General features: G+C 53.0%; 5 protein-coding genes across 14 annotated transcripts; 4 read left to right on the forward strand and 1 right to left on the reverse strand.

The window, feature by feature from the left end:
• Window positions 1-19,315: 19,315 nt before the first annotated feature.
• STC1 (stanniocalcin 1) lies at window positions 19,316-30,118 on the forward strand. Its single transcript, XM_069035632.1, has 4 exons — window positions 19,316-19,514; window positions 22,107-22,249; window positions 23,276-23,487; window positions 26,898-30,118. The coding sequence occupies exons 1-4, from the start codon at window positions 19,397-19,399 to the stop codon at window positions 27,166-27,168; spliced, it is 744 nt and encodes a 247-aa protein (XP_068891733.1). The 5' UTR covers window positions 19,316-19,396; the 3' UTR covers window positions 27,169-30,118.
• An 11,415-nt stretch (window positions 30,119-41,533) lies between these two features.
• On the forward strand, window positions 41,534-43,674 carry NKX2-6 (NK2 homeobox 6). The gene is made up of 2 exons (XM_069035262.1): window positions 41,534-41,663; window positions 43,118-43,674. The coding sequence occupies exons 1-2, from the start codon at window positions 41,534-41,536 to the stop codon at window positions 43,672-43,674; spliced, it is 687 nt and encodes a 228-aa protein (XP_068891363.1).
• Window positions 43,675-46,378: 2,704 nt separating this feature from the next.
• On the forward strand, window positions 46,379-49,555 carry NKX3-1 (NK3 homeobox 1). Its single transcript, XM_069035449.1, has 2 exons — window positions 46,379-46,682; window positions 48,949-49,555. The coding sequence occupies exons 1-2, from the start codon at window positions 46,379-46,381 to the stop codon at window positions 49,338-49,340; spliced, it is 696 nt and encodes a 231-aa protein (XP_068891550.1). The 3' UTR covers window positions 49,341-49,555.
• A 12,296-nt stretch (window positions 49,556-61,851) lies between these two features.
• On the reverse strand, window positions 61,852-77,429 carry SLC25A37 (solute carrier family 25 member 37). Of its 6 annotated transcripts, none has more exons than XM_069035275.1 (5): window positions 77,140-77,215; window positions 73,986-74,180; window positions 67,764-67,992; window positions 65,517-65,573; window positions 61,852-63,774 (listed from the first exon to the last, which is right to left on the reverse strand). In XM_069035275.1, the coding sequence occupies exons 3-5, from the start codon at window positions 67,984-67,986 to the stop codon at window positions 63,254-63,256; spliced, it is 801 nt and encodes a 266-aa protein (XP_068891376.1). In that variant the 5' UTR covers window positions 67,987-67,992; window positions 73,986-74,180; window positions 77,140-77,215; the 3' UTR covers window positions 61,852-63,253. The 6 variants fall into 6 exon arrangements, with proteins under 6 accessions (XP_068891376.1, XP_068891377.1, XP_068891375.1 ...); XM_069035276.1 differs by lacking the exon at window positions 77,140-77,215 and adding an exon at window positions 74,983-76,278; XM_069035274.1 differs by lacking the exon at window positions 73,986-74,180 and having other exon boundaries at window positions 61,852-63,634; window positions 77,140-77,429.
• Window positions 77,430-86,684: 9,255 nt separating this feature from the next.
• Window positions 86,685-109,184, forward strand: ENTPD4 (ectonucleoside triphosphate diphosphohydrolase 4). 5 transcript variants are annotated; one of them, XM_069035360.1, is made up of 13 exons: window positions 86,685-86,771; window positions 87,507-87,689; window positions 90,704-90,909; window positions 92,945-93,095; window positions 93,623-93,726; window positions 94,384-94,443; window positions 96,583-96,713; window positions 98,049-98,215; window positions 99,189-99,513; window positions 102,837-102,922; window positions 104,113-104,274; window positions 106,762-106,974; window positions 108,824-109,184. In XM_069035360.1, exons 1-13 carry the CDS (start codon window positions 86,764-86,766, stop codon window positions 108,855-108,857), a joined length of 1,830 nt encoding a protein of 609 aa, XP_068891461.1. In that variant the 5' UTR covers window positions 86,685-86,763; the 3' UTR covers window positions 108,858-109,184. The 5 variants fall into 5 exon arrangements, with proteins under 5 accessions (XP_068891461.1, XP_068891458.1, XP_068891457.1 ...); XM_069035357.1 differs by lacking the exons at window positions 86,685-86,771; window positions 87,507-87,689; window positions 90,704-90,909 and adding an exon at window positions 91,043-91,470 and having other exon boundaries at window positions 96,583-96,737; window positions 108,824-109,183; XM_069035356.1 differs by lacking the exons at window positions 86,685-86,771; window positions 87,507-87,689; window positions 90,704-90,909 and adding an exon at window positions 91,866-92,299 and having other exon boundaries at window positions 96,583-96,737; window positions 108,824-109,182.
• Window positions 109,185-114,914: the final 5,730 nt, after the last annotated feature.

The following is a 114,914-nucleotide window of genomic DNA, read 5'->3' on the forward strand; positions in this document are numbered from 1 at the left end:
GCGTTTTTCAGTGCAGGGTGGTGCAGTTTCGCTGGTTTTGGAGAAAACTTTCGCTCTGAGGCGCAGCCCCGTGTGCCAGGGGTGTTGGAGCAAAGCGGAGCCCTCAGGTTCTGCCATTCCTGGGGCTGATTTCCCAGCTGGAGCCCGGCAGGTCCTCCAGAGGAAAGGGAAAATGCTCCCTCCTGCCTCGTTTGGGAGGGAAGAGGGAGCCCGCTCTGCCTGCAGCTTCTGATCCAGGCAGTAAATGAATTTCCTGAGCTCTGGAATTGTCTGGCACAGTTTTATTGTAAATATCAATATTGAGTGAGCAGAGACTCGAAGGAGCGGCTCCGAGGGCTGGAGCCCCTCTGGAGCTGGGCTGGGAGAGCTGGGAATGTTCACCTGGAGAAGGGAAATTCCAGGGAGAGCTCAGAGCCCCTTGCAGGGCCTAAAGGGGCTCCAGGAGAGCTGGGGAGGGACTGGGGACAAGGGATGGGGGGACAGGACCCAGGGAATGGCTTCCCAGTGCCAGAGGGCAGGGATGGATGGGATATTGGGATGGAATTCCTGGATGTGAGGGCAGTGAGGGGCTGGGATGGAATTCCCAGAGGAGCTGTGGCTGCCCCTGGATCCCTGGAAGTGCCCAAGGCCAGGCTGGAGCAGCCTGGGACAGTGGGAGGTGTCCCTGGGCATGGCAGGGCTGGCACTGGGTGGGATTTAAAATCCCTCCCAACCCAACCCATTTCAGGATTCCCTGATTCACTCCAGCACCATTGGAGGCTTTTCCCATTTTTCCTCCTGCAAGAGGAGAAGTTGCAGGAGTCTGGGCTGAGGAGGAGGCAACGGCAGAGGGTGTGGAACATCTCAGAGGGGTCAGGTTGGATCTTTGTCTTTCTGGAGAGAATTCCTGGAGCTGCAGCCGAGCCGAGGCTGAGTCTGGCACAGAAATCTCTCTCCAGTGTTCAGCTGAGGCAGAAGGATCCAGCACAGCTCAGGTGTTGTCTCTTTTCCCTGTCACGAATTTTTGATCTTTTCCCACGTCCCTCTTGTTTCCTTTCCAACCAACCAGCCCCGTTCCAGACACAGTGACATCATTAAACCCCAAAATTCACCTTTTTTCTCCAATTTTATTTTCCAGGGGGGCGGGGAGTGCTGGGAAATCTCCCCCAGTGATCCTTTGCAGATGGAGATGGGCGGTGGGGAGCTGACCCGGGGAAGTGTGGAAAACCCAAAAAGCACCGGGGCAAAGGCTGCAGTTTTGGACTTTGATGCAAAAAGAGAATGATTTCATTAAAAAACGGGGAATTTCCTGGAATGAGAAGAGCCAAAGGGTTTGTCCCCAGCTGTGCTGCTCAGGAGGAGGATTTGGGGAAGATCCGAGGTTTCATTCCCTTTGGAGAATCACAGAATCATTGAGGTTGGAAGAGATCTCCGAGATCCAGCCCAGCCTTGGGCCAAAGCCCCCCCTGCCCACTCAGCCGTGGCCCAGAGCACCACAACTCCTCAGTTTTGGACAATCCCAGGGAATTTTTCCTTAAACACCTTCCACGTAACCCTGGTTTGATCCTGGTGTTTTGAGGGATGGTGGAACCCAGCGTCAGTGAGCAGCAGGGAGCCCAGGGGTGGTGGAGCAGCACAATTCCCTTTGGATTTTTGCACCAGGAGCAGCAGAATCTGACCATTTCCAAAGGGACAGAGCCACCCCTCGCTCTGGCACTGGGATAAACTGAGAGGAGGAGGAGGAGGAGGAGGAGGAAACCCCTCAGATCTGCCCCTCTCCAGCACAGGTGAGGCGGCCCAAAAACGGCTGTTTATTCTTTGATATTAAACATGAAGCAAAATACACCGAATCAGGATCAAATACATTGAAACAGGATCAAATATATCAAAACAGGATCAAATACACCAAAACAGGATCAAATACACCAAAACAGGATCAAATATATCAAAACAGGGATCCTTTGTGGGGTTTGGAGCTGCGGCCAAGCTCTGCAGCTCTGCCCTGCTCACACAGAGGAGGCTGAGCCGGGCTCAGGCCGTGCCTAACAAGCAAAGCCTGGCCTTGAGTGCCGAGGGTTTTATGTAACGTGGGAGAAAAGGGGAGCCCAGTGTGCGAGGAGGGAAAATTGCTCATCCCATAATGACTGCTCTGCCTGGGACAGAGTGGAGTAATTAGGGTTTCTTTTCTCTTTAATTAGGAAACGGCAAACAGGGATTAATCAATTACAAACGCCTCTTTATCCCGCGGTGCACCACAATTAACGTTACTTAACTGTGTTCACCAAGTAGGAGGCCTGGATTTGGGAAGCCACTTCTTGCTGGTTTTCCTTCTTTTCCCGGTTTTCCAGCTCCCAAAGTGGCTGAACCCTTCCCTTCTCCCCTTTCTCCCACTCCTTCTGCAGGGGTTTAACCATTCCAGGGGAGGTTTTAAAGCATTCTAAATCACTGAACACCTCTGGGGTTGATAAGGCCGAGGCAGCTGGAGCTCCACGGAGCTGCCACGAGGGCCTGGGGGGAAGCAGAGCAGGAATTGGGATCCCAAAGAGCCGCTCCTGCTTTGGAAGGGCTGGGATGCAGCAGTTACATGGAAAGGACTGGGAATGAGGCCCTGGGGTTGTGCTGACCCCTCAGGAAAGGATTTGGATCTGCTTGTTGGGGTCAGGCTGCCTGTCCTGGATCCTCATCCCATTCCCATCACATCTGTCCATTAGTAAAACTGCCTTTTCCCAAAAAAAAAAAAAAAAAAAAAAAGCCCTTTTGGAGAGCTGGAGGAGTGAAGCAGGGAAGACGAGGAGTTGGGACTTCAATGGGGTCGCACCCCACAAGAGCAGGGTGAAAATCCAGGAGCGACAATCACTTGATTCATTCCTGGCTCCTCACACCGCTGCCAAAAGCCTGATGAAGTCCTGAAGGGTTCGACTCGGGACACGGGGGAACAAAACCTCCTCTGCTCGGACGGGGCCATTCCCAGAGCACATCCAGGGCCGCTCTTCCCAACAAAAGTAGGGGAGGACGGACCAGGAGGGTGAGGGGAAGCTCAGGGGAGGGAGTGCAGCTTCCCAGGGCACGAAAAATGGGGCAGGGAGGAGGGAAGGCTCCAGAAGGGGATGCTCCAAAGGCTCCAGCAGCTCATCCTGGCCCTGCTGCATCCCAGGGATGCTCCAGAGGCTCTGGCAGCTCATCCCAGCCCTGCTGCATCCCAGGGATGCTCCAAAGGTTCCGGCAGCTCATCCCGGCCCTGCTGCATCCCAGGGATGCTCCAAAGGTTCCGGCAGCTCATCCCGGCCCTGCTGCATCCCAGGGATGCTCCAGAGGCTCTGGCAGCTCATCCCGGCCCGTTCTGCATCCCAGGGATGCTCCAGAGGCTCCAGCAGCTCATCCCGGCCCGTTCTGCATCCCAGGGATGCTCCAAAGGCTCCAGCAGCTCATCCCGGCCCTGCTGCATCCCAGGGATGCTCCAGAGGCTCTGGCAGCTCATCCCGGCCCTGCTGCATCCCAGGGATGCTCCAGAGGCTCTGGCAGCTCATCCCAGCCCTGCTGCATCCCAGGGATGCTCCAGAGGCTCCGGCAGCTCATCCCGGCCCGTTCTGCATCCCAGGGATGCTCCAGAGGCTCTGGCAGCTCATCCCAGCCCTGCTGCATCCCAGGGATGCTCCAAAGCCTCCAGTAGCTCATCCTGGCCCGTTCTGCATCGCAGGGATGCTCCAGAGGCCGGAGCTCACCTGCGGGGCTGGAGCCGGGCCTGTCTGCTCCAGGCATTGCTGCCATCTATTGGGAGGAATCGGCTCGCTCGCATCCCGATCCCTGCCCGGAGCCGAGTTTTGGGAAGGGGATGGCGCTTCCAGCCCCGTTGGAGGTGTTGCTGTGCCCTGGGGGGAATCTTCAACCCGCGCTGCTGCACGCGGAGCTTCCAGAAAATCGTGGAATGGTTTGGCTTGGAAGGATCTTAAAGCTCATCCCATCCCACCCCTGCCATGGGCAGGGACACCTCCCACGCTCCCAGGGTGCTCCAAGCCCCCTCCAACCTGGCCTTGGCTGCTCCCAGGGATGGGGCAGCCACAGCTTCTTGTGTTCTTCCATCGATCTTGAGGAATTCTGTGGTAGCCCCAGGTGCCCTCCCGGTGCTGCTGGCACAGCCTGGAGTGAGGCACTGCTTGAAAATCTCAGTTCTGTGGTGTAGGAGATCAGGGATAGGTGGGATATTGGGAAGGAATTCCTCCCTGGGATAGTGGTGAGGGGCTGGGATGGAATTCCCAGGGGAGCTGTGGCTGCCCCTGGATCCCTGGAAGTGCCCAAGGCTGGGTTGGAGCAGCCTGGGACAGTGGGAGGTGTCCCTGGACATGGCAGGGGTGGGACTGGATGAGTTTTAAAGTCCCTTCCAACACAAACCATTCCAGGATTCTGTTATTCCAACGATACCGGAGCTGAGCACACCCGGAGTGAGTGACCCCCTGAACTGGGCCCTCAGGAAGGAGCCCCACGGACTTTCTGGACAGATTTTATTTTTTTAACCAGCCAAGATGTGCAGAGTTGGAGCTGGAGCTGATCAGGGTGCTCGTATCAAGTGTGTGCTCTCAGTTTGGGATGTTCCTGGCCCTGCTCCCGGGAAAGAGGCTTCCAACTGGAGCAGGGGCCTAGGGCTCCCCCACGGCTCTGCTGACCCAGGATGAGATTTTGGCTGCTTTGGGACAAAAGTGCTGCTGGGAGGGGTTGGTCCTGTCAGAGAATCCTGGAATGGCGGGGATTGGAAGGGATTTTAAATCCCATCCAGTGCCAGCCCTGCCCTGGGCAGGGACACCTCCCACTGTCCCAGGCTGCTCCAGCCTGGCCTTGGGCACTGCCAGGGATCCAGGAGCAGCCACAGCTGCTCTGGGAAAGCTGTGCCAAGAGGAAAATGTTCGAGGATGCCAAGGCCACCACTTTGTTATCAGATCATTGAACACCTCTGGGGTTGATAAGGCCGAGGCAGCTGGAGCTCCACGGAGCTGCCACGAGGGCCTGGGGGAAGCAGAGCAGGAATTGGGATCCCAAAGAGCCGCTCCTGCTTTGGAAGGGCTGGGATGCAGCAGTTACATGGAAAGGACTGGGAATGAGGCCCTGGGGTTGTGCTGACCCCTCAGGAAAGGATTTGGATCCGCTTGTTGGGGTCAGGCTGCCTGTCCTGGATCCTCATCCTATTCCCATCACATCTGTCCCTCAGTTTTCAATGAGGACAGAGGCTTCCCCCTGGAAAAAGTTTGAGGGCTGTCATTAATGGGGTAAATTGAGGGATGGAGGGTGAAAATCCCCTGTGTTCACCCCGATTTTCCCCTGGGTGCTTGAGATTAACTTCTCTCAGGTTTATCTCCTTGAGAACTAAAAAGGCAAAGCTGAAGCAACCCCTGAAATTTGGGGGCAATCCCATTTTCCTGCGTGCTCAGCAGGAACTTGTGCTGCCCACATCCCACAGCCGAGGTGTGTTTTAGCAGCTGCTTCGTGTGCATTTCTGTAATCACTTAATTGGAAGGGGAGATTAATTTTGAGGTTCTGGATGCCTCCATTTCCTGGAAATCTCAAAGCAGCAGCTCCTGCTCAGGCCTTTTTTGGTTATAAAAAATGAGTTCTTGGAGGTCAAATGCATGGAAGATGCATTTTGAGGTTAATCTGTGAGAAGGGCTGGATTTATCCAGCAGAACCCGAGCATTGAGGGGCTTTTTGGGAGTTGGGAGTTTTCTTGCAGGCACCTAAAAACCAGAGTTTCTTGAACAGGAATGTTTTCCTGAAAGGAACAACTCGTGAAGGGACCAACAGAAATAGCCTTGGACACAGCTCAGGTTCCAGCTCTGTGTGCTTTGTTCACCAGGAATTTGTCTGGGCTCTGACACATCCCCGAGAGGCTGCAGGCAGCTCCACCAGAAAGCGCAGGAAAAGCTGGATTTGAGGCTTTTCTCACCCAGGAATTCCCGATCTGGTCCAGAGCTTCTTGTTTCCCACCACAACCGTGCTGGGGGAACCCTGATTTAATTTATTTCGTTATAAATTGGTGTTTCATGGGAAAGGGAGGGTGTGAAGTGTTTTCTGAGGATGGAGGGATAACCAAGGGAATTCCTGGTGATCCCTCATCCACATCCCATAAAAAGCAGGGAGCAGACAGCCGGGGGATGTAATTCCATAGGTTTTGCAGCAGTTCGTGGTGCTGGGCACAGCCTTGCCGTGCTCCCGGGTGGTTTTAGGTGTGAACTGCCAGGTTCCACCCTCCCAAAATCCCGGCCGAGGAGCCTTTTCCTGGGCAGGTGATTTGGGTGGATTTGGGAAGGGATCGGGGCTGCCAGGATGCTGAGGCTGCCTTTGGAGGCAGGAGTGTGATGAGGGATGAGGGATGAGGGATGAGGGATGAGGGATGAGGGATGAGGGATGAGGGATGAGGGACGAGGGACAAGAGCTGCTCTGTTCAGCAGCCCTAACAAGGGAGCTGAGCCTAAAAGACTCCCGGGGGGATGGGAAGGCAGGAACGGGGCAAATCCTTTGGAGCAGCCACTGGAATGTGTTTAACCATTATCCAGGGAAGCCCAGGCCGTGTCTCTCATCCCATTCCCAGTTGTCCCAGGCTGCTGATTCCCTCCCGGAGCTCCAGAAAATCCCTGTGTGAATCCCGTCCCTAAAAATCCCTGGGCTCCACCACGGATGATTTGAGGCCAGAATTTTATTCTTTTCATTTTATCCCTGGAGCCTCTGGAAAGTCCAAGGAATCCTGGAGGTGTTTGGGCAGCTTGGATGGAAAAGGGCTGATTTCACCCCAATTCCACGTTCCTTTGGGCGTGGATGGGGCAGGACCCAGCACTGCAGGCAGGGAGGATTCCCGAGGGATCAGAGCTGCCCCGAGGGATCAGAGCTGCCCCGAGGGATCAGAGCTGCCCCGGGCTGTTCCCGGTGTCCATGGATATATTTAGGTGGGATTCTGTGCCTGGATTAGGGCCTTTCCCTGCTTCCCAGCTCAGCATTCCTTGCATCCTTGCCCAAATTTGCACTTTAATTCCCTGGAAGCCACCGACTCCGGCGCTGCTGGAGGGGATGATTGTGCAGATTTTGCTGCCTGGTGGCTCTGGGCCCAAAAATAACCAAAACTCGGGGCTATTTTTGGAAGCTGAGCATTCTCCGAAGCTTCCTGCCTCGATTTCCCTGCCTCCCCCTGCTTATTGTTCACTGCTCGCTGCTATTCCAAGAGTGATCCCGAAATCATCCCTGCCCCAGAGGGAAAAATCCTCATTTTCTGTGAACTGGACTCTTTAATTACATTTTTGCACCCACCATTCTTCCAGGCAGCAATTAAGCGCTGTTAATTAGCCAGCCTTCATCCTGCAGCTCCAGGAGATATTTGCTGCCCCCAATCCAGACCTTGGCAAGCATTTCCAAGTGGAAATTTTCCTTTGGAAAAGATCTAAGCAATTTTCACTCATTATTCTTTTCTCCGGTGAGCAGGAGGCTTCTGGCATGGCTCTGAAATTCCTGGAATTAACACCTGGAAATGCCCGTCCATGAGAAGTTCTCCATAGGAAGAGCTGGGAAATCAGGAAATTCCAGGATTGCCAGACGCTTCCCAGAGTAAATTCTGTGGGTCAGCAGCTGCTCCTCTCCACGGGGGAGAAATTCCCTGGATTTGGGGTGGGCTTGGTGGTTTGGATTTGACAACCGAATTGTCCCACAGGTCCTTTGATAATTCCCTGCTACAGCAACTGAGATCTCCAACCTTTCTGCAGGGAAGGACTGGGTTTAACTGGGGAAAGAATGGGAATTCCCAAAAAACCAACCAAAAGGTGAGGTGGAATGGGAAGAGCAAGGACAAAACGATGCTCAAATCCACCAGCCCACCCTTTCTGGCACAGGTTGGTTCCCAGTTTCCTCAGGCTTTCTCCAGCCTGTTTTAAATATCACCAGAAATTCAAATTATTTTTCCAGCCGGGAATATTCAGAGCTGAAGGGAGCAGGCAGGGAGCTCGGGAGGCTCCGTGGGGTGTCCGAGGATCCCGAGACACCCCCGGGTGCCTGTGGTGGGAAGGCAGCTGGCAGGAAACGGCTCCTTCCTCGGGGCAGGAATGGGAATTTCCTTGAGCACAGGGATGAACAAAGCCTGGATTCCCACAGATCCGTGTCTGGTGGGAATTGTGAATCACGGGGGAAGCTTTTCCCATAAGTGGGATATTGGATGTCCCACTTCTTCCCCCACGGAGTCTCTGGCATCCAGGGAGGGGTGAGCAGGTGCTGTAGGGTTTAAACTGAGTGGGTTTTGGGTTGTTTTCTACCAATCTGGCACCCCAAAGCTGTTCCCAAGTGTTCCAGGAATAAAAGACCTCCAAAAATTCCTTCTATTCAAAATGAAATCTCGGAGCTAAACCAGCGGAGCTTCCCAGGAAATAAAAGCTCCCTCGGTGTTCAGGAGTTTGTGACAGTCAAAGTCCTGTCCTAAACCACAAATCCCAGCCAAACCTCCCAGTTCAGTAGCTTGGGCTGGGCCAAATTCCCAGTTCGTGTGAGGCCTGGGAGAGGCAGATTCCTGAGGCTGGAGATCACCGGATCAGTGACAGTCGGAACAATCAGTGTGCGCCTGTTCCCCTTTCCCTTCCCATCTGACGCAGTCTGGGAGAGAAATCTGGGATTTGGGACTACGAAGCGCTGGTTTTCCATGGATGAAGCGCTGCCAGTCACTGGCACTGGCCCTGGAAAGGGATTGTCCCCTCTGGAGAGGGCTCTGTCCTCCTACAGCTCTTCAGAGGCAGCGGCTGAAAAGCAAATGAATGGAGATTATGGATCCTGGGATTCCCTGGAAGTGCCCAAGACCGGGCTGGATGGAGCTTGGAGCACCCTGGGGTGTCCCTGCCCATGGCAGGGATGGCACTGGATGGGATTTAAGATCCCTCCCCAAAACCATTCCGGGATTCTGGCATTGCTGCTGTTATCCTGCTTCTTCTCCCTTCCCCTTCCCAAGCTCCCAAAAACTTCACCCATTTGCCTCGACACGATTGGAATATTTGAAACTCTGCTCTGGAAAACCTCCCCTCCTCCTGCTTTTAGGGAATGGTGTGAGAAAGGAAGAACCTGCTTTTAAAAATGTGCACCCTGGAGTTGTCGGAAAACAGCTGGAGGTGAAAATTCCCTTGGGAAGCACAGAAAATCTCCTTGGAGGGAGAGGACAGCTCAGTGTCCTTTATCCTTTTCCCTTTGGTTTGATGCACTCCCAGGATTTCAGGTTCCTTCCTTCACTCCCATCCCCAGGCCTCTCCTTTGGCTGCTTTAGGAGCACCTTTTCCTGCCTCTTTTCCTAATAAATGGATGGGAACAGCTCTTCTGTCTGAGCCAAAAATCCCATTCTTCCCTGCTCTGGTTCCTGCACGAGGGAGAGCCGGGAGCAGCTGTCAGATATTCCCAAAACCCCTTTTCCTCCTCTATTTTCTGTTCCGTTTGCATCGAAAAGAGGGTGCAGGGAGAAAAAAAGGGGGGATAAAAAGGACAAAAATCAGCTTGGAACCGGTGGAATTTCATCCAGGGCCCTGATCTCGGGGTGCAGCACCCAGAGCAGCAGATGGGAGCAGAGCAGGGCTGGGAACAAGCAGTTCCCGGCTATTCCCGCTGGGATTTCACCTCCCAGCTGGTATGGGAGGAGCTCCGTGCCCAGCCCCAGCTCCGGGCCCTGTGTGACAAACGGGACGCTGGGGGTGGCACGGGGCAGGGACAGCACCACCTGCACCGGCTGGAGGTGCCTGGCGCTGCCTTTCCCTCCAGGAAGAGCAATAAATGGGAAATCCGGACGTTTTCCAGGGAAAAGGAGCGGAATTGTGGCGGCTGAGTTCGTTTGGGAAGGGCACAGGGGATGGTTTTGGTTCTGGCACCAGCACTGGGAAACCTGGGCTGGCGGAATTGGAACAACCGTGGCAGGGGTGGGGCTGGATGGGCTTTTCCCACCAAAATTATTCCAGGATTTTATAATTCTGTGGTTTTGCAGAGCCCTAAAAGCAGGAGAACGGCTGAATCACTGATGTGGAAACTCAGGGAAGTAGGGAAACTTCCCTGATTCTCCTCTAAAAGTCCCTGTCTGGGTTCCTGCAGGAGCCACGTGGGGATATTTCCGGGTGGGGACTGGGCCAAGAAGCTCCCAGTGACCTGTGCCTTGATTATCCCAAAATCCAGGAGATCCAATGAATTCCAGGGATCTTCAGCCGCTGCAGTTCTGGGGTTTCATCCCCCTCTGGCACAGGCCATAATGCCCAGGGGAGTTTTCCCGTTTCCTGCCCATATTTTATTTATGCCCTCTTCACTCAGCCCCTCTTTCCTCACCGCTGTTCAGGCCTCGGCAATTAAAAGTCCCTGAGAATTATCTTTCCATCTCCTGAAAAATCCCGGGGAAAGAAGGATCCTCATCTCAAACAGCTTTTTATCCGTGCAGCAACCAGAATATTTCATACACCAACCTCAAATCTGTGAGCTGTTACTTTAATAGAATGAAAAACCACCAATCACCCCCTTGGCCAAACAAATCCCAGCGCGGCCGGAAAAGTTCGAGGGGAATTTCTCAGGAGTGGAGGGAGGAGGCTGCCGTGTCATCATCCCCTCTTTGTTTTTCCTTTTTGGGATTTCTTTGGAAGGAGCTGCTGTGCCGATGGAAATGAATCCCCCCTGATTCCTGCCGGCCTCATTCCCCACCTGGTGCTGAGCTGGGAATGCTCTTCCCTGCCTGTGGAGAGGAGGAAGCGCTCGGTGCTTTAGGATTTGGGCTTCTGTGTTTTCCACGGGTTTGTGATGCTGCGGTTCTCCGGCGCGCCGCTCTCGACTCCGCGCAGCCTCCACGCAGCTGCTGCCCTCCCGTTCCGGCTGTTGCCTTTCTCTGGTCTTCAAATTAAGAACCAGACACAAATTAAGAACCAGACACAACTTAAGAACCAGACACGGTTTAAGGGAAAAGGGGGTTTTACCTCGGGGTTTATTTAAGGAGCCTTAAAGGTGCACGGCTTTGTCCAGGTGGAGTGTGCAGAAATGCACCCCGAAAATGCACCAAAATGCACCGAAATGTACTGAAATGCACCCCAAAATGCACCTGAAAATGCACTAAAATGCACCCCAAAAATGCACCGGAATGCACCAAAATGCACTAAAATGCACCCAAAATGCACTGAAATGCACCTGAAATGCGCTAAAATGCACCCAAAATGCACCCGAAATGCACCCGAAATGCACCCAAAATGCGCCAAAATGCACCCCAAAATGCACTAAAATGCACCCAAAATGCACCAAAATGCACTGAAACACACCTGAAATGTGCTGAAATGCACCCCAAAAATGCACCAAAATGCACCCCAAAATGCACCTGAAAATGCGCTAAAATGCACCCAAAATGCACCCGAAATGTACCCCAAATGCACCAAAATGCACCAAAATACACCCCAAAATGCACCAAAATGCACCCAAAATGCACCAAAATGCTGACAGACCGCGTATCCGATTTACAGACCTTGCAGATTAGGGCACCTATCACCGATTCCCTAATGAGCAGCTGTAACGAAGAGCGCGATGTCCCCATCCCGAGGAATTCCCGCTGGGAAGGGCCTGTCTCAGTCCCAGGATGGGCTCCCGAGAGGACCTCGGATCCTCAGGAGAGCTTGGGGGCATAAAAGGTGTATAAAAAGTGTATAAAGGGTGTATAAAGGGTGTAGAAAAGGTGTAGAAAAGGTGTAGAAACTGTATATAAAAGGTGTCTAAAAGGTATATAAAAGGTGTATAAAGGGTGTATAAAAGGTGCATAAAGGGTATATAGAAGATGTCTAAAATGTTTATAAAAGGGTTTATAAAAGGCGTATAAAAGGTGTATAAAAGGTGTATAAAGGATGTAGAAAAGGTGTAGAAAAGGTGTATAAAGGGTGCATAAAAGGTGTATAAAGGGTATATAAAAGGTGTCTAAAATGTATATAAAAAGGTATATAAAAGGTGTCTAAAATATATTCAAAAGGTGTATAAAGGGTGTAGAAAAGGTGTAGAAAAGGTGAATAAAGGGTGTAGAAAAGGTGTATAAACTGTATATAAAAGGTGTATAAAGGGTGCATAAAAGGTGTATAAAGGGTGTATAAAAAGTGTCTAAAATGTATATAAAAGGTGTATAAAGGGTGTAGAAAAGGTGTATAAAAGGTGAATAAGGGGTGTATAAAGGGTGTAGAAAAGGGGTAGAAAAGGTGTAGAAAAGGTGAATAAAGGGTGTAGAAAAGGTATAGAAAAGGTGTATGAAGGGTGTATGAAAGGTGTATAAAGGGTGTATTAAAGGTGTATTAAAAGGTGTATAACGGTGTATAAAAGATGTATAAAGGGTGTATAACGGTGTATAAAAGGTGTATAACGGTGTATGCAAGGTGTATAAAAGAGAAGGCAGAAAACCACCGTGGCATCAAGGTCACACAAAACGATTCCTCTCCAGGCCTGCGACTCCAGGACACCTCAGTGCCCCGAGAAATGTAAACAGCACCGAGCTGGGGGGGAGCAAACTCGGAGTAAATGACTTCATTACCTGCAGCTGTAATCGGAGGATTAACCCCCGATATGCAAATGGACCGAACCCCTAAAAGTGTGCAAACCCGCGGTCCATTTGTGGGTGTAGCCCCTGGGGGTGCCCTGAATGCACCTGGAGGCCCTTCAAGAGACAGAACCGCGTTTATTCTCCTCATTCCGTCTGCCCTCGGTTTGGAGGCAGCCCCTCAAGGCTTCGCTCTTCCCGAGGATCCAACGCCAGCGAATCCACGCTCCGTGGGGGCTCCGCCCGTGGGTCCTGCACAGAAATGCTCGGCAGCTCGAGGCAAGGGCTCGTGTTTATTTTAACCTTTAAAAATGACACCAATTTCACAGCTGTTGGTGCTGGGAGGCTCCCGATGCAAATCCGCTCCGAGGCTGCTGCGTTTGGATGAGGGGGGAGGCAGAATCTCCATATTCATGTGCCAAAATCTTTGTTCTGGAGGGTTCCTTGCTGCCCTCGTGAGGGATCCTCTGCCTGCTTCAGGCAAGCCTTTGCTAGAAGCTCCGGAGATCATTTGCTGCTGTCATCAGGCTCGGGAGCAGGGGAGGGGAATACCGGGATTTTGGGGGGTTCTCCGGGGTGAAAACTCCTTTGGGGGGGTCCCTGAGGAAAGGGTTTACCCAGAGCCCCTCCAATCTGGGGCTTGCTGGGGATATTGGAGCTGCTGGGAAGGAGGTGGGACGGGAGTCCCACTCCAAACCTCCCTGGGCAGTTCTCCTATATCTAACACCCCTTTCACTCTGGGATTCTGGGGCCCTTCCTCCCTCTCTTCATCCCTTTTCCTGCTTTTCCTTCAGGTGAGCAGCTCTGTCCCTGTGAGCACATCCCGGAGTTTTGTCCCCAAAATCCTCAGCGGGCTGTGGGGTGACCTCCAAAGACTCTTTCCCTCTGGAAATGCCACTTCCCCACCTCCACAGGCCACGTCCTGGTGCTGTTCCTCCCCTTGGACACTGCCTTGGGGCAGGAAATGAGGCTGGGTATGGGAATGGGCAGGGAATGGGGCTGGGAATGGGACTGGGGCAGGGAATGGGGCTGGGAATGGGGCAAGGAATGGGGCTGAGGTTGGGAATGGGCTGGGAATGGGGCTGGGGTTGGGAATGGGACAGGGAATAGGGCTGGGGCAGGGACTGGGGCTGGGGTTGGGAATGGGGCAGGAAATGGGGCTGGAAATGGGGCAGGAAATGGGGCTGGGAATGGGACTGGGGCAGGGAATGGGACTGGGAATGGTGCTGGGGCAGGGACTGGGGCTGGGGTTGGGAATGGGGCAGGAAATGGGGCTGGGACTGGGACTGAAATGGGGCTGGGACTGGGACTGGGACTGGAATGGGGCAGGAAATGGGGCTGGCACCTCCACCTGCTGCAGGGAAGGATTAAAAACCCTCTGGCTCCGTTTCCCAGGGACAAACCCAGTCCAAGCCAGCGATCCCCACGCTTGCTCAGCGTGGAGTGAAGCTTCCAGCAGTGCCTTTGGAGGATCTTCCCCCTCCTCAGAGGAGCGTTTGCAGTGCTGAGGTAGCAGGAGCCGAGTGCTGAAAGTTCCTGATGCGTCTCCTCCATGAGGCACATTTGGTTTGAATCAAAATCCCATCGGAACAGGCCGTGGGATTTCCAGCCCGGGATTAGGAGGAATTCCAGGTTATTATTAGCAATCACTTTCCATCAGGCACTGCAGCTACAAGATGCAGAACAAGCCCGGTGGAAAGGGACTGAAACAAGGGATTCCTGTTATTTAAAGAAAATCAAATTGTGTGAAGCCAATCAATGGCAATAATAAAGAAATCCTTTTCTTTGCCTTCGTTTGTGTTGCCAGTTCACTCGAGCACAGCAGAAGACAAAAGTTTGTGGAATCGCTGAGGCTGGAAAAGCCCTCCAGGGTCATCGAGTCCAAGCTGTGGCTGATCCTGAGTGCCACGTCCTTGGACACCTCCAGGGATGGGGACTCCAAACCTCCCTGGGCAGCTCTGTCCTATATTTAACCCTTTCCGTGCAGAAATTCCTGCTGGTGTCCAGCCCGACCCTCCCCATGCCCAGCCTGAGGCCATTTCCCCTCGTCCTGTCGATAATCGCCACCTTCTACTGGGCACTGAACAATTGCAGCTTCACCACAGCCACAATTAAACCCACCCTGACTTCCTGCGCCTAAAGCTGAGATATTCAATCCCTTTTAATATTTTTTTTTTTTGCTCCAGGTTTGTGGCGCCTGTAGCCAGATCCAAGTGGCTCTGCCGGGGCAGACTCCCAGGTAACTCCTAAATTGCATCCTGCCTCTGGAACAAGTTCTGACACCGCTGCCCCGGTGCAGCCGGGGTTACTCACCCGGGCTGAGCAAATTAAAGGTTCTGCTCGGCCTCTCCCTCACTTTGCTTTTCTCCTGTCGGGGTGATTGCAGCTGCCGCCGGTTCCCAGCCCCGGGATGAGGAATCGCATCCCGGCAGCGTGCGGGGACGCGCCGGAGCCATGGCGGGGAGGGAGGAGGGGATGGAATTCCGTGGTCGGGCTTAATGTGCACCTGCCGGGGAGCTGGTCCAGCGGGCTGCGAGGGCGGCTGGCCGCGGGCCAGGGCCTCCACACAGCCAGGTTTGATCCCTGAAAATCCTGGAGTGCTTCCCAGGAGGTTGGGAACACCTTAAAATCACAATGAGGAGGAATCGCCTCGCCCTGCTGGGCACGGGTCCTGCTCCATGCAAGCCCGGAGAAGTTGTGGGTTCCCCATCCCTGGCAAGGCTGGAGGGGGCTTGGAGCAGCCTGGGCTGGTGGAGGGCGGTGGAACGGGATGATCCTTGAGGTCCCTTCCCGGCCAAACCATCCCGTGACTCCCCGGGTTCCCTTTGGGGTCCCCTGCCGCCCCCGGGAGCCGCCGGGGAAGGGTGGGGTGAGCCCGGCCGTGGGTGCCGAGGTGTCGGCGGAGCAGGGGCGGCGAGGGGAGCTCGGGGAGCTGGGAAGGAGCCGGGAATGCTGGTTTGCTGGGAAGGGAAGGAGTCGGGGATGTTGGTTTGCTGGGAAGGATTAGGGAATGATGATGGTTCGCTGGGAAGCAGCCGGGCAGGGCGGATCGCTAGGAGGGATCCGGGAATGGTGGTTCGCTGGGAAGGGAGGGATCAGGGAATGGTGGTTCGCTGGGAAGGGAGGGATCAGGGAATATTGGTTTTCTGGGAGGGGAGGGATCAGGGAATGCTGGTTCGCTGGGAAGGGAGGGATCAGGGAATATTGGTTTTCTGGGAAGGGAGGGATCAGGGAATGCTGGTTCGCAGCCGGGCAGGACGTGCAGGGCCGGGCAGCGCAGCGCCGCTCGCTCCCGAGGTGCTGCAGTTGCTCACGTCCCTCCGGAGCGCAGGGAGCGCGGAGCGGTCCCGGCTGGGAAAAGGGGGATAAAGGTGGGAAGGGATCCAGTTACACAATGGGAGGGAAGCGGGGTCGCCCTCGCAGCGGGTCCCAGCCAGGAGCAGCTGAGCAGAACGCGGGGGGGGTCTCTGATTTGGGTCCCCTTTTCTCTTTTTCCTCGTTTCTTTTCTCCTCCCCCTCGATTTTTTTTTTTTTTTTTTTTTTTTTTTTTTTTTTTTGAGTGAGGTTGGATAAAAATCTTAACACCTTGGGAACAGAGGAGCAGCGACACAAAAGGCCGGGCTGTGCAATTTAATAGGGTCTGCTGCCTGGGAATGGGAAGGAGGGGATGATTCTCCCAGGGCTAACAGTGCCTTTCTTTTTTCTCTTTCCGCGGATCCCGCCAGGAAAAGAAACCCTCCAGCATTTCACCTGTAAGGGAAGCCACGGGGAAAATCTTCCAGCACGTTGTGCCAAGCTTTTAGGAACAAACAGGGGAACTTTTGATTTTGGGGTTTTTTGGAGGTTTTTTATGAGCTCCCAAGGCTGTAGAGCAGCTGTTACCTGAGATCAGGAGGGAGGAAGGTTTTTAGGGAAAAACTTATCCCATAATGGGAGTTCTTGCATCCCTAAACCCTCCAACAGCAGTTTTAAGGGCACGGCCCTGGAATGGGCAAACCACCGCTTTTGGGGCAGTGATTCCCCCTGACTGTTCCTTTTTCCCTTTAAAACCTGGTACAGGATTGAAGCCAAGCTCCTCTGCCACCAGACTCCTCGGAAATCCCACAGCGAGGCCAGAATGGAAGTTTCCAGGGAATTTTGAGCCCTTGCTGCCTTCAATATGTAAAAGAAATAAAGCAAATGTGCTCTGGTGCTGCAGGACTCCGAGAAATTCGCTTGTACGAGTCCCCTGCCAAATCTGACAGTGGCTCAGTGCGGGTCCCTCACCCCTGAGATCATCCCCCCACTCTTTTAAAGCAAAATAATAAAAGTTCTGCCTCCACAGGGTCTTTTTGGAGCCTCCATAGGGTTTTCCAGGTGTTTTGATATTTGTGTCCCGGTCCTACACCCCTCACGGGGTCACTGTGCCCGTGACCCCAAACTGAGCCTCACCGACCTCCTGCTTCTGCTGCCTGTGGTTAAAATACGCAGCAGGTACAAGCACCAAATATGGCCCTGACAGAGCAAATCCCTGGAAAAATGGTCCGAGAAAGAACAGAAAAGGTGCTGGAATAATTAACTTGGTGTTAATTCCTCCCTGCGCTTGGATTCCCAGCTGGATGTGGACGTGCTCAGAGGGCCAGCACAACCTGCCTGGGTGTGCAGCCTCCTCAAAGCACAGCTGGAAAAGCCGAAAAAGCCAAGTGGGAATGTTCACCTTGGGGGTGAAGGGGTGGAGGGATGGCGCTGGGAGTTTGCAATCCAATTGTGTGGAAAATGCAACGCTTCCCCTCCGGAGAGGACGGCGGTGCAGCCGTGATTCATCCCCCATTGAAGTCGCTGCCAGAGTTGCTTTTGATTTAATCAGGATCAAACCCTCTGGGATTATTCTCGCTTCCAAACTGGACCGGGGCTCTGAAGTGGAGAAACCACAACGCTTTGCGGGGCTGCTGCTTCTTTTTCTTGATTTTTTTTTTTTTCTTTATTTAATGAATTTGGCTCCGTGTCCCAAAACGGAGCCGAAACCCGAAACCCTCCTGTTTCAGGGCTTTTGGAGCGCTCTTGGAACATCTGGCACAGCTGTTCCTGTGACCCCAGGCAGGAGCACAGCCTCGCTCCTGTTCCCATTCCAAAGGGAGCCGACAGCACCGGGAATGGGGCAGCGCTGCCCAAACTGGGCTGGCAGCACCTTCCTGGGAGAGATCGGAGACAAGGGTGGGCAGGATCCAGAGTTGTGCCGTTTTCCCAGGGAAAAGAATGAGGAAAATCAGTGGGCACAGCTTCTGGAGCTCCATGGGAAGAGCCTCCTCTGCTCCTCTTTAAATTCTTCCTTATCGCCTTTTAAATCCCGCTGCCACGAACCCGAGCAAATGCCCCAAAGTGAGGGGTTTGCACCTCCACTTGAGTGGGATCTGTGGAATCGCTCGCCAAATGGGAATTCTGTACCTGGGTGGATCCACGGATCCATCCAAGCTGCATTTCCTTGCCTGGCACCACCGAGCTGAGAGCCCTTCCCTTCCCAGAAAAGATCCTGGGGCTGGCAGAGGGAGCCCCAAACGTGCTCAGGATCTGAACTAGCTCAGCTCAGATCAGCCAGACCTGATCTCTAAATCCTCGGGTTTATTCCGAGCTGCAGGAACTTGTAACTTTTTTCTCTGGAAATCTTTCTCCGTGCACCTTTCCCCATTTCCTTTCAGCTCGAAGGCTGAACAGCCCTGCTCTTCTTTCATCCCTGAAACACCCAGAGCCTGAAATTGTCTCTGGGATCCGAGACAATCAGTTCTCCGGCGTGTTAATCCTCGTTACGTGCCCATTAAAACCGAGATTAAATCAGGCATTAGGGTGCCTCCTCCCGTTATGAAATCTGAAAAACAGGATTGAGTTTGGAGCAGGGAGAGGGGGGATGAGGAAAACCACGAAACACCTAAAAACTGGGTTTGGGGACGCAGCAAAAGCGAGGCTGAGGTTTGAATTCCTGATTTTATGGAGGGAATCGTGCAGGTGAGGGGAGATAAGGAGGCAGCCGGCGAGGTTTGGGGCAGGGAGGGGATTTGCATGTGCCTACGTGAGGGGCAGGGATGAGTCCCGGGGCTCACACGTGCCGGGGCAGGAGGGAGGCGATGCACAGGGAACGCAGGGAAAGGTGAGCGCCGGGGCAGGAGCGAGAGGGATCCCTGCCAGCTCCATCCCGAGCCCCCCCTAGAGCCGCCCCTTCCCCCTCCCGAGCCGCCCTGACCCCGGGATCGCTCCCGGACGGATGGGGAGCAGCTTTTCCCAAAGGGCAGGTGATTTTCTTGTGGGGTGGGGGAGCTTTAGGACGGCGCTGTCGTTTCCTCGAGCTCCATCAGCCATAGGAAGCCTCCCCCCCCTCCCCTCCCTTTCCCACCGCTCCTCCAAGGATGAACTTTTCGCTCATTGTTGTTTGGCAGGTACTTTTTAATGGGCTGGAAAATATCCTTCCTGTGAAGTTGCAGTTTTGTGGGGCTTGAATGAGTCCAGTCCTCCCCTGGCTCTGCCCAGCGCCGCCGATTGGCTCCGCAGCCCGGGGGGGACCGATAAGGGCGGCTATAAAACCCTCGCTGCTCGCGGTCCCCCAGCGAGCAGGAGCCAGAGGGGCCACCCGGATCCTCCGCACATCCCTGCGCTCATCCCCGGGCTCGCCAGGATCCTCCCTCGCTCCCTCCCTCTCTCCCTCCCTCCCAGCGAGCGCGTATCCAGCTCCACATCTTCGCTCAAGCCGGAGTGGAAGAGAAGAGGCGCACACATCCCAAAAAAAAAAAAAAAAAACAACCAAAAAAAAACAGGGAAAAAAAAAAAGGGGGGGGGGAACCCAAGCCACCCAGAAAAAGAAAAAAAAAAAAAAAAACCAAACCAAACCCAACCCCACACTTAGCGGAAACTTGTCAGAGAATGCTCCTAAAGTCTGGTTTTCTCCTGCTGCTGCTGATCAGTGCATCCGCATCCTACGAAGCTGAGCAGAATGACTCTGTGAGCCCCAGGAAAGCGCGGGTGGCAGCCCAGAACTCAGGTAACGCCAGCGAGGAGGGCTCGGAGCCGGAGCTCCGATGCCTTAAACTGTCTCCGATTTCTCTGCTGCTGATTTTTCTTCTTCTTTTTCATTTTTTTTTTTCCCTTGTTTTTTCCCTTATAAACTTACCGGCTGGCAGCACAAATGCTCCTTTCAGGGCTGGCAGGAGCTGCTGGTGCAGAGCTGGAATCTCCTGTAGGAGCTGGGGCAGGGAAGCGCTGTGAGGATGCAGTCCCGGCTCTCCCCTCCTCCCCCAGCTCCTCGATGAGTTCCGGGCACTTTTAATCATTTTTATTTCCCTGCTTGCATGCCTCCCTCTCCCTCTCCCGATCGCAGCGCTACTTTGGTGTTAAATCCCTTGCTTTTTAGGAAGTTGATCAAATGCGCGGCGCTGGGACTGAGCCATTGTTCTGTGAACATCTGTCTGCTCCGAGAGGGGCAGCCAGAGCCGCCACTTGGAAGAATGCAGTAACCTAGAAACTGTCCCCTGCTCGCTGCGATTGTCACAAACCGATCGCTGTCGGTCAGCTGGGACAGAAAAATACATTTGTGACATTTAACAAACTCGCTTTCACAGTGGAGGAAAAAAAAAATAAAAATGCTGGCGGGTCAGCGCTGGATGTCGCGACTTTGCCGCTGCGATAACTTGGAGACATTGTCTGGAACAATGGGAATTAAAAACCCGCCTTAAAGCGCGCTGCAAAGAGATGAAGGCTCGGCTTTGGAGCTCATTAACAGCTGCCTTATTTTAGACCCGCAAGGCTCTGCAGCGCTGGAGCGGGGTGTTCGCTCGCTTTGCTTTTGTATTGGGTTGCTATAGAAACGTGGGGTCTCCCTCTCGCACCGTGCCTAAAACAATAAAAGCTCCGCGCACGCTGAGCCTGCTGCGAGCGAAGTTCTAATTTGAACCTGTGGAAAGCTAATTACGGGGCTGGCTCGTGCTGCGGGGAGGTTGCGAAGCGGGGAGGGGATGAATTACCAAATATTCCTCCCTTCAGGCACGTCAGCAAGAGCGCGGAACGACGAGGGGTTAACTGGGTGATTTTTTATATATATATATTTTTTTAATATTATTTCTCCTTCTTATCGGGAAAAATCTCGGTTGTAAGGAATTATCTTGAAGGCACAGCTCGGCTCTGGGTAAGGTGTGCTCTCTCCCAGTAAAGCCTGGCTTTTCCCACAGCTCGGGGCTGGAGGGGGGACCCCGGGTTTGCATTTCTCCCCCGAGAATGTCTGGTAACATGAGCTGCACAAGTAATGAACGTGCCTTGCCCAGGCACGGGAGGGGACAGATGTTCGGCTCAGCCAGAAAGGTTAATCCCGGCTAATTTCAGGGCAATCATGTGGCAATTCTGCTGATTCATTGTTAAAATGCTCTGGATCTGCTCGGAGAAAGCCGGGATGACACGGATACCCCTCGTGCTCAGACCAACCGCTGCCTCCGGGCTTTTAATTACCCCCGGCAGCTCCATTACCTGAACTTTCTCTGCCCAAATCTCCCGAATCTACAGCAAAAATGACCTTTTCTGGCTACTCCGGGGGCAGTTTTAGCACCAAGCTGCTGAATCGAGTCCTTTGGAGTACTGAGAATTGACCCCCAAGCTAAAATCTCATTTGCAGGTAATTCAGGCTTTTTAGAAAGGCACAAATACCCCAAAAGAAATGCGATTCCCTGCAACTTGTTGGCATTTGCCATCACTTCAACCTCATTTTCGGAGTGGTTTTGTGAGCCAGGTGCTGCCAGGCTGCTCCTGGTGGACAAAGACCATGGAAGAGACCTCAGCACCCAGAGCTTTCCATGGGCCCATCCTCATCCCTCCTCCTTCTTTAGAGGGAGTTGGGATAACTGCAGTCCGAACTGGGTTGGGATGGACATTTGGGTCTCCATCTGAGCGAGGACTCTCAGGTGTTGCCTCTTTTCATCCACGGGTGACCCTCGAGGGGTTTGGTAGTGGGAGTTTCTGTTCCTTGGGGTGCTGGTCGTGTCTTCAGTTCAGAGAATCCTGGAGTTGTAGAGTCCTGGGATTGTGGAATTACAGAATCCTGGAATGGTTTGGGTTGGAAGGGACTTTAAAGCTCATCCCATCCCATCCCATCCCACCCCTGCCGTAGGCAGGGACACCTTCCACTGTCCCAGGCTGCTCCAACCTGGCCTTGGGCACTTCCAGGGATGAGGAATCCCCAGCCTCTCTGGGCACCCTGTGCCAGGGCCTCACTGCCCTCCAAGTAAAGAATTTCTCCCTAATACCGAACCTAAATCTCTCCTTTTTTTAGCCTAAACCCATTCCCAGTTATTCTATCACTGTGTATAGAAAAAGTCGCTCTCCCACTTTTTTATAATCCGCTTTTAGTCCCTGCAAGGGGCTCTGAGCTCTCCCTGGAGCCTTCTCTTCTCCAGGTGAACACCTCCAGCTCTCCCAGCCTGGCTCCATGGCAGATTTTGGAACATCTTCCCTTGGGGCAGCGCCTTTGCCCTCTCTGCCTCCCCCTCCTCCAGCTCGCCTGAGCCCAGCCTGACTTTCCCAGAAAGATTTGGCTGCGGGCTGGGATCCGGATCCATGTGCTGACATTCCCGTGCCTCTCTCCCCGCAGCCGAGGTGGTTCGGTGCCTCAACAGCGCGCTCCAGGTGGGCTGCGGCGCCTTCGCCTGCCTGGAGAACTCCACGTGCGACACGGACGGGATGTACGACATCTGCAAGTCCTTCCTCTACAGCGCTGCTAAATTCGACACTCAGGTACAGCCCCGGCACAAAGGGGACGGGAATAAAACCGGGGACGGGAATAAAACCCGGCCCAGAATAAAATCCGGCCGAGAATAAAACCCGGCCAGAATCAAACCCGGCCAGGAATAAAACCCGGCCGAGAATAAATCGGAGCCGTCTTTTCATGCCCCCGCCAAGCCCTGCGGGTTCTAAAGCACGTGCTAAGCGCTCCGCTCAATGCCTGCCTTAATTTAAGCTGTGCTTTGGGCAGGATTAACCCTTCCCTCCCTGCAGCCCTTCCTGCTGCTCAGCTGCTCCGCTCAGCCCCCATTTTTGGCTCCAAACGCATCCTCCAGGGCTCTTTTTCCACCCGCTCCCTGCTCCGTGTGAGGACTTGGCAAGGAGGGTTCTGTGGGGCGGAGAGCGAGGTTTCCTCTCCAGGAGGAAATAGAAACGTTGTCCTGACAAAATAAATCTCCTGCCTGTGTGACCTGGCACAGGGCTGGGCTGGGAGCTGGAAGCGTTTGGGTCCGGGAACACGCGGCCAGATCGGCCTCTCCCGGGCTGCGGGGAGAATAAACGGGATCCTACTGGAGGGCTGTGCCCTGCCAGAGCCCTTTTCCTCTGTGCCTTCCTCCCCAAATTCACACAGCTCCTTGTTCCCTGTGCTCCCGAACCCAAGGAGAAATTTAAAAGCTCATAAAGGCTCTCGAGGTCGGAAGCAGATGTGTTAAAGCACGGGCATGAAATTGATGTTAAATCGATCGGTGGGGCAGAACCGGCCCATCCCTGGTCCCGGCATTCCCAGGTCAAAGATTCCCACTGCCTAAATCTTTTGGGAATAGGAGCTCGGTGCATCCCAACTGCTCTGGGAGAGAGCTCTGCAGTAATTGGGAAATTCAAGTCCCATTTCCTGCCGTGCTGGGAAGGGACTCCCTGTAATTACAGGAGGGTAATTAACACAACCAAGCCTGGTGGAGTATCCATAACTGGATTCCCCTGCTGTTGGATTCCCTGGAATTCCGGTGCAGTTTGAGGTGTTTTTCCTTCCGTTTGCAGGGAAAAGCTTTTGTGAAGGAAAGCCTGAAGTGCATCGCCAACGGGGTGACGTCCAAGGTGTTCCTGGCCATCCGCAGGTGCTCCACGTTCCAGAGGATGATCTCCGAGGTGCAGGAGGAGTGCTACAGCAAGCTGGACATGTGCGGCATCGCCAAACGCAACCCCGAGGCCATCACCGAGGTGGTGCAGCTCCCACACCAGTTCTCGAACCGGTACGTGGGGCTTTCCTTGGAATATCGGGAGTGGGAGTCGCAGAGGCAGGAATCAGAGGGGCTGAGGTCCTAAAACAGCTTCGCCCAGTAAAGCTCTCTGCCTCTTCACACCCTGCTCAGTTTAGCAGCATTTTCCCTTCTCTTTTGGGGAAATATATTAGTTTCTCTTTTGGGGAAATACATTTAAAAGCATCTCCAGAGGAGGAGGGTCATTAAATGAACCACACATCCCTTACTCCAAAGCCTGGAGTTTGTTTCAATGTTAGTTTTTGTGGTCTGAGTGCAGTACGATGGTCAATGATCCCAAATCAGGTTGATTAATTCAGCATGTCTGGCACATTGAGCACTTCAGAGCCGCTCAGAGAACCATGGAATCATGGAATGGGTTGGGTCGGAAGGGACCTTAAACCCCATCTCATCCCACCCCTGCCAAGGACAGGGACACCTCCCACTGTCCCAGCTTGCTCAGAGCTCTGTCCAGCCTGGCCTTCTCCATCCGCTGCCACCTCATTCCCACACCACAGCCATCCCCTTCCTGGCGTTTATGTGGCACCTGGAAAATGAGTCCTTGTCCTCCGAGTCACCAAACTGCTACAAAAACCCAGGAAGAGCCAAAGGAACCAGCAAAGCCGACCCTGTATAACCCCGCTGTGCCACCATCCAGTGTTTCTCATTTCTGGGGCTCTCCCTGGTCTGGTTTGGGGCTGTCTCCTGTTCCTCCTGCCTGCAGGGACAGGGATGTCACGCTGCTGCCTGGCACCTTGCTCTGAGCAGGGACTGCCCTGTCCCCGTCCTCCAAGGACAAGGGACACGGAGGCTTCAGGAGCTGCCGCAGTCTGCGCAGTCACGCTGCAAGGGCAGGGACTTCTCCCTCCAAATCCTGGAACAATCAGTGCTGAGTCTTGTGATTGGGATAAAAGGGACCTTTTGGAGCCGTTGGAGTAAATAAGCTCCAGGACTGGAGTGCGAACAGAGCCGGCTGCTCTGGGACTGGGGTTGGCTCTGGCCAAAGCCTCAGCTCCTCTGGGATGGCTTTGACTGGATCCAGAGCATCCCAAACCTCCAGACCTGTCCCGGGACAGGTGTGCAGGTGCTGAATATATTTTATGTTGTATCAACCAGCAGAAATTTATTCCGAGAATCCCAGAATATCCAGAGCTGGAAGGGACCCACAAGGATCATGGAAATCCATTTCCTGTTGCAGAAAACTCTGCTGTAGATGGAGAAATCTTTTCTTGTCTATCCAGCAAACAGCACCTGTGGGAAGGCAAAATTATACTGGGGGAGGTAAAAATGAAACCTGTGTGTCTTTTGCCTCTTCCCCCAAGGAAATTGGGAAGAGGATTGGGAGAGGAGCAGGCAGCTCTGGGACATTCCCGGGTTGAACTGATGGATTGTGGAGTGAAACAGCCTTGGAGGGGCACATGGGGACGCCCGGGCAGTGCTGGGGATGCTCCTCTGAGAGGACCAAGCCCTGGAGCTCTGTCCTGAGGCGGGGGAACTCCTCCCCCGGCCCGAGGCAGAGGATATTGTGACTCGGTGAGGAACAAAGGCAGCAGGATTTCCCAGCTCCCAGTTGAGGGCTCCTGAAGCATCCTGCTTTCCCAGCTCCCAGTTTATGCTGAGGGCTCCTGGAGCATCCTGCTTTCCCAGCTCCTGGTTTACAGAGGGCTCCTGGAGCATCCTGCTTTCCCAGCTCCCAGTTTATGCTGAGGGCTCCCGAAGCATCCTGCTTTCCCAGCTCCCAGTTTACAGAGGGCTCCCAAGGCATCCTGCTTTCCCAGCTCCCAGTTTACAGAGGGCTCCCAAGGCATCCTGCTTTCCCAGCTCCCAGTTTACAGAGGGCTCCCAAGGCATCCTGCTTTCCCAGCTCCCAGTTTACGCTGAGGGCTCCTGGAGCATCCTGCTTTCCCAGCCCCTGGCCCAGCAGAGCCTCGGGATCAGAATGTGTCACTTGTCCTGGGCCTGAGGGGAAGTAGTTAAAGGTCATTGCATCTTCCTGTGATTTAATCTCGGGGCAGGAGCAGCAGGGGAGGAAAAGCTCTGCTCACAGCCCAGCTCCTGGCGGGCTCTGGGAAAGTGTCCGAGTGCAGCTCCAGCCTGGAAACCGCGGGGCTGGATGGGCTCTGTGTCTGGCCCTGGTTTAAGCTGGGTGTGTGGCTGGCTCAGCTTTGCTCATCAGCACTTCAGACCTCGCTCCCAGCCCTGCTGAGCCGGGCTCACAGCGAGCCAGAGCCTGGTCCTTTTGTGCAGCTCAGACTTTGACCTCACCTGACCTCCCCTGGCTGCTCCAAAGGGCAGAGCTGAGAGTTGGGAAAGGACTTTGAATGGGAACTCTCATTTCCCTCTTCCTTCCCCTCCTCCACCTGCAGGTTATTCTCCTCTCTGCTCCTGTGGAAAAATGTCACCGTGACCTTAAAGTGCTTAAAATAAGTTCCCCGACGTCCTTTCAGGCAGAAATCCCAGCAAACGTGGGACTGCCACTCTTTTTCCCAACTTTCTCTCCCTGGGAAGATGTTCCCTGGTGCAGTGAGGTGCCGGGTGCTCTCCCAGCCGTGCTGCTGGGACTGTGCTGGGCCCTGGGAAGGAGCTTTCCTTGGAGGAATCCTCAGCAGGACTGGGAGTGCAGAGCAGCACCATTTCCTGGCTGCTCCTGGGACAAGGAATTTGTGCCCAGGGCTGCTGGAAGGGGAAGGTGCAGCTGGAGAGGGGCAGGGGAAGCCTCACTTGGGATTTCGTGCGTGGTGGGCTTGGAAGTGACAATGGATTGTGTGTCCTAAAGATGTGTCCCAGGGGAATCCGTGGATCTGCCAGGCTGGGACTGAGCTGCTTCTCCCTCTTCTGGTGCTTGTAAGGGCTGTGCAGGGAAAGGAGGGAGAGGGAAAAGGGGGAATGGTGCCACAGGGATGGATCTGTCGCAGTTCTGCTCGGAGCAGAGGCCAGGCCAGGCTGGGATCCCAGCAGGGATCTGTCAGGAACACCAATTATTTCCCTTCCCAAAGCTCCAGGAACTCCGGTGTTTAGCAGGGAGTTAAACACACCCTTATCCCATTTCTGCATCTCTCAGCTCCTCGTTTTTCCCTTCCGGATCCACCCAAACCCGCTGTGCCCGCTCCCTCACCTCCCACAGCTGGGACAGCTGCTCATTTCGGGCAATTCAATCCGAATTTTGGCGATGGTTTTCCTTCCCTGTGCCAGGGGCACAGCACTGCCACGCCCAAGGTGCTTGGATGCAGTGACAGCAAGGCTGGGCTTGATCTTGAAGGCCTTTCTCAACCCTAAAAATTCCATGACAACACCGCCAGAAATCAACTCCAAACCTGCCCTGGATGAGTTAAAAATCCCGATTCTTGCGGTTCTGTCACCTGGCTCGGTGACAGCGTGGGGCTAACTGGGTCCCTCTGCCGCAGGTATTACAACAAACTGGTGAGGAGCCTGCTGGAGTGCGACGACGAGACCGTGAGCACCATCAAGGACAGCCTGATGGAGAAGATCGGGCCCAACATGGCCAGCCTGTTCCACCTGCTGCAGAGCGACCACTGCGCCCAGGGCCACCCCCGCGCCGACCTCCTGCGCAGGAGGATCTCGGAGCCGCAGAAGCTGAAGCTGCTCCTCAGGAACCTGCGAGGTGAGGGCTCCGCGCCGGCCCACGCCAAGCGCGGCTCCGCCGAGCGCGCCTGACAGGGGTGGGGGAGGCCGAGCACGACCAAAGCTGAGGGCTCTGCTCTAGGAGAGTGCTGCACCCAAAGCCAGTGGACTGTCGGTATTTTCACCCCCGGGAGCTGGGTTTAGTTCCTTCGGGCTCGTTTAGTTCGTTCGTCTTTTCCGTTCCTCTCGAACAAAACTTCTGCATGGGTCTGTGTTCGGTGTCGCGGCTTTCCCGCCAGCCAAACGGCTCCGTCTCTGCTCTTCCCCACAAAAAATCAGTTATCCCAAAAAATCGTCGTCTTAAGTAGCTCCCTGCATTGGTCGGGCCTTTGGACACCAAACTCTGAAGTTTTGGAGGCCAAGGTTTGTCCCAAACTGTTGTGCTGACACCAGCCAGGCCTGGAGATTCGGCCCCGAGGGGAGGAGCCGCTCCTCTCCTGCGGGTGACGAGAGATGCACTAAAAACTCTCGCACATCCTAAAATTATCCGTGGAATTCATGTCATGAATCTGTGCTGGCCATGGACGAGCATGAATGCCACCTTCCTGGTCCTGTAGTGTCAGCCTTAGTCCCGATCCTTCCAGCAGAGCTCTGCGAACACGTTTAAACCGGGATTTACCAAACTCGCTGGATGGTTTTAGCCGCCAGGACCTGGCACCACGGCACAAAATGAGTTCAAACCACCCCACAAACCCCAAAAGCAGGAGAGGGACGTGTTCCACCATTGCAAGAGGTGCCAGGCTGTGGCTGGAGCTGGTCAGGATGTCCCATAATCGTGCGTTGTATTTCAAAGCTCACATCTCTGTACTGTATTTAACTGCCTAAAGCTTTAAACGAAGCCTAACAGAAACAAAGCCTGTCTTAAGATTAGAGTATTAAAGGCCTTGCTCTAACTGTGGTATAAATAGTGCTGAAATCTCTCTGTACTGTACATAAACTCCACCAGAGTCTGCTTCACAGGAGCAGAACAGAATAACTTTATTGCCTAAACTCAGTTTTGTAAGCCAGCTCTTTCCTGATTCGTTTTGTTTTTCCTGGGAGCAGCATCTCTGTCCTAGTCCAGAGTTCACGTCCTACTCCGTGGCCTTTTTAGAAAAGAAGAGGGGAAAGGTTTAGGTCAGGAATTGCAGGGCCAGGAACAGCCGTTCAGAGCTAAAATTGAGGAAAATTCCGTAAAAAACCCAAGTTCAGGCTGCTCAGTCCTGTCTCCGCAGGGCTGCCGGGAGATGCACTTAGAGCCATGCTGGGAATTTCAGGATTTATCAGGCACTTTGGGAATCTCACAGGGCAAAACTCCCGTTCGGATTTCTGGGGAAAGGCAGGGAAAATCCTTCCGTTCTCTCAAGCTCCAGCAGGAAAGCTGAGGACACGGAATGAGCGCTCTGGGAGCTGCCTTTCCTCCATCCTCCTCCTCCTCAGCGGGCTCTGGGAAGAGGAGGAGCAGAGCTGGGAGACCCCATACCCGCTCCCCACCATAACCAGGCTGTGGTGAGCCAAAAATTCCACTTTGTGGTGTTGGATCCGCCAGGTCAATCCCAAATCCATCCCCTGGAGTCTCTGCAGGGTGGGTGACTCTTCCTCGGCTCGTTGGAGAGCTGATAAAGGAGGGATCTCCTTTTCTTTCGGAGACCTGAAGCAATAGAACTTCATTTTCTCGTGTTGTTTGGAAAACCACAAAGCCTTTAAACCAGAACCTGCTGCTAAAATATCGAAACCAGATGCCGTGGCAGCATTTCAGAGGTTGCTGTCTTCACGAAACGCGGCCCAAAAGTGCTGGCAGAGAATTGGAAGCAGCAAAAAAATGTTGCTGACATCGGTGGAGGGTCGGAATTCTGAATTTTTTTTGGGATACTCCGAATGGAGCCATCCAGGGCAAGGAAGATGTGAAGTTGCTCCTTCCTAAATCAGGCAGGGATTGAGAGGCTGACACAAAGAAGTTCTGAGAGGTGAAAGCCAAAAGCTCCTGGAATATCCCGACCCTGAATTTGGGGTTATATTTAGGAATTGATCCCAGGGGCGCATCCCTGACTTCCCTGACCCCACGGCTGTTGGGAGCCAGGGAATTCCTCTGGGCTTTGTGCATCCAGTCCATGCTCCTGTTTGGGAATTGGTCACAGAAACTCCTTCCCTGGTTTGGGGCAGTGGCCAGACCCCACCTGGGAGGCTCTGCCGGTGCTCCAGAGCTCCCACTGGGAATTCCCAAATCTTCCACAAGCTCTCCCAGGACACCTGGCAGCCCCCGCCTTCCATGGGGACAGATATTCCTCATGGAAAGCAGCTTCTCCACCCACCTGTTTCTCTGGAACCCCAAAGAAGTTGCCTAAAGCAGACTTGGGGCTGGGGAGAAGCCTTGGACCTCCCAATCCCATCTTTTTTTGGGGTGCCATCCTTAAATTTCCCTTTCCAGTAGTGATTTAAACTTTGTCTCCTGAATATGGGTGGGAAGAGGAGTGGGACGATTCCCCTGGCAGGATTTGCTGTGGTGCCACAGGGAATTCCCAGGGAATCCAACCGAGGCTCTGCCGTACCCCAAAGAGCCACAATTCCCAATTTTTGAGCTGCTTTGAGGCCGCTTTTGTCCCTGTGCCGGAGTAGGGAGGAATTTGGGAACGCTCCTCCCTCCCCTCACCTGAGCTGGGCACTGCCTGCCCGGGAGAGGGGATCTGGAGGCGGGAGAGGCTCTTCCCATCCCTTGGGAAGGATGGAACGGTTTGGATTGAGGTGTGAGAGATCCCTTGGGACGGGGAACCATCCCCACGACCAAGTCCAGCAATTTCACCTCGGGGTTCATCTCCGACGCTTGATTTTTTTAGTCTCACACGGGGATTTTCTCTCGGGGGCGGGGAGGGGCTTCTCTGGGACGGTTTGCATGAATCTCGTCGCGATTTGTTTGCACTTTAGATGTTGTCGTGCCATTCTAAATCGGCGTTATCTGTATTTATAATTTAAAGAGACCTAGAAAGGGAAAAGGGAGAGAGTTTGGGTTGGGTTTGTTTTTGGTTTTTTTTTTTTGGGGGGGGTGGGTTTTGGGTTGTTTATTTTTTTTTTTCTTGCTGAGTACTGGAATAAGCAGTGAGCATATCTGGTATATGTCCTTATTTATTGTTTAAATGACGTTTGTAAAGCTCCGTGCGTTCGTTAAAGGTTATTTGAGACATATCATAGCCAGGAGAGAGAGAGGCAAGTTATTTTCTTTGCTTATTTTTATAATTAAAGATGCACAACCTAATGAGGCCTACGTTGGATTTTCTTCTGCCATGAAATAAAATGTCCAATTTAAGGGGTTTTGGTGTCCGAGTCTTTATTGGGCTGGTGGTTGTGGCGCCAGCAGGATAAAAATGTTGGATTTTCCTTGGATTGAGAATCAGAGCTCTCCCATCTCCTCTGGCTGTTTAATAAATCCTTTGGCACTGGCCCGGCCTGGCAATTGCGTTTCGTTCCCCCTGCTAATTAAGGCAGAACCACTTTTTGATGAACACCACTGCAGGGAAATAAAACCCCTGGATCCATGATTTCCATGTGCATTCCCTTCCATCAGGAAAGCCCGGATTTCCAGTGGAAGAGCAAAAATAAAGTTTCATAATCAGCAGAGGAAAAGCGGGAGATTAATTCCAGTTTCATGCTCCAAAAGTTTAAAAAATCATTTTCCCCGTCACGTGAGGGTGTAAGAATAAATATTAGGAATATAATTGGATTAATGAAAGATCTCTTGTCGTAAAATCATGGAATGGTTTGGGTTGGAAAGATCTTAAAGAGCCACTCATCCCACCCCCTGCACTGTTAGTGTTGCATAATTATTATTATCATTATCATCATCATCATCATTATCATCATTATTATCATTCCTGCTGCAGCATAATTAATACTAATATTAACATTGATATCAATAGCGATCTTAATTTTAAGATTAATATTGATCTCGATGATATTAATGTTAATATTAATGTTTCTATGACCATAATATTAATGTTAGTAGCCACGTTTATGATATTAATATTAATATTGACATCGTTATTGACACTATTGGAAATTCCCTTGGATGTTTCGTTTCCACTTGGAGCCCCCAACATTCCAGAATTTCAACAACTTTTTCAGAGTTGGGAACAAAATGGACACGTTTAGGTCAGTGCTGGTAACGGAAGGAGCTGAATTCCCAAAAAAAAAGAGCAGGAGCAGAGGGGTCGGATCAAACCAGGATCCGTGGTGGAAAAACTGGGAGGAAAATAGTCCTGGAAAAGGAAATTCCTGCTCAGTGATGAAGAAAAAAGTTCTGGGAAAGGAAATCTGGGCTCGATGATGCGCAGATGATCCAGCGCACAAAACTGGATTTTCCAAGGCTGATTCCTCCCCAGAAAAGCCAAACTCGATGTTGGAAAGGCCTTCAGAGAGGTTTTCTGTGACCCCCCCGGATCCCACCGGAGAGGTTGGAGAACCTCAGGCACAAATACCTGCGAGAAACTCGGGAGTTTTATTCCAGGCCCAGCTGGAAAAACCAGCAAAACCTGTCTGAGCTCATGGGGGATGGAATTATTTCCACACAGACGGGGAGGTTTTGTCTCTTTTCCCTCCTTGGTTTCAATTTTTAAGCCGAGTGAAAGTCCAGGAAAACCTGGATTGTGGCTCCAAAGGATGAGCCCGGATCCCTGCACATCCCCATTTCCCTCCCCAGCCTTTCCCCCGCTCCAGATGGATGCTGTGGGTCCAAACACACAAACCCAAACTGGTGCTGTCGTTTTTTTATTAAAGAGGAAAAAAAAAAATCATTGGGTGGGGAATTCTCTTCCCAGTTTTCTCAAACGGGGAGAAAATTCCACGTGGTTCCGTGGCTTTTCCTCCAGGGTTGGTTTTCCTTCAGGCTCGGAGGGGAAAACAAATCCCTGCTCCCCTCAGGATGGGCTCTTTGGTTTGGGGGAATCCTCAGCTCCATAAAATCCTCAGCCGTGCCCAAATCCCAGCGGGATCCAGCGCTCCAGTGGGAATTCAGTGTCGGATCCAGCAGGAAGAGCCCAGCTATTTATTTTTATTTCTGTGCTGATAATTAATCCTGGACGTTTTCTGTTTTGTTTTTTTTTTTAAATCATTTTCTGAGCTGTTCTTTGCTTTACGGGTGTTCTTTAGAACCGCTTCCATTTTATATAAACTATAAAACATATATTTTTATAAAAATATAAAATATATAAAACTATAAATATATAAATATAAAATATGTAAAGTGAAAAATATATTACATATATATTCTGTATGTAATACAGAATATAATAAAATCATATAAATAATAGAAATAAAATACTAGGAATAAATATGTAAGATAAAATAATAAAATAAAATAAAATAAATAAAATAAAATAAAATAAAATAAATAAAATAAAATGAATAAAATAAAATAAAATAAATAAAATAAAATAAAATAAAATAAAATTAAATTAAATTAAATTAAATAAAAATTAAATTAAATTAAATTAAATTAAATTAATAAAATAAAATTAAATAAAATATACAATATTATATATTAATATAAAATATAGGAAATATAAATACAGAAAATATAGAATATCTATAATATAATACAAATTTTAAAAATACAAATAAAATTATATAATAAAAATGATAAAACTATATAAAAATAAAATTATATAGAATAGAAAACATACAGAATATATAAAATACAGAATATGTACTGTAACAAAAGAGATAAAAGAATATAAATAAAATAATACAAATAAACCCATAATTCCATTTAAAAAAAAAAATTAAATTAATCTGAACAATTCCAGAAGAACCCAGGTGTTTCCTTGGATTTCTTGTTCTTCCCTCAGCTCTGCTGTGATCCCAGATTTCCACCAGCTCAGCTCCCTGTCCCAACCACATTCCCGAACATTTCCTGCCCGAGGGAAGCTGTGCTTGCCCCGAAGGAGGGCACCCAAAACTCGGGAATGGCCTCATTCCAGCTGGGATTCCAGGCAGGGAGGAGCGGGAATGGGTTGGGGCAGAGCCTCACCTCTGCCAGCCCTTGGGGGGTTCCTTCAGTCCCTGGGGCTCCACCCCTCACCCTGCGCGTCCCAGTACCGCTACTGGGGTGGCACTGGGCAGCAAGGAACCAAACTGGGCTGGGAACGGCCCTAAAATGGGATTGGGACACCTCAAAATGGGATTGGGACACCGCAAAATGGGATTGGGACACCCCAAAATGGAGCCAGCAAAGCTCCTCAGGATCCACATCCCCATTCCTGCTGGGAACGCGGCCCTGTGCTCACCCACTCCCAAAGAAACACTCTCTGGGGTCACCAAAAACGACATTTCGGAGCAAGCGGGCAAGGAAAGGCTGATTTCACCAAATCCACCCAAAACGTCCCCGAAAATGGGATTGGGACACCCCAAACAGAGGCAGCAAAGCTCCTCCAGGATCCACATCCCCATCCCAGCCCATCCTCACCCTCTCCCCAAAAACCTCTCTCTGGGGTCACCAAAATTCACATTTCAGCGCGAGCAGGCGACCAAGGGCTGATTTCACCAATCCCACCCCAAAATCCGGGCGGATAATGGGATTTTTGGCTTCCCCCTGGCTCTGCTCCTCCCGGGAGGCTCCGCTGCATTCCCGGCTGCTTCCAGGAGCAGCCGGACGTCACCCGGCGCTGCTGGCACCGCTCTAAAGATAGATCCCAGCGGAGATTGTCGGCATTCATGGGAGGCAGCTGCTCTTTCAAGGGGTTCTTAAATAAAGAAAGAAACTTTGGGGTATTTTTAAAAGCCTTTTAAGTGAGCTGAGCTCCCCCCGCTCTGCCCTCGGGATGTGGGGTGGCCCTGGAGGGTCCCATTTGTCACCCTGGAGGGTCCCATTTGTCACCCAGCTCTCCCCCCTGGCAGGGCCGGGATGCTGCTCCAGCCCTTCCCCATCCCAAAGGAGAGCGGGAGAAGGTTTGTGGGGCCGGGAGAGATTTCCCAGCCCTTGGGCAGTTGCAGGGATGGGGCAGCCACAGTTTCTCTGGGAATTCCATCCCAGGGCTTCACCTGTGGGGTGAAGGATGTGCAGGTGCCTCAGAATTGCTGCCTGTGGTGTTTTGGTGCCCCTAAAGCCCCGAATTGGGCAAAATTTATAAAATGAGGGGAGGGAAAATCCTGCGGGAGTGGAATTTGGGTTGTTCCCTATGCGACAGAGGCAGCAGTGGGTGCAAACACCGGGCTTTGTGTTTATCCCACAAATGGAGTTTGGACACGGCTGCAGCCTGAGGGAATTTCGTCCACGTGGGACCGGAGGCACAATCCCGGTTTGGAATTCTTGGGATGCTCCAGCTCTCCCAGCCATCCACAACCTGTGGATAAAGTCCTGAAACTCATGGAGGAGTTTCCAGCCCCTGACAGGCCCAACTCCCACCCTTGTGGTCCAAAGGAGCCTCCTCCTCTTGGCAACCTTTGGAAAATCCCAGCTCCCCCTCGGAGCCGTGACTTTTTAATTTTTTTTTTTTTAATTAATCTAAAGGATTTTAAAATGAAGGATTTTTTTTAATTTTGGGGGTTTAAATTCAATTCCAGCAAGGCCCAGCCCCACCTGGGCTGCTCAGGGTGACCTCCAGTGGCCTCGGGCATCTCCCAGCCCGGTCAGGAAGGTGCTCCCAGCCCGGGGATGGATTTGAAGGGTGGGGAGAGGGACAAATAGGAAATCTCGGCCAGGCGGTAGCTGAGAACTCCGGAGGGATTTCCGCTGCCCTGGGAATGCTGGGTTGGGATCGAAGCGGGATCCTGCCTGGGATTTCAGCGTGGGGCATCTCCAGCTGACATCAGAGAGACACGAATGCAGCAGCTCTGCTGGGTTTAGGAGCTGATTGAATCCAGATATTTCCAGTTCAGTTTTGAGGCCGGAATCCAAGGGATCTTCCCTCAATGGAAGTAAATCCCCCTTTTAACAAAAACAAACCCAAAGCCAAACAAAGCCCAAACCCAACAGATGGGGCTGGAGTTCCGGAGCGGGAAGCAAATCCCAGCATGTCCGCCATGGCTTCGAAATCCCAGAATCATGGAATTCTGGAATGGTTTGGGTGGGAAGGGACCTTAAATCCCACTCAGTGCCAGCCCTGCCAGGGCAGGGACACCTCCCACTGTCCCAGGCTGCTCCAAGCCCCGTCCAGCCTGGCCTTGGGCACTCCCAGGGATGAGGAAACCACGGATTCTCTGGGAATTCCATCCCAGCCCCTCACCACCCTCTGAGGTGGCTTTCCCATCCGCAGTTTGGGATACTCCAACCCGTTTTCCTGCCGGCAATCTCCGGGAGACACGGGCGAGGCTGGAAGGGACCCGCACCAGTCTCCTGCTCGGCCCTGCAGGGTGATCCCGGCCTTTTATCCCAGGTTTTTTTTTTTTTTCCAGCCGCTCAGCCACGGCTCTTGTGCCATCTGCTGACCGCAGGCTCCGTGTCCCTGCCGCTCCCGGAGCTTCTCTGCTCCCACCTCTCCCCTCTGGAATCTCCCTGTTCCTTCCTTTTCCCACCTCTCCCCTCTGGAATCTCCCTGTTCCTTCCCTTTTCTTACCTCTCCCCTCTGGAATCTCCCTGTTCCTTCCCTTTTCTTACCTCTCCCCTCTGGAATCTCCCAATTCCTTCCTTTTCCCACCTCTCCCCTCTGGAATCTCCCAATTCCTCCCTTTTCCCACCTCTCCCCTCTGGAATCTCCCTGTTCCATCCTTTTCCCACCTCTCCCCTCTGGAATCCCCCAATTCCATCCTTTTCCCACCTCTCCCCTTTGGAATCTCCCAATTCCTTCCCTGCTCCCACCTCTCCCCTTTGGAATCTCCCAATTCCATCCTTTTCCCACCTCTCCCCTCTGGAATCTCCCAATTCCATCCTTTTCCCACCTCTCCCCTCTGGAATCTCCCCGTTCCTTCCCTCCCTCACCGGCTCACACCACTCCTCCCCCTCCTCTCCGATCTGAAATCCTCCCTGGGATTTGGGATCAATCCCAGGAAACCCAAAGATGAGGGAATTCTGCTCCAGGCTCCTTCCTCTACATCCATCCAGGCAGAGGAGGATGAGGCTGCACCTGGCAGCTTCCAGGCCTGATTTGGGGGAAAAGAGGAAAAAAAGCAGGAAAAATCGGGCTGAACCATCCGGGAATGGGATCAGGGGATGCTCCAGGCTGGGAAACGCCGTTAAATCCCCAAACACAGCCGGGAATCTCCCACTCCCGGCTCCAAATGCTGGGAAGGGGCCGCCCAGCAGGGCCCTCCATGGGGTGAGGCTTTGCTCAGGGCCTCCTCCCCGGCACTGCAGTGACCCCTGAGCAGCCCAGTATGGACCAGTATAGACCAGTATAGCCCAGTATGGACCAGTATAGACCAGTATAGACCAGTAATGCCCAGCACAGCCCTGTACAGCCCAGTATAGACCAGTATAGACCAGTATAGCCCAGTAATGCCCAGCACAGCCCCGTACAGCCCTGTACAGCCCAGTATGGACCAGTATAGACCAGTGTAGGCCAGTATAGCCCAGCACAGCCCCATACAGCCCAGTATAGACCAGTATAGACCAGTATAGCCCCGTACAGCCCAGTCATGCCCAGCACAGCCCTGTACAGCCCAGCACAGCCCAGTGAAGCCCAGTACAGCCCAGCACAGCCCAGCACAGCCCAGCACAGCGACGCTGGAAAGGGCACAGAGGCAGAAATTCGCCTGCCTGCTGCAAACCAGTGGATCCCAGGGGCAGGAGCCGCGATGCTCCCGCCAGCTGCTCCTCAGGAAAAGCGGGAGCCAAGCCCAAAACCCGCGGTTTGCTGAGTTCCAGTCTCCTCCCTCCCCCAGCGCCGGGGGAAGCTGAATTATTGATGAGGCTTCACGGAAATAATCCCGGCTAAAAAGAACTCGGAGCTGCTCAGGGCGCTTTGAACCCCGCCTGGATTTCATCTCCCGTGACACAGCAAAGCCCCAAAAATCCCCAATTGCTGCTCGCAGCCGTCCCTGCCCCGCTGCGCTTTAACCGCGGCGCTGGAGGAGCACAGCGGGGGCTTTTCCACCTTTCCAATCCTCAGGTTTGGGATTGGGAGGAGAAGCAAAGCTGCACATCCCGGCTGGCCAAGCAGAGGGCACTGCTGGCTCACGATTCGAGCCAGGGCTCTGCGCTGGAGTTTGAGTCCATCCCAAAGCCCTGGGAGCAGAAATCGCTGGAGCAGCAGCTGAGAAACCTTGTCTCCACTTCATTCCCCTGATTCCAACCGCTCCTAAAAAAATCCAGGAATAATTGGTTAAAAAATGGGGATAAACCCCCCAAAAAATGGGGGATGAAACCAGTCGGAGGGAGCAGTGATAGAGGGCAGGGGGGAAGTGCTCAAAATGGAAAAATTGGGAAAAAAAGAGATTAAATGGAGCACAGGAGATGAGAGCCCGTCCCGGTTTGGGGGTTCACCAGAATGTCCTGACACCCAGCAGGGCAGGGAAGACCCCAGAGCCACCAAGCAGATTCTCCATAAAAAACCCACTAAAGCTCCATATTTTTATCCCGCAGATTCTGAATCAAAGCACCTTTTTCTGCTCCTTCCCCTGATGTTTATTAGAAAGCCCTGGGGAGAGAATCTCCTCCCCCTCATCCCCCTGCAGCTCCTTCTCACTCCCGTTTTCTGCACTTTTTGTTTGATTCCGCTGACGGAAAAGGACAGAATGTAGCTGGGAAGAAGCCGAGGATGTAGAAAAAACCCTTTTGAGTTTCATTCCAGTTGCATCAAAGCATCCCCAAACTCCTCGGCGGTGCCCACACACAGCTCTGTGCTTGCAGCCCCTGTGCATCCACCTCGCTCCTCACTATCCCCATTGCACCCCCAATATTCCCAACGCCAATATTCCCATTATTCCCTCCCTCTTGACCGCTTAAACCCCAAAACCTGGCGGGGCTGAAGCGCTTGGGGGGATGTTGGCGCTCCTGGCAGGCGGAGTCGAGTTTCCAGAGCTTCGGATGCTGCTCGGACGCCGCATCGGGCTCCTGATGCATCCCAGCGATAGCTCCCGAAATCCGATACTTCCATCCGATACTTGCCATGGAAATCCTCCCGTTCCATCCCGCCAGGGGCCGGGAGCGGCTTTCTCCCGGTTTCACCTAACCTGGTTAAAAAGGGGAGTAATGGCCCCGCGGAGCTGTAACGGGATTAACCCCCCGCCCGAAGGGGCCGGTGATTTATGGCCGCTTGTGATGGATCCTCTCAGACTTCTCCCCAGAAATTCCCCGGGGGCAGCTCCCTGCCGGAATGCTCCGGCCCAGAGCATTGGGAAGCACTTGGGAAAGGTCTGATCCCCCTGGGAAGGGTCTGGTCCACTCGGGAAGGGTCTGATCCCCTCGGGAAGGGTCTGATCCCCTCGGGAAGGCTCTGATCCCCCCGGGAAGGGTCTGATCCCCTCGGGAAGGGTCTGGTCCACTCGGGAAGGGTCTGATCCACTCGGGAAGGGCCTGATCCCCTTGGGAAGGCTCTGATCCCCCTGGGAAGGGTCTGATCCCCCTGGGAAGGATCTGATCCCCCTGGGAAGGGCCTGAGCCCCTTGGGAAGGGTCTGATCCCCTCGGAAAGGGTCTGATCCACTCGGGAGGGGTCTGATCCCCTCAGGAAGGGTCCGATCCCCTCGGGAAGGGTCTGATCCCCTCAGGAAGGGTCTGATCCCCTCGGGAAGGCTCTGCGCCCCCCGGGAAGGGTCTGATCCCCTCGGGAAGGCTCTGATCCCCTCGGGAAAGGTCTGATCCCCCCGGGAAGGCTCTGATCCCCTCGGGAAGGGTCTGATCCACTCGGGAAGGGTCTGATCCCCCTGGGAAGGGTCTGATCCCCTCGGGAAGGGTCTGATATCCCTGAGAAGGGTCTGATCCCCTCGGGAAGGCTCTGATCCCCCCGGGAAGGGTCTGATCCCCTCGGGAAGGGTCTGATACCCTCGGAAAGGGTCTGATCCACTCGGGAAGGGTCTGATCCCCTCGGGAAGGATCTGATCCCCCCGGGAAGGGTCTGATCCCCTCGGGAAGGGTCTGATCCACTCGGGAAGGGTCTGATCCCCCTGGGAAGGGCCTGATCCCCAAGGGAAGGGTCTGATCCCCTTGGGAAGGGTCTGATCTCTCCTGGATGCCACTGGGAAAAGCCCCAAAAAGGCTCCAGGAAGGCTCAGCAAGAGGTTTTGTTGGGGGAGCACCCGCAGGGTGATTTAGGAGGCTCATCCAAGCCTCTGGATGCTCCAGAGCCGTCTGCCAGCAAGGGAGGACTGGGTGTGATCTGTGGGATGCACGTGGAGAGGGATGGGGGCGGCCGGCACGGCCCCAAAGCCATCCTGGGCCACCGATCCTGCCCTGCCGATGGATTTCCCCGGATTTTCCTATGAAAATCCATTTTCCATCACTCAGCCCACCCAGCGCCTCATCCCTGCGCGGGTCCCGAGAGCCAAATCCAGGCTGTCCATTAATCCCGGAGTCATTAGGGGCGGATGAAGCCACTTCCCCCAATTCCTTCCTGCTCGTCTCGATCCCAGCCAAGCATTTCACCTTGGCGCCAGCAGCGAGCCGAGGTGTAAAATTACCGCCTGTTTGCTCCGGCCCCAAACAAACCACCCAGACGTGGCCATGAATCCCGCCGGGCACCGGGAAAGGGTTGGATGCGAGAGGGATGCGGTCCTGGATTCGTGGAGGGGGTTTGGAGCAGGGAAATTGCGCCCTGGGAACACCGGGAAGGGCTGGCAGGGCAGGAGGATCCAGCCCGAGGAGCCGGGGATGGGTGAAGGAGCTCGTTCCTCTGTGGGCTTGGGGATTTAGGGGTGTGGGCTGCAAGTGTGATAAGGTAAAAGTGGCAAAAAAGGGCAAAAATGGGGGAAAAATGGGGGGGGGGGGAAGAAAAATAAAAGGCAAAAATTAAAAAAAAAAAGAAAAATGCAAAAAAGGGGGGGAAATGCAAAAAAGGGCAAAAAATGGAAAAGAAAAAGAAAAAGAAAAAGAAAAAGAAAAAGAAAAAGAAAAAGAAAAAGAAAAAGAAAAAGAAAAAGAAAAAGAAAAAGAAAAAGAAAAAGAAAAAGAAAAAGAAAAAGAAAAAGAAAAAGAAAAAGAAAAAGAAAAAGAAAAAGAAAAAGAAAAAGAAAAAGAAAAAGAAAAAGAAAAAGAAAAAGAAAAAAGGCAAAAAAAGGCCCCCCCAAAAAAAAGGCAAAAAAGGCAAAAAATGGCATCTTGGAGGAGAATGCAGGAGGAAAGAAACCCCTGAGCAGGGCCCGGGCGTCTCCCACCAAAGGGATTCGGGAGACGCCGAGGGGATGCAGAGCCCTGAGCCTGAAACCCCCCAGGGGAGGCGAGCCCAGTGGTTCCCGTGATGCGCCCAGTCAAAACTCCCACTTCCACTGGGAAACAGGAGCCAGGGAACCACAGAAAGGCTCGCGCTGGAAGATGCCTTCAATAAATCCCACGAGCACCGATGTGCCGGGGCTGTGGAAGCACCCGGAGCTCAACCCACGGGCCCAGGGGCTGGCAAGGAGCCCGGCTGCTTCCCAGGAATCGGCACCGACCTGGGAGGGGGCTCCGAGCACTTTTCTCCCCGAGCCCCCGGATTTCTTTTCCCTCCCGTTGCAGCCCCTCGCTTCCTCGCCTGCCTCGGGGCAGTTTATTTGTTCAGCCCCCCCTCCCGGGCCGGTTGGGGTCTTTCTGTGGGGCGGGGGACCCCGAGCCAGCCCCGACACCACCGAGCTCGGCTCTGTCAGGGCTGTCAGCCAACACCAGCCCCGAGGCCGGCCAGGAATTTTAATTGCAATCGCCGCTCCCTGCGCTCAGATAAGGCCCAGCATCACCCCAGGGGCTCCCCTGGACCCCCCTCCGCTGCCCCACGGGGTACCAGGACCCCGACGCCGCTCCCCAAATTCACGTGGGGTGCCCTGAGCTGTCTCCATGCCCTGGCACCCCCATCCAAGGCAGCGCTGGGACAAACTGGGAGGGAACCGCCCCGAGCTGTCCCCACGTCGCGAGGGCTCTGCAGCGTCCCCTCCCCTCCCGCAGGAGCTTGGTGGTCTGCGCTCCTTATCAGCGCTTATCTCGCCGAGCCGCTCGCTAATGCGACCTTAATGGAGCTAAAACGGACTCGATTTGTTTTATTGCGGCTCAGCCCAAAGCCCAGCGCCCTCTGCCCCCTCCCCGCGCTCCTTCCCGCTTCCCTTGTTTTGGAAACACGGCGGGAAGGGGCTGCTCCTTCCTCGCAGCTCAGGGGGCAGCGCATGGGGAGCCGGAGGGGCAGGGAGAGCCCTCCCGGGGACTGTCCCTGCTTCCCCTCCTTCTCCTGCTCCCCCCGAGCCGCGGGGACCCCCCGAGCCCTCCGGGGCTGCGGGGGCCGGGGGCGCTTCGTGGCCCGGGAGGGTCAGAGCCGGGAGCGGGGCTGGCAGCGCTCGGTGGCCGCGACACCCCCGCGCCCCCCCGGGCCTGGAAGATGCTGCCCACGCCCTTCTCGGTGAAGGACATCCTCAGCCTGCAGCGGCCCGAGCCTGCCGGGGGACCCCGCGCCGCCCCCGCGCCCCGAGCCGCCCGCAGCCCCGCCGGGGAGAACGAGCCGCGGCCGCGTAAGTGCCCGCGGGACCCGGCGGAGAGGAGAGGCGGAGGACACTGGGGGGACCCCGCGGAGCCGCTTTCGTTCCCCCGGAGCGGAACCCCGAGGGCAGCCTGGCAACCTCGCACACGCCGGTCCCGGTTTCCTCCTTTTCCCCCCTATTTCCCCCCCCCCCCTTTTTTTCCCCCTGTGATTTGGGGTTTTTGTGGTTGTTCGGGGGATTTTTCGGGCATCCCGGCGCCGCCGCGCATCCCCCGCGCATCCCTGCAGCTCCGGCTGCCCTCAGGAGAACCGGAGGGCCCGGGAGGGTGGAGGGAGCTGGGGGTGGATATGGGATACTGAGGGGTTCTTCCTGCCGAAAGTCACCCACCGCTCCCGTTTTCGATGTCACCCCCGTGTCGCGCTCCGTGAATTGTCCCCGCTGGGGACACCGAGGCACGCCCGGCCCCGGGAGCGCGGAAGAGCCACGGGGATGCTCCAGAGCCGCTCCCGAGGGGAGATCGGACCTGTCCCGCTTCTCCCCGCAGCTAAAATCCCAAAAAGTTTCCTCTGCTCGTGTTTCCCTAACGCCCGGCGGCTGCAGAGCGGGGGAACGGGAAACCAGTAAGGAGAGAGCGGGAGCGCTGGGCAGCGCTGGGATGCGGAGGGAGAGAGGTGGAGAGGGAGAGGGGAGCTCGGGGAGGTCGGGAACCCTTCACACCTTCATCCAGAGCCTTCCAGCACCCCGCAGCATCCCCTGGAATTCCCGAATTCCCTGCTCTTCCTCGGGGGTATCCAAGCGCATCCCAGCCGGAGCTGGACCTGATCCCGGCTGCTCCTCTGCCGCACAAAATCCCAATAAATCAAAACTCCCCCAAACCATCAACCCCTCTGCTCTTCTCCCAGGTTTAACAATTTTCCCTCCTCCATTCCCAGCCCCTTCGGGATTTTTGTTCTGCTGAAATTCAGAGAAATGTGGGATTCTCCTTCCCTGGAGCCGGAGGCAGATCCTGCCGGAGGTCCAGATTCCATCCCTGCAGAGCAGGATGGTGGGGAAAGGGGATTTGGGGTTTGGAATACTCGAACCTGCTGCGTGCCCCCTTTTCCTTGTGCTTCTCCGGTAACGGTGGCAGCCCCAAAACATCAGAGGAGTCATTAAGAGGTGGGGTGGAAGGAGATTTTATCCAGAATTCGTGTAACAGCCTGATTCTTTCCCAAAAAAATAGGGAATTTTCTTGAATTCTCAGTAAACATCACAGGAAAATTCATACTAAATGTATCCATTTTCTGGAATTCTCAATAAATACCACAGGAAAACTCATGTTAAATTTCTCAGCTATCAGCCTTGACTTTATGAACCACCAGCCCTACCCCATCCTATTCCCAAGAGGAGCCGTTCCCAGTTTGACCCCCGCTCTGGAAACACCCTCTCGCTGGGCACCGAGCTGCATTCCGCTCTGACTTCGCTTTGTTCTCTCCCCGCTGCAGGAAAATCTCCGCTCGCGCCGGACTTGGAGGCGGAGGAGAAGCCAAGGGAGCAGCAAACGCTGCCCAGGCAGCGGCAGCGGCGGAAGCCGCGCGTTCTGTTCTCGCAGGCTCAGGTGCTGGAGCTGGAGCGGCGCTTCCAGCGGCAGAAATACCTGTCCGGGCCCGAGCGGGAGCAGCTGGCCCGGCTGCTGCAGCTCAGCCCCACGCAGGTGAAGATCTGGTTCCAGAACCGGCGCTACAAGAGCAAGAGGCAGCGGCAGGAGCGGGGCCTGGCGCCGGCGCTGCCCGCGCTGCCCCCGCGCAGGGTGGCGGTGCCCGTGCTGGTGCGGGATGGCAAACCCTGCCTGGGGGGCTCCCGGCCCTACCCAGCGCCCTGTGGGGTCACCGCCGGCCCTTTTTCCTACGGCTCCTGCTGCGGGGCCCGCGGCGGCGGCGGCGCTTTCGGGGCGGGGTACGGCGGGGGATGTCCCGCGGTGGCCGCAGGTGCCACCCCCGGGGGTGCCCAGCGCCAGCCGCTGGCTCTGCCAGCGGGAATCAGCGCTGGGAGCTGGAGGTGAGAAGGGAAGAGGCACCAGGAAAGCTCCAGAGCCAAGCCCTGATGGGGACGGGAGCCAAATCCAAGGATTTCTGCCAGCCTGCACAGAGGGACAATTCCGTCTGTGGTGGCATCGCTGGAAAGGGAGAGGGGGACGCTGAGACTTTGGGCACCCAACACCTCTAAATTATTTATTAATAAACACAGGAACTTGGAGTCTGGCCCTTCCTGCTCCCAAGGGATTTGCTCCTCCAGGATGGGAACGCTGCTTTTCTTCCTCAGGATAACTGGAAAACAGGGTCCGTGCACATCCCTGTGCTTTTGGGTGGGCACTATTTAATGCTTTGCGTTCCTGTAAGTTTTGAGATTTATTTCTGATTCGTGTTTCTTAATAAGTCCCAGCGCAGGTATCAATTTCTGCCTTTATTAATAATATTATTATTACTATTATTATTATTATTTGCAAATAAAAACAAATTGGTGAAATCGTGTTTTCGCTCTCTTGGCATTTCCCACTTTGTATTTTGGATTTTCCCGTCTGCAATTTGCACCTGAGCATCCAAACCTGAGCCAAAGAAAAATAAAAATCAATTAAAACCCGAATAATCCAGGCAAAAATCACCTTGTGGTCCAAGTTTGGGAATTCCCAAGGTTTAATCCCTCCACGGTTTTGCTCCCCCCTCTTCCCACTCCATTCCCGACAGCTCCTTATCCCGCAGCGTTTGGAAAAAGCCTTGCGGGAGGCAATTAAGCCTTTATCTCTGGTCCCACATCGCTCCAGCGCTCCCTCACTTCCCAAATGGGACATCCCTGACATCCAGATCAAACCGGAAAATCCCTGGCGGGGACAGAGGTCGCTCCTCATCGTGCGGCTCCGAGGCTTTGGGAACGCCGGGTGCTGCCCCTTCCCTCCCCTCCTCCATCGGCACTCGCTCAGGGATATCTGTCCCCGCTCTGGAGCAGCCGGCGGATCCACAGGGTCCTGTTCCCTGCGCTGGGAAAAGCCCTGGGCTCACCTGGAATCCTGAACAACACGGAGAGCTTTCCTTGGAGCTTCCGCAAAAAAATGAGGCAAATCCCAGGAAAATCCCCCAAATAACCGCAGAAATCAAGGAAGGGAATTGCTTCCCTCAGGGAAAAAAAAAAGCCTGGAAATGGGAATCATGAGAGCTGGAGGAGATCTGGAGAAAACCCCCAGGAGCAGGGCGGGATTGTCGGGATTGTCCTGGGCAGGATCTGGACTCGATGATCCCCGTGGGTCCCTTCCAGCTCAGGGTATTCTCCAATCCCTTCATAACTCTTCCCAAATTCCCTTTCTCCAGCTAAAACAAGGCGGAGCCATTGGCGCTCCGGAGCTTTTCCAAGCCCTGCGTGGGTACAGGGGGGGTAAATCCCAAGCCGGAGGTTAAAGAAGGGGAAAGGGTTGGATAAAGCCGAGTTCGGGGCACGTTTGCACAACCTGCTCGCGGCTCCGGGCGGCTGAAACCAAACACCTCCCACAAAATCAACAAAGTCCTCGGGGGATTTGAGGGAAATCTTTTGTTTCCCTTTTTAAGGGTAAAAAAAAAAAAAATAAATAAAACAACCAAACCGTGCCTGGGCTTTGCAGCTGAAGGGTTTGGGAGTGAAAGAGGGGATGGGAGCTGATCTTCCAGCAGGGAAAGGAGTTTGGAGACAGCAGAGCTGGAGGAGGCCGCTGATAAATTCATAGATAGACATTTATAGATATATTTAAATATAAAGTGCCCGCAATTCCCAGGAATTCTGCTCATCCAGAGCTCCCATGGGATCTTCCCCACCAGATGGATTTGCCTTATGATGGGACAAGGTGAATTTTTGATCATGCCTTGCCCACATCCCTGGGGCTCCGAGGCTGTTTGGGGTGGTTTTCCAAACAGAAACTCTGGAAGAACAACCCCAAATAAAGCAGATCCTCAGGAAAAGGATCCATTGTAAGCAGCTCCCCCCGTGGATTTTCTTGGAATTGGGAAGGTTTTGCTCCTTTTGGGTGCCCAAGGCTTTGCTGTTAAAGGTGTTCATGAATGAAGGAATTAATCTGAGGTTCAGGCCTAGACCTTCAGCCTTTTCCAAGCCAGAATTTGCCTCTGGAGCTGCTCTCCCTGTCTTTTACATCATCCCCAAGCCCTCGTTGGAGCGGCTTTGCAAAGCTGACAAAAACATCTTTGACATGTTCCCCGTTTTCCAACAGGCTCAGAGTGCATCAAAGTGGAGGAGTTTGAGGAAAACCCCTCAAAATCCATTTAAAAAAACACCCAACCCTTTTATTTGTCAGCTTTTCCCGCTGAAAGCAGCGTTTTCCCACAGAGCTCAGGCATAGAAATCATTCCTGTGAGCGGGAGGAAGCAGAGCTGGGGTTGGGGCCATGGATGAAGAACATCCTCCAAGGATGCTGCTCCCTCTGCTCTCCCAGAAAAACCCACCCTGGACGCATTTTGATCCCAAAATCCACATCTTTGTCCTCAAATCCGGGGAGGGATTTGCGAGCAAAGGAGGAGCTGAGGCGCGGCCGTGACCCCACAGATCCGTGGGGAAGGACGCCCTGAGCAGGAGGGGAAGGCAGCGGCCCGAAATCCAGCGGGAGCCAAGAGGCAGCCGAAGGGCGTAGACTCGTGCCGGGCTCTCCAATCAGCCCCGGGAGGTTTGGCTCGGGCCGGATAAATGCGGGCCGGGCTGGGTGGGAACGCGGCGAGCCCCGGGAGAAGGGGATGAGCTCCGGGGCGCGGCCGGTACGGAGGCAGAGCTCGGCCAGCACCCCCCCGGCAGCGATGAGCGGCACCCCCGGGGCAGCCCCGCAGCCCCGGCCCGTCCCCTCCCGGCCCCGCACGTCCTTCCTCATCCAGGACATCCTCTGGGATGGGGCCGAGCGCGGCAGGAGCGCAGGGAATGAGGAGCTGGGAGCGCCCAGCGAGGAGGGGAGAGGGGACAGCCCGGCCCCGGGACACCCCCCCGGGGGTCCCCATCCCCCGGGAGCGGCCGCAGCCTCGGGGACACCCCAGGAACCGGACACAGGTAATGGGGGAGAGGGAATGGCTGTGCTGGGGGCGGGGGTGGATCGGGAGCGGGTCAGGAATGGATCGGGAATGGTTTGGGAATGGATCAGGAAAGTCTGGGCTTGGTTTGAGGGATGGATCAGGAATGTCTGAGCTTGGATCAGGGAATGGACCAGCAATGGATCGGGAAGGGATCAGGAAAGTCTGTGCTTGAGTCAGGGAATGGATCAGGAATGGCTCAGGAGAGTCTGTGCCTGGATCAGGAATGGGTCAGGGAATGGGTCAGGGAATGGATCAGGAATGGGTCAGGAATGGGTCAGGAATGGGTCAGGGAATGGATCAGGGAATGGATCGGGAATGGGTCGGGAATGGGTCAGGGAATGGGTCAGGGAATGGGTCAGGAATGGGTCAGGAACAGGTCAGGGAATGGGTCGGGAAACGGATCAGGAATGGATCAGGAATGGGTCGGGAACGGGTCAGGAATGGGTCAGGAACGGGTCAGGAATGGGTCAGGAATGTCTGAGCTTGGGTCAGTCCAGGGGCAGGATCCAGACCCAGCTGCTGGGGCCAAACACTCTTGGATTAAACTCCAGGAGCACCCGAGCTGGAGCAGAGGGACAATAAGGAATTCAGAGACCGCATTCAAACCTTTCCCCAGAGCCCCAAAGGACCCCGAGCTCCAATGTCCCAAATGCCCAAAATGTCACTTAAAAAAAACCCCATTTGATGCATTTCTACAAAAACTTGGGAATTAAATTCCCTTTTAATGCAGATCCTGGAAAAGGCACTGTGGGCAAGGGGCTGCCCAGAGGGGGAGAAGCAACATCCCAAAATCCCAGTGGGACACAAGATTTTGGGATCAGTGCTGGGGCTGGGCTCAGCCTTTCCCTGCCCGAACATCCCAGGCTGAGTTTGGAATTCTCCAGCGCCAGCTCTCGTCCGACAGCGCTGCCGGGGGAATTTTGGCTTTCCAGCCCAATTCCATTAAAAGAAATTTGTACATTTCTGGGATTTCAGGGACAAGCAGGATTCACACAGCTGGGAATTGAATCCGTGGCTTTTCTCTCGAGCTCCTGTTCACACCTTAAGGAAATAAACTGAGAAATGACCGAAAGCCCAAAAATGGGCTGATTTCCATCCGGATAAAGCACAGAAAGGGATTAACTCCATAAATAAATGTAACCGAGGGGTTTTGGTTGTCGTGGGTGGCACTTCCCGAGAGCTCAGCACCTTCCCGAGTCCCCACTCCGGTGATCCATCGGTGCCACAGGGAATTAGTTGGAAATCCAAGGCCAAGTTTGGGATGTAAAGGGTTAAAGCTGCCCTACAATCTCTTGGCATCTCCTTGGAGTTATGGGATGGGAAAGGCAGGAATTGGTGCCCGATGCTCTCCACCCGCAGCCTGCCCCGAGCTGCTCCGAGGATTTGTTTCCTTTGGGAATTCCCATTTTCCCAGAGGCACGGGAGGACATTCCAAAGCAGGGCCTGATACGAATCCTGCAAAGCAAAAATTCCTTTGATAGCCCTTGATGGATTGATTCCTTTTATTTCCATTTTGGGCATAAAACCAGAACCTTGGGATTTAGGGAGACCTCCACCAGCTCTGGAAAATATCCCTTTTTGGGGATATTATTCCATCCTCACCTACCTGGGGATATTATTCCATCCCACCCTATCCTATCCAGGGATATTATTCCAGCCTATCCTATCCTAGTTTATTTAGGAATGTTATTCCTATCCTATTTTATTTAGGGATGTTATTCCAATCTGTCCTTTCCTATTTTATTTAGGGATGTTACTCCTATCCTATTTTTTTAGGGACGTTATTCCATCCTACCCTATATTTTTAGGGATGTTATTCCTATCCTATCCTATTTTATTTGGGGATATTATTCCTAATATTATTCCTATCCTATCCTATCCTATCCTATCCTATCCTATCCTATCCTATCCTATCCTATCCTATCCTATCCTATCCTATCCCTATTCCTTCCCTATTCCTGCCACCCCTTGGATTCCCTGTTCCTATGGAATTCAGGAGGACATGAATCAAAACCTGCGATTTAGGAAGACAAAACTCCCTCACGTGACTCTCACACCATTAAATTAAAACATTCCCAAGAAAATCTGGATTTTTTCCCCTCTCTGTAAGGGCGAAAACCAAAGGGATTTTGGTGATTTCCAAGCAGGATTTTGTTTCCCAGTGGGAATTTTTGTCCAAGAGGGAATTTTTGTCCAAGAGGGGACTTTTCCAAGTGGTTCATTCCCAATTCTTCCCTTCCCAGACACCCCGGTGGAGCCTTTCCTGTCCGACTGTGCCCCCGCCGTGCACCCCATGGCTCCGCAGCCTCCCAGGCAGGGAAAACGTTCCCGAGCCGCCTTTTCCCACAGCCAGGTGATCGAACTGGAGCGGAAGTTCAGCCACCAGAAATACCTGTCCGCCCCGGAGAGAGCGACCCTGGCCCGGCACCTGCAGCTCACCGAGACCCAGGTGAAGATCTGGTTCCAGAACAGGAGGTACAAGACCAAGAGGAAACAGCTGGTGGCCGGGATGAGCCGCTTGGACTCGCGCCAGGAAGCGGCCGAATTCCCGGGAATGTCGCTGCTGGCGCTCAGGGGGGCCTGGCCCTACCTGCCCTGCCTCTACTACATGAATTCCTGGAGCCCCTCATGGTAGAAAGGGCTTTTTTGGGTGGAAAATATCCGGTTTTTCCTTAAATTCAGAGGGGAGCGATTGGCAGCTGAAAGGTCTCTCATCCCTTACACTGAAATAACCAAAACCAGCCCCAAATTTTAGTTGCAGCGCTCTGGGAATTCCCAGAAAAGCCTTGGCTGTTCCATCCCTGGAAATTCCCAGATCCAGGCCAGATGGGGTTTGGAGCCAAGGGCACCTGGCGCTCTTGAGTGGCTGGAGCCCCTCATGGTAGAAATGGCTTTTTTGGGTGGAAAATATCCGGTTTTTTCTTAAATTCAGAGGGGAGCGATTGGCAGCTGAAAGGTCTCTCATCCCTTACACTGAAATAACCAAAACCAGCCCCAAAAGTTAACAGCATTTAATTCACTGTGTTTGGTTCCAAAGCTCTGGGAATTCCCAGGGAATCTGTGGCTGCTCCATCCCTGGAAGTTCCCAGATCCAGGCTGGATGGGGTTTGGAGCTGGGGGCACCTGGCTGTACCTGCCCTGCCTCTACTGCGTGAATTCCTGGAGCCCCTCCTGGTAGGAATGGCTTTTTTAGGTGGAAAAGATCCTTAATCTTGGATTTAAGGGATATTTCCTGAGTATTTCCTTAAATCCAGAAGGGAGGCATTTCAGTGGCAGCATTTTACAGTGGCAGCGTAAAATTCTCTCACCAGGGACGCCAAAATAACCAAAACCAGCCCCAAATTTTAATTGCAGTGCTCTGGGAATTCCCAGGGAATCTGTGGCTGCTCCATCCCTGGAAGTTCCCAGATCCAGGCTGGATGGGGCTTGGAGCTGAAGGCACCTGGTGCTCTTGAGTGGCTGGAGCCTCTCCTGGTAGAAAGGGCTTTTTTGGGTGGAAAATATCCGGTTTTTCCTTAAATTCAGAGGGGAGCGATTGGCAGCTGAAAGGTCTCTCATCCCTTACACTGAAATAACCAAAACCAGCCCCAAATTTTAGTTGCAGCGCTCTGGAAATTCCCAGAAAAGCCTTGGCTGTTCCATCCCTGGAAATTCCCAGATCCAGGCCAGATGGGGTTTGGAGCCAAGGGCACCTGGTGCTCTTGAGTGGCTGGAGCCCCTCCTGGTAGAAAGGGCTTTTTTAGGTGGAAAATATCCTTTATCTTGGATATTAAGGAATATTTCCCGAAATATTTCCTTAAATTCAGAGCGGAGGGTGGGGGGTCTCACCGGCAGCGTTTTGTAGCGGGAACACGAAATTCTCTCACCGCAAACACGGGGGGGGGGGGGGGGAAACCCAAAGGAAAAAAAAAAAAAAAACCCAAATGTTAACAGCATTTAATCCACCGCGTTCCATCCCAGAGCTCTGGGAATTCCCGGGCAATCTGTGGCCGCCCCCATCCCTGGAAGTGCCCAAATCCCGGTCGCCACCCGGAGGTGCCCTGGATGCCACCCCGGCAGGGACAATGGGGCAATGACAGACGGGTTTTGCATATCCGGGTGTCGGCCCTGCTGCTCCGGGGTTTTAAAGGAGCAGCAGCTCCAAGGCTCCGCTTCCAGAGCGGCAAATCCCGTTTGCAGCTGGAATCTGGGGGGTTGGAGCCGCCTTTTCCCGAGCCAAATCATCCCAGAATTCCGTGAATCAGCTCGATTCCCGGCGCTGGGTCACCAGAACAGCAAGAGGATGATGCCAGCTTGTTGTTTTTAGGGGAAAAACTCCCGTTTGCACTTCCAGAATAGAAAAAATTGATTTTTTTTTTTTTTTAATTTATACTTAAAGTGTCATCAATCCCATGGGGAAAGTGCGGGAATAAGGGAGATTTCCAAGGGAGGAAATGCATTTTCTCAGCCGGAGTAACCTGGAGCAGATTTAATCTCCTGGAATTCAAATCTTCCCTGGGAAGCTCCAGGAACGTTCCTCTGGTTCCTGCTCTTCCCATTAAAATCCCAGTGCTGCCATTCCCTCCTGGATTAGGGAAACGCAGACAATAAACCATGGGAAGGAGCTGCCTGGATTCGCCCCTTTTCCACAGGATTATTCGGGATCCACCGGTGACTCCTGCGAGCTCCCAGGCAGAGAGGCAAAAAATTCCAGGGGCAAAAAATTCCAGGGGAGGGAGGACAGAGAGAGGAGGACACAGAACGGGAGCTCTTTGCAGGAATTATTAATTTCTCTCTTTGCTATCAAAGATTCTCCCTTAAATTTGGAGGCCGAGCTGTGGAATTGTCTCAAAGTAACTTTCGCTATCTCCAGCTCCGTTTCCCTCCCAGCTCCTTCTCCCAGGGCCGGGAATTCCAGCCCGGATTCCAGCATGGAAGGCCATCTCCTCTCCGCTGTTGCAAAGTGTTTCCATCCCTGCCCTGCTCTTATCCACTCGGGAACAACAAAAATCCCTTTATTGACCTCAAAGCCGAGTTCCAGCTGGGAGTGACCCCCCCGTCCCGAGGGCACCTCCTGCCCACATCCCGCGAAATCCCTGGATTTCTCTGCCAGACCCTTGGGATGCTGCTGGAATCCGGGCAGGGACGGCAAATGTGGGCTAAACCCGCTGGAAAACGGCTCGGAGCATCCCGGGTTGCACGGACAGGCTGGGAATGTTCCACTGGGAAGGGCTGGGAGAATGAGATCTGAACTGGAAATGAGATCTGAACTGGAAATGAGATCTGAACTGGAAATGGGATTTAAGCTGTAAATCAGATCTGAACTGGAAATGAAATTTAAATTAAAAATGAGATCTAAACTGGAAATGAGACCTAAATTGGAAATGGGATTTAAGCTGTAAATCAGATCTAAACTGGAAATGAAATCTAAATTAAAGATGAGATCTAAACTGGAAATGAGACCTAAACTGGAAATTAAATCTAAATTAAAAATGAGATTTAAACTGGAACTTAGACCTAAATTGGAAATTAAATCTAAAGTGAAAATGAGATTTAAACTGGGAATTCAATCTAAATTTAAAATGAGATCTAAACTGGAAATGAGATCTAAACTGGAAATGAAATCTAAATTAAAAATGAGATCTAAACTGGAACTTAGACCTAAATTGGAAATTAAATCTAAAGCGAAAATGAGATTTAAACTGGGAATTCAATCTAAACTGGAAATTAAATCTAAATTAAAAATGAGATTTAAACTGAAAATTCAATCTAAACTGAAAATAAAATCTAAACTGAAAATGAGATTTAAACTGGAAATTAGACCTAAACTGGAAATTAGAACTAAACTAAGAATTAAATCTGAACTGGAAATGAGATTTAAACTGGAAATGAGACTTAAACTGGAAATGAGATTTAAACTGGAAATGAGATTTAAACTGGAGATTAAATCTAAACTGAATCTCTTGGAGGCCTCTTTGGGAAAACGCTGCTGTCACAGCCGGGTTTTTTTCCTGCTGGGACTTTCCAACCCCAAATCTCCTCCTCGTGCTCCAGATCCCAACAGCTGCCCCCAGACTCTGCTGGGCCAGCCCAGATAATTCCGGTTTTAGCCCTGGGCTTGGTCCTGTCTCCTCTGAAGCTGGTCTGGGATCCTCTGGAATAAAGGCTGCGGGATCTTTGCTAAGAACGAGCTGCTTCTGTGGGATTTTATCCCAAGTTTGGGGTTTCTATTCTGGGTTTGGGGGTTTTATGCCAAGTTTTGGGGTTTTAATCCCAGGTTTGGGGTTTTAATCCCAGTTCTGGGGTTTTTATCCCAGATTTGGGGGGTTGTATCTTGGGTTTGGGATTTTATCCCAGGTTTGGGGTTTTAATCCCGGGTTTGGGGCTTCTATCCCAAGTTTGGGGGTTTTATCCCAAGTTTGGGATTTTTACCCCAGGTTTGGGGTTTTTATCCCAGGTTTGGGGTTTTTATCTTTGGTTTGGGATTTTATCCCAGGTTTGGGGGTTTTATCCCGGGTTTGGGGTTTTTATCCCAGGTTTGGGGTCTTTATCTTTGGTTTGGGATTTTATCTTGGGTTTGGGGTTTTTATCTTGGGTTTGGGTTTTTATCCCAGGTTTGGGGGTTTTATTCTGGGTTTGGGGTTCTTCCCATCCCCATTCCTGCTGTGAGTGACCCCAACAACTGGGACAGAACTCCCTGGAGCAAGGTTTGAGTGAGGAATTATCCCCAAATCCTCATCCATCCCTAACTTTAGGTGCTCAGCACCCAATCCTATCCCCCCTCCATCCAGGCACAAAGTATCCCCAAGCACCCCCTGATCCTATTTCCAGGGGATTATTCCCCAAAAAATCCGAGTTTAGGAATGAAATTCCTTCCTTATCCCCCCCAAATCCCACAATTCCAGCCCCATCCGGGGTTTTGGAAGCACCATCCCAGTTATTTCTGCTCCTGCTTCCCCCAGCCAGGGCAGGTTTGGGGTTTTTTAGGATCATAAATCCAGGGATTTCTCCCGGACTGTGGATGTCGCCCCTCGGAAGGGGGAGAGGGGCCGACCTTGGTCCCAGCTCTCCCTCCCTCCCTCCCTCCCTCCCGCTGCTCTTCCCGGATGGAAAATGAGCTCCAATCCCAGTTTTATTCCCAGTTTCATTTTGTATCCTGGTAAATTAAAGCAAAATTTCCCCCCCAAAAAGCCGAAGCAGGAATTCAATGGGAAAAGAGGCCTCAGGGGAGCTGGGAACGGATCCCACACCCCGATCCAGCTCTCCAGGCCCTGATCCCAACACTCAGGATGGGAAAAGCTCCTCTCCAAGGGGGATGGTTTCTCCCAGGCAGGGAAACCCTCAGCCCTACAGGATTTAGGATCCTGAGCACCCCCTGATCCTATTTCCAGGGGATTATTCCCCAAAAAATCGGAGTTTAGGAATGAAATTCTTTCCTTATCACCCCCAAATCCCACAATTCCAGCCCCATCCGGGGTTTTGGAAGCGTCATCCCAGTAAATCCGTGCCAGCAGCAGGATCCTGCTGAGCACCCCCGATCCCTTTGGAAAGCTGCTGCATCCCAACATTTCCAGCCAAGAGGCAAAGTGCCGGTGGGATCCTGGCAAAAAAATCTGGGATGAGCCCGGCTGGAGCAGGGATGAGGGAGCTTTCCAAAGGGAGCAGGGAAAAGGGGAGGGAATGAAGGACAAGGGGTGGAAATCATGGAAAGGGGGGGTGGAAAACAAGGAAAAGGGGGGGAATCAAGGAAAAGGGGGGGAATCAAGGAAAAGGGGTTGGAAATGGAGGAAAGGGGGTGGAAATGGAGGAAAAGGGGGTGGAAATCGTGGAAAAGGGGTTGGAAATCATGGAAAAGGGGGGGAATCAAGGAAAGGGGGTTGGAAATCAAGGGAAAGGGGTGAAATCAAGGAAAAGGGGTTGGAAATCGAGGAAAAGGGGTTGGAAATCATGGAAAGGGGGTTGGAAATCGAGGAAAAAGGGGGGAATCAAGGAAAAGGGGTTGGAAATCGAGGGAAGGGGGTGGAAATCAAGGAAAATGGGGTGGAAATCAAGGAAAAGGGGTTGGAAATCGAGGAAAAGGGATTGGAAATCGAGGGAAAGGGGTTGGAAATCATGGACAAGAGGTGGAAATCATGGAAAAGGGGTTGGAAATCAAGAAAAAAGGGGGGAATCAAGGAAAAGGGGTTGGAAATCGAGGGAAGGGGGTGGAAATGGAGGAAAAAGGGTGGAAATCAAGGAAGAGATCCAGGACCCGGCTCTGCCTCCCGCCAACCCCCCCCCTGAGGAGCCAGGAATGTTTCCCACCCGGAGCCCAAACATTCCCGCCGTGCTGGGGGTTTCACAGTGGAAACATCCCAGATGAAATTCCCTTTTTTTTCCCCCCTTTGGAGCCCACCGTGCTCCAGGCAGAGCCGAATCCCTGGGATTATCCCGAGGCGGGGGAGTTGGGCTCCGGGAGCTGCCAGGGACAGCAAGGACGCGAGGGAGACTCCCGGAATTTTGGGATGTTCCCGCTGGATGCCGCTGGAGCCGGGGGAGGACCAGCGGAGCCGGCGCGGGAGGATCCTCCCGGTTTTCCCCGCTTCTGTTCCCATCGAGGGCTTTTTCCAGCCGCGATTCCAGGATTTCCAGCCCCGATTCCAGGATTTCCAGCCCCGATTCCAGGATTTCCAGCCATGCACGGGCTGCCCGGGAATTCTCCTCATCCAGAGGTTTTTTGGGACAGCCAGATTTCCAAAAAAAACGGGGGAAAACCCCTCCACGCACCCCCTGCAGCGCTGCCTTCCCACCCGGAGCCTCCAGAGGGATATTCCCAGCTTTTCCAGCGCGGTTTGGTTTTCCATGGAACAGTCTGGATATCCCAGAACTCGTGAGGGTGGAGCTGGATCTCAAAGGAGGAGAAAGGGAATGGGATCCTGTCCTGGGAATGGGATCCTGTCCTGGGAACGGGATCATGGGAATGGGATCCTGTCCTGGGAATGGGATCCTGGGAATGGGATCCTGTCCTGGGAATGAGATCCTGTCCTGGGAATGGAATTCTGTCCTGGGAATGGGATCATTTACTGGGAATGGGATTCTGTCCTGAGAAAGGGACCAAGTCCTTGGAAAGGGGCCCAGTCTGGAGAAAGGGATCCTTTACTGGGAAAGGGGACACTGTCCTGGGAATAGGACCTTGTCCAGGGATCGGGATCCTGTCCTGGGAATGGGATCCTTTACTGGGAATGGGATCCAGTCCTGGGAATGGGATCCTGGGAATGGGATCCAGTCCTGGGAATGAGATCCTTTACTGGGAAAGGGATCCAGTCCTGGGAACGGGATCCATTCCTGGCAATGGGATCCTGGGAATGAGATCCAGTCCTGGGAATGGGATCATTTACTGGGAATGGGATCATTTACTGGGAATGGGATCCAGTCCTGGGAATAGGACACAGTCCTGGCAATGGGATCCTGTCCTGGGAATGGGATCCTTTACTGGGAATGGGATCCAGTCCTGGGAATGGGATCCAGTCCTGGGAATAGGACACAGTCCTGGGAACGGGGCCGCGTCCTGCCGAGCCCGCGGCGCTGAAGGGGTAAAACCAGGGATCTGCGCCCTCTGGAAAAGCCTCCCAGGGTACTTTTCCACCCTCCGGGAGTGTCCCGGTGGCGCGGGGGGAAGCGCCGGGATCGGGGCAATCCCTGAGCAAACAGAGCCGGGCTGGGAGCCGCTCCCGGCACTCCCGGAGCATCCAAGGGTCACCGGGAAAAGCTCGGGCTGGGCTCTCCCGGAGCTCTTTCCCACCGGGAGCCGCTTTCCCGTGGGGAACGGCAGCGCCCGCGCTCCCGGGGCGGGGATTGGGAGAATCCCGGGGAACAGAGCGAGCCTGGGGAACAGCCGGAGGAGCTTCCCTGCGGAGAGCGTCCAAAGGCTCCACAAACACGGATAAAGCTGGGATGGAGCTCGTTCCCATGCCGGCAGCAGGGATGGGGCTGCCAAGGCGGCAGCAAACTCCAGAGGTGCCCCTGGAATGCGGGCAGATGTTTGCCCAGAGCTGGGAGGACCTGGGATCCCTTTGGAGCAGCCAGATGATGTCGATCCTTCTCCAGATTCCCCGTGGAGCCGGCCTGGAGCGCTGCCAGCATTCCCGGGATCTGATGGCTGCACGGTGCGAGGCAGGGAGTTTCCCAGGGAAGATTCCAGGAGGTTTTTTCCCAAATATTGGGGTTTGATATTTTTATTTCCTGCAGCGGCAATTCCCACCTGGACTCTGTGTGGGGAAACAGTGAAGAGAACACTTTTAAAAAAAATTATTTTATTTTATTTTATTTTATTTTATTTTATTTTATTTTATTTTATTTTATTTTATTTTATTTTATTTTATTCTGTTTTGTTTTTTGTTTTATTTTGTTTTTTTATTTTATTTTAAAATTTTATTTCATTTTACTTTTTATTTTGTTTTTTTTTTATTTCCTTTCCTTTCCTTTCCTTTCCTTTCCTTTCCTTTCCTTTCCTTTCCTTTCCTTTCCTTTCCTTTCCTTTCCTTTCCTTTCCTTTCCTTTCCTTTCCTTTCCTTTCCTTTCCTTTCCTTTCCTTTCCTTTCCTTTCCTTTCCTTTCCTTTCCTTTCCTTTCCTTTCCTTTCCCTGGAAATGTCCCTTGGGAGTTCCTCGCCTCCCTGGGAAAGGGATCCGGCCCTGGGAATGGGATCCTGTCCTGGGAAAGAGGATTTTATCTGGGGAAAGGGATCCTGTCTGGGGAATGGGATTCTGTCCTGGGAAAGGGACCAAGCCCTGGGAATGGGATCCTTCATTGGGAATGGGATCCGGCCCTGGGAATGGGATCCTGTCCTGGAAAAGAGGATTTTATCCGGGGAAAGGGATCCTGTCTGGGGAATGGGATCCTGTCCTGGGAAAGAGGATTTTATCTGGGGAAAGGGATCCTGTCTGGGGAATGGGATTCTGTCCTGGGAAAGGGACCAAGCCCTGGGAATGGGATCCTTCACTGGGAATGGGATCCTTTATTGGGAATGGGATCCGGCCCTGGGAATGGGATCCTGTCCTGGAAAAGAGGATTTTATCCGGGGAAAGGGATCCTGTCCTGGGAATGGGATCCTGTCCTGGGAAAGGGATCCTGTCCTTGGGAAGGCGTCCCTGCAAATGTCCCTTGAAAGTTCCTCCCCTCCCTGGGAAAGGGATCCTGTTCTGCAGAGCCCGTGGGGCTGAAGGGGTGAAATCAGGGATTTTCCATTCCCATATTCCAGGATTTCTCCTTCCACCCCTCAGGCTCGGAGTTCTCCCAGCGATTATTTCATCTTTCCCCCTCTCCTCCACGCCCTGTTTCCCTCCAGACCCGCAGGAAAAGCAGGAGTTGGGAATTCTGTCCCGCGCAGCCCTTCCCTGCAGGAAATCCCGCGGCTCCCAGGAGCTGCTGAGGTGTCTGGGATGAAGAAATCCCATTAAAAAAAAAAAAAAAACAAACCCTTCCCAGGATATTTACACAAGGATTTGTCCCGCTTCCAAAGCAGAATCCGATGCCGCTCCCAGGGCACAGCAACGCCCGGCTCCGAGGGGCCCGGGGTGGCACCTCCAGCTGCTCCTCCCTCCTCCCCGGAGCCATCCCGGGAGTTTTATGGGATTGGGAAAGTTGGGAAAGACCTCCAGGAGGTGGAATCCGTGGAGGGATGGAGGGGCTGCGGTGATGCTTTGGTTGCTCCTTGTCCCACTCGCAGGACCCATTCTGGATCCCGCAGGCAGGAATTCCCAGCTCCTGGAATTCCCAGTTTCTGGCATTCCCAACTCCTGGAATTCCCAGTTTCTGGCATTCCCAACTTCTGGCCTTCCCAATTTCCACTTAAGGGCTGTCAACAAAGCCAGAGGGAGGAGAGAGCCACTCGTGCTGCTCTGCACAGCTCCAGCCTCTCCATCCAGGGAAAAATCCTCCTCCCAAATCCCAAACCGCCCGGGCTCCAGCGCCTCTTCCCAATCCGGGAATTCCTACATGGACCTGAATTATCCCCAAAACTCTCCAGCGGCTCCTGGAGGAGCGTGAGCCCAAGGAGGAGCTGCCAGGCTGGAAAACCCCTCCCAGCATGGATTTTCCTCCTCCCAGAAGGGATTTTCCCCCTCGCAGGAGAATTTTTCTCCTCCCAGAATCGATTTCCCCCTCCCAGAATCGATTTTTCCCCTCTCGGAATGGATTTTCCCCCTCCCAGAATGGATTTTCCTTCTCCAGGATCAATTTCCCCTTCCCAGAATGGATTTCCCCCTCCCAGGATCGATTTCCCCTTCCCAGAATGGATTTTCCCCCTCCCAGGATCAATTTCCCCTTCCCAGAATGGATTTTCCCCCTCCCAGAATCGTTTTTCCCTCCCCAGAATGGATTTTCCTTCTTCCAGGATCAATTTCCCCTTCCCAGAATGGATTTTCCTCCTCCCAGAATCGTTTTCCACCCCCCGAGGATGGATTTTCCTCCTCCCACGGGATGAGGCTGAAGCGCTCAGGCAACGCTAGACGGCACCATTCCCTCAGGGATGAGCCAGCACCTCCCTCAAGCCCAAGGAAAAACACAAAAAGGACCAAAAAAAAAAAAACCAGGATATTTTTATTTCCTCGAGCTCCAGTGACACAACGGTAGCAGCATTTCCCACCTGGACCCTGCGTTGGGAAACAGTGAAAAAATCCACTTATTTTCGTTTTATTTTTGTTTTAGTTTATTTTTTTATTATTATTTTCTTTTCTTTTCTTAAAGTTTTAAAAATTTTATTTTTGCCGAGGCAAAAAAAAACCAAACAAACAAAAAGCAGATGAAGAATTGCAAAAGTTCCTCATCCTCCCTTAAATCCCTCCATGCGTTTGTGGCGGAACGAGCAGCAGAACTGGGTCACGGACCGGGCTAAAATCCGGAATTTCGGGTCATGGACCGGGGCTAAAATCCGGAATTTCGGGTCACGGATCAGGGCTAAAATCCAGAATTTTGGGTCATGGACTGAGGCTAAAATGCAGAATTTTGGGTCACGGACCGGGGCTAAAATCCAGAATTTTGGGTCATGGACTGAGGCTAAAATCCGGAATTTTGAGTCAGAGACCGGGGCTAAAATCCGGAATTTTGGGTCATGGACCGGGCTAAAATCCGGAATTTTGGGTCATGGACTGAGGCTAAAATCCGGAATTTCGGGTCACGGACCAGCCTAAAATCCGGAATTTGAGCTCCGAATTGCAGCCCAACTTCCAAAGGCAAACCTGGAAGGGATCTTTGGGATGGGAAAGGGGATTTGGGAAGGGGATTTGGGAAGGGGATTTTCCCAGCGGATCCAGCAGCACCAGTTGGAGAATGGGAACAGTTCCTGCTGCAGGCGAGACCTTGGCTTTGTTGGACATCCAGGGGGATCCAAGTGCTCCTCGGCCCTTCCCAGCCTGAGGAAGAGCGAATTCCCAACAAAACCTGGCTGCTCATTTCTGTTCCCATCCCTCGGGAGGTTCCCAGGCATCTCCCCCTCTCCGAGGATGCCCAAACACCCTCCCAGCTGCCCCTAGCCAGGAATTTTGTGTCTCCCTACTCCCAGGTTACTCCGAGGAGGAGCTGAGGTGCTCCCAGGGCAGAAAGATCCAAGGAACAGCCAGAGGAAAAGGAGGATGCAGCGGGAATTGCTCCCGAGGCTGCACCAAAAGCTGGCATCACCCACATTATCCTACAGTTCGTTCCTTTGGCATTCAAGTGATCCCAAAATTCCATCTCCATGGGAATTTTCCAGCGCAGTTCCGGCTGTGGCAGCGACTCTCCAGCTTCTCAAGGAAAAACTCCAAGGCTGCCCCCAGCTCTGAGACCTCCAAACCCACAAAAACCAGGAGAATCCAGCTGGATTTTCCCATTTTAAGGAGGCTCCAGCTGGATTTTCCCACTTTAAGGCACAGGGAGCCTTTGGCACAGGGATTCATTCAGGTTAAAACACAAAAAAAAGGCATCAAAAAGCTCATTCCACACCTGAGGCACCGGGATCCTTCCCACAAGGCACATGTGGCACCCCCGAGAGGGGATCTTGGAATTTCCTGCTCCAAAAAATGTGGGAGAAGGATGAGATCTGCTCAGTGTCACCCTAAAAACCACACCTGGATGGTGGGAGAGCTCCGGGGCCACATTCCAGCCCCAGAGATCCCAAACCACATCCCGGGATGCCCAGCAGGGAGGGGGCAATGACATCCCAGGGAGGGAGGACACAGATCCTGGAACTCAGATTTGCACATCCAGCATCCCAAAAATCCTTCCTGAGCATCCAAGGGAGGGCTGAAGGGTGGAATTTGGTTTGGGAAGAGCCATTCCCAAAGGGGACATGGATCCTCTGACTTGAATTTGAACATGCAGGATCCCAAAAATCCCTCCTGATCCCCCAGGGGAGCAGTTAAAGGCTGGAATTTGCTTTGGAAGAGCCATTCCCAAATGGGACATGGACCCTGGGACTTGAATCTGCACATCCAGGCTCCCAAAAACCCCTCCAGGTTTTCCCCCTCCAGGTGGGATTTTGGGATGAGCAGCAATTCTTGCCAAGCCCAGGCTGGGAGGTGCCTTTGGAGCTGCATTGGGATTTGCCCAAGGATTTTGTGCTGCTTTGGAGCTGCCAGGACCTGACCCCTGGGGCTCTGTAAACTGTAAACAGCAGCTCCAGGACCTCCCTGTGCTCCAGGACTTCCCTTTCCTGGGATCTGAGCAGCTCCAGGCACCCACTGTGATCCTGGGAGAGCTCCTGGAACGGGATCAGGGGCTTTAGGGAGGGAAAAAGTGGGAATAAACTCCGGGAGGATGAAGGCTGAGCAGCATCACACCCCATAAAAAGGTACCTTGAGCAAGTTTGCAGAATGATTTGGTTAAAAATCTACGTCTTCAAGAGCTGGAAAAAATGGAATGGAGTTTTTCCCCCTCTCCCCCACAAAGGGATCTTGGGATGCCATCCCAAAGCAACGTCCCCATTCCTTGTCCCCTCAAAGGGCTCCCAAGTACCTTGACACCCAGAGGAGCACCCAGGCCACCACCTGGGGGGTAAATTTGGGGTAATTCAAGCCAATCTGGCCATAAAATCAATGATTTTGGGTGTTCCTTACACAGGAGGGAAGAACGGAGCCCTTTTCCAACAGCTTTGCACTCAGCTGTAAAAGCATCTAAAAACCCACCCAAAAGCCTACATAGAAAAATAAAGGATAAACATTATCCAGCTGTTTTCTATTGCTATAAAAATCCACTTCTGTGCCAGGACATTTTGTTTCTTTGCTGTAAAAATAAAAAATTAAAAAAAAAAACCCAAACAAACAAACAAACAAACAAACCCAGCTTAGGTTGGATAACCTAAAACTTCAGCAAGGAGTGAACTCCATTTCCCATCTTATTTCCCAGAAAAAGAGCAGTTTGCAATTGCACTGCTGCAAAATAAAGTTATTAAATATATATATATATTAATATAAAAGTCTGTATAAACTCTTCTGTTGTTGTTGTTGTTTAAGGAAGGGAAGGGGGGCACTCAGTGACCGGGAATTCCACGGGAATCCCTGAGGGCACTCAGTGGCCACAAATCCCCGGGGGCAACTCAGTGACCACGGGAATCTCAGGGGACACTCAGTGGCCACAAATCCTTGGGGACACTCAGTGGCCACAAATCCCAGGGGACACTCAATGACCCTCAATCCCTGGGGACACTCAGTGGCCACAAATCCCTGGGGACACTCAGTGACCACAGGAATCCTTGGGGACACTCAGTGGCCACAGGAATCCCTGGGGACACTCAGTGGCCACAGGAATCCCTGGGGGCAACTCAGTGACCGAGCACCAGGAGAATCCCAGGGGACACTCAGTGGCCACAAATCCTTGGGGACACTCAAATGACCACAAATCCCTGGGGACACTCAGTGGCCACAAATCCTCGGGGACACTCAGTGGCCACAAATCCCAGGGGACACTCAATGACCCTCAATCCCTGGGGACACTCAATGACCCTCAATCCCTGGGGACACTCAGTGACCACAGGAATCCTTGGGGACACTCAGTGGCCACAGGAATCCCTGGGGGCAACTCAGTGACCGAGCACCAGCAGAATCCCAGGGGACACTCAGTGGCCACAAATCCTTGGGGACACTCAAATGACCACAAATCCCTGGGGACACTCAGTGGCCACGAATTCTTGGGGACACTCAAATGACCACAAATGCCAGGGGACACTCAGTGGCCATGGGAATCCTTCGGGACACTCAGTGACCATGGGAATCCTTCGGGACACTCAGTGGCCCTCAATCCCAGGGGACACTCAGTGACCACAAATCCTTGGGGACACTCAGTGACCATGAGAATCCCAGGGGACACTCAGTGGCCACAAATCCCAGGGGACACTCAATGACCCTCAATCTCTGAGGACACTCAGTGGCCACAAATCCCTGGGGACACTCAGTGACCCTCAATCCCAGGGGACGCTCAGTGGCCACAAATCCCTGAGGACACTCAGTGGCCACAAATCCCACGGGAATCCCTGGGCAGGGAGATGCAGAGATGTGAATCCGCCGGAATCCCAGCTGGGCTGGCTGGGAGGAGGCACAGGGAGATTCCCACTCCTTTCTCACAAGGATGTTCTCTTCTCCAGCGTGTGCTTGGTGAGGAAGTACTTGAAGAACTCATACACGGACCAGGCGATGGCCGTGGAGGGCATCTGGTAAATGACCCGAGCTTGGACCCCCTTGAAGAAGCCGGGAAGCCCTCCCAGCTGGTACACGGTGCTGAAGGCGTTGGCCATGCCCGACAGGTGCCCCCTGATGTTGAGGGAGCTCAGGGCCGTGTTCTCCTGGGTGTTGAGCAGCGTCTTGCAGACGTCCAGGGGCGTGGTGGCGGCGGCGGCCACGGCTCCGGCCACGGCGCCGGCCACGATGTGGGAGCGGGGGTTGTACTCGCGGTGGGGGTTGAGGTGCTCCTGCAGGAGCTCGTAGGTGATGAAGTGGATGGCCTGGAAGGGCACGTTCATGGTCAGCTGCGTGGTGTAGCTGCGGTAGAAGGCGCCGAAGCCCTCGGTCCTCTGCACGGCCCGCACGCAGCCCAGCACCGACGTGTAGGGAGAGTTGAACATCTGCAGGCGCTGCTTCACCACTGCCGGGGACAGGACAGGGACGGGACGGGGATGGGGACGGGGATGGGACGGGGATGGGGATGGGGACGGGGATGGGGACGGGGATGGGGACGGGGATGGGAACAGGACAGGGACGGGGATGGGGATGGGGACGGGGATGGGGACGGGGATGGGGACGGGGACGGGATGGGGACGGGGATGGGGACGGGGATGGGGACGGGGACGGGATGGGGACGGGATGGGGACGGGGACACGACGGGGACGGGGACACGACGGGGACGGGATGGGGACAGGACAGGGACGGGGACAGAGACGGGACGGGGACAGGGACGGGACGGGGATGGGATGGGAACGGGGACAGGGATGGGAACGGGGACAGGGATGGGAACGGGGACAGGACAGGGACAGGAGGGGGACAGGACAGGGACGGGAATGGGATGGGGACAGGACGGGACGGGGATGGGGACGGGGACAGGGATGGGATGGGATGGGGACATGATGGGGACAGGGACGGGAGGGGGACAGGACAGGGACGGGATGGGAATGGGATGGGAACGGGGACAGGGATGGGATGGGGACAGGGATGGGGACAGGACAGGGACCGGATGGGAACAGGGACGGGGACAGGGACACCATGGGGACAGGGACATGACGGGGACAGGGCTCAGCTGCAGGCTCTGGCCTGGCTGGCACAGCCCTCAGAGTGACCCCTGGGCCCAGCCCTGACCACACAGAGCCAGCCTCCCCTTCCCCATCCAAACCGATCCCCCCGAGCTGCCCAGCACCCCCAAAATGCAGCACAGGGAGGGCACAGCTCAGAGATCACTTCTTAATGAACCCCTCTCCTCAGGCTTAATTAATGACCCTTGAATTCTAATGAACCCCTCTCCTCAGGCTTAATTAATGACCCTCTAACTCTAACGAACTCCTCAGGGTTAATTAATGACTCCTCAGCTCTCACCATTAAGCCAGACTGCTCAGGACCCTCAGTGGGGATGCACAGTCTGAGCCAGCAGGGATGAGGGGAGAAGGTGGATGAGGCGGATGAGGGCAGGAAGGTGAATTCCCACCTGAGCATCACCTGGGGGTGTCACCCACCCCCCCAGCCTCACCAGCTGCAGTGACTTCCACTGATTTAAGAGGCCAATTAATTTAATCAGGGTATGATTAAAAGGATTTGATACACAGGAGGTTTCTGGGCCCCATCAGGAGCACAAGGCAGTGACCCTGAGGAGCTGGCAGGTCACAGCACTGCCATTTCAGCTGCATCTTCCTGTTAAATCCTCATTTTCCTGAGGCCTCCTCATGCCACTCCCCCTCCCCAGGAGTCTCACAGTCCCTCCGTGTGCTCATCCAACAACCTGAGCTCAGCTTGGTTAGTCCAAAGCCTCAGGAAAACTGGAACCACTTCCCCAAGGAGCAGCGGAGTGGTGACAGTAAGGGGGACACCAGTAAGGGGGGCACCAGTAAGGGGGGACACCAGTAAGGGGGGACCCCTTTCCTGGAAAGTCACAGGGCACCACAGAGATCCAGGGATAAATCCCTCCTGGCTGCTCTCCCTCTCTTCCCAAGGGACAGAGGAATGAGCCCCTGGGTTTGGAGCTCTCTGAGCTGGGGGCAGCCCTGGCTTTGTCCTGTTCTTCCCAAGGGATGGAGGGAGAACAGCCAGGAGGGATTTATCCCTGGATTCAAGCTGGGCAGGGGCACTGGAGGCCCTGGGTGTCCTTACAGGAGCAGCACATGCCAGAATCCCGGGAATTACCTTCAGCAGGGTTCATGACGGCGTCGTGGAGCAGCGTGGCCACACTCCCAGCGATGCCTGCAGGGCAAGAGCAGCCTTGAGAAAACAAATCCCAGCTCAGAAGGGAGAGCTTGTCCTGGCACTGCCATCCAGGGGGAATTCATCCATGGGGCTCCATCTATAGGGGATCCATCCATGGGGGCTCCATCCATGGGGGGCCTCCCATCCAGGGGGGGGCTCCATCCATAGGGAATTCATCCATAGGGAATTCCATCCATGGGGGGCTCCATCCATGGGGGATTCATCCATGGGGGATTCCTTCCATGGGAGATCCCATCCATAGGGAATTCATCCATGGGGAATTCATCCATGGGGGGCTCCATCCATGGGGGATTCATCCATGGGGGATTCATCCATGGGGGATCCCATCCATGGGGGATCCCATCCATGGGGGATCCCATCCATGGGGGGGCTCCATCCATAGGGAATTCCATCCATGGAGGGTTCTATCCATGGGGGATCCCATCCAGGGGGGATCCATCAATAGGGAATTCCATCCATGGAGGGCTCCATCCATGGGGGATCCATCAATAGGGAATTCCATCCATGGTGGGCTCCATCCATGGGGGATCCCGTCCATGGGGGGCTCCATCCATAGGGAATTCATCCATGGGGGATTCCTTCCATGGGAGATCCCATCCATGGGGATCCCATCCATGGGGATCCCATCCATGGGGAATTCATCCATGGGGGGCTCCAACATGGGGAATTCATCCATGGGGGGCTCCATCCATGAGAGATCACATCCATGGGGGGCTGCATCCATAGGGAATTCATCCATGGGGATCCCATCCACGGGGGGCTCCATCCATAGGGAACCATCCATGGGGAATCCCATCTATGAGGGACTCCATCCATGCTCAGGGAGCACCCAGCTCCCACAGCCAACATTCCCAGGCCAGGAAACTCATCCTGAGAGAAATCCACTCCCAGCCCCCACCTTTGCTGTTGCCAAGAACAATTCCCAAGGTTTTGTCTGTCCCAGACACCGCCGGCGTCTGAGCGAGCCGTGAGCAATGCTCCCCATCCCCTCGGCACATCCCTAATTAGGGATTTTCACCCCTCCACTCAGCCTGGCTTCCCAACACTCCTTGCCCAGGTTCTGCCAAACCCAGCCAGCCGTGACCCATCCCGCACTCGGCTCCAGGATGAGGCTCTCCAGCCACACCTTCCCTTTGATGTCGGCTCCCACCTCCAATTCCCTCTTGCCCAAATGACTTTTGGTCATTCCTCGTGAAGCCACGGCTCCGGTTTTCCTGCTGGCACCTGTAGCTACTTGAAAGGCAAACTCAGGAATGTGTTCCCGGCAAAGAGCAGCGAGGAGAAGGAATTTTATATTCCCTCAGCTGAGTTCAGTGGCCCCATGGAAGATTCCTACCAACACATCCCAGCAAAACCATGGAAATCTCCCCTTTGGTAAAGCCCTGGCCTGCTCAATTCCAGGGTTTCTCCTGCTATTGCTTGCTTAGTCCAAAGCCTCAGGAAAACCAGACCCACCTCCCCAAGGAGTTCAAAAGTGAAATATTCCAGAAGCACTTCCCCAAGGAGTTCAAAAGTGAAATATTCCAAAAGCACTTCCCCAAGGAGTTTAAAAGTGAAATATTCCAGAAGCACTTCCCCAAGGAGTTTAAAAGTTAAATATTCCAAAAGCATTTCCCCAAGGAGTTTAAAAGTGAAATATTCCAGAAGCACTTCCCCAAAGAGTTTAAAAGTGAAATATTCCAGAAGCACTTCCCCAAGGAGTTCAAAAGTGAAATATTCCAAAAGCACTTCCCCAAGGAGTTTAAAAGTGAAATATTCTAGAAGCACTTCCCCAAGGAGTTTAAAAGTGAAATATTCCTGCTAAAAGCTAAAGCACACAGAGGATGGAGTGCACTCCGTGCTCCCAGGACACCCGAACTTCAAACCTCCAGAGGCTGAGGTGATGCCTTCATAAGGTCACACTTTTGGTGATACCTTCAAAGCTGGGATTTGATGATCCTGAAGGTTTTTCCCAACTTTAAGGATTCTGTGATAAGACAGGAACAGCACAGCTGCACCTGGACACCTTTTGCCCACTAAATTGATGATTTGTGCCGGAATAATTTGAGATTAAACAGGAATTTAGATTGAGAGGGACGCCAGGCTGAGTGAGAAGCAAGCAAGGGACAGGTTGATAACCACAAATAGAAGGTTTGGTTTTTTTTTAGTAAAAAACCCCCAAAATACCATTGGCCAAGTGGCTGTTTCCTCCCTGCTGGAAAATATCACTGAGAGACTTTTTCATTTTCTCATAGCAGGCAAAGTACATGGCGTGGGCAGGGCCAGCCCCCAGCATGGTGACATTAATCCCACGTAACGGCCTCCAGAGCCCCTCGGTCAGGACCATCTTCTTGAGGGCTTCGTACACGCTCCTGTACTGGGCTTTGGGGTCCGGCTGCAGGCTCTGCATCCGTGTCTGCAACAAAGCACACGAGGGGAGAGGCCTTGGTTACCCAGCTGAGTGCAACAAATCCCACACTTCAGAGCTACCACAATTCCAAGGTCAGTGAGGGGTCAGTTCAGTACTTGGATGTCCCTTATTTATCCTATTTTTTTTTAATTTTTATCTCTTTTTTTTTTTTATCCTATTTTTTTAAATTTTTATCCCTTTTAAAAAATTTTTATCCCATTTTTTTAAATTTTTGTCCCATTTTTTTAATTTTTATCCCATTTTTTTTATTTTTATCCCTTTTTTTTATTTTTATCCCTTTTTAAAAAATTTTATCCCATTTTTTTTATTTTTTATCCTATTTTTTTAAATTTTTATCCCCTTTTTAAAAAAATTTTATCCCATTTTTTTAAAATTTTTATCCCATTTTTAAAAAATTTTTATCCCATTTTTTTAAATTTTTATCCCATTTTTTTTAAATTTTTTATCCTATTTTTTAAAATTTTTATCCCCTTTTTAAAAAAATTTTATCCCATTTTTTAAAAATTTTTATCCCATTTTTAAAAAATTTTTATCCCATTTTTTAAATTTTTATCCCATTTTTAAAAAAATTTTTATCCCATTTTTAAAAAATTTTATCCCATTTTTTAAATTTTTATCCCATTTTTTTTAATTTTTATCCCCTTTTTTTTAAATTTTTATCCCATTTTTTTCAAATTTTTATCCCATTTTTAAAATTTTTATCCCATTTTTTAAAAATTTTTATCCCTTTTTTTTTAATTTTTATCCCATTTTTAAAAAATTTTTATCCCATTTTTAAAAAATTTTTATCCCATTTTTTTTATTTTTATCCCCTTTTTTTAAAATTTTTATCCCCTTTTTTTTAAATTTTTATCCCCTTTTTAATAAATTTTTATCCCATTTTTTTTAAATTTTTATCCCATTTTTTAAAAATTTTTATCCCCTTTTTTTCATTTTTATCCCATTTTTAATAAATTTTTATCCCATTTTTTAAAATTTTTATCCCCTTTTTTTTATTTTTATCCCATTTTTAATAAATTTTTATCCCATTTTTTATTTTAATTTTTATCCCATTTCTTTATTTATCCTGCCGGATGGAGCCCACGCTCCCGCTGCGACACCCAGGCTGCTCCGGGAGGGAAGTGTAACCTCTGCTCTGGTTTATCCATGGAAAGCCTTTGGAATGAGGCTGCTGTGGCTGCTCCAAAGGCGGGGTGAAGAAATCCAGGGCAGGCTGTAATTGCCTCCCTGCTTTCAACACCCTGACTCTGCCCCAGCTTGTCCCTCCTGCACTTGCCCAGCAGCTTGGGACAGTTCCTAGAAGGGCGAGCTGGGAAAACTGGGAACAGGCAGGAATGGCCCCAAAAGGAGAAAAGGCAGAGCCACTGTCCCCCGATGGCTCTGGGAGGTTCCTTGTCCCTATTTTCCCCTCAGCTCCCAGAGCTCTGCACCCACCGAGGGCCTGGCCAGGGAATCCCAGCTGCATTTCTGTCCCTCAGGTCGTTTTCCCCCACAGATTTTAAGCCAGCTGAGTTCCTGCCATCCAAACCTGCTCCAAACCTCACTGCCACCACTCCCTTACACAACTTTTCCCTCAGGAAAATTTACTTGGAGCTCCTTCCAGGCGTCTGCAGACGATGCCATGGCACAGCAGGGCTCAAAGGCCTGGAGGTGACAATGACAACGTGGGAGGGGTCCCAGGAGCCCAACCAGCACTGGGAAAGCTCAAACCTCCACAGCCATCCCAGAAAGATCATCCCAGGAAATCCTGAGCAGCAAAATGCCCACAGATCCTTCCTGTCCTCCATGTGGGAAAGGGTTAAACACTGGGACAGGTCATGGAGTCACATCCCTGGAGGTGTCCGAGGAAAGCCTGGATGAGGCACTCCGTGCTCTGGGCTGGGGACAAGGTGGGGATGGGTCACAGCTTGGATGGGATGGCCTTGGAAGGCTTTTCCAACTTCAGTAATTCCATGATTCTGCAATTCCAGCCCAGAGGGACACGGCCCTTGGAGCAGCCTCAGCCTGGAAACACAAACACTGGGAAAGGGGGGCTCAGCAGCCTCTGGAATCCACGCTTTTCCAAGGAGAAGCTTGAGAGCTGCAGGAAGGATTCCTTCCTCGGCAGGATCCCCTCCAGCTCATCAAGCCCTTCATTAATTAGCCACGAGGCCGCACTGCAGCTCAGCCTTGAGTCCATAAAACCCTTTCAGGTTTGCACCTTGGAGCCCCCAAACCCTTCAGCAGGAACCCCAAAGCACTTCCACAGCCCCTCCGTGAGCCCAAGGAAGAGATCAGAGCTCAGTTCAGGACTTTCACCCGGAATAACAAAACCAAGCCGGGTTTACTTAAGCCTAAAGCAACCAATTTACAGAATTTGCAGTAAATCCTCTAAAAAAACCCTTAAAAATCACACAGGGATTCTTTGCACGGAGACTTGGCTGGAATTTCAGACTCCAGCATCAGCTGGCACTCGTGAAAGGCATCACCCTCCAACAGGGAATTTGGCAGCCTCGTGCAAAGCTTCCTGTTCCACAGCCCCACATTCCCTGGGAGCTCTGAACAGCGCTGGAAACGAACCCAAAGGCTCAGGAAAATCCTCCTGGGAGGGCAGCAACGCACTGAAATCACCGGGAATTAAAAGCAGGTTTTAAACCCAGCTGTCAGGCAGTCTTGCAACCCCTCACGGGTCTCTGCACCTTCCCATCCTATGGATTCTGGTCAGGATTTCAGGAGGAAAAAATCCCAGTCTCAACTCAGTGAGCAGCAGGTGACATTTCTGTGCAGGACCAACGTGGTTTTGGGAAGTAAAGCCAAGGATTTCCTCTGGATTGATGATCCAGTTTTTCCCACTTTCACCCTGGCAGTTCCCATGACGGAACAGAACCTCCTGTACCCTTCAGGGACCACACACAGCCCCAGGAAAATCAATTTACAGACTCCCTGCTGCCCCAGCTTAGTCAGGAATGGGGCAAGTTTTCATGGAAAAGGGGTGCAAGGTGGGTAGGGCTCTCACATGAGAATGGAAAAATGGGATTTCTCTTTTTTTGGTGGATCTGAGCTGCTCTGAAGGGGTTCAAAACTCACCCCACAGCCCAGAGGAGCCCACACAGGCTCAGTTTGCATCAGCCATCCATCACCTGTGGGTAGAACAGGACTAAGAGCCCAAGGAGCAGATAAAACCAGGACTAACAGCCCAAGGAATGACCAAAAACAGGGACAAACAGCCCAAGGAACAGATAAAACCAGGACTAAGAGCCCAAGGAATAACCAAAACCTGGGTGAAACAGGACAAGCAGCCCAAGGAGCAGATAAAACCAGGACTAACAGCCCAAGAAATAACAAAAAACAGGATAAACAGGCCAAGGAATAACCAAAACCTGGGTTCAACAGGACAAACAGGCCAAGGAGCAGATAAAACCAGGACTAACTGCCCAAGGAATAACCAAAACCTGGGTTCAACAGGACAAACAGGCCAAGGAGCAGATAAAACCAGGACTAACTGCCCAAGGAATAACCAAAACCTCGATTTAGGAGAATAAACAGCCCAAGGAATAACCAAAGCCAGGATTTAGGAGCACAAACTGCCCAAGGAATAACCAAACCCAGGATTTAGGAGCACAAACTGCCCAAGGAATAACCAAAACCTGGATTTAGGAGCATAAACTGCCCAAGGAATAATCAAAGCCTGGATTTAGGAGCACAAACTGCCCAAGGAATAACCAAAGCCAGGATTTAGGAGCACAAACTGCCCAAGGAATAACCAAACCCAGGATTTAGGGGCACAAACAGCCCAAGGAATAACCAAAGCCTGGATTTAGGAGCACAAACTGCCCAAAGAATAACCAAAGCCAGGATTTAGGAGCACAAACTGCCCAAGGAATAACCAAAACCTGGATTTAGGAGCACAAACTGCCCAAGGAATAACCAAAACCTGGATTTAGGAGCACAAACTGCCCAAGGAATAACCAAACCCAGGATTTAGGAGCACAAACTGCCCAAGGAATAACCAAAGCCTGGATTTAGGAGCACAAACTGCCCAAGGAATAACCAAAGCCTGGATTTAGGAGCACAAACTGCCCAAGGAATAACCAAAACCTGGATTTAGGAGCATAAACTGCCCAAGGAATAATCAAAGCCTGGATTTAGGAGCACAAACAGCCAAGGAATAACCAAAGCCAGGATTTAGGAGCACAAACAGCCAAGGAATAACCAAACCCAGGATTTAGGAGCACAAACTGCCCAAGGAATAACCAAAGCCAGGATTTAGGAGCACAAACAGCCAAGGAATAACCAAACCCAGGATTTAGGAGCACAAACTGCCCAAGGAATAACCAAAGCCTGGATTTAGGAGCACAAACAGCCAAGGAATAACCAAAGCCTGGATTTAGGAGCACAAACTGCCCAAGGAATAACCAAAGCCTGGATTTAGGAGCACAAACAGCCCAAGGAATAACCAAAACCTGGATTTAGGAGCACAAACTGCCCAAGGAATAACCAAACCCAGGATTTAGGGGCACAAACAGCCCAAGGAATAACCAAAGCCTGGATTTAGGAGCACAAACTGCCCAAGGAATAACCAAACCCAGGATTTAGGAGCACAAACAGCCAAGGAATAACCAAACCCAGGATTTAGGAGCACAAACAGCCCAAGGAATAACCAAAACCTGGATTTAGGAGCACAAACTGCCCAAGGAATAACCAAAACCTGGATTTACGAGCACAAACTGCCCAAGGAATAACCAAACCCAGGATTTAGGAGCACAAACAGCCAAGGAATAACCAAAGCCAGGATTTAGGAGCACAAACAGCCAAGGAATAACCAAAGCCAGGATTTAGGAGCACAAACAGCCCAAGGAATAACCAAAGCCAGGATCTCCCGGGTGGTGCTGCCGAGGCAGAGGCCCGGAGCAGGTCCAGGCTCTGTGTGAGGGAGCTGAAGTTTATCAGGGCTTGGGGAGATGATTTCCCTGAGCTGGGCAGTGCCCCCAGCTCCTCTCACCTATCTGGAGCCACCAAGCAGCTCCTGGAGCCTCACCCCTGATAAGCAGCCAAGAAATTCTTCTCCACCTACTTCAATTAATCCCCATTGCATAAGGCAGCGGGGAGGCCAAGGCCACAAGTGCCCTGCTTGTCCTGGCTGCAGCTTGGGCATAAAAAAACCACCACCACAAGCAGCAGGGTCAGGTCCAGGCAGTTCTGGGAAGAGCTCTGTCCTGCTGGATGCAGTTTGGCAAGAGCACCGGCCCTCCTGCATTGTTTTCTACCCAGATTTGTTTTCCTAGCAGGAGTCAGGTCTCTCTTTTGCATATCCTGGCAGAAGGTCACTGCTTTGACACCCTACAAACACCCTCAGACTTCGTTTGCCTTTTGTTTGGGGGTTTTTTATTGATTTTCTCTGAGCACAACCTGCTTTTCCCAGGTTCACGTGGCAGCCCCAGCCTGCCGAAGGCTCACCAAGGGAACACAAAGTGCTTTTAGCAGGAAATGAGCAGCGGTTCTGCAGGGCTCCAGGCAGATCCTGCCAGCTGGACAGGGCACAAGCCAAGAGCAGGCTCTGAACCCCCCAGTTTTGGGGGCAGGTTCAGCTGGAGCAGCCCCCAAACGAGCAGTAACCCATGGGAGGGGAGCCACGGGTCAGCCCAACAGGTTATCCAGGAATTCCCAACATCCCAACACCCCCCCTCAGCTGGAACACGAGGAACTGCTCCTCCTGGAGCTGCTGGAGATGGGGGGGATGCAGAACCTGCCACCACCAAACCCCAAATAATCCACAGCCCTACAGGGCCCTGCCTCCCTCACATGTTCTGCTGTGCTTCCAGGACCTTGGTGACCAGCAGGGAAGCTCCAAAGGCAGGCCAGGTTTTCATGGAAAAGGATTTTTTTTGTCCCTAGAGCCACTGCCACCCTCTGCACGAAGAGAGGTGCCAGCCCTGCACACCTCCAGTTTCTCCCCCCAGCAATTAATTAATCCCCAGGGAAGCAAAACTGTTCCTCACATCCCCAAAGGATCCCAGCCTTTGGGAAACCGGCTCCAGCAGAAAAATCACCAAATGGATTAGGGAATGAAGAGGAGACTCCTGAGGAACCCTCCAGAAACTCCTTTTCTGCTGCCATCAGGAGGCCTTGACACGCTGATCCCTCCAGATAATTTGGGGACGGATCAGGGTTCCCAGCACAGCTGTTTGCAGCAGCTACAAACAAAAACAAGCCTGAGAACTCTGAGAAACACCAGCAGCACCAGTAAAAATCCAGCCCAGAGTGCCCAAACAACCAGTGCTGAGGGGGAGAGGCAGAGGCAAAGTGAGGCTGGAGCTCGAGGGGGCTTTGCCCAATGGATTTTAAAAAAATACTATTTATTATTTATTTACTATTTATTTAACAATGGAAATTAACAGAAAGGAAAAGAGTGTAGATTTAGATGGGGGTGCAGATTTAGAGTGGGATTTAGAGGGTGCAGAGGGGCTGGGATGGAATTCCCAGAGCAGCTGGGGCTGCCCCTGGATCCCTGGAAGTGCCCAAGGCCAGGCTGGAGCAGCCTGGGACAGTGGGAGGTGTCCCTGCCCAGGGCAGGGCTGGCACTGGGGGATTTTAAGGTCTCTTCCCACCCAAACCATTCTGGGATTGGTGACCCTGCTGAGCTCAGGGGTTGTGCAAGTGTCTGCAGCAGCAATTCCCCAAATTACGACATTTTCAGTTTCTCTTTGAGAGGAAATGACTCGCTGGAACCCAGACTTTTCCCTCCGAGCAGGTGCTACCCAGGTGCTCTTTCTGCACATCCAGAAACCCTGACCCCCTCCAGCCTGGAATTCTGATCCAGGAAGTGCCACTGAGGAGAAGCTTTGCTCCCTTTCTGTAGGAACGTGGTCCCTCTCCCACAGTGAAGCAAAAGAGCTGCTCTTAGGGGCTGAGCTGCTATTGGATTACCACCAAATTAAAAAAAAAAAAAAAGCTCTTTAGGGACCCAAAAAATCTCTTTTTTGGGTTATTTATCACCTTTTCCCAAAGCAGACAGGTAGAAGAGCAGCGAGCACCCAGGGCAGGAGTGGGATCCCAGCCTGCAGCTCAGGGTTTCGTTCTGCCCCGGCACACGGAGTGACCTTGGCCACACTCCACAGGAGTTTTCCAGCGGCAGCCGGAGCGTTTTATCCTCTCCCCAGCACTTCCAGGAACTTGGCTGAGCAGAATTATCCCAGCCTAAGGCACAGCCCCGACCCTGGAGCAGCCAGGGAAGTCACAACCCAGGGATTTTTCCTACAAAGCACCTCCCCTCTCTGGGAAGCCCAGGCACCACTTTCGTTTTCTCTCTCTGCTTTCCCCCCGGAGGAAATGCCCTCGGGAACAACTCTAGAATTCCGGAGTGACAACACCCACGGAGCTGCTCCCTCTCCGGCCGTGACTGGGCACAAAACACCTCATTTGTTTGTGCCAGCAGCTGGTGCCACGCTCAGGGTGGGCACCGACCCCACACCCAGCGGGGACGTCCCAAATCGAGGAGCCAGGTGCAGAAGGGACAGACCCAGAGGGAAAACAGGGTAAAAAAAACAGGGAATATTTCCTTTGAGTGCTTATCACATTGGCAGGACCTGCAGCCTCTCAAAGCCAAGGCATTTCCTCTCCTCTGCTCTTTCTGCTCTTTCAGGGAGCCCTGCATGAAAAGGAGGGATTGCAACATCTTGTGATTCATCCGCACCATCACCGAGGGAGTTCGGCTTTTTCCAGCTTTGCCTCTTCTTTTGAAGGCCTCACAGCAGCAAACTGCCAAGGCAGAGGGAGGAAATATCCTTCAGGATGCTTCCCACCACTCTGGAGACACTGGGAAGCCTTCCCTGAGTCTGCTCGAGCATCATCAGCTCCAAAACCCAGCCGCCAGCCCCTCTGCGAACACCCTGACCCCAACAAAGCCACGTCCGTGCCACCCACCCCATCCTGGTGTGGGCACTCCACCCCATCCCAGCAGCTTTTCCCTCCTGCGCTGGGATTCCACCGCTCCGGGAGGGAAGAGCTGGCCACGGAGCTGCTGATCCAGTTCCAGGCCAGGAGGGCACTGGTGGCATCTCCCAGTCCAGGGAGCAGCACTGGGACGTCACCTTTGCCCCAGCGGTTGTGCAAAGCTCCCCGGGGCTGAAGGACGGGTCCGGGGAGGGGGGGAGCAGAGCTCCAGAGCCACAGGTGGCACCTCAGGGACTGCCCAGCGCATTCCCTGTCCCGGGAACCTCGTGCATCCCAACATTCCACGTACGCTTTCCCACACGTGCACCCCGACACTCCCTGCACACTTTGCCCCTCTGCATCCCCAAGATTCCTTACGCATTCCCACCTTTCTTGCACCCCAACACCCCTTAAACGTTCCCCCCCTTTGCACCCCACCACCTCTTAAACGTTCCCCCCCCTTTGCACCCCACCACCTCTTGCACACTCACCCCATTTACACCCCACACAAACTGCTCCCTCCTGCACCCCAACACTCCTCACACGCTCCCCCCCTCCTTGCACCCCAGTTTCTTGCAGACTTTTCCCCTTTGCACCCCAACAACTCCTAAACATCCCTTACACACCTTTGCACCCCAACAACCCCTTGAACCTCCAGCACTTCTTGCACCCCAACAACTGCTTACACACTTCCCCCTTTGCACCCCAACAGCCCCTCGCACCTCCCTCCTGCTTGCACCCCAAAACCTCTTGCACACCCCTTATGTTCTCTCCCTTCCTTCCACCCCAGAATTTCTTGTACCCCGACAACCCCTTGCATCCCCCTCTCGCCCTTTGCACCCCAAAAAAACCCCTTGCACCCGCAGCACTTGTACTCCAACAACCCCTTGCATCCCCCTCTCGCCCTTTGCACCCCCAAAAAACCCCTTGCACCCCCAGCACTTCTTACACCCCAACTGCTCGCACACTTCCCCCTCTACACCCCTCTTACAGTGCCTCCCCTCGCACCCCAGAACTTTCTGCACCCCAACACCCCCTTGCACACTCCCCTCTCCTTGTCCCCCGAGCACCCCCAGCACCCCACGCGTGTTGTCCCGACCGCAGCAGCGTCCCCCGGGTACCCCGCCCGCGTCCCCCCGGCACATCCCGGACGGAGCGAGTCCCCCGTGCCCGCACCCTCCGGGCACGCCTCCCCCGCCGCTCGCCGCTGTCCCCACGCACCTTGACCGAGTCCACGGGGTACATGACCGTGTGCTCCATGATCCCCGCCACGGCCCCGGCCACCATGTGCGTGCCGAGCGCGGCGCCGCTGGGCAGGCTCTCGTAGTCCTCGCCGTCCATCAGCCCGGCCCCGGAGGCGGCGGGGGGCCCGGGGCCCGGCGGGGCGGCGGCGCTGCCCCCCATGGCACAGCTCAGCTCCATCCGCCGGCACCGGGGGGACACGGGCCAGCACCGGGGGGACACGGGCCGGCACCGGGGACACCGCGACGGGACAAGGGAGAGCGCTGGGACCGCGCGCCGCCCCAGCCTTAAAGCCGCGCTCGCCACGCCCTTCCCGCCTCCACCAATCAGCGCGGCGCGTCTCCGTGACATCACTGGGCGGGAAAATGATTGGCAGGAGTATTAACCAATGGAAGATGAGAATTGGAGCGGCGCTGGGCTGTGATTGGCTGTAGTGGTGGGGGGCGGGGCGTAGCCCTGAGGGGCCGGTGGTGTTGTGGGAGTGCCGCTGTGGGGGACGGGGCCGTGGGAGCTCGAGTGTCACTTGAAGCGACAAATGCGGTGCCACACTGAGTCAGCGGCAGCGATTTAGTGCCTGTCGGAGGGGAGAAAAGTGTAGTAGTCCGGTGATTTGTGCCACGGGGAAAGCTGGGGGGAAAGAAGGCGAGATCTAGCAGTTCCTGTTGTCGGAGGGGTTTTTGGCGCAGCTTGATGGTTCCTGGATGGCGGCGTGGCTGGGACCCCGAGGTGTCCCCTCTGGATGTCCCGCGTCCTGTGCAAGCTCACGCCCCTCCTGAGAACGGGTGCGCCCCTCAAAGCTCACAGGCACCCCTTGTGAAAGGACGGGCTCCCTCATGAAAGGACGGGCCCCCTCATGAAAGGACGGGCTCCCTCATGAAAGGACGGGCCCCCTCATGAAAGGACGGACGGGCACCCTCGTGCAAGGGTGGCCCCCCTGCAATCCCCCCCGGGTGAAGCAGGGAAAGGTGGAATCAGACCCGGAGCTGGGGATTCCGTGGGCACACGGGGCTGGTTTCCCTGCAGCGTCCCCAGAGCAGCCCCGAATTGTCCCCAAAGCACAAAGGGGCTGAGCTCAGGGGGAGCTGCCTAGAGCGGGGTTTATTTGGGGTTGGTTTTTGGGTATCTCTGTGCACACAACCCCCGTGTCCCCTCCTGTCACCGTGGCAGGAGGAGGTGCCACAGCCGCTCCCCTGCCTGGCCTTTGCCTCACTGTGGGGGAGAAAAAGCTCATGGAACGGCTTAGGAAAACTTCCTGTCCTTCCCAAAAGAAGGGATCCACAGCATCCACACCCCTCCCTGGAGATCCCACTCCCTGTGTGTGGGATCTCCCCCCATGTCCCTGCGCCCCAAAAACGCTTCTGTTCCCTCGCGTTTCACATGATTTCCTTGTTCCACCACGAAACCAATCCAAACCAGGTGAATTCGGTGCTCTCCAGGAGAAGGAGGCAAAGTCTTTGTGGCCCAGGGAACAGCCCCGACTTTATTTCATTCCTCTCCAAAGGATTATTTGGAATTCGACCTTGCAGGGAAGGAGGTGTTGCATGAACTCAAATCAAGGTTAACCATTCCCATGATACTGCAGGGCAATTTAGTGCTGCCTGGCCCTTGGGAAGGAGGAAAACCATCCTCAGAGCCTGGAAAAAGCAGGAAAATAAAGTGTTGGGTTTGGAAAGGAGTACGCACGAGGTGAGAAAATCCAGCTCTGGTCATATCCTGGTACCTGGAGAGGTGCTGGGGCCAGCACGTGCTGTTCTCCTTCCTCTTTCCCATATTTGTGCTGGGAAGCCTCTGTTCCCCGTGGGAACACGGAGCTGCTGGGGGAAACAACCACAAATGACAGCGTCACGCATGGGACTCACTCCTGATTGATTTTGGGGACCTGGCAGCGTTTCCTGCACTTGGAAAAACACTTCTCCAGGACGTGGGAGGGCTGCAGGTGACACCCAGCTGCTGTCCCAGGGTGTCCCAGCCATGCCACCATCCCTGAGACCGGGAAACCCCGACCTGTGGAAAGCTGAGAGTGTAAAAACCCTTCAGCAACACAAAATTTAACCCAGGAATTGCTTAAATTTCCAGTTCTTTGCCCTCCTGAAGAAGCCACGGGATTATCACACCTTTATTTCCTTGGAGAGAGACCAAACCTGTGCTGCTGGCAGGGTTTGTCACTGTGTTTTCCAAATTAAATGACTTTGTGGAGCCGGAGAGCCACCTCCACACCCATCATTCCAGCAGAGAACGATGATCCCCGGGCACAAACCGGGCACAGGAGCTTCCCTTTCTGTGATCCGTGGAGATAAAACTGGCAGGGATGCATTTCCCAGGATTGCTCCACGGGGTTTATCGAGGTTTTCCTCTCCCTGAGCAAGAACTGACGGCGCTTTAATGGCAGGGCTGGCAAGGGGAGTTACAGTGTCACCTTAATGAGCCCTTTCTCCTGCTGTCTCGACTCTTGCTCCCTGAGAAGGACCTGGACCAGGCTGGAATTCTGCTTCCAGGCTATATTTTAACCCTGGAGCCGTGCCATGAGGAATCCTTCCTGCTCCTGGAGCTCAGGGAGCTGCCACGGGCACAGGTGCCAAAGCAGAGGCTCGGCCTCAGGGGGTTCCCCGTGTGCCCGCGGATGGGATGGGATGGGATTATCCGTGATTTGTGCCAGGGGAATGGGGCAGAGAGGTCGTGGTTTGGGTTGTCATGTCTGCCACAGCAGGAGAAGGAGCAGCCTGAGTCCTGGGGATGGATTTCTGCCAGCCCTGCCTGGCAAAGAGGAGTCATCCCTGGAAAAGGGAACTCAGCGTCCCTAAAGGAGCTCCCTTTGAGACCAGGCTTGTGCAAGGATTCCCTCGTTCTTCCCTTCCCTCCTGCATCCCATCCCGGAGTTCCCTGGGGTCAGCGCATCCCTCGGGTGCTCTGCGAGCCCCAAATCCCATCGGAGCAGGGAAGCAGGGAAGGGCAAAGCTCCTTGTGCTGCTAAAAGCACATCTGGGCTGCAACAGCCTCAGCCTGGGAGCGTCCAGGGCCAGCTTGGATGGGCTTGGAGTGACCTGGGACAGTGGGAGGTGTCCCTGCCCATGGCAGGGGTGGCACTGGATGGGATTTAAGGTCCCTTTCAACCCAAACCGCTCTATGACTCCATTTTCCCATCCCTCTGCAGAAGTTGCAGCCCTGGACACCGGGAATCTGCTGGGCAGGAGGGCCTGGAGTGCCAGGGCAAGGGGAATGGCTTCCCAGTGCCACAGGGCAGGGATGGATGGGATATTGGGAAGGAATTGTTCCCTGTGAGGGTGAGGAGGGGCTGGGATGGAATTCCCAGAGCAGCTGGGGCTGCCCCTGGATCCCTGGAAGTGCCCAAGGCCAGGCTGGAGCAGCCTGGGACAGTGGGAGGTGTCCCTGGGCATGGCAGGGGTGGCACTGGATGGGATTTGGGGTCCTTCCAACTCAAACCATTCCACGAATCCATGACTACTTTATGATTTACATCCCAGCAAGTCGCAGCAGAATCCCCAAAGTGCAGCCACGTTCCCTCTGTGCCCGCAGCCAAACAAACCCAGGAATCGGAGCCGCAGACCCACGGCTGGTCCAGCTCCTCCCTCCCGCAGCTCTGCCTCCTGGGGCAGCCGTGGGACAGCGGGAACAGAGCCCAGTGCCAGGAATTTCAGGAAAAAAGAGAAATACCCAGGCAGTGAAGCGCTCCTGGTGGGCTGGGCCCCTCCAGGGCAGGTGCCACAGCCCCTGCAGCACCTCTCTGCCACCCCCAGCTGATAAGGGGGACCTGGGCCTCCTTATCAAGGCTCTCACCGGGCAGGAGGTGCCAGACCCAGCAGCTGCACCCCGGCTGATAAGGCAGGAGTGTCCAGCTGCGAGGTGGGCACCCAAATTGGGGCTTATCTCCAGGATCCAGGGGGATTTATTTATATTTTTTTCACTTTTCAAATCTCCAAGTTCTCTAACAGCTGAGCACCACCTGGCTCGGGGGGTTTATCCTTCCCACCAGCGGCTCGGGGCTGCCCTGGCAGCTGCCAACGCCACCGAGCAGCAAATTCAAAGTTATTTCCTTTTAATTGGCACGTTCAGCATCAGATAATTGTGTTTTTCTTCCCTGGGATGGAATTCCCAGAGAAGCTGTGGCCGCTCCATCCCTGGAGATGTCCGAGGCCAGGTTGGAGCAAGCTGGGATAGTGCGAGGTTGCCCACGGATGATTTTAAAGGTCCCTCCCAACCCAAACCATTCCATGATTTTAATGTGGAAAGGAAAAGGCCCAGGTTTCTGGCATTTTATGAAACCTTTAGAAAAGGGATCAGAGCAAATAGAAGTGGTTAGTTTGTTTTTAATCTTATTTGCAGCCCAACCAGCTGGAATTTTATGTCCCCTCAGCTTTTTTTTAATAAGTTTATAAGGTGCCAGAGCCTTGTAGGAAAGTTTTCACATGGGAACCAATTCCCCATCCCACAGATCATCCCCTTCCCAGCACATCCCAGCCCCATCCTTCCTCAGGAACACCCAAAATGCCCCGAAATACAAATTAAACTCCGAGTCTGGACCTCACTCCCAGCCCCATCTTGAGATCCCAAGCAGCGTCAGCCTCAGGAGATCCCTGGAAAAGGGTCCAGCCTGGGTTTTCCTGCCCACCTGCATCCTGGGAATGCGGAGCCACGGGGAAATTCATCTGCTTGGAAACCTGGGGTGTCCCAGTTATTTTTCAGATTTGCAAACTCCCGGAATATAAACAAACAGCGTTGTTTTGTCTTCGGGCTTGTCTGACCCACTTTTGGGAGCAGCAGCCCCCGGTTTGAAGCCTTCATGAGGTGCTGGAGTTGGGATTGGTGCTGGAAAATCAAGGAAAACGGGAATTCCCGCTCTGCTACAAGCTCGGAGCAGGGGGTTAATCCGGCTTTCTTTTTTTTTTTTTTTCCCCAAAAAAGTGGTGGAGCCCATCGGAATGAAACAATTTGATCACGACCCTGCAGGCAGAGCAGGGTCGTTCCCAGCTTTCATCACATTCCCCGAACTTTCTCCTTTCTGCCTGAGTCACCGCGGGATTGGTTCCGCAGCCAGGTTTTTGTGTAACATCAACACGGGGTGAGCTGGTGCCAGGGAGAGCCACCGGCGAAGAAAATTCGGGAGAAATGAGCCCTAATCATTCTCCAGGGGGTTCTTCCAGCCCCAAAACGGGAAAAGACAGCCCTGGAACTCCACCAAAACCAGGCAGGGAGCTCCAGCCCCCCTGACTTTGTGCCAGCTCCGAGGGGAAGGCGCGGACTCCGGGAATTTGGCCGCTGCGTTTTCCTTCAGCGCTCACATAACCTGACCTAATTCCCCCTTGCCGGGCGGGCTGGGTGGCACAGGGAGAGGCAGTGCCCGCTGTGTGTAATTAAACTGCTTTGGGATTATTTCCTGCACCAAAGTTTGTTGGTTTTTGGTTGGTTTTTTTTCCCCCCCCCAACTCGCCTTTCTGGTTTGGAGCCCTGGGGAAACAATGGGAGGGAGGAGCTGGAGGTGATTTCAGGAGGAACTGGAGGCCCTGGGCAGAGGAGCCCACAGGGGTTGGGGCTGGAGGTCCTGGTTTTGTCCTGGCTTTGTCTCCAGAACTGGGCAAAATTAGAGCCGGAAAGGAGGGGAAAGCCTGGCTTGGGATTCAGGGAATGGGAATTTGGGGGAGAGAGAAAAGGGAAGGGAAGGGGAAGGGGAAGGGGAAAGGGAAGGGGAAAGGGAAGGGGAAAGGGAAGGGGAAAGGGAAAGAAAGGGGAAAGGAAGGGGAAAGGAAGGGGAAGGATCCAGGGGGAGCTCAGAGCCCTTTCCAGGGCCTAAAGAGGCTCCAGGAGAGCTGGAGAGGAACCTGGGACAAGGGATGGAGGGACAGGACCCAGGGAATGGCTTCCCACTGCCAGAGGGCAGGGCTGGATGGGATATTGGGATGGAATTCCTGGCTGGGAGGGTGGGGAGGGGCTGGGATGGAATTCCCAGAGGAGCTGTGGCTGCCCAGGGACACCTGGGAGTCTCCAGGGCCAGGTTGGACGGGGCTTGGAGCACCTTGGGATAGTGGAAGATGTCGGGATTGGAGCTGGATGAGCTTTAAGGTCCTTCCAACCCAAACCATTCCAGGATTCCGTGGCCCTGCTCGTGCCCCTCGCATGGCCTCGGTGACATTGGTTAATTCTGATGGGCAAACAAACGTGATTAAAAACGGGATTAAAAGACGGTGAGGAAAAAAGGCTGGAATTAGGACTCAGGTGGAGTCTGAGCCTTCTCCCACAGGGAAAAACTCCCCTTTATTCACCCCAAAGCCAGCGCAGCTTCGGGAGCTCGGGCCGCTCCTCCAGCTTTCAAACGGGAACCTTTTAACGAATAAACCCAGAAATGCCGGGAGGAAAATCCTTCTGGGAGACCCTTCCAGCCGCATCCCCTCCTCTCCACACCCCGCGGCCGGCCCCGGGCTGCTCCCCGCCATCAGCAGCGCCAGCCCCGGCTGCTCCCTATCGGCGCTTCCCGGTCCCGCCGATAGCCCGCAGGGTGCGGCCGGGGGCGCGGGGTCCCCGAGATAGGGACCCCCACCCACCCCCACACCTCGCCGGGGCACAGGAGCGACCTGTCCCTGTCCCTATCCCTATCCCAGGGGTGGTTTCTCCTTGGAAAAGCCCAGTTCCCAGTGCTGCTCCAGCTCCTCCTCCGAGTCTCCCCATCCCGCCGATCTCCCCAGCACGGCTCGGTCCCAGCTTCTCCCAGACCGCACAAAGCGGGATCGGGTGCTTGGAAAGCCCTTCCTGCCGCGCTCCTCGGAGCGCCCGAGGCGGGATTCCAGCGGGAGCCGCTTTCGTGCCGCGGAATGGGATCATTCCCAACATCCCGCGTTCCCTCCGGCCCGGGGAGCGCCGGCAGCTGGCAGTGATCAGCGCGCACCAAAGCCCGCACATCCCCGCAGCTCCCGTGCTGTGCCGCCTGCAGGCTCTGCCAGCCGCGCCCCAGCGGCAGCTCCTCTCCAGTTTGCCCTGTTTTCCAATATTTCTGTCCCCCATCCTGGCCCAGAGCAGCTCCTGGGCAGAAATCGCTGGATACACAGAAACCTTTCCCTTTTTCCTTTCCATTATTTCCCTTTTCCCTTTCTTTCCCCTTTCCTTATTCTTTCCCTTTTTCCTTTCCTTCTTCCTTTCCCCTTTTCCTTCTCTTTTCACCTTTCCTTTCCCCTTTCCCCTTTCCTTATTCCCTTACTCCTTCCCCTTCTCCTTTCCTTATTCTTTTCCAATTTTTTCTTTCCCCTTCCCTTATTCCTTTCCTTTTTTCCTTATTCCTTCCCTTTTTCCTTTCCTTCTTCCTTACTCCTTTCCCCTTTTCTTTCTTTTCACCTTTCTTTTCACCTTTCCTTTCCCCTTTCCTTATTTCCTTACTCCTTCCCCTTCTCCTTCCCTTATTCCTTTCCCATTTTTTCTTTCCCCTTCCCTTTTTCCTTCCCTTCTTCCTTACTCCTTTCCCCTTTTCTTTCTCTTTTCACCTTTTCTTTCCCCTTTCCTTTCTCCTTTCCCCTTTCCTTATTCTTCTCCTTTTTCCTTCCCTTATTCCTTTTTTTTCTCCTTTCCCCTTTCCTTATCCCTTATTTCCTTACTCCTTCCCCTTCTCCTTCCCTTATTCCTTTCCCATTTTTTCTTTCCCCTTCCCTTATTCCTTCCCTTTTTCCTTATTCCTTCCCTTTTTTCCTTCCCTTCCCTTATTCCTTCCCTCCTTTGGGATAATTTCCCATCCCAAATCCTTTGCTCTCCTGCCCACACGCAGCCCCGCCGGGGATGGGTTCCACACCCAGCCCAGCTTTCCCTGCAAATCCATGAGGTTATTCCCGTTATTCCCACCTAATCCTTGCCGGGAGAAACTTTCTCCTTCCATTTCTCCAGAGAAATCTTGGAGCGGGCACAGGCGCTGCTGCCGCTCAGCGGCAACGCCCGGGAGGATTCCCCTTTTCCCCATGGATTTCCCGCCCCTTCCAGGCAAGGAAAGGCTCTTTCCTCGGATTTTTTTTCTTAATCAGATTCATTAATTTAGTCTTTATATCGTAAATATTTAGATATTTATTACAGGTGCTCCAACACCGCTGTATATTTATAGTAATGTAATTTATAATGATGTATTTCAGAATACTGGCACACTCACAGCTATAAATTGAATTTATTCCGAACTATTGGCATATTGATAACTATAAATTTTATATATTTCAAAATATTGACCCGTTTACAGCTATAAACCGAATTTATTCCAAACTATTGGCATATTGATAACTACAAATTTTATATATTTCAAAATATTCACCCGTTTATAGCTATAAATTGAATTTATTCCAAACTACTGACACATTTATAACAATAAATTTTATATATTTCAAAATATTGACCCGATTATTGCTATAAACTGAATTTATTCCAAACTACTGACGCATTTATAACAATAAATTTTATATCTTTCAAACCATTGGCACATTTCTAGCCATAGCTCCCTATTTCTGCGGTTAAACGCCGGTTTTGTAGCGATTTTTTGGGCTGGTTTTACCTGCAGCGCACCTGGCCCCTTGGCCACGCCCACTTTGCCGAGGCCACGCCCCCGGGGAATCCCTTCCCTGACCGCCGTGACGTCATCGCGCACTGCGTCACGTCCGGCGGCGCACCCGGAAGTGGCGCGGGGCCGGTTGCCATGGGGCGGCCCGGGAGGTGAAGTGAGGGGGAGACGGCGGGGGGGGGAACACCGGGATGGGGATCGGGAATGGGATCGGGATCCCGGGACACGCCCCGGCCCCCGGAGGGCCGCGGGGATTGGGGGGAGCCGAGCCGGGCGCTGCGGGATGCTGGCGGCCGTGGGGACGGGCGGGGGGCCTGGAGCAGCGCGTTCCGCTCCGCGTCCCTTTCCCGTCCCTGTCTCCATCCCGTTCCCTCATCCCCGTCCCCGGGCGGCGGCGGCGCTGCCGGAGCAGTCGCGCTTTGCCTTCGTGGCAGCGCGGGCGGGAGCTTCCCTCAGGATGGGCCGGGGGCGGGAGGGAGAGGCAGCCCCGGGCTGTGTCCGTGTGGTGGCGTTCCCGCTTTTCTTTTGGAATATTCCTGATGTTTTATCGTGTCGGGGGTCAGCTCCTTGTCGGGGCTGGCTGTGCGGGGTCACAGAATCGCGGGGTCACAGAATCAAAGCCCATCCAGTGCCAGCGCTGCCATGCCCAGGGACACCTCCCGCTGTCCCAGCTTATCCCAGCCTGGCCTTGGGCACTTCCAGGGATCCGGGGGCAGCCCCAGCTGCTCTGGGAATTCCATCCCGTCGGGCACGAGGTGATTCAATCCTTTCCTCATCCTTGTGGCCCTGCTTGGCCCCACAGATGATCCCTTCATTGCTCATCCCGGAAAGCCCAGCACTGGAGCCACGTCCCGGTGCAGCCGCAGCAGCGCTGAGGGAAGGGGAGGGATCCCATCCCGGGATCTGCCCTCAGGGATCTTCCCAGTGCTGGGCAGGGAGGCAGCTCGGTGTGGTTTTCCCTCAGGAGCAGAGGAGGGATGGCTTTGGGAAGGTTGGATGTTCCCGGGCCGTCCGAGGCCACCGGCTGAGGCTCCAGCAGCAGCTGCTCCTTGTGCTGCCCCGATCCCAAAATGGGCAGGTGAGGACCCCAAAGGAGCTGTGGGATTAACTGGGCTGGCTTTGGAGTGAAGGACAGGGAGCCTAATCAGGAGTTCCAGCGTGGGAATGGTGTCCTGAGTCCGCTCAGTCCAGAACAGAATCCTGGAGTGGGTTGGGTGGGGGAAGGTGCCTTAGGGAACATCCTATTCCATGGGCAGGGACACCTCCCACCGTCCCAGGGGGCTCCAGCCTGGCCTTGGGCACTTCCAGGGATCCAGGGACAGCCCCAGCTGCTCTGGGAATTCCATCCCAGCCCCTCCCCACCCTCCCAGCCAGGAATTCCTTCCCAATCTCCCATCCAGCCCTGCCCTCTGGCAGTGGGAAGCCATTCCCTGTGTCCTGTCCCTCCATCCCTTGTCCCAGGCCCCTCTCCAGCTCTCCTGGAGCCCCTTCAGGCCCTGGGAGACTGCCCTGAGCTCTCCCCAGACCTTTCTTCTCCAGGATCATCCCCAAATTCCCATTCCCTGAATCCCAAGCCAGGCTTTTCCCTCCTTTCCGGCTCTAATTTTGCCGAGGGTTTGAAATAAAGCCAGGATTAAAAAAGGAGCTCCAGCCCCAACCCCTGTGGGATCCTCCCACCCTCCTCAACCCAGACCACTCCCAGCAATGGCGCAGCAACGGGAATTCCATCCCAGCTCCTTCCCACCCTCCCAGGGGATCCTTCAGACCCGAATCCATCGCTCCATGTGGTCCTTTATCCCGCTCTGGATTGCAGGATCAGCATCTCCTGCCTGCTGCCAGCCTCGTGGCACTTCAGCCTGTCCCCCGTGGGCTGCCCCCGCATCCTGAGCACCCCCCTGAGGCAGCTGCTGCTCCTGGGGGCCGCGGCGCTGCTGCTCTGCTCCCTGCTCCTGATCCGCAGCAAGTACGGCCGGGCCCGCGACAGGAGCGCCCACAGGTGAGGGGAGGGGGGAATTCCATGGGAAATGGGGAAGTGGGGGAAGAATTCCGTGGGAAAGAAGGGAATGGGGAAAGAATTCCGTGGGAAAGAGGGAAATGGAGCTCTGGGGGAAATAGGGAAAGAATTCCATGGAATAGAGGGAAATGGGGAAAGAATTCCATGGGAAAGAGGGAAGTGGGGAAAGAATTCAATGGGAAAGAGGGAATGGGGAAAGAATTCCATGGGAAAGGGGGAAGTGGAGCTCTGGGGGGAAAGGGGGGAACGCTGATGGGTCCCTGCTCCTGATCCGCAGCAAGTACGGCCGGGCCCGCGACAGGAGCGCCCACAGGTGAGGGGAGGGGGGAATTCCATGGGAAGGAGGGAAATGGGGAAAGAATTCAATGGGAAAGAGGAAAATGGGGAAAGAATTCCATGGAATAGAGGGGAAATGGGGAAAGAGGGAAATGGGGAAAGAATTCAATGGAATAGAGGGAAATGGGGAAAGAATTCAGTGGGAAAGAGGGAATGGGGAAAGAATTCCGTGGGAAAGGGGGAAGTGGAGCTCTGGAGGGAAAGGGGGGAACGCTGATGGGTCCCTGCTCCTCATCCGCAGCAAGTACGGCCGGGCCCGCGACAGGAGGGCCCACAGGTGAGGGGAGGGGGGAATTCCATGGGAAATGGGGGAAGAATTCCGTGGGAAAGAAGGGAATGGGGAAAGAATTCAGTGGGAAAGAATTCCGTGGGAAAGAGGGAAATGGAGCTCTGGGGGAAATGGGGAAAGAATTCCATGGAATAGAGGGAAATGGGGAAAGAATTCCATGGGAAAGAGGGAAGTGGAGCTCTGGGGTAAAGGGGGAAAGAATTCCATGGAAAAGAGGGAATGGGGAAAGAATTCCATGGGAAAGAGGGAAATGGGGAGAGAATTCCATGGAATAGAGGGAAATGGGGAAAAAATTCAATGGGAAAGAGGGAATGGGGAAAGAATTCCGTGGGAAAGAGGGAAATGGTGAAAGAGGGAATGGGGAAAGAATTCAATGGAATAGAGGGAAATGGGGAAAGAATTCAGTGGGAAAGAGGGAAGTGGGGAAAGAATTCAATGGGAAAGAGGGAATGGGGAAAGAATTCCGTGGGAAAGGGGGAAGTGGAGCTCTGGGGGGAAAGGGGGAACGCTGATGGGTCCCTGCTCCTCATCCGCAGCAAGTACGGCCGAGCTCCCACAGGTGAGGGGAGGGGGGAATTCCATGGGAAGGAGGGAAATGGGGAAAGAATTCAATGGAAAAGAGGGAAATGGGGAAAGAATTCCGTGGAATAGAGGGGAAATGGGGAAAGAGGGAATGGGGAAAGAATTCAATGGAATAGAGGGAAATGGGGAAAGAATTCTGTGGGAAAGGGGGAAGTGGAGCTCTGGGGTAAAGGGGGAACGCTGATGGGTCCCTGCTCCTCATCCGCAGCAGCCCGGGACAGGAGCTCCCACAGGTGAGGGGAGGGGAGGGGGGAATCCCAGGGAAATGGGGAAAGAATTCCGTGGGAAAGGGGGAAGTGGAGCTCTGGGGGGAAAGGGGGAAAGAATTCCATGGAATAGAGGGGAATGGGGAAAGAATTCCATGGGAAAGGGGGAAGTGGAGCTCTGGGGGAAATAGGGAAAGAATTCCATGGAATAGAGGGAAATGGGGAAAGAGGGAATGGGGAAAGAATTCTGTAGAAAAGAGGGAAATGGGGAAAGAATTCCGTGGGAAAGAGGGAAATGAGGAAAGAGGGAATGGGGAAAGAATTCCATGGAAAAGAGGGAATGGGGAAAAAATTCCATGGGAAAGAGAGAAATGGAGCTCTGGGGGAAAGGGGGAAAGAATTCCATGGAATAGAGGGGAATGGGGAAAGAATTCCATGGGAAAGAGGGAAGTGGGGAAAGAGGGAATGGGGAAAGAATTCTGTAGAAAAGAGGGAAGTGGGGAAAGCATTCCGTGGGAAAGAAGGAAGTGGAGCTCTGGGGTAAAGGGGGAAAGAATTCCATGGAAAAGAGGGAATGGGGAAAGAATTCCATGGGAAAGAGGGAAATGGAGCTCTGGGGGAAAGAATTCCATGGAAAAGAGGGAAATGGGGAAAGAATTCTGTGGAAAAGAGGGAAATGGAGCTCTGGGGGGAAAGAATTCCATGGAAAAGGAGCTCTGGGGAAAAGGGAAGCACTCACAGGCTGTGTTAGGGGTAGAGGAAAAGAGGCTCTTCCCATCAACCTTTATCTTTCCTAAAAGAAACCCCTTCCTGCTTTTTTTAGGAATCTTTATCAGTAATTCCTGTGTTTGTATTTTATGTCTCCGTAGCAGCTCCAGTGGCAAAAATTCCCTGTAATAAATAATTTTGGGAATTGCTTCCGGCATTTCTGTGGGAATTCGATCCTGGAGGGTGGCATTTCCCTTGGAATTTTCTGTTCAGTGGGGGACAGGACACAGGGAATGGCTTCCCACTGCCAGAGGGCAGGGATAGGTGGGATACTGGGATGGAATTCCCAGAGCAGCTGTGGCTGCCCCTGGATCCCTGGAAGTGCTCAAGGCCAGGCTGGAGCCCCCTGGGACAGTGGGAGGTGGCTCTGGAAAGGTGGGAATGATCCTGGATGTTGTGTGGAGAGCTCACAGCACTTCCATGTGGGAAGGGAAAATCTGGGAAGTGGAGAGGGATTCCTCGTCAGGAAGGGCAAGGAGTGAAGGATTCGAACTGAAAGAGGGGAGATTGAGGTTGGATTTATGGAAGGAATTCCTGTCTGGGAGGGTGGGGAGGGGCTGGGATGGAATTCCCAGAGCAGCTGTGGCTGCCCCTGGATCCCTGGAAGTGCTCAAGGCCGGGCTGGAGCTCCCTGGAACAGTGGGAGGTGCCCCTGGGGGTGGCACTGGCTGGGCTTTAAGCTCCCTTCCCACCCACCTCATTCCAAAACCCCCTGAAATGCTGGAAAACATCCCGTTTCCAGTCGGATTTGGAGCAAAACACCCCATGCCTGGAATTCCCTGGAGCAATTCCCATAGTTTTTTTGTTTCCCCCAGGTACCTGGCCAGGGTGACGGACACGGAAGCCACGGACACCAAGAACCCCAACCTGAACTACGGGATCGTGGTGGATTGCGGCAGCAGCGGCTCCAGGATCTTCGTGTACTGCTGGCCCCGGCACAACGGGAATCCCCACGAGCTGCTGGACATCCAACAGATGAGGGACAGCAACAGGAGACCCGTGGTGATGAAAATCAAACCAGGTACTGGGAAAAACTGGGAAAAAACTGGGAAAAACCATGGGATTTCTCCGGGTTTTCCTCTCCTGTCTGTGCTTCCTGTGCTCTGCAGTGTCTGGATAAGGGGGATTTGAAGTTCGTGAGCATGGAACAGCTTTGGGGCTTTTTGGGATTGGTTTGCAGGGAGTTAAGGTCTGGAATGGGGCAGGAGGGAGAGGTTTTTCCATGGATAAGGCAGCTGTGTCCCCACGAGCTCCAGGACATCCAACAGATGAGGGACAGCAGCTGGAGAAGGTGGTGATGGAAATCAAAGCAGAGACTGGGAAAAATCAGCTCCATGTGGGAATTTCTCTGTGTTTTCCTCTCTTGCTCTTTGGGGTGTGTGGATAAAGGATATTTCCAGTTTGTGGGCACAGAACAGCTCCAGGGCTCTTTGGGATTGGTTTGCAGGGAGTTAAGGTCTGGAATGGGTCAGGAGGGAGAGGTTTTTCCATGGATAAGGCAGGAGCTGTCCCCACGAGCTCCAGGACATCCAACAGATGAGGGACAGCAACAGGAGACCCGTGGTGATGAAAATCAAACCAGGTACTGGGAAAAACTGGGAAAAAACTGGGAAAAACCATGGGATTTCTCTGGGTTTTCCTCTCCTGTCTGTGCTTCCTGCGCTCCGCAGTGTCTGGATAAGGGATACTTCCAGCATGGAACAGCTCTGGGGTTTTTTGGGATTGGTTTGCAGGGAGTTAAGGTCTGGAATGGGGCAGGAGGGAGAGGTTTTTCCATGGATAAGGCAGGAGCTGTCCCCACGAGCTCCAGGACATCCAACAGATGAGGGACAGCAGCAGGAGAAGGTGGTGATAGAAATCAAACCAGGTACCAGGAAAAACCATGGGATTTCTCCATGTTTTCCTCTCCTGTCTGTGCTTCCTGCACTCCAGAGTGTCTGGATAAGGGGGATTTGAAGTTCGTGAGCATGGAACAGCTTTGGGGTTTTTTGGGATTGGTTTGCAGGGAGTTAAGGTCTGGAATGGGTCAGGAGGGAGAGGTTTTTCCATGGATAAGGCAGCTGTGTTCCCACGAGCTCCAGGACATCCAACAGATGAGGGACAGCAACAGGAGAAGGTGGTGATAGAAATCAAACCAGGTACCAGGAAAAACCATGGGATTTCTCCATGTTTTCCTCTCCTGTCTGTGCTTCCTGCACTCCAGAGTGTCTGGATAAGGGGGATTTGAAGTTCGTGAGTATGGAACAGCTTTGGGGTTTTTTGGGATTGGTTTGCAGGGAGTTAAGGTCTGGAATGGGGCAGGAGGGAGAGGTTTTTCCATGGATAAGGCAGGAGCTGTCCCCACGAGCTCCAGGACATCCAACAGATGAGGGACAGCAGCAGGAGACCCGTGGTGATGAAAATCAAACCAGGTACTGGGAAAAACTGGGGAAAAACTGGGAAAAACCATGGGATTTCTCCGGGTTTTCCTCTCCTGTCTGTGCTTCCTGTGCTCCAGAGTGTCTGGATAAGGGGGATTTGAAGCTCGTGAGTATGGAACAGCTCTGGGGATTTTTGGGATTGGTTTGCAGGGAGTTAAGGTCTGGAATGGGGCAAGAGGGAGAGGTTTTTCCATGGATAAGGCAGGAGCTGCTCCTGTTACCATTTAAAGGAAAAAGGCATTTTTATGGAAGTTTTTTTTATAGGAACCGCCATGGAATTTTTGGGGTTTTGGGATTTTTCCGCTCTTTATTTAAGGAAGGAATAGTTGGCTTCCTGTCGAATTATTTGAGCTAATTATTATTAATAATTACCTAATAATAATTATTAATAATTTATTATTAATTATTGGTTATTAATTATTAATTATTGATTCTAAACCTAATCACATCTACATTTCATTTACGTTTTAAAGGACCCCCAGCTCTCCCCTCCATCCTTATTTCCCTGGTTTTACAGCTGATTTCCCACTTCACTTCTTCATTCCCCTTCCTGCTGCTGCTCAGGATTTTCCAGGGACCTTTCCCGGGATTTTCCAGCCGGGGCTGCCTCTCTTCCCACCATTTCTGTTTTCCCAGGAATTTCGGAGTTCGCCGGCTCTCCCGACAAAGTCAGCGATTACATCTCGCCCCTGCTCAGCTTCGCCGCCGAGCACGTGCCCCGCTCCAAGCACAAGGAGACTCCTCTGTACATCCTGTGCACCGCTGGCATGAGGATCCTGCCAGAGAGGTGATTCCCTGCCTTTTTTGGGGGTTTTTTTTGGTTTTTTTGGGTTTTTTTTGGCATTTCCAGCAGCGGTTTGTAACCCTCTGTTAGAAGCTCAGCAGGACGAGGAGCCCAGGCCCCGGTGTGGGGAGAGAGAGAAACAGCCCAAACCAATGTGGGTGATAAAGCAAACTCCATCAAACTCCCTTTATTAGCAGTCCAAAGGCACTTGTATACCAGCTCGTTAACTCCTAAGTGGCTTAAAGCTTATCAAGACACATTTCTATTCCTACATAATTGGACTTATATTGGCAAAGCTTCCACAGTCTTGTTATGATCCAAGGAATTCTGTGCCCACCTCCCTCGTTCACTCCTGGACAGCACAGGTCCAAGTTTTTCACTCCTCTCCGTTCCCCAGCCCTGCTTATCTTTCACACAGGGACTTTCCCATGGGAAGTTTTCTCACACACAAACCTAAAAACTTCCAGGCCTGTTGCTTGCCCAGTTCTCTTACTGATCCCAATAATTCTGTTCCCTGTGGAATTTGGCAGCCAGCAGAAGGCCATCCTGGAGGATCTGCTCACGGACATCCCCGTGCACTTCGATTTCCTCTTCTCGGACTCGCACGCTGAGGTGATTTCAGGGAAGCAGGAAGGTAGGTGGAGCTTGGAAAAGGTGTCTGGGGAATATTTAGGAATTCCAAGGGATGCTTTGGGGTGGTTTTGGTGCTTTTTCAAATCCTGCTTTGCTTGAGAGCCTTTATTGCTCGGGAGATCGGGAGTGTGGGGATGATGTGAGCTCCTGATTGGCCGAATCTTTGCTAATTATCCCTGAAATTTTAATGGGATTCCTTTCCTCTGGCTTTAGGGAGGGAGAGGGAAGGATAAAGCACCACATTCCTGATGGAAGGAGCTTTGCAGGCTGAGGTGATTTCGAAAGCCGAGATCACCAGAGCCTTAAAATCCCTTTAAAAGTGAATTCCCTGAATTTCTTCCCTGAATTTTACACATGGAAGTGGCTTTAATTCATTTAATCAGGAATTCTATCGTGGCTCTGACCTGGGAGTGGAGATAGCAGTCAGGAATTCTTGATTCCTCAGGAATTCCTGATTCCTCAGGAATGTTTAACTTGTAAGATTTTATAAAATAAAGTAAAAAAAGAGCAACAACAGAGCTGAACTCACACAGGGAAAAAGGAATTCAAACGTTTCCGTTGGCTTTGAAGTCGAAATTCCAGCTGTTCCTGCTGTCCCTGAAATTCCAGCTGTTCCTGCTATCCCTGAAATTCCAGCTGTGTTTTCTTGCACCTGCAGGAGTCTATGCATGGATTGGGATCAACTTTGTCCTTGGAAGATTTGAGCACACGGACGATGGTGAGGATCTGAGTGAGGAACTGGGGCACGGGGGTCGGTCCAGGTGATGATTTTCCAGCCAGATCTTGGAATTCCAACCATGGGAATTGCATTTCCAGGCATTTCCAGATGTTGGGAAGGTGTTTCCAGCCAGATGTTGGCCCCACTCCCACTCACACCTTCAACACCCACGAGCAGCAGCTCCTCTGGGCCCTCCCTGCCTGGATCCCAGGGATTTTTCCCGGGATCCTGGAGAATTTTCCCTGTTTCCAGGTGATTTCTCCCTATATCCCACTGCTTTTCCCTGTTCCCCAGAGGACGAGGCCATGGTGGAGGTGCAGATCCTGGGAAGCGAGCGCTGGGATCCCATTTTGCCTCCCTGCCTGTATCCCAGGGATTTTCCCAGTGATTTCTCCCTGTATCCCAGTGATTTTTCCCTGTTTCCCAGAGGACAATCCTGGGAAGTGAGCGCCAGGATCCCATTTTCCCTCCCTCACTGTATCCCAGGGATTTTCCCAGTGATTTCTCCCTATATCCCAGTGATTTTCCGTTTCCCAGAGGATGCAGCCATGATGGAAGTGCACGGGAAACCCGGGAAACAAATCCCAGTTAATTCTCCCCATATCCCAGTGATTTTCCAGGTGATTTCTCCCTATTTCCCACCGATTCTCCCTGTTCCCCCAGAGGATGAAGCCATGGTGGAGCTGCAGATCCCGGGAAGCGAGCGCCGGGATCCCATTTTGCCTCCCTGCCTGTATCCCAGGGATTTTTCCCGATATCCCGGTGATGTTTCCCTGTTTCCCAGAGGACAGTCCTGGGAAGCGAGCTCCAGGATCCCATTTTCCCTCCCTGGCTGTATCCCACTGATTTTTCCCTGTATCCCAGTGATTTCTCCCTGTTTCCCAGAGGAAAATCCTGGGAAACGAGCGCCAGGGTCCCATTTTCCCTCCCTGCCTGTATCCCAGTGATTTCTCCCAATATTCCAGTGATTTTCTGTTTCCCAGAGGATGCAGCCATGATGGAAGTGCACGGGAAACCCGGGAAACGAATCTCAGTTAATTCTCCCTATATCCCAGTGATTTTCCAGGTGATTTCTCCCTATTTCCCACCGATTCTCCCTGTTCCCCCAGAGGATGAAGCCATGGTGGAGCTGCAGATCCCGGGAAGTGAGCGCTGGGATCCCATTTTGCCTCCCTGCCTGTATCCCAGGGATTTTCCCACTGATTTCTCCCTGTATCCCAGGGATTTTTCCCTATATCCCAGTGATTTTTTCCTGTTTCCCAGAGGACAATCCTGGGAAGCAAGCACCAGGATCCCATTTTGCCTCCCTGCCTGTATCCCAGGGATTTTCCCACTGATTTTTCCCCAGAGGATGAAGCCATGCTGGAGGTGCCCGTTCCAGGAAATATCCCGGTGATTTCTCCCAATATCCCAGTGATTTTCCCTGTTTCCCAGAGGACAAGGCCATGGTGTGGGGGCACATCCTGGAAGGCGAGCGCCAGGATCCCATTTTCCCTCCCTGGCTGTATCCCAGGGATTTTCCCACTGATTTTTCCCGATATCCAAGTGATTTCTCCCAATATCCCAGGGATTTTTCCCTGTATCCCAGAGGACAATCCTGGGAAACGAGCGCCAGGATCCCATTTTCCCTCCCTGCCTGTATCCCAGGGATTTCTCCCAATATCCCAGGGATTTCTCCCTATATCCCAGTGATTTTTCCCTGTTTCCCAGAGGACAATCCTGGGAAACGAGCGCCAGGTTCCCATTTTCCCTCCCTGCCTGTATCCCAGGGATTTTCCAGGTGATTTCTCCCTATTTCCCACTGATTCTCCCTGTTCCCCAGAGGACGAGGCCATGGTGGAGCTGCAGATCCTGGGAAGCGAGCGCCAGGATCCCATTTTCCCTCCCTGCCTGTATCCCAGTTAATTCTCCCCATATCCCAGTGATTTTCCAGGTGATTTCTCCCTATTTCCCACCGATTCTCCCTGTTCCCCCAGAGGATGAAGCCATGGTGGAGCTGCAGATCCCGGAAAGCGAGCGCCAGGATCCCATTTTCCCTCCCTCACTGTACCCCAGGGATTTTTCCCGGGATCCTGGAGAATTTTCCCTGTTTCCAGGTGATTTCTCCCTATATCCCACTGCTTTTCCCTGTTCCCCCAGAGGACGAAGCCATGGTGGAGGTGCAGATCCCGGGAAGCGAGCGCCGGGATCCCATTTTCCGGAAGAGAACCGTGGGGATCCTGGACATGGGCGGCGTTTCCACGCAGATCGCCTACGAAGTCCCCCAAAGTGTAAGCGTTGCCTCCCCGCAGCAGGTCATTATCCGTGCAATTCCCTCTTCCCTCGGGAATGATTTTAATGCCTTTTCCTTTCTTTCCCATCCTTCGGAATCCTCCATCCCATCCCATTCCCAAAGCGAGAGACGATGGCAGCGCGAGGCCTCCGCCAGCTAAGAATTCCTTTTGTGTTTTCCATCCTTCCCATCACTCCGATCCTGCCTTCATCTGGAATTTTTAGGCTTTTTTCCAGACAAATTTGCAATCCCTTTAAATTCCAAATTCTGCAGCCCCGGGGGCTTAAAACCCCCCCAAAATCCCTGGTGGTTCCTAGAAAAAAAACTTCCATAAAAATGACTTTTTCCTTTCATTTCTGGGAGCAGTGGAATGAGTGATTGTGTAAATGTCATGGAATTGCTTTGTCCCGAGTCTTAAATGGGACACAAACCGCTCCAATTCCATGGAATTCTGGAGGAATTCCTGAATATTTTAAGCTGAACATCCCATGAAATGAATTGGGAATCATCTAAAGGAAGAACAGCAGAAAATGCCCGTGTTTGGCTCTGTTCCAGGAATGGATTTTTCAAATCCTGTGAAATATTTTCCTAATTACGGGGTTTTAATTCATTTGGAATTAATAAAATCTGGACGTTCAGATCCAGAGCAGATCCAGTCAGGAATTTACTGGGAATAGGGATGAAAATTCCTGGCCGTGGGGTGGTTTTATCTGAGCATAAATGGATGTAAAAAGGGATTTTGGTCATGGAATCTGTCCTGGGAATTGGGATTGGGAAGGGGGGGGAAGTGGAGCAGAGAATTCAGGAGCCACAATTCACGTTTTCCCATGGGAGAAGAAAATTCCAGGCTCCACAGGAGCAATTCCCAGGCTTTGCAGCTCCTTGAGTGTCAGCAGGGCCGGGAATCTGGAATTCCAAGATTTTGCTCTCCCTATGAAATGATTTTTAAAAATTATTTGGGAGATGATCATTCCCGTGGAAAACTCCTCAGTTTTGCTCTCCCTACGAAATAATCTTGGATTTTACAATTACCATGGGAAATGATTATCCCAGAGGAAAACTCCTCAAAAACCTGGGCTCTCCAGGGATGGAAAACATTGGAAAATCTGCCCAGGGCAGCGTGGAGTCCCCATTCCTGGGAATACCCAAAAACCCACAGATGTGGCTCTTGAGGATGTTGGATCGATGATCTTAAAGATCTTTTCCAACCAAACCAATTCCATGATCCTGTGGATCAGGAGATGAGCGAGGGCTGAATTTAGAGGTGTCCAGGACATCGGAAAAATTCCTTTCAGGGTCGGGATCATCCCGTTCATTCCTGATTTTGCTGCAGGAGGAAGTGGCCAAGAATTTGCTGGCGGAGTTTAATTTGGGGTGCGACGCCCACCAGACGGAGCACGTGTACCGGGTGTACGTGGCAACATTCCTGGGATTCGGGGGGAATGCGGCCCGGCAGAGATACGAGGACAGCCTGTTCTCCAGCACCCTGCTCAGCAACAGGTACCGGCAATTCCCCTGGGAATTCGGGGCTGATCCATCCCTGGAAGTGTCCAACTGGAAGTGAGGTTGGGTTTATGGAAGGAGTTCCTCCCTGTGAAGGTGGGGAGGGGATGGGGTGGAATTCCCAGAGGAGGTGTGGCTGCTCCTGGATCCCTGGAAGTGTCCAAGGCCGGGTTGGGATAAGCTGGGACAGTGGGAGGTGGCTCTGGAAAGATGGGAAAGGTGGGAATGATCCTGGATGTTGTGTGGAGAGCTTACAGCACTTCCATGGGGGAAGGGAAGGGAAGGGAAGGGAAGGGAAGGGAAGGGAAGGGAAGGGAAGGGAAGGGAAGGGAAGGGAAGGGAAGGGAAGGGAAGGGAAGGGAAGGGAAGGGAAGGGAAGGGAAGGGAAGGGAAGGGAAGGGGAATAAGGAAAGGAAAGGAGAATAAGGAGAGGAAAGGGGAAAGGAGAGGAAAGAGGAGAGGGGAGGAGAGGGGAGGGGAGGAAAGGAAAGGAAAGGAAAGGAAAGGAAAGGAAAGGAAAGGAAAGGAAAGGAAAGGAAAGGAAAGGAAAGGAAAGGAAAGGAAAGGAAAGGAAAGGAAAGGAAAGGAAAGGAAAGGAAAGGAAAGGAAAGGAAAGGAAAGGAAAGGAAAGGAAAGGAAAGGAAAGGGGAAAGGGGAAAGGGGAAAGGGGAAAGGGGAAAGGGGAAAGGGGAAAGGAAGTGGAGAGAGATTCCTCCTCAGGAATTGGAGGACAAGGAGTAATGGGTTCAAACTGGAATTGAGGTTGGATTTATGGAAGGAATTCCTGGCTGTGAGGGTGGGGAGGGGCTGGGCTGGAATTCCCAGAGGAGCTGTGGCTGCCCCTGGACATTTCCACCCCTTCAGCAACGAATTCGTTCACCATTCCAACCCCATTCATGTAACGAAGCAAACCCCAATTTCTCCCCATTCCAGGGCAACTCCCCCAACTCTCTTCCCTCTTCCCCCACAGGCTGCTGGGCAGGCAGAGCGGCCTGAGCCCGGATTCCCCATTCCTGGATCCCTGCCTTCCCCTGGATGCCCGGGACGAGCTGCGGCAGCGCGGCCTCACGCTGCACCTGCGCGGCACCGGCGACTTCCAGCTGTGCCGGGAGCTGCTGCGGCCGCTCCTCAACAGAACCAACGGCACGCGCAGCTCCCTGAACGGCGTCTTCCAGCCGCCCGTGCGCTTCCAGGAGAGCGAGTTCTACGGATTCTCCGAGTTCTACTACTGCACCGAGGACGTGCTGCGCATGGGCGGCGACTACAGCGCCGCCAGGTTCACCAGGGCGGCCAAGGTGCGGCGGGAGGAGAGCCGGGATGGAGCCGGGATTGAGTTGGGGTGGAGCCGGGATGGAGCCGGGATTGAGCTGGGATTGAGTTGGGGTGGAGCCGGGATGGAGCCGGGATGGAGCCGGGATTGAGTTGGGATTGAGCCGGGATTGAGTTGGGATTGAGTCAGGATTGAGTTGGGATTGAGTCAGGATTGATTTGGGATTGAGTCGGGATGGAGCCGGGATTGAGTTGGGATGGAGCCGGGATGGAGCCGGGATGGAGCCGGGATTGAGTTGGGATTGAGTTGGGATTGAGTTGGGGTGGAGCCGGGATGGAACCGGGATGGAGTTGGGATGGAGTTGGGATGGAGCTGGGATGGAGCTGGGATGGAGCTGGGATTGAGTTGGGATTGAGTTGGGGTGGAGCCGGGATTGAGTTGGGATGGAGCCGGGATGGAGCCGGGATTGAGCTGGGATTGAGTTGGGATTGAGTTGGGATGGAGCCGGGATGGAGCCAGGATTGAGTTGGGATGGAGCCGGGATGGAACCGGGATTGATTTGGGATGGAGCCGGGATGGAGCCGGGATTGAGTTGGGATTGAGTTGGGATGGAGCTGGGATGGAACTGGGATTGAGTTGGGATTGAGTTGGGATGGAGCCGGGATGGAGCCGGGATTGAGTTGGGATTGAGTCAGGATTGATTTGGGATTGAGTCGGGATGGAGCCGGGATGGAGCCGGGATGGAGCTGGGATTGATTTGGGATGGAGCCGGGATGGAGCCGGGATGGAGCCGGGATTGATTTGGGATTGAGTTGGGATGGAGCCGGGATGGAGCCAGGATTGAGTTGGGATGGAGCCGGGATGGAGCTGGGATGGAGCTGGGATTGAGTTGGGATTGAGTTGGGATGGAGCTGGGATGGAACTGGGATTGAGTTGGGATTGAGTTGGGATGGAGCCGGGATGGAGCCGGGATTGAGTTGGGATTGAGTTGGGATTGATTCGGGATTGATTCGGGATTGATCCAGGATGGAGCTGGGATTGAGTTGGGATTGAGCCGGGATTGAGTTGGGATGGAGCCGGGATGGAGCCGGGATTGAGCCGGGATTGAGTTGGGATGGAGCCGGGATGGAGCCGGGATTGAGCCGGGATTGAGCTGGAATTGAGCCAGGATTGATTTGGGATTGATTTGGGATTGATTCGGGATGGAGCCGGGATGGAGCCAGGATTGATTTGGGATTGAGCTGGGATTGATTTGGGATTGAGCCAGGATTGAGCCGGGGTTGATTTGGGATTGAGCCGGGATTGATCCAGAATTGATTTGGGATTGATCCGGAGTTGATGTGGGATTGATTTGGGATTGAGCCGATATTGGTTTGGGATTGATCCGGGATTGATCTGGGATTGATTTGGGATTGATTTGGGATTGATTCAGGATTGAGCCGGGATTGAGCCAAAATTGATTTGGGTTTGATTTGGGATTGATCCGGGATTGATATGGGATTGATTTGGGATTAATTTGGGATTGATCCGGAATTGGTCCAGGACTGATTTGGGATTGAGCCGAGATTGATTTGGGATTAATTCGGGATTGATCCAGGATTGAGCCGGGATTGATTTGGGTTTGATTTGGGATTGATTTGGGATTGATCAGGGATTGTTCTCCGGGGTTTTAACTCCCCGTGGGGTTGGCACCAGGGTTTGGTCGCCGGAGTCCCACGGTGAAATTTTTCTGCGGGAAATGCTGAATTTCTGTAGGGAATCCTGAATTTCTTAGGGAATGCCAGATTTCCTTAGGAAAGCCCAGATTTTCTGAAGAAATCCCGAATTTCTTGGGAAATCCCAAGTTCCCTTAGGAAAGCCCAGATTTCCTTGGGAGATCCCAAATTTTTTAGGAAATCCCAAGATTCCTTAAGGAATCCCAAGATTTCCTTAAGGAATCCCAAATTCCTGTAGGAAATCCCAGGTTCCTTTAGGAAATCCCATATTCCCTTAGGAAAGCCCAGATTTCCTTGGGAAATCCCAAATTTTTTAGGAAATCCCAAGATTCCTTAAGGAATCCCAGGTTTCCTTAAGAAATGCCAAGTTCCCTTAGGAAAGCCCAGATTTTCTTAAGAAATCCCAAATTTTTTAAGAAATCCCAAGTTTCCTTAGGAAATCTTGAATTTCCATAGGAAATCCCAAATTTCTTCAGAAATCCCAAATTCCCTTAGGAAATCCCAGATTTTTTAGGAAATCCCAAGTTTCCTTAAGAAATCTCAAATTTCTTTGGAAATCCCAAATTTTTTTAAGAAATCCTGAATTCCCTTAGGAAATCCCAAATTCCCTTAGGAAAGCCCAGATTTCCTTGGGAAATCCCAAATTTCCATAGGAAATCCCAAATTTTTTTAAGGAAGCCCAAATTTTTTAGGACATCCCAAATTCCCTTAGGACATCCCAAATTCCTCCACAGAACTCCCCGTTCCTCATCCAAGGCCAGGCTGGATGGGATTTGGAGCCACCTGGGACAGTGGAATTGATCCCTTTTCCTGGAGTTTCAAGGATAAACCCAGACTTTTCCTGGAGTTTCAGACATAAACCCAGACTTTTCCTGGAGTTTCAAGGATAAACCCAGACTTTTCCTGGAGTTTCAGAGATAAACCCAGACTTTTCCTGGAGTTTCAAGGATAAACCCAGACTTTTCCTGGAGTTTCAAAGATAAACCCAGACTTTTCCTGGAGTTTCAGACATAAACCCAGACTTTTCCTGGAGTTTCAATGCTTCCAGGTAGTTGTTTGTTGAGTCTTATCAGAGGAACAGAGCCACCAGTGTGACCCAGGTACAGCATGGAAGGAAGAAAAGTAGGAATGAGTCCAATTATCAAGGTTTACACAGCCTTTTAAAGATATTTTAACCAATAGTTACTAAAAACGTGCATTATTTTCACTTTCCTACCAATCCTTCAGTAACACAGGCAGGAACTGTGGAATTCTCTATCCAATCATCCCAAACCACTTTCACTGCAGAACACGGAGTGGTAGAAGAAGGAGAAGAAGGTTTAGAGAACAACAACAACCCTCCATTTGGATATTTTTCACTCTTCTCTATTTACTACCAAGAGAAGCCCAAAACCTCTGCATTTTTCCCCCTGTGCCAATCTCACCTCGTCGTCCATCACCTCATTCCCACCGCTGCATTTTCCAGTTCCTGTCTGACCGTTGCTCATTTTTTCCAAGGTTGGAGGTTAAACCAGCGTTGTTCAGGGGGGTAAAAACCCTTCAAAACAGGCAGAGAAATACCCTCAGCACTCTGGGTTGGTACAGGGATGATTCCCTTTCTCCCTGTTTTCCCTGTTTCCCTGTTTTCCCGCAGGAATACTGTGCCACCAGGTGGTCGGTGCTGCGGCAGCGCTTCGAGCGCGGGCTCTACGCCTCACACGCGGATCTGCATCGCCTCAAGTGAGTCCCGAGCACGGCCCGGCCCCTCCCCGCTCCGGGCATCCCCGGGGAGTGCGGGAAAAACTGGGAAAAGGCTGGGAATTCTGTGGGGGATTGTGCCTTGTGGTCATGGGAATGCTGAGCTGAGCTGATCCCGCTGTTGCTGGCTGATGCTGCTGTTCTGGCTGAGCCCTCGGAGCCCTCGGAGCCCTCTGTCCCCACTGACCCCTCTGTCCCTCACTGTGACCCCTCTGTCCCCACTGACCCCTCTGTCCCCACTGACCCCTCTGTCCCTCACTGTGACCCCTCTGTCCCCACTGACCCCTCTGTCCCTCACTGTGACCCCTCTGTCCCTCACTGACCCCACTGTCCCTCACTGACCCCTCTGACCCCTCTGTCCCTCACTGACCCCCCTGTCCCCCTCTGACCCCTCTGTCCCTCACTGTACCCACTGTCCATCACTGACCCTCACTGACCCCCCTGTCCCCCTCTGTCCCTCTCTGTCCCTCACTGACCCTTCTGTCCCTCTCTGTCCCTCACTGACCCTTCTGTCCCTCACTGTCCCCTACTGACCCCACTGACCCTCACTGTCCCCTACTGACCCCACTGACCCCACTGTCCCTCACTGTGACCCCTCTGTCCCTCACTTCCCCACTGTCCCCACTGTCCCCCTCTGTCCCCCACTGATCCCACTGACCCTCAGTGATCCCACTGTCCCCATTGACCCCTCTGTCCCTCACTGACCCCTCTAATGCCACTGACCCCACTGACCCCTGTGTCCCTCACTGTGACCCCTTTGTCCCTCACTGACCCTCACTGACCTCACTGACCCCCTCTGTCCCCACTGTCCCCTACTGACCCCACTGTCCCTCACTGTGACCCCTCTGTCCCCCACTGTCCCCACTGTCCCCACTGACCCTCAGTGATCCCTCTGTCCCTCACTGACCCTCACTGACCCCTCTGTCCCCACTGTCCCTCACTGACCCCACTGTCCCCTCTGACCCCTCTGACCCCACTGACCCTCACTGACCCCACTGTCCTCACTGACCCTCACTGACCCCTCTGACCCCACTGACCCTCACTGACCCCACTGACCCCACTGACCCCTCTGACCCCACTGACCCTCACTGACCCTCACTGACCCCACTGACCCCACTGACCCTCACTGACCCCTCTGACCCCACTGACCCCACTGACCCCGCTGTTCCCAGGTTCCAGTGCTTTAAGTCCGCCTGGATGTTCGAGGTTTTCCACCGGGGATTCTCCTTCCCCGAGAGCTACGGGAGCCTCAAGACGGCCCTGCAGGTCTATGACAAGGAGGTGCAGTGGACCCTGGGGGCCATCCTGTACCGGACCCGCTTCCTGCCCCTCAGGTACCCCTCAGAGACCCGGGAAGAGCCTTTGGGATGGGAATTTTGGGGTGGGAAGAGGTGGTGATTCCTCAAACGCTGATTTTTAGAGCCTGTTCCCCAAAATGGGCTCTGATTCCCACCCTGAGCCACGTTGGAATAATTTTGCCTCAAAAATTTGCCCATTGTCCCTCTTCTCTTTCCCAAGGCTCTCAAAAATCTGGGAAACATCTTTGGGATGGGAATTTTGGCATGGGAACAGGTGGTGATTCCTCAAACGCTGATTTTTAGAGCCTGTTCCCCAAAATGGGCTCTGATTCCTGCCCTGAGCCACGCTGGAACTGGAATTTTGCCTCCCAAGCTGTGCCCGTTGTCCCTCTGCTCTTTCCAAAGGCTCTCAAAAATCTGGGAAACATCTTTGGGACGGGAATTTTGGCATGGGAACAATGTGGTGATCCCTCAAACTCTGATTTTTGGACACTCTCCCCCCCAGAATGGGCTCTGATTCCCACCCTGAGCCACGTTGGAACTGGAATTTTGCCTCAAAAATTTTCCCATTGTCCCTCTGCTCTTTCCCAAGGCTCTCAAAAATCTGGGAGCAATCTTTGGGATGGGAATTTTGGCATGGGAACAGTGTGGTGATCCCTCAAACTCTGATTTTTAGATGCTCTTCCCCCAGAACGGGCTCTGACTCCCACCCTGAGCCACATTGGAACGGGAATTTTACCTCAAAAATTTGCCCATTGTCCCTCTGCTCTTTCCCAAGGCTCTCAAAAATCTGGGAAACATCTTTGGGACGGGAATTTTGGCATGGGAACAATGGGGTGATCCCTCAAACTCTGATTTTTAGACACTCCCCCCCCCAGAATGGGCTCTGATTCCCGCCCCGAGCCACGTTGGAATGGGAATTTTGCCTCAAAAATTTGCCCATTGTCCCTCTGCTCTTTCCCAAGGCTCTCAAAAACCCAGGAAGAGCCTTTGGGATGAGAATTTTGGCATGGGAACAATGGGGTGATCCCTCAAACTCTGATTTTTAGATCCTGTTCCTCAAAACGGGCTCCGATTCCCGCCCTGAGCCACGTTGGAACTGGATTTTTGCCTCAAAAATTTGCCCACTGGAACTGGAATTTTGCCTCCCAAGCTGTGCCCATTGTCCCTCTGCTCTTTCCCAGGGCTCTCAAAAACCCAGGAAGAGCCTTTGGGATGAGAATTTTGGCATGGGAACAGTGTGGTGATCCCTCAAACTGTGATTTTTAGATGCTCTTCCCCCAGAATGGGCTCTGACTCCCACCCTGAGCCACATTGGAACGGGAATTTTACCTCAAAAATTTGCCCATTGTCCCTCTGCTCTTTCCCAAGGCTCTCAAAAATCTGGGAAACATCTTTGGGACGGGAATTTTGGCATGGGAACAATGGGGTGATCCCTCAAACTCTGATTTTTAGACACTCCCCCCCCCAGAATGGGCTCTGATTCCCACCCTGAGCCACGTTGGAACTGGAATTTTGCCTCAAAAATTTTCCCATTGTCCCTCTGCTCTTTCCCAGGGCTCTCAAAAATCTGGGAAGAGCCTTTGGGATGGGAATTTTGGAATGGGAACAATGTGGTGATCCCTCAAACTCTGATTTTTAGATGCTCTTCCCCCAGAATGGGCTCTGACTCCCACCCTGAGCCACATTGGAACGGGAATTTCGCCTCAAAAATTTGCCCATTGTCCCTCTGCTCTTTCCCAAGGCTCTCAAAAATCTGGGAAACATCTTTGGGACGGGAATTTTGGCATGGGAACAATGGGGTGATCCCTCAAACTCTGATTTTTAGATCCTGTTCCTCAAAACGGGCTCCGATTCCCGCCCTGAGCCACATTGGAACTGGATTTTTGCCTCAAAAATTTGCCCATTGGAACTGGAATTTTGCCTCCCAGGCTGTGCCCATTCTCCCTCTGCTCTTTCCCAGGGCTCTCAAAAATCTGGGAAGAGCCTTTGGGATGGGAATTTTGGAATGGGAACAATGTGGTGATCCCTCAAACTGTGATTTTTAGATGCTCTTCCCCCAGAATGGGCTCTGACTCCCACCCTGAGCCACATTGGAACTGGAATTTTACCTCAAAAATTTGCCCATTGTCCCTCTGCTCTTTCCCAAGGCTCTCAAAAATCTGGGAAACATCTTTGGGACGGGAATTTTGGCATGGGAACAATGGGGTGATCCCTCAAACTCTGATTTTTAGACACTCCCCCCCCCAGAATGGGCTCTGATTCCCACCCTGAGCCACATTGGAACGGGAATTTTGCCTCAAAAATTTTCCCATTGTCCCTCTTCTCTTTCCCAAGGCTCTCAAAAACCCAGGAAGAGCCTTTGGGATGAGAATTTTGGCATGGGAACAATGGGGTGATCCCTCAAACTCTGATTTTTAGATGCTCTTCCCCCAGAATGGGCTCCGATTCCCGCCCTGAGCCACGTTGGAACGGGAATTTCGCCTCAAAAATTTTCCCATTGTCCCTCTGCTCTTTTCCCAGGGACATCCAGCAGGAGAATTTCCGTGGGAGCCACTCCCACTGGAGGAGCTTCTCCTTCGTGTACAACCACCACCTGTTCTCCGCCTGCTTCCTGGTGGTGCTGCTCTCCATCCTGCTCTACCTGCTCCGCCTGCGGCGCATCCACCGCGCCTCCTCCCCGGCCCTCTGGATCCCGGAGAAGATCCCGATCCCACAGAAGATCCCAGGGCCCCTGTGAGATTTTGGGATGATGGGAGGGGTGCTGGGGGGGGGGTTCATCCACACACACACACACACACACACACACACACGTAGAAAACAAAAAGCCATTTTTGCCTCAGGGTTCCTCCTTTTTTTGCCCCTCGGATCCGTGGGATGAGCAGAGAAATCCGGGAAAAGGGGGGTCGGGAGGGAAAAATGCCAAAAATGACTTTGTTGGGAATGTTGCACTTTGGGGTGTGCAGGGACTGGGCAGAGGAGAGGGTGAGTGGGAATTCCCAGCTTTGGGAAGATCCCAAATTCCGGGATGAGCAAAGACTGCCAGATTCCAGCACTGCCATCAATGGGAATTCCAGGGGTCCCAAAAGTAGGGGAAAAAAACCCTTTTAGGACACTTTATGGGATTTTCCCTTCTGGAATCGCTCCCCTGATGGAGAAGGAAAAGGTGCCTGGGTAGAGGAGAGGGTGAGTGGGAATTCCCAGCTTTGGGAAGATCCCAAATCCCGGGATGAGCGAGGACTGCCAGATTCCAGCACTGCCATCCCTGTTTGGAGCCTCAGTGGGAATTCCAGAGGTTCCAAAAGTAGGAAAAAAAGCCCTTTATGGGATTTTCCCTTCTGGAATCACTCCCCTGATGGAGAAGGAAGAGGTGCCTGGGCAGAGGAGAGGATGAGTGGGAATTCCCAGCTTTGGGAGAGGCTGAAATCCCGGGATGAGCGAGGACTGCTGGGATTTGCCACATTCCAGCACTGCCATCCCTGCTCCCAGTTTGGAGCCTCAATGGGAATTCCAGAGGTTCCAAAAGTAGGAAAAAAAAAAACCCTTTTAGGACACTTTATGGGATTTTCCCTTCTGGAATCGCTCCCCTGATGGTGAAGGAAAAGGTGCCTGGGCAGAGGAGAGGATGAGTGGGAATTCCCAGCTTTGGGAAGATCCCAAATCCCGGGATGAGTGAGGACTGCTGGGATTTGCCACATTCCAGCATTGCCAGCCCTGCTCCCAGTTTGGAGCCTCAACAGGAATTCCAGAAGTTCCAAAAGTAGGGAAAAAAACCCTTTATGGGATTTTCCCTTCTGGAATTGCTCCCCTGATGGAGAAGGAAGAGGTGCCTGGGTAGAGAAGAGGATGAGTGGGAATTCCCAGCTTTGGGAAGATCCCAAATCCTGGGATGAGCGAGGACTGCTGGGATTTGCCACATTCCAGCACTGCCATCCCTGCTCCCAATTTGGAATCTCAAAGAGCAGGAATTCCAAAAGCAGGAAGAAAACCCCTTTTAGGACACTCGATGGGATTTTTCCCTTCTGGAACCGCTCCCCTGATGGAGAAGGAAAATCCCTCGCATCCAATGCTGTGCTTCCATAAAAATCCACTCCAATCACTTCGGCCCCCTCGTGCCAGCTCCTCCTTTTTCCTGGGAAGCTTTGCCCTCCTGGTGGCACCACCTGGATCCTTCATTTCTGTTCCTTGATCACGGAGAGACCTCCCAGAGACTCCAGGAATGCGAAGGGAGCTGGGAAACCGGAGGGGAGCACGCCCGGGGTCTGCCCCAGCCCCCTGGAAATTAATTTATATTTTATTTAAAGCTCTCGGTTTTACTTGAAAGGAACTTTGTCCGTGATTAAAAGTGGGGTTTGTACAAACCTGGGGGCCCTGGGTGTTTTCTTGGATCGTTTCTCCAGCTGGAAAACTTCCTGCTCTCCTGAAAAAAAGCAGGAAAATGCTGGGAGACGGGGTGGGTTTATTGCTGGGGAGCTGGGTACGTTGATTCTGGGCTTTTTAATCATCATTAATCCAAAAATCGGGGTATTTCAAATTGTTTCATTGTTCCATTGCCTGGGTTTGATGTGGTTTTACCTTTGCACAGAGAATTGAGGCTGGAGCTGCTCGATTCCACCTAAATTTGGCTGCTAAACCCCTGCTCCTCCCACCCAGCCTGTGCTGGGGTCACAATTCCCTGGATTTGGGGTGGGATTTCGGAGCAGAATCCTGCCCTGGACGTTCAGAACTCACAAATGGCTTCCTTTAAAAAGGATGGTTTGGAGCTGATGAATCCAAGCACTTGGGCAGAGTTTAAATCGAAATCTGATTCAGTTTAAAATAAAACCTGGTTTAATTTCAATTTAAATCTGTTTTAATTTAAATCGAAATCTGATTTAGTTTAAATTTAAATCTGATCTAATTTCAATCGAAATCTGATCTAATTTCAATCAAAATCTGATTTAATTTCAATCAAAGTCTGATTTAATTTCAATTGAAATCTGATTCAGTTTAAATCTGATTCAGTTTAAATCTGATTCAGTTTAAAATAAAATCTGTTTTAATTTTATTTTAAATCTGTTTTAATTTAAATAGGAATCTGATTTAGTTTAAATTTAAATCTGATTCAGTTTAAAATAAAATGTTTTAATTTCATTTTAAATCTGTTTTAATTTAAATAGGAATCTGATTTAGTTTAAATTTAAATCTGATCTAATTTCAATCGAAATCTGATCTAATTTCAATCAAAATCTGATTTAATTTCAATCAAAGTCTGATTTCATTTCAATCAAAGTCTGATTTCATTTCAATCAAAGTCTGATTTAATTTCAATTGAAATCTGATTCAGTTTAAATTTAAATCTGATTCAGTTTAAAATAAAATCTGTTTTGATTTCAATTTAAATCTGTTTTAATTTAAATCGAAATCTGATTTAGTTTAAATTTAAATCTGATCTAATTTCAATCGAAATCTGATTCACTTTAAATTAAAATCTGTTTTAATTTCATTTTAAATCTGTTTTAATTTAACTAGAAATCTGATTTAGTTTAAATTTTAATCGGATTTAATTTCAATCAAAACCTGATTTAATTTAAATTTCATTTGGGAATCCTTGGATATTTTTGAGTGAGGGATGAGGAAATCCAGGGCTGGCAATGGGGTTCAGACCCAAACTGGTAAGAATTACCCCAAATCTGACACTGCCAGTGCTTCCAGAGCCTGAATTTCCTGCTCTGAGCTGCCCAAACCTCCAATTTTAGGCTTAGATTAAAAAAAAAAAAACACGGTGGGGAAGGGTCTGGGGGACTTGGAAATTCCCAGGCAGAAGTGGCAGGGCCTGGAATCCAGCAAGGGGAAAAAAAGGCCCCAAAAATCCATTTTAAAATACCCCAAAAAAGCCATAAAAATGGAACAAAATCGGGGGGAAAAAATGAAATAAAACATTTTTTAAAACCCACTTTCAAACCTTTGGAAGGGAAATGGTTCAGCCCTAAAATAAAACTTCCTTTTGGTGGAGGGGGGGTCACGGAATTCCGGGCTGCTTTGGGTGGGAAGGGACCCTAAAGCCCCTCTGGTTCCATGGATATCCCGGGCAGGGGCAGCTCCCACCATCCCCGGCTGCTCCGAGCCCTTCCCGCCTGGGATTCCAGGGATTTGTGGCACCTCCCTGTCCCTTTTCCCACCCCGATGCCCCTTCAAGCACGAGGGGGGTGCCCGGATTTCCCGTCCCAGTGCCAACCCCAAATCCCTGGATCCGAAGTTCTTTGGGAGCTGGAGCTGTCCCGTGAGGAGGGTTTGGAAATCCGGCTCTTCCCTCCTCTCAGTTCCGCCTGTAGAGACCCAAAAATTGGGATTCTGGTGGGTTTTTTTTTTTTGTTTGGTTTTATTTTTCCTCCCTCTTTTTCCCCACCCTGGGATTTGTAGGATGGAGGAGGAAGAACTTGGTGGCGTTTCCAGAGGAGAAAAGGAATCCCAGATGATTCCCCCAGATCTTTTTGCAGCTCCAGATCAAGGAGAAAACCCCAAGGAATCCTTTCCATGCATCCCACGGGATTCCTTTGGGATTCAGCCTGGTCTCACTGGTGCTGCTCGGAGTCCCAATCCACGATGGGAATGTTGATCTGTTTGGGGTTTCCTGCACTGTAAAGTTTATTTTCCTTCTCCCCCTCCTTTCTCCAGGTGTTTTGGGGACAGGAGGGGAGGGAACCGGGAACGGGGCAGGGAATGATCCCAAAGCTTTTCCTGGAACGATCCCAAAACTTTTCCCTTCACGGCCCCTTAAACCCATCCCTCTTCCTTTTGTTGTCGTGGTTTTCCGTGTGGAAAACGCCCTAAAAACGGCCCCAAATGGGAGAAGTGAGTGTGGGATCCACGGGGAGGGCCGGGAATGATGGAAAGGGAGCTCCTCTGGGAAGCCCGTGGGGAACAAAAGGGTTTTGTGTCCCCGCAGCTCTGAGGGAAGGGGACGCTCAGCAGCAGCGCCTCGGAGGCCTTTGGGGCGGGGGCACCTCGTCCCCGTGCTGCTCCCGGGCCATTGTCCCTCCCGAATCCCATTGTCCCTCCCGAATCCCATTGTTATTCCCAAGGTCCCGTTGTTATTCCCAAGGTCCCATTGTTTGGGCCATTGTTGCTACCAAATAACGCGTGAAGCTCCCGGAGAGCCGCAATGAGCCTGGAGGGCTCCTCGTGTCCCTTCCCCGTGTCCCTTCCCCGTGTCCCTGTCCCTGTGTCCCTGTCCCTGTCCCCGTGTCCCTGTCCCCGTGTCCCTTCTCTTTGTCCCTTCCCCATGTCCCCGTCCCGTCCCCGTTCCCATCCTTGTTTCCATCCCTGTTCCCATTCCCATCCCCGTTCCCCATCCCCATTCCCCATCCCCGTCCCTATCCCTGTCCCCATTCCCATCCCCGTCCCCATCCCCGTCCCCATCCCCGTCCCTATCCCTGTCCCCATTCCCATCCCCGTCCCCATCCCCGTCCCTATCCCTGTCCCCATTCCCATCCCCGTCCCCATCCCCGTCCCCATCCCCGTCCCTATCCCTGTCCCCATTCCCATCCCCGTCCCCATCCCCGTCCCTATCCCTGTCCCCATTCCCATCCCCGTCCCCATCCCCGTCCCCATCCCCGTCCCTATCCCTGTCCCCATTCCCATCCCCGTCCCCATCCCCGTCCCCATCCCCATCACCATCCCCGTCCCTATCCCCATTCCCATTCCCATCTCCGTTCCCATCCCCGTCCCCATTCCCATTCCCATCCCCGTCCCCATCCCCGTCCCCATTCCCGTTCCCATCCCCATTCCCATCCCCATCCCTATCCCTATCCCTATCCCCATCCCTATCCCTGTTCCCATCCCCGTCCCCATCCCCGTTCCCCATTCCCATCCCCGTTCCCATCCCCGTCCCCATCCCCATCCCCATCCCCATTCCCATCCCTGTCCCCATCCCTCTCCCAGTCCCTTTTCCCATTCCCATCCCTGTCCGGACCTGTTCCCTGCCTGGCACAGGGAATCAGCCCAGCCGAGTTTTCCCTAAAGGCTGCGGAGGGATTTGGGATTTCCTGGGGATTCGGGACTCTGCTGTTCTGGAGCCTCCTCCCCCTTCCAGAGCCCGATCCCGCTCCGTTCCTCCCTCTGCTCCCTTTTCCTTGGATGAGCCTTTCCCAAAACCAATCCCGAGGGAGTGGAGGCTTCCTGCAGGGCCCGGGGTGCCTTCCCTGGATCTCCCCCATGGATCCCCCCCTGGATCCCACCCCTGGCTCCCACCCCGTGGATCCCACCCCTGGATCCCATCCCTGGATCCCATCCCTGGCTCCCACCCCTTGAACGCCCCCTGGATCCCACCCCTGGATCCCCCCCCTGGATCCCCCCCCTGGATCCCCCCCTGGATCCCACCCCTGAATCCCACCCCTGGATCCCACCCCGTGGATCCCACCCCTGGATCCCCCTCTGGATCCCACCCCTGGCTCCCACCCCTGGCTCCCACCCCTGGATCCCCCTGGCTCCCACCCCTGGCTCCCACCCCTGGATCCCACCCCTGGATCCCACCCCTGGATCCCCCTGGATCCCCCCCTGGATCCCCCCCTGGATCCCACCCCTGGATCCCACCCTGGATCCCAACATGGATCCCACCCCTGGATCCCACCCCTGGATCCCACCCTGGATCCCAACATGGATCCCACCCCTGGATCCCACCCCTGGATCCCACCCCTGGCAGAGCCCCGCTCCAGGAAGGGACTTTTGCCGCGTAGTGGGAGGGGATGGGAATCCTCTGGGACCTCTCATCCCGCAGGAAAAGGCCAAACGCCACCCCCATTCCCAGATTTTCCCTGGGATGCGCTCTGGGAATCCCGCAGCGCTGTCTCTGCCTCCCACTGGATTTCTCCCTCTTTTGCTTCCTCGGAATTCCCTCTCTCCATGGTTTTTGCAGGAAAAACTTCATTTTCCCTCTTCCATCCTCACCTCCCGGGGGGGCAGCACAGCGGGAATCCATCAGGAATCTGGGAATGGGCTCGGCTCGGATCTTTTGGGCCTCCTGCATTTTGTCAGGAGCTTCTGGGGGGAAGCCGCCTCTCAGCCCCCGATTCCTTCGCTCCCGGCTCATCCCTGAGGATTCCCAGGCTGGGCATGGATGGGAAGCGCTCGTTGAGTGCCTCGTGCTGGGTTTTTCCTTGTTCTGGGAATTCCAGCAGCTCCCACTCCAGCCGGGAGATTCCAGCGCTGACCGGGCTCCCCCCATCCCATTGCTGAAAGGTTCAGGAGGGAAATAAAGGAGGATTTGCTTTCTCTGGGAATGCGCTGCTCTTGTCCGGCTGCCTGGAGCCATCTCTGAGCCCCTGGGCCTGCAGGGAAATGCTCCTGCTGTGAGGATTTCTCTGGGATTTGGGATTTTCCCTACCTTGGAACAGCCTTTCCAGAGGTTTGGATAATGGGGGGCTGCCCCTGGATCCTGGAAGTGCCCAAAGCCAGGTTGGAATAAGCTGGGATAGGGGGAGGAGTCCCTGCCCATGGCAGGGCTGGGATGAGATGATTTTATTTCCCTTCTCACCCAAACCATTCCCTGATTCCAAGCTGGAGAAATTCCCAGAGGGATTAAACACGTAAATTGCTTTTGGGGAAGGAAGCATTGATTTATTTCTCCAGAACTCTGGGATTTCTCAGCCTTTGGGTTGAGAATATTTGGAAAGAATATTCCCATTTATCCAGTGGGTTCCTGTTGGAAAGGATTTTCCAGGAAACTCTGCTGTCCATGGATTCTCCTCTGGGATACTCCTGCCCAGCAATTCCAGCTCCATCCCATTAATGAGGATTAAAAATCCGATTTTGAATCTCTTCAATCACCCATTGCAGGAATTCCCACCGGATCCATCGGGTGTGGAGGCGGCCACGTGTCACTAAAATTCCTGCTGATTTTTGGGTATCTCCGGGATAATCCCTGTCACTAAAATTCCTGCTGATTTTTGGGTATCTCCGGGATAATCCCTGTCACTAAAATTCCTGCTGATTTTTGGGTATCTCCGGGATAATCCCTGTCACTAAAATTCCTGCTGATTTTTGGGTATCTCCGGGATAATCTCTGTCACTAAAATTCCTGCTGATTTTTGGGTATCTCCGGGATAATCTCTGTCACTAAAATTCCTGCTGATTTTTGGGTATCTCCGGGATAATCTCTGTCACTAAAATTCCTGCTGATTTTTGGGTATCTCCGGGAAAATCTCTGCAGGGAGCGGCTTTTAGGGAGCCGGAATTGGAGAGGTCGAGTCGCCCCACGGAGTCTCCGGGCTGCAAACACGAGGATCGGGAGGCAATGAGCCTTTTCCAAGGAACTGCAGATTAGGGAGATTACAGCAGCCAGCGGCCCGTGCCCCATTTTTGGGAGCAGGGAGCGTGACTGGGACTCCTCGCTCCAAGCCAAGGAGTGTCCCGAGGGCAGGAAAAAACCACCTGGAAAGGGATGAGAGCTGGAATGGGGGTGCAGGGTAGGGATTCAGCTGGAATTGGGACTCGCGCAGGGATTTGGGGTGAAAAAATCCATGTAGGATGCTGGAAAGCGGGATCCACTCCTACGGAGCAGGCTCAGGGACCTGGCAGGCGCCTCCCCTCTTTCCAAGATCCAACTGGAGCAGAATTTTTTCCCTGTGTGCCTTTTCCTGGTGATTCCGACCCCTTTTCAAATCCCTTTTTTTCCCCCCTGAGGGTTTTTCCCTCGG

The sequence above is a fragment of the Aphelocoma coerulescens genome, chromosome 22 (genome assembly GCF_041296385.1).
Source record: "Aphelocoma coerulescens isolate FSJ_1873_10779 chromosome 22, UR_Acoe_1.0, whole genome shotgun sequence".
Classification (NCBI taxonomy): Eukaryota; Metazoa; Chordata; class Aves; order Passeriformes; family Corvidae; genus Aphelocoma; species Aphelocoma coerulescens.

Bases quoted from the DNA above. Each gene is read 5' to 3' on its own strand.
- SLC25A37 (XM_069035272.1), bottom strand. From the start codon at position 77,340: ATGGAGCTGAGCTGTGCCATGGGGGGCAGCGCCGCCGCCCCGCCGGGC. The intron at 67,993-77,139 runs GTGCGTGGGGAC...GCTTTGTTGCAG, and splicing joins ACCCCGTGGACTCGGTCAAG to ACACGGATGCAGAGCCTGCA. The intron at 63,775-65,516 runs GTAATTCCCGGG...TGTCCCCGGCAG, and splicing joins CGTCATGAACCCTGCTGAAG to TGGTGAAGCAGCGCCTGCAG.
- STC1 (XM_069035632.1), top strand. From the start codon at position 19,397: ATGCTCCTAAAGTCTGGTTTTCTCCTGCTGCTGCTGATCAGTGCATCC. The intron at 19,515-22,106 runs GTAACGCCAGCG...CTCTCCCCGCAG, and splicing joins GGTGGCAGCCCAGAACTCAG to CCGAGGTGGTTCGGTGCCTC. The intron at 23,488-26,897 runs GTACGTGGGGCT...CCTCTGCCGCAG, and splicing joins CCACACCAGTTCTCGAACCG to GTATTACAACAAACTGGTGA.
- ENTPD4 (XM_069035360.1), top strand. The intron at 87,690-90,703 runs GTGAGGGGAGGG...TGTTTCCCCCAG, and splicing joins CGCGACAGGAGCGCCCACAG to GTACCTGGCCAGGGTGACGG. The intron at 90,910-92,944 runs GTACTGGGAAAA...CTGTTTTCCCAG, and splicing joins GGTGATGAAAATCAAACCAG to GAATTTCGGAGTTCGCCGGC.
- NKX3-1 (XM_069035449.1), top strand. From the start codon at position 46,379: ATGAGCTCCGGGGCGCGGCCGGTACGGAGGCAGAGCTCGGCCAGCACC. The intron at 46,683-48,948 runs GTAATGGGGGAG...TTCCCTTCCCAG, and splicing joins ACCCCAGGAACCGGACACAG to ACACCCCGGTGGAGCCTTTC.
- NKX2-6 (XM_069035262.1), top strand. From the start codon at position 41,534: ATGCTGCCCACGCCCTTCTCGGTGAAGGACATCCTCAGCCTGCAGCGG. The intron at 41,664-43,117 runs GTAAGTGCCCGC...TCCCCGCTGCAG, and splicing joins GGAGAACGAGCCGCGGCCGC to GAAAATCTCCGCTCGCGCCG.